This window comes from Spea bombifrons, chromosome 6 (assembly GCF_027358695.1).
Source record: "Spea bombifrons isolate aSpeBom1 chromosome 6, aSpeBom1.2.pri, whole genome shotgun sequence".
Classification (NCBI taxonomy): Eukaryota; Metazoa; Chordata; class Amphibia; order Anura; family Pelobatidae; genus Spea; species Spea bombifrons.
Genome location: NC_071092.1, coordinates 14,551,144 through 14,677,353, shown reverse-complemented (window position 1 = coordinate 14,677,353; position 126,210 = coordinate 14,551,144). Strand labels below are relative to the sequence as shown.

The window sequence follows — 126,210 nt, the reverse complement described above, 5'->3', positions numbered from 1 at the left end:
CCAAAAATGGAGTCTATAATTTGAGGCCTGGTTTGAATTGACAATTTAAAAAAGAGTTATGGGGAGGAAGAGGTGCAAAGAAGAGTATTTTTCACTTTTATTTTATTGTATTTTGTTCTCTCTTCTCTCTATAAGATATATGTCCAATAGCTGTTGAAGAATGATTTGTACAAATAAAAAAACTTTGAAAATCTTATTTTGTTTATACTTCCATACTGACAACAGATGCAAAGTGAGTTGGTGTGTTGTCAAATATAACACTAATTTTTTCAAATGTACTATTAATAATTATAGGTATGTGTGAGAACAAGTGATGTGGTTTTCTGGCCTTTTTTCAGAATAGATATATAGTAATGTGCATCCTAGTTCATCTTTGAGCTGAATCACACAAAGACTAGGGTGATCATTTTTTCCAGGACACATATAATTTTTACAGATTGCCGATCAGCCCAGATAAAATGCTCCCCTGCAGTATGGAGGATGTATAACTGATTATTAAGTTCCCTTCCATAAGTCTAAACATCCCACATTGTGCAGTGCAGCACATTGCGGGTCGGCAATATGTTAAAAAAATGTGTCCTGGAAAACATTGCCAATGTTGCCACCCTAACCAAGACTGGCTCTTTTTAGTGCAGTTTATAAATTGGTAAATACATTCAAAATCAAATCTTGATGGCAGATTTAGTACAGAATAGATAGGTAGATAGATAGCCAACTTGATAAGTGATCTAGTTGTGTTTACACTCTGTGCTGTTCCATATTGTGAACTTGACTTATCATCGCTAAGGAAATATGTAGGAGGATCAAGAGATAATGGTACATATTAAACTCAGTATTTGCTACAGAGCTCTGCCAACTATAGTTTAAGAGATTTTATTGCATTCTATCAGAGTATGATACAACTTAATTAAGTTTCATTTTTTAGCATATGTAACTATTCATTTTCAGTTGTTTACAGCTACCACTTGGAGCAATATATATTTTCTTTAAATACGAATGCAAAATACGCAGCCGTAATGTTTAGATTTTGTACCTCAAGAGATCTTCTGTTAACGTCTGGTTCTTTTCTGAATCACCAGGATTTTTCTTATCACTGGGCATCTCGGCAGTTGTTTGGGTATTTCAAAGCAGCTGACTGGAGCTTTTTATAAACTAAGATCCAAAGAAATTTATTTTATGTACAAAGTTTTGCCTCAAATATTCCAGAAAATCACAAAAGGGGATAGAAGACTTGGCCAGTGCCTTTGGATAATGTAAAAATGAGAGTCTATTATAAATCCATGAACTCCTTAAAGACCTGGGCTTTTCATGTATTTGCTATGTCTTTCTTTTAACCATTATTTCTCTCTTTCTCATTTCGCGCACCCACGCAAATTATATTTTTTTCAGGTCAAGCAGGTTTTTTTTAATCCCTTAAGGACAATGGGCGGTCCCAAAACCCATTGAAAACAATGCATTTTGAGCCCATACATGTAGGGGCTTTGTCATTAAGGGGTTAAAAACCATATACGAATCTCATAAAATTGAAATAAAGACGCATACGCTTGCAATTGGAATAACAGGCTGTGGACTTTTATTTAGTTTCACCTAACAATTATTGCTCAAACAATAACAAATTGTAACTAAACTCTTGGCCCAAACCCACTTCCATTTAAATAAATAATTTTTTAACAAAGCCAACCACCCCTAAAGCCAGAAGGCTAACCAACCACTTCACCAGTTCATCCCCTATGCAGAGGATAACTTTAACCTCCTGCACAGCTGCTAATCACCAGCCTTAAAAAGGCACGAAGAAAGACTCACTAAAGCCCTATACCGTATTTGCTCGATTATAAGACAAATGCACTGAAAAATATGCTCGTCTTAAAATCGGGGTCGTCTTATAATCAGACCTCAAATAGGTCTGACTATGAGACTAAGATCCAGATCCCCCACAGTGCTGAAGGGGACCTGGATCCTCCTGTCTTATGCCCCCCCTCCCAAAAAACGTACCGTTGTTTCTGACTCCCTGGTGTGTAGTTAGGGCAGCGGGTAGACGTCTACACGAGTTGCGTAGGCAACTTCCGCTACAGCCTGAAGGAGGTGCGGTTAGCAGCGGGGGTTGTCTGCGTCCATCGGCTGTCTGAGAGGAGAGTTCCCCGCACCGGGGAATTCTCTTTGACAGCCGGAGGGTGTATGCACGATGGACGCAGACAACCCCCACTGCTAGCGGCACCTGCTTTCGGCTGCAGCGGAAGTTGCCTACACGAATCGTGTAGACGTCTACCCGCTGCCCTGACTACACACCAGGGAGCCAGAAGCACCGGTGGGTTAAGCATATAGTGGGTTAAAAGGCATATCATGGGGCACAGTGGTATATAGAGGGTTAAAAGGCATATCATGGGGCACAGTGGCATTTAGAGGGTTAAAAGGCATATCATGGGGCACAGTGGCATATAGCAGGTATATGGCATTTCTGGGGCAGAGTGGCAAGCCTGGGGGCAGATGTGCATAACTGGGGGGGGCAGGTTGGAAAATAAAAGGAAATAAAACCAATTTTATTAGTAAAACGTTTTTCCTATAGAGTCGTCTTATATTCAGGCTTTTTCTTTTTTTTCCTAAATTAATATTCAGCTCTTGGGGGGTCATCTTATAATCGAGCAAATATGGTATGTGTCAAATTCCCGTCCTTTGCACAGCGGGAGGCGCAGGCGGCAAAAACTTCATATAATTTACAGGTTACATAACCAGGCAATTTTTTTTTTACACAAAAGAATCTGTGAACTTTTGAACCTTATATTGAAACCAATTGCTGACCTTTGATTGACCCCGTAACTTATCCCCACAACTACATTTAGGTAGCAGGGCTTTTACAAAAGTGATGAAATTCTGCCCATTTGTTGCCACCTGTAGCCAGTGCCATTAGAAGCCGTTCTGGTCTCATTACAAGGTGTTTTGGTGCTCCTTGATGAGGTAAAGTGGGAAAGGACTGTGTATAGGAGGGTACGTATAAATGAATGTAGCCATAAAAATGAGAGGTGGTCTCATTCATGGTTATGGCTGTGATTAATGAGTCCAAGAACCAGTGGGAGTTGTTCCTTACTTTTTTTTTTTTACTCTGGCCAATCAGCATTTACAAGTGGAAGTGGCAAGCATTAGATATATATAAGTGTGCTGACACCATATTAATTTGTCAGTAGCAGCAGCTACAGACTGATGACAGGTCGAGTGTGAGACAGTAACATTGCTCAAAACCTCTAGTTCTTGCTTGCACACAGTGTGTTTTGTTAGTAGAGTTTAGTTGATTAAGACAGTTGTCCATTTATGCTACCAGTCAAACCTCTAATTTGTGGACAACACAGAATATTTTGTATTATCTCTCTATCTTATAATATATTATTCTTTATCTTCTAACCTAATTGATAAATATTGGTGAAAAAAACCTTTTTTATAAATTATCTTTCTATCATTAATCTATTATTCTTCATTAATAAATATAGATGTAAATATAGGTGACAAACCCAGTCATTATAATAAATACAATATATATTGTTAGGAGAAATTAATTCCTGCTCCAAGGGGCTGCATGTGCCATCATGCCAGTGCCTGCCCAGGCCCAGTGCTCTACTACTGCTGCTGCTACTACTACTTTCTCACCTGCACTATTGGAGGTCAATTATTAAAATTTGTGTAATATTGAAAATTGAAAATACTCAATATTGAAAAAAATCAGCCTTGCTCCAAGGGGCTGCATGTGCCTGTCATCTGCCAGTGCCTGTCATCTGCCAGTGCCTGCCCAGGCTCAGTGCTCTACTACTGCTGCTGCTACTTTCTTACCTGCCTTACTCCGAGGGATCAATCCTTATTTTTTCTAATATGGGGGATCTGCCTTGCAGCTGGATGTGTCATGCCTGGCCTGCCCTGTTCCCTACACCTTAATACCCTTCCTTACTCTGGGGAACAAATTCTTATTTTTTCTAATATGTGGGAATCAGTCCTGCAGCTGGATGTGTCTGCCTGTGCCTGGCCTGTCCTGCCTTGTTCCTTGTTCAAAATAGTTTAGAAATGGCCCTTCCGACCTGGACTGCACCGATCCAGGTCGGAAGGGCCCTTTCTAAACTATTTTGAACCGTCTCAGGGAGACAGGAATGTATCAGGGTCATGTGACCCCACATGCGGTGAAACCGAGGCTACTCGTGAGCAGCCAGAGGGAAAGCTGCAGGAGAGGTGAGCGGAACAGGAGGGAGGTGGGATATATGTATATGTGTGCGAACTTGTCATTTTAATCCATGCATACTTAACTATTTAATCCCCCTATTGGTATACGCAAAGCTGCAAGTACTTGACAAGGTCATAAAGTAATTGTACAGATTCTTCTTTTAGTCCTCTTGTATTGCTTGCAAGATGTAATTCATTAAGCAGCAGAGGAGTGACCTATGCAGTACAAACTCATTTTTCACAAAGAATAGATTTATTTTTTGTTCCTCATGGACCATCAACAAATCATGTGTGCAACACATCCCATTGAAAGAGCATTTTCCTCTGAGCATACAGTACTGTATACCAAAACTTATTGTAGTACTGAAGAAAACCCGTTTTTTATTTTTGTTCAAAGTAATGAAACCTGTTGTGTTTAAAAGAGATAGTTTAACGTACCTGACACTCAATATAGAAGAATGCATAGTAGTTTAATACACTTTCTTTCAAATGCATTAGCTCTGCTGCAACAGCTGCTATCCTCCGCCATGATCTGGCTTGAAGCAATCATGAGTACATTTTCCATACATGTGCACAGGAGTCTGAACAGACCCCTTCTTGCAGAGTTTCCTGAGCTAGTACGAGACGGGGTCCGTTCAGGCTCCTGTGTGCATGCGTGGAAGGTGAAAATATTATGCACAGGGAGATGTGTTTTGTCGAAGATAGTTCCTACATGGTATTTAGCTGAGGTGGTGAAGAACTGGGCAAGCTTATATGGAGATTCTGCAGAATCCTTCCATGCATTTTCAAAACAGAGGAAATAAACCTTTAAAAGGGAAAATGGAACACACAGCTATTATATGCATTAAAGTGCATTTGATGGTTGGGATACACACAGCTATTATATGCATTAAAGTGCATTTGATTGTTGGAGTATCCCTTTTACGAAAATAACTGCATATCATCAATTTGTTTTTATCTTTGAAAGAAAATCTTAACATGATTTAAGAGGATTCAGTAAACCATAAGCCAAATATTTATGGTAAGAAATCTTCACTATACTTAACACATTTTTAGGAAAACTACATCATGACTGTGATGACAGCAATACTGCAGAACCGAGGCCAATGCAATACTGGAAAAAACAGTTTGGTGTTATAAATGTTCATACAAAATCCCAAGGATTTTACAGACAGCGCATTGTCAAGATTGCCCAACAATTTGTATTGCTAATTGAATAGGTGATTACAGCACTGTAAAGTAGTTTACTAGCATATTGCTAAGTTATGCACCTTCATGCTAGCTAGAATTCCTTTCATTTAAATCATTCAATGCTATCTGCACGTCTAAGCAATGATAGCATCTAATTGGTTTAATTGCAAAGAGCAACTGTTTGGAGACTTGGCATTCTCAAGGTAATTTGAAATTTGAGGACCAGTAACAATCTGGAATGCTTGCACATAACCTAGACCACATCTGTATTTAGTCAGTTTAGGCTTCCAGAATTAAGTAGAGGCTTACTATTAGCTAAATTATGTAATGGTTTCAAAAGTTTAACCAGTTAAACCAAAACTATTAGGACAACTACCTACCAAATGTGACTGGGGGGGGTCCAAACTATCGCTCTGATTAAACAGATGAATACAATTTTCGATAACACCAACTGTGATGCCGCAAAACTTTTAACATGACTCATAACGACAGAAAAAAAACTAAAAATGAAATATGAATTTTATTCGATGAATAAAAGAACAATACAGTAAAATGTTCAGGTTATTGTTTTTCTTTCCAATGTTATCCCTTAATTCCTCAAAGAAAGCACAGTTAGCGCAGTACATTTATGAATTCTAGACATGCAATATTTAAGGTTGAACCACACACTTGAGAAAACATCAGTTGCCTTCACATAAAAAAAATGTCTTGCAGCAACTGGTGTACAATGGATTATGGTATCCAGCTGCAGTGGGTGTATTCCCTTAGAGACTCAGATGGACTGAGCTAAGGGCGATGGAAACACACAAAACCTTTTCTATTTCTTCAACTTCTAAGACATAGGAGAATCATTCAGCAGTAAATACCATTGCAGAGGACCTAAATTTTAAGCAGATGGCAAATCATATTTTTACAGATGGCAAACTATTTTAAGTCTGTAAATAAAATAGTGTTGATGTCAATATATTTTTGTTTCAAAATTACAATCATCAAACAAAGGTATATAAGCCAGATTTAGAATAAATGTGGTCTCTTATATAATTAGGAAACCAGGACCTTTTTTCACAAATGTGGATGCTTGCTGCAGAGCTGTTTGTCTAGAGTATTAAATCTAACATAGTTAACACTTAAGGGCTTGCATTGGTATGCTATGATTACAGGATGAAACTATGTGTATGTACTTTTGTGGGAATACATACCGTGTTTCCCCGAAAGTAAGACAGTGTCTTACTTTCTTTTTATCCCTAAAAGCCCCACTATGTCTTACTTTCGGGGTATGTCTTATATTGGGAAAAAATTGTCCAATTTTTTTTTTAACCATAAAATTAACATATACACCAATCCACACGTATACACAAATCCACACACATATACACTAATCCACACACATATACACTAATCCACACACATATACACCAATCCACTCTCACTTAATGCTTTCCTACCTTTCCTTTCTTCTTTCAGCTTCTTTTCCTCCTCTTCACTCCTCTTCTTCAGTTCTTGTCTCCTTCCGGGTCAGAGGGCACGGACAGCGGTGGGCGCGGCTTCAGTGTTGTGCGCCGGGATCTGACAAGAAACCCCGGCGCACAACAGCTGTTGCCGCGGGGATCACAAGGGAGCGGTATCGGAGGTCATTAACAGACCTCCGGCTCCCTTGAGTGATCTTAAGCCGGGTTGAACCCGGCTTAAAATCACTCAAGGGAGCCGGAGGTCTGTTAAAGACCTCCGATACCGCTCCCTTGCGAGCCTGCTCCTCCAGCGGCGGACATTACTGTCCGTCTCTGGAGGGGTGCCGGGTGCCGCAGGTTGGCACCCCCTGGAGTGTGGCGCCCTGTGCGGTCGCACACCCCAAAGGTCGGCCCTGCTCTAAGGGGCCGGCCTTAGGGGTCTGCGGCCGCACAGGGTTTAAATAAAAACATCGGGGGTTTTTTTCAACTTTATTTAACATCCTCCATGTTAAATAAAGTTAAAAAAACTTTATTTAACATCCTCCATGTTAAATAAAGTTTTTTTTAACTTTATTTAACATGGAGGATGTTAAATAAAGTTAAAAAAAAACCCCGATGTTTTAATTTAAATCCTGTGCGGCCGCAGACACGTAAGGCCGGCCTTGGTGGGGACTTCCCGGCCCCTTAGAGTGGCGGACCCGGTCGCAGGTGCGGCGGGCCTAAGGGGCAGGCGCCCCTTATGCCCTGCGTTAATGCGGCCGTAGGCCGTAGGCAAATCCCCCGTGTTTCCCCGAAAGTAAGACATATGTCTTACTTTCGGGGTACGGCTTATATTAGCCGACCCCTCTGAAACTCCCGATACGTCTTACAATCGGGGGTGTCTTACTATCGGGGAAACACGGTATTAGCAAAGCGAGAATTTAAGAGTTAAATTCTGCAAACTCATTAACAGAATTTGACAAGTAGATTTTAATACTTTATTAGCATTACAAAAAAAAACAAAAAAGAAGCCTCCACAAAACATTGGATCAGTCACTTCCATTACAGGCATGTGATACATTACAGGGGAAAACAAATATTTATTTGAGCATAAAATACAGTGTTGTATATAGTAATTTATTTTACCATTAAAAAACCTTGGATTTATTTAATTTTATTTCAATAAACTTCATGTATATGCAGACTTTGAGGCTATTATTGCAGTTGTCATTCATGGGATATATTGGTTTATACTTTCTTGCTAAAACACCACACTGAGCAGATTCTTTTTAATAAAGCTAAAGTTTTCAATAAATCTCTTTGCTACAAACACTTTCCTTAACCATAATCAGTGTCTATGTGATTAAGACTGTGCCATTCTTTTGTTTACCATAAGGCTATAGGATAAGGAGTCAGTTTGGTAAGTAAGGTTAAAATAGGTGCTGGAGCATATACGTATGAATAACATGTAGCTGTGTAACAATACTACATGATGTAACATTTTTGCTAAAGAAAACAGCTTGGTATTTTTAAAACTTTATTTTTAATGTAATACAAATAATAAACGTTCCTCTTAGTTTAGATTACACTGCACATAACTGGAAAATGGAAACTTCTAGTTAATTGTGCTGGCGTAAAACAAATGTATTTGCATCTGCCTAAGTGCATTATGGAATATTATTAAGATGTTCTTATATATTGGTATGATTTCCTGGGGACCTTTGTAAATGTGTCTTGATGGAAATAATTTGTTAAAACAAAGCATGAAAGGTTTTCAGTCTTGAAACACATTGAGGAGAAATGAAACTAAAAGGCACTTACACAACAATTCTTGTGAGGATAAAGAATGTAAAAATATTGGCTTAATCACCATTCTATATTGATGTATTGATGGACAGTAATGAAGTCCCCCATACAGAGGCTTATGTGTTATCATTGTTTAAATCTTTACTTCTGCATTGCTCACTTGTGGTTGCCAATGTTTGCTGAAATTGGGGAAAACATTGAGGTTATACGTGGCGTTTCTGGCTTTAACATCTCTCTATATACTTATGTGAACTAATATTACTTTAAACTTAAATGCCTTTTTGACTAGTCTAACATATCACTATAAATAGGCTGCAATAAAAACACATAAAGAAGAAAATTCTCAAATGAAGAAAGTGCAAATTCATACATGTCTTCATGTTACTAAAGTTTACTACTAAATCACTAAGTGTCAGTCCAAAATAACAGTGGCAAAATATCAAAATATGATGTACAAAAGTGATATTATATTTCATGACTTATGAGTGTGTGTATATATATATATAATATATATATATATATACACACATACATACATACACACATATACACAGAGAGCTTCCCATTTTCCTTTTAGTACAACAGAACACTATAATTCATAAGATTCTTTACTTGCAAGTATTTCAACCCATATAAAATAAAATTACAATCCCCTAGATTAAAATGAACATGCTCAAAATTTTTGTCTGAAAAGGGCCCAATATAATCTGAGCAATGCCAATGTGTTACAATGATTATTTTGTAACCAGAGAAGGAATGGTAGGTTTTAAATTTGGAGGCAAGCAAATGGCCCAGTAGTACAGCACATTAAAATAAAACAGAAAGCAATACACTCAGTGGCATATCGCTAGTCCTCTCTAAAATAGATAGCATAGAAAAACCTATAAAAGGTGTGCAGAAAGGGTCAAGTCATGTAGTAAAAAAGTGCTTAAAAGAACCTTCAAACCCTAAACATACCTAAAAAGTCTGCTTAGCATGGACTCCAGTATACTTTAATATATGCAATTTGGAGCGCGTGGTTGATTTATTTTTATAGGAGGTAGAAAATAAGACTTCCATCAAATTTACCTCCTTGCCCATGTGCCTCTATTGAAGCACACATTCAAATCAGGAATTCAACTAACATAAGTGAGCGGCAGCAACTCAACCTAAGTAAGATTACGGTAACTCCCATTGATTTTCAGTGGTAACTCCACTAACATATACTCAAGATGAACTGAGATGCATGAACAGGCAAGATATTTAAGTGTGCTCATTGCTTCCCTGAATGCAAGTCATTAAAGTAAAAAAGCAAGCGCCAAATTTCATGCAGCCATTCTGTAACCTTTTTTTATGATTTAAAAAAAACCCCACACATTGCATGTGGAAAATATACTAGAGTCCAATGAAATGGAAATGCATTGGAACAAGGTCAGGCTGGACAGCCCCCTGTCCCCTGTTATCAAGTCAATACTTCCAGAATTGCAGTATTTCAGTAATTTACTACACAAATGTAGATGGGTAACATTGGGTTGAAGTTCATTTTAAATGCCTACTGGTGTTCCTCACACACTAGTAAACTTACATATTGTACTATCATATGCCAGCAAGAGCGAGAGGGTTGTCCTTCCTGTTCAGATTTTACAAGCCTCTGCTGCGCGCGCACATTATATATATATATATATATATATATATATATATATATATATATATATATATATATATATTAATGTATAGTACCCGTGTCCAATTGAGTCTGCCAAAGTGGATTAAAAGATACAATCTTAGAAGTAATTTTACTTTACAAGAAGTTAAAAATAAGCATGTCTTTGTATTGTGTATCAAAGAATGGTGCAGATAAACCCTTGGAACTATCTTAAGAACACACTGAGGCAGCATGTGGCTTGAACAGTTATCTTCACCATTCAGAGTGGAGACTCACTGATAGCACCTACAAAATGGGATGTTTCTGAACCAGGGTTGGGGGAGCTGTAGAAAGCGTTTGTTTGGTTCTCACGGTGCTCTCTTAGAAATGGTGGGATGGAAGATGCTTTAACATGTAAGATTCGGGTATCCATGACCTCGCAATCTATCTGCATCATCACTTCATAGTCTTGTCCATTGATCACATTATCTACAATGAAAAAGATACAAGTAGTATTAATGGTATATTTCATAAAATATTTCTTAAAATACACTTAAAATACAAAACAAATGGTAAAATCAAACCATTGAGAAACATAGTAAAAGCAGAAAATGCATGCATATTTGTTTGCTTTTTTTTTTTTTTTTTTTTTTTTTTTTTAAGTCGCAGGGTACAAATCTGGATATACCCAAACTGTAATTTTCAGTTTGTTTTGGTCTATTGCATTTACATTTGGGGTGGTTTAACAAGCACATCAGTTCAGGATACCTCACAAAAGTATATATTTCTAGAAGTTTGCAGTACTATTGATTTTCTGCATGTCCTTCCGCTTAGGATCTTATGTGCAGGTTATATGAACCAGCACAGAAATCTACCAAAATTTGTTCAGCTGCATCTCCAGATTACAGAAATAACCCACATGTATAGGATTTTTAAGGCTTTTTATGTTGCTTAGCACAAGTCAGAACATACATATAGATATGTTTAGGGTCTTCGAGCCGTTTATGTGTTATTAATACCCTATTTTCCTTGTGCACGTTTTGATTGCAGAAACAGAGTACCTTAATCATGTAACACAGATACCAGATGTGAATATATATTTTTTTTTTCAAAATAAAGTATATTTTCTTTACTTTTTCACATTTTGTAAATTCACTTTTTAAAATACTTAAAAACTTGTTTAAATATGGGTGGGTATAGTAATGTTTGTATTTAGACTGAAATATATGTCTCTACTTTATTTATATTAATATGTATTATATAGCACACGTAACAGACTCACTCTTCCCATAATGCCCTTATTAAATATTCACCATCAACAGGTTTATTACCCAATATTTTTTTTTTACCTAAGAGATGTCCTACACTACATAAACAGCTAGAAGGCCTGGGTAGCTTAAGTACGTACACCGCGTGCACAATTATTAGGCAAGTGAGTATTTTGACCATATAAATTTTAACGCATATTTTCCCACTCTAAGCTGTATAAACTTGAATACTTATTGGATTTAAGCATATCAGGTAATGTGTATTTTTGTAATGTGGGAGGGTGTGGACAAAGGAGATGAACCCCCCATGTCAAGGTGTGTATAATTTTTAGGCAGCTTCATTTTCTCTGGCAAAATGGGAAGAAAAAGATTTAGCCGACTCTGAAAGCTCAAAAATTGTAAAAAGTCTTTCAGAGGCTCTCTTGAAATTGCTAAGATTACAGGCGTGATCACAGAACCATCAAACGTTTTGTTGCAAACAGGGTCGCATGAAAATAACAAAATAAAAGACGCAAATTAACTGCCAGAGATTTGAGAAGTATCAATCATGAAGCTACTAGGAAGCCATTATCCTCCAGTGCTGTCATATTCCAGATCTACCAGCAACCTACCTGGAGTGTTCAGAAGTACAAGTTATTCAGTACTCATAGACATTGCCACGGCACGGAAGGCTGAAACTCAACCACCACTGAACAAGACACATAAGTTGAGACGTCAAGAGTGGGCCAAGAAATATCTGAAGACAGTTTTTCCGAAGGTTTTATGGACTGATGAGATGAAAGCGACTCTTGACGGCACAGATGGATGGGCCAGTGGCTGGATCAGTAACGGGCACATAGCTCCACTTAGGCTCAGACACCAGCAAGGTGGAGGAGGGGTACTGGTATGGGCTGGTATTATCAAAGATGAGCTAGTTGGACCTTTTCAGGTTGAAGATCGACTCAAACTTAACTCCCAAACCTATTGTCAGTTTTTAGAAGCAGTGGTACAGGAAAAAGTCTCCATCTTTCAAGAAGACCATGTTTTTATGCAGGGCAATGCTCCATCACATGCATCGAAGTACTCCACTACATGACTAACCAGTAAAGTATCAGCGTATGCAGATGATCTCCTGTTCGCAGTTTCTCAACCTCTTATTTCACTCCCCGCTCATTCACGTCTATTGTGTCTCTCTTCCAGACCCTTCCCATATCCATACCGAGGACGTTCTTTGGGGAGCTTCACTCCTTAATGATCCGTTTTGTTTGGAGGGGAAGGAGTCCCAGGCTGCGCTATGCTGTGCTTACTTGTCCGAAGGATACGGGCGGGACTGGCTTTGCCCGACTTTCTCAATTACTATTATGCTTCCCACTTACAACGTATCCTGGAATGGAATTACCGCCCGCCATCGAAAATATGGATAGTTTTGGAGCAAGCATACACACAATTCCCTTTTTCCACTTGCATGTGGCTCCGCCCAGGGGCCCTGTCGGCCCTGTCGTGTTCTAACCCATTTGTTCGAGCCACTCTGGATGTCTGGTGTTCCCGACGGGTTGGAAGGATTCTTTCCTCTTATACCTCTCCGTTGACGCCTATCGTAGGCAATTTGGATTTCTTAGTGGAGTAGAGTCCTGGGTCTTGCCTACCGGACATGTGGGACATTGATGCTCCCCTTCCTGTTTAGGGGGTTTTCCCGTCTCCCGGATCTAGCGTACTTCAAAGATTTCACTTTGCTCAACTCACACACTACATCAACACGCTTCCAGGCAAGCATAATCTCACAAGAGATCTCACGGTCTTTGAGCGGCTCTTCCAACTGGAGAAAATACCTTGAGGTGGAGTATCGATTACATATCAACTTCTGCGCATAGGCACACCTACTGCCCCCCCCCTCGCCGCACCTGTTGGAGGTGCGGCAAGGAGATTGGCTCATTCCTGCATATTTGGTGGGGTTGCGAGAGGATCCAGCCATTTTGGAGGGGTGTGTTGCGCGGTGTGGAGGAGGTGTCTGGTCAGGAGGTGTCATGAAGGTGCTTTGCCTCATCCTCCACTCAGATAGATCTCTGTCATTCATGAATTGCTCTGTTATTCGGCATTATCTCAATGCTGCCCGTTCCTTGATCCCCATATATTGGAAACATACTGAGGCTCCATCTCTCCGTCATTGGCTCAGGTGGAAGAGGTAAGAGTGATGGAGGAGTTGGTCCATCAGTCTTCTGACAGGATGGAGGCATATACAGGGGTCTGGGCGGGCTGGATATTTTTCTGTCGTCCACAACTCTGGCTGAGCTCCTGAGGTAATGCTGTTTGGTCGATCCTGGCTTTAATCTCTTTCTCTCCAGTGGTAGGGGTGGTTCTCCTCATCTACGTTGGTCTCTCCTTTTCTCTCTATTCTTGCTCCCCCATCTCTCTTCTTGCTTCTTCAATATTATATATTTTTTTTTTCGTTCTTGCTTGCCGTGGCCTGAGAGGGCGGTGGACTCCATTGGGGACGATGCGAGTCGGTAGACTAGATTAATGTTACCCCTCATGTGTTTCCCATTGTATGATACTGTTTATTTTATTTGACTACATATGCCTCTACTTTAATGTCCCTTCATGCTCGTGTATGTTCTGTTATACCCTATGTGATTTTTCTTGTATGTATGACATCTGTAATATCCTGTAGCTCTTGATGCGATTGAATGCGTGCGTCACCATTTATTTTATTTTCCATGTATGATTGATCTCCGTGCAACCCCATGAGTGTCGACACGTTTGATCTCTCTTGACACCTTTATTGATTTCCACGCATGACTCTATGCCGCGTTGACTGGTGTTTGATGATGTGGCTGATTTTATGTGATGACACTTATGTGACCTTTATTGCTTATGTGCTTTTGTATTACCTTATATTGTAGTATCCCTTCTGTGTCAATAAAATCAATTATTTACCTAAAGATAAGTCTTAATACATTTCAACAAAAATCTTGTTAAACCCTGAGAGTTCCCAATATGTTGATATTGTTACCATTTAAAGATACAGATTAAAAACCTTGTGTTTGTCTCAAATGCAACATGCACATGCCATTTTTTAGCATGCTGTTAATGTTCTGCAATAAGATATTATACCTTGCATGCCGAAAGTTTGAAGATAATTTAAAGAAAATAATTTAAAAAAGAAAACATAGTAGGAGGCTAAAGAATATTTTCTCACACTCTCTATCGTAATGTCTCCCTACCTTATGCGCTGTCTTCCTCTTGTCCTTGTGTGTTCAAAACAGACCGACCCATTTCCCCCCCGATTGGAGGAACAGAGGAGAGGCTCTTCCCATGAATTTTTTGTGGACGTACCGTAAGATGCCCCAATATTGCAGAGAAAGAGAAGTGCAGAAATGCGTATTTTTCACTGTGAATCTGTCTGCAATATTGAGGTTTCTTAGGGTATGCCCACAAGAGTTGAGTCACAGGGATAGCGTCTCCCCTGCTCCTCCAATAGGTGTAGCAGGTGTGCCCAGAAGCTCTGTCCATTTGTGGAAGTGCATCAGGAGTCAAAACTGAACATATTGGGACAAGCTGAAGATACAATTGAAGAAGCAGAGCCGCGTGAAGGGATATAGGGGCATGGAAGCAGTCTGCGAATAAGCTAGGGAGACAAACGATTATAGGCCATACCCTTAACCCTTATTTTAAAAATAGAAAATGTATAATTGGTACACTACGGTATTTGTGAAGTAGTTGCTAACCAGTCTAGTCTATGACACAACATACTTTTTCTATTAAAACTTAAAAATACTCCTACTAGGAGATGACAAACCAGTATAAGGAATGGTAAAAAGCTTTTTTTTTCTTTTTAGTTGCTATGCATTTGTTCCTAGTAAAGTAATTCTGCATGTGACCACTAGCCAGTTTTCAGAGAGCTAACAGGTACTGAAACCAGTTACCAAAGAGAATACATTAAAGGTTTATTGCTCTCTGGATCTGGCCAGTTTTAGCTGACAGCACAAGTACAAAGCGCTGTAAATGGTAAAATGTCCATGTGGGATCTGTAAGACACCTGCACAAGTTGTTATATAATCATGAAAAAAGACAGAATGAAAAAACAAGCTTCCTTGCAGACAGACAGACAAGAGTCTTCTTATGGTATAACTTGAATATAGCAACATACTGCATATACAATCAGACTGTCTTAACCATAACTTAGGGAATGTATAAATCAAACACTGGCACATAAAGCACATCAGTCTCGCTAATTCGACACTCACTGTGTTAAAGATGTCTAGGAAATAGCAATAATTCATTATATGTGTATATCCTCAACTGTGGCTGCTAGCATTTCTCTACTATATACTAACACTTACCAGATACAGTAACACAATATTAATGTAGTTACTAGAATAGCTAAAATACATTGCGCCCAAATGCCCAACTGTTGCTACAACAGCTTTATAAGATGTCCTAGAATTTTCCCTATGGCTCAGTTTGCTTCTTTTTTTTTTTTCCATTGCAACAAAAGTTATTTGAGATAAACTGTAAAGCATACCTAAATGGTCATTCCAGCCATCACATGCACTTTAATTCACATGAATTTTCAGGGTGTCTGTCTTGCAAATGGATTTGGGGAATCTGCAGAATTCCCTATGTGCATTTGCCACTGATGGGAGTAAGGAGTGTGAGACAGTCAGTGACAGCAGCAGAGATTAATGTTTATCTATCTACCATGCTGCGAGTGTCAAGTAGTGTAGAACAACAAATTACTACTTTGGGGTGGAGAAGCTTTACAACTATAGTTCATATTATTCATTTACTGGGACTGCAGTATTTATTTATTTTTCTGACTTTTCGACTTAAATATTTAGAAGGCAATTCCTTAAATATAATCCAACCTGTGTTGCTGAAGTGCCAGAATATAGAGGCATTCAGCAACACAAAAAAAGTCAGGGGGCATGTTTGATCGCTCCTAGAAGCATTTCAAGTCGACATCTGTTACATACATGCGGCCTCTAACAAGATGGCGGAGCACGTTCAAATTAAAAGAGTTCCCAGACGGTCTTTCCAGACCATGCTGAGAACTCGAGCTCCGTGGCAGGTTGACACAGGTACTGCAGCCAACCATGCAGGTCAAATAAAAAGTAAAAAAAAAAATACAAAAAACAAATGTAATACAATTTAAAAAATTAAAAGGCCCCCAGTAATTGCACCATGACATAAAAGGAATCATCCATTTCAAAGAAAATATGTAAAAAAATAAAAATAAAATAAATATATATATTTATGTGCAAGTCCCAAAAGTGGTGCTGTATCTTCCAACCAAAATTATTTTTATTATACTTGTTTTGTTGGTAGTGCAGCCAGATCAACCACAATTCAAAATTGTGGCTATATTATACACACACTCACTTATACAATCAACAGTAGAAGCAAAAATAATTTACAATAAAGTTGCTATCATGGCAGCCCATCATGTTCCATTAAATAGTGAGCACATCTCTGAGTCTCAGGGTTTTTGCCCCAATCTCGTGGTGAAAAGGTCAGATTCTCAACATCACACAGCGGGAACAGACTTCCAATTCTGCTGTGATCGTGTATATAACTGCCAATTGGTGCTTTTACTACCAGCATGTTATGCTTATCTTTATAGAAGGACAAGTCATGAGGACCCTATTAGAACACATTGCTTGGGCCCAGTGAAACACACAAACCATTACAGACTGATGCTTGTAATTATCAAACTACTTAAATTCATTGGTAAAGTCAAGATACTTACAAGACGATTAAAATCCTAATTTTTCAAGACTACTCTGCCTTGGTGGCTGGGAAGAGAAGGGAATTTGCTGTAGTCTGAATGCAGTTTATAGAACACAACATCTAATTCACCATGCTGTACCCTGCCAAGCTCAAATTCTCTTTGAACGGACAAACTATCATTTGTGACACACCACAAGAAGGGGCCACACATCTGTAAGACATGCTCCAGCCTCCAGCCTTGCCAAGGTGTATGGTCACCGCACAACCACCTGAGACATGATACGAATCCGCAAGCACAAAACTGCAACACCAGATAACCAAGTTGATTATATAAATTTTCCTGTTATTGACGTTAATATATTTGACTATAGTTACATACCTCACATTAACATACACAATAGGGTCCAGAACATGTATGTAAAGCAAAAATATCCTCAAAGTGGAGTACTACCTTTTTTCACTTATCAATGCAAGTACTGCACTGCAATCGTCAGGTCATTTCCACCACCAAATGCGAAATGCTCAAAAGGCAAACTGATGTGCTGGCGTAATGCCAAGTGTCCTTAAAGCAGCATCTGCTGTATAAAGGTTCTTAAGTAATGTAAGCTCCTAATAATGTGCATCACAAAGACACATGAATAAACACTACTGCACAAACATACTCTCCTATGGTTGCCAGGAGGTTATTGAGGAATTGAAACTTTGGTCATCGCATGTCATCTTACCAAAATGATTAGTTTCCCAAGTTGCTATACGCCTTACAATCTTTACTCTTGATGTTAAAACCCAATAAAGATGCTAGAAACTGTGGATAAACTACGAGAAATAAAATGTATGCTGGGTTGAAAGAAAAAAAAAATCAGGGATCATATCACTTTTCTGCATGAACTGGGTGGAGGCTACGCTGGCAAAATATAAAACAAACCATTTTTCAGTATTTGGGGAAATTACATTAACACTGGATCTTGACCTAGGCATATTAGTGGGGAAAAAAACAGCCCACAATTACAACACCAGAAGATACCTATTGTGATAACTCACAATCCATGATACATTTTTCACAATCACACACACTGACTGGACTGGGATGACATGTGGAGGGGGCGGGAAATTATATGTGTAGTACATTCTCTTAATTTGTCAGTGGTAAAGATACTGTAGGGTTCCAAAGGGATCATCAGGTTATACAGTTTTTATTTGGTTAATTTATTTTTTTAACTTGTCATAAGAAAGCTTTTCTAGGATAAAGAAAACTGTTATTGTGAACCATGATAAAATATATATTAATATTATTTAATAAATAATGATGTTATCATACACAGTCTGGCAGCTAGACAGATCTTCTTGTGAGTCCTTGGCAGACCTGGTACTGGCTTGCTAAGCATGGCACCCAGACATTCCAGTTAAATGTTGTCCCATAATACGACAAAACATGAACGGTTTGAGTCCAAAGAGATTGCACATGGGACACTGCCACCACAATCTTTTGTAACCAAGTAGCCATCGACTCACTAGAGAGATTGTATAGATTGGTTAAGCAGCAAGGAGTTAAACACCAGCCCATTTAGAGCTTCAAACTTGAACATTAATGGGCATTTTAATTGTATCCTAATAAACATCTGCATTTATGATACAACCCTTTTTGAGAAGACCATTTTATAAAAGTGTTGCCAGAGGCTACTTAATTCCCAGAGCTAGAAGCTGGCTAAGAAAGTGAGTGTAGCAATGACAGAATTAAAGCAAACACAGACTTGTTATAAAAAAATATTTATTTAAACAAAAATCAGGACTGGGGCATTCTTCAGAGAAATGAGACTCCCAAAGGAATGTACATGACCTGGAGTTTAAAAAAAAACACTAGAAATTGTGGCCAGGGCAGCCCTGGGATCCTAGAGAAATATTAATATAAAGTGCCAGACAAAACCTTCAAGCTCCACCCAAATTTGGAATGGAATGATAAATGAAGACTGGTGAGAAAAAAGGGAATAGTCAATTCCCAGAGATTTCTGCTTCATGAAACATGGAATAGCAAAATTAAAGACATTCTTTTATTTTTGTATGAGAAACACACATATTTAAGTGCATCTGCCATTGAAAAGGGACAAGAAAGTGAAAGGTAATTACACCTGAATGCAAATGTATGAGTGTCTTTAGCTCTCAAGGTACTTCATGCTATAATCGTGTTTTATGGGTGTGCTACTATGGGCACACAATGCACAAAAGAGGGGGTTGACAGCAGAAGACCCAGGATTGTTGTAAGACAACATCTTACATAATCGTGCGCTAATGATGTATCGGACTCTGTCACCCACACATTTGTGGAAGATTGGTGTCACACCAGGTATAGGTATCAGGACAGTGATCCGTAATGCAGAGTAGTGTCAACTGAGGGGCAAAACACAGCACAGGAACAGCAGGAACGTAGTGCAGAAGAACAATGAAGAATAGTGCTGGAATAGAAAAGGGTCTTCCCCAAGCTGTTCCCACAATGTTGACTGTGGAATATCTAGCAGGGATGAAATCTCACAAACCGACTTTTTACAAAGGTGGCATTCTATCACACGACCCATGTTTTTCACAAATGTTTGTAAATGCAGACTGCATGGCTAGGTGCTTGATTTTACACACCTGTGGCAATGGGTCTGATTGAAACACCTGAATTCAATAAGAGATGTGTCCCAATAGGTTTGTTCATATAGTATGTGTGTATATATCAATTTCCCTGCAGCTATTTATTTTTAACCCCTTCAGTCCCCTACGGACGTACCGGAACGTGCGCATCTCAATTTTAAACTTTTTTCAAATATTTTTTATCAGATCACTTGTAAGTGACAAGTGTAGGCCGCTGACATCGATCAAGGAGACCGATCAATAATCAGTGACTTAAACTGTCACTGACAATTGATGGGGTAATTATGTATTTTAATAATTTGTGGGTTTTTTTCCACAATTACACTAGATGACCCCTCTCTTTTTTTAGGGCAGGGTCATCCAGGGGCTGCCATAACGATCAGATCACTCCTATTGGCCAGGATTGATCTGATCATCATCAGCCCACTTTTGATTGGTTCTACAGCAGTTTTTAAACTGCTGCAGTTACCAAACTCACAGCATTTGACCTTGAAGCACCCTGGACTTTCAGGTTGGTGCTGTTAGTTTTTAAATTATTAAATTATGTTTTTTCAACTCTTTCGATGCTAATGCTCCATTGGAACACAGCATTGACTGATATTTAGTCCCCACAAAAACACCATCGCGGCATTGAAGGGGTTAACACTGCACAATGGCTTTTAACAGAGCAATCGGGCAGCAGGGGAGGGTGCGGGCTTCGGGCTGGGAAAAGAACGTGAAGAATGAAGGTTGTCTTTCTTTAGAAGTTCCCTAAATTTCTTGCATCCCTGACAAACTCATTACAACTTACTCAATTTCCTTCTTTTAACATGTGAACATGTCAACTCCATGCGCAAAGTTCAGAGCAATCTAAGATCCTCAAAAGCAGCAAGCAGAGATTCACTAAAAACGTAAATCTTGGACAAGATTTCATACTTGGCAGTGAAGGCCAAAAAGAGAACATCACTATGTTGTCTTATTACCTCATACTTGGCAAAAAAAAACTAAACTTAATCATAGCCAAGAAAATATTTACACCTACAGCTTTATCCTTTCTAAGTTATACAGATACATTACAGTATTGGGCTGCTTAAAACAACGTGGCGTATGTCCTACAGCCCCGCACCAAATAGATAAAGATAAAATGAGGCAACAAGTCATTTCTATATTCATAATAAAATGACAAAACCACAAGATGTTGTGTATACATGTAAACATTACAAATCCAGATAATCTGGAATACGGCAGTATCTCTTTAACCATTTTACTGTTGCCAGGGGTTGCCAAACTAGATGTAGCAATTACCACTGCTTCAAAAGTATTATGTAAGCTATCATTATTGGTAGTCTATCATTTTATATATAAAAAATATTTAACCAAAAGAGTTCTTGTCCTGACATTTATCTTTCAACAATATATCCTCCTGCACTAGACTAAAAAAATGCCACAATCTTTTCCTATAACGTTAGTTTTAAATAAACCATGCATAAAACAAACAAACAGTGCATACTACATAATTTTAAGATATAGATGGTACTATGCATGAGAATGTAAAGGGTTCACTGATCTTAATTAAGAGTAACTGCCCCTGAAACTGAGAAAAGATTGCAAAATTAAATGAACTGTCATTTAAGAGTTTTGATTTTAATAAATTAAATACTGTTAAACTACCTTTATTCACTGCAGCTTCAAAATTGGAACATGAGCATTACAGTTTTCAAACATGGAATTTTGGCAGATCAGTTTGCTGGGTCCCAGGTCTTATTTGAGACACAGTAGAGGTTCCATATTTCATTTTAACCCCCTAAAACTATATATTTCCTAAAACTTGACAGCTCAGGGAATCTAGTTAGGGGCATTTTGGCCTGTCCCATGCAACTGATTCCACACCAGCGCCTTCCAAACTTAGTCTAACAAAAAAAGGAACATTTTCCACATGCAGTTTGCAGTTTCACCATGTTTATGTATCTGAGTGGATATGTGAAAGAACATAAGAAGATTTGTGTTCAGTAACGCCTGTAGTTGTGATCAAAGGGCTTGTGGGGCCTCTTTTTGCTGTTGCTGGTCTGCATGGAGCAGCTGAAAACGTGATCACCGGTTTACCACTGCTTGCGTGTTGAGCCTGCAGAATCTCTCCTGTGGGAGTGATTAAAGGCTCGGGAGGGGGGAGCACAGGGCAGATGTGCTGATCTCCCCAGACACCTGGGCAGACAGCAGCACCCACACGATGACAACCAGGTACGTCACAAAACAGATGAGCCCGCTTGGCATCCTTGTCCTCCTTAAAACAAAAATACAATGTGTTCTATTCTCATCTTTTGTACCCTCATTCAGATGCTCCTTCATTCACTAAATCACACATACTTATTCACGCACCCTCCTTCACCCCCTTAACTGCAGATCTCTCTGTGCTGCTCAGACTTCTGCAGTGGCCTGCTGGTTGCCTCTATGTTGCTAGCATCCTGTACCAACAACTTCTGTTTTACCACCCAGGGGAAGCAGAAACGTATCAGGGTCATGCGATGTAACATGACTACGCCGGGTTCCAGCATCCCCTTTGCGGTACACGAGACGTTGCTCGTACAGTTGTGCGAGCAAGGCACAGGTGAGCAGCGAGTCCCTGTGGAAGTGATCGGGCTGGCCAGACCAAATGAGGCTATTGTATTCTGCTTCAGTTAGAACAAGTAGCGCTTCTAGACATAAGGAAAGTTACATGTATCCACATGAATGAATAAAAACACTGCTCCAACACACATTTTGTTTTATAATATTTTTACCTCAAGTAAACCAAATACAGAAAAAATTACACAATTTCACAATTTCTGAAAACAAATACAGCTAATGTTTACAATACCACCCTTTCATAAAGGAGTTGGACAGGGGTAACCCAAACAGACACAGCCGTGCAAAAATACTTAAAAGTGTGTATATATAGTCACACATCTCTATAAACGATGTTTTGACTATTCACAATTGAAAGTTTATAAAATCCTTTACTCCATCAAGCATAACACTTTCCGCACTATTTCTGATTTTAAAAAAAATGTTGTTTCTGGGTAGGGAGACAATTGCATAGAAAATGCAAAAACAAATGAGCTTCCAGACAAAACATTCCAGGCTTATCTATGAAATCATATAATTGTAGCTCTTAACTAAAAAAACACAATAAAATATCAGAAAGTCTACACTTTGTGTTAGTATCCAGAGATAAATGTCCACTAAACTAAGATTAAGCTCAACTCAACGCTCAAAAAAAAAAATCCAATCAAGATAAACAATTCCAGAAAATTCCAATTTTTGCATGAAACTTGCTGGGATCTAGATTATGAAGTTTAAGAAATTTAGTCCTATCTGTTACAAAACAGGTTACTTGATAAGCAGAGCAATGAAAATGATTCATTTTCATCAAGAGTTAGGATAAAGCTTGTTGACATACTCTAAGCACAAGATGCAAGTGGAAATATTTTACAAGTATTATAGGATATCTGTAAAACTACTGAACTGTCCGTCACAGTGTGTAAACTGCTTATGTTACACCAGTATGCGTACCAGTATAATCCTGAAAAAACAACATGTGACTTCTAAACAATGATTTTAATATTTCTAAAACAAGGAATTGTGTAGGCTCTTGATAGACAGAACCTCCAAGAAATGATTATAAACAGTATTTTCGCGTAGAGGTCTACACGCTGCCCCGGCTACACACCGGGGACTCAGAAGCACTGGTGAGTTGGGAGGGGGGGGGTCAGGAGGATCCAGGTCCCCTGCAGCGCTGCGGGGGATCTGTATCTTAGTCTCATAGTCAGACCTATCTGAGGTCTGATTATAAGATGACCCTGATTATAAGTCGAGGGGTATTTTTCAGAGAAAATAATCGAGCAAATACGGCATATCGATTTTAAACTTATAATGATGTTTTGGAAACAAATGCAGAATTATTTCTAGTGATATAAAAACTATAAACGAAAATATGTTAAAGCTTAAGCAAACAAAATTGAATTGTTGGCTGAAATGCAAAGATGGAAAATATGACATTTGTTAGGCTTGATTGCGTAAAAAAAAGGTCAATTTCTCAGGACTCTCAAAAACCAAGTGTAAAAACTGCCCAGCCTGATGCAATAAAGAAGATTTTCCTACAGTAGGAATAAGATGCAAAATAACTATTTTATAACAAACTTGTCTAAAAAACAGACTGCCTATCAATCATTATCAGAGTTCTACATAGAAAATACCAAAACATTAACCTTAAAATAAAAAAAGTAAAACACATGAAAAATTTCCAATATAAAAAACGTTTTTCCTGTATATTCGTCAATGTTGTCATCAAAACCATCTACTTTGTGTAATATATTGAAAGATGTGGAGATGACGTTCACAGTTAGTGTTTCAACAGCTGAGGCAGAACGGGTGTTTTCTGCCATGAACATAGTTAAGAATCCACTTAGAACAAAACTTCAGCGGGGTATACTGCAGGATTTAATGCTCATTAAAATGGAGGTGCCTGAATTTGAGGAATATGAGCCCAGCCGAACAATTCAGTATTGGCTTACATCTGGTGTGGACATAAGAGGCCTCATGAGGTTGACTCTGCTCAAAGCGAGCATGCCATATCCTCAGCTTCATGGGTGTTACTCTGCTGTAACTTGTTTCTTTTCTTGCTGTCCTTTCATTTGCGCCCTGCTTAGGAATGCTTCCCCAATCAAAAAAAACCCCCTCTCTGATACCAATACTCTGCCACCGTCTGAAAAATGGTGCTGGCTAGAAAGTTTTACATAACATCCACAGAGCAGGTGTTGTGGTTGCTATGCTTGCAGAACAGAAAAACTGCCTAGCGCAATTTATAGATGAAACTTTATGCTCTTAGAAAATATTTTATATTTTTTCACATGTTTTATGTTCAGTTTAAGCTCATCCAGTGTATCCAAGCATGTCATTGAAAATAAATGGTATCATTAAGTTGCCTCCGTTTACTTTAGTTATTTTTTGGATAAATAAGCTACAATTCTCCTCTGGAAATCTGTTCTGTTTAAGCTTACTACCTAATTGCATTTGCTGATTGCATTTACGTATTGTTAGATCTGTCTCCTAAGTTGCTTTCAATAAAGACCTTATTTAAATATAGTTTTGATGGGAAAAAAATTGCATCAGGACAAATAGATTGGGCTACCATTTTAGTTCCTTGGACAAGTAGATTTTTCTTAAAAGTTCCACACCCCTGCAGAAAATGGCCAAAATATATATATTTGCTTCACCCACTGCTAGGGAAAATGTAATTGATGTTGAAAGCAATTCTATACTTTCATGGAACTTTAGCATCACCATGAAATGATTCAGTTCACTGTTGGAAAAACAATACTCTTTTCTGTTTTCACATCTTAAGGGTTCATTTAACACTGTGATGAGGACAGACATATTAAGAGGGCTTAAGTCTGATTTTGGCATAAAATGTAGACGGTTTATGTTTACACCGGTCAAAGGCTTTTTTTTCAATCATTTAATGCAACATTCAAATTGGAAACGTTTATGGAAGACTGGGGAGACAAGGTTAAGCAAAGCACGTTCAGCTCAGCTAGAGACCAGGATATGGTCCAATACATTGTGCAATGCAAAATACGCCTAGTATTTTGTAGAATAATTTTGCTCAACTGTGATAAAAAAAAAAAAAAAAGAACTACCACAGCAACACCTAATTTAATCTAGAAACGTAGTTATTCTATTTACAATGCAACACAAGTAGTATTATTAATATTGTGAACAAAGATAAAACTAATTTTTATTTTTATTTAATATTTTTTTACATTTCATTAAATGTTTTTGATATACAGATCCCTTTTAAAAATATACAATTTAAAAATAAATGTACAGCTTTACAAGTGCATACATAAAAAACGAAAAGCCAAAAAACAAAGATATGTACTTACCATTTACATTAGTTGATGGTAAAATAATTGACATTTTTGGCCTGCTTGTCTTATTTCGGTTTGTGGCTGGTAACAATAGATGATCCTGTTAAGCATTAAACAAAAAATTGTTATTATTTTAGGTCCATGCCCATTTGTTATGTTATATCAAGGGCGTAAAATACATACTGTGTATATTTTGCAACGGTTTAAGACAAAGGACAGCATTTAATGCATAATATTTTCACAGAAAGATACATTTCAAGGACACAGCCCATAAAATATTTTATATGACAACGTTGTTAAAAGAAGCAGTTTGATTAGCAATAATTGACAACAAACTTGTTTTCAGTGGAAAAAGATACAGACTGCATGACAAATGGATGTCATTACTTTAGATTGTGTGAAGGATTTTGATACTTCAGAGTAGTTTACAAATGTATATGCATAGAATTGAGAGAGAAAAAATTCCTTCAAAACATATTTACATATGATCTTTAATAGGGTAAAGAATGTAGTGCCATTTTTGCAGATGACAAAAATCTGTGCAAGCAATAAACTGAGGCCATCTGGAAAAAAGGACAAATGCCCAGATGACAGTGCTCATCTACTTTTACTCCCCTTGTGCAAGGGATTGGGTCTTTCAGTGTGCGGACCAGGCATAGGACAGTAGCTCTGGAGGGGCAACTGGGCTGCTGCCTTGGATGAAGCCTAGGGAAGCACCCTAGCTAAATACACCACTGGATACCTGATTTCATACTTTGCCTTGGCACATATAGTTCTAAAAACTGGCATTTATGTAGTGCATACTTCATTTTCTTACTTAGTGTCTTCTCAAACATTATAGTCACTAACTTATGAAACGTGATCAGCTGACAACAACATGTATAGCCAACATATACCGTATTGGCTCGGATATAGGCCGTCCCCGTATATAGGCCGCACCCTAAAAGTTTGGTGCTTTTTTAAAGAAAAAGTTTTATGTCCCGGGCGTCGGGCGCTAGACCCCGAATATAGGCCGCACACCCACTTTAAGGACTTAAAGTGGGGGGAAAAAAGTGCGGCCTATATTCGAGCCAATACAGTATTATATCCCTGGCTTACAAAAACACCATCTGCCTTAAACCACAGTAGTAAAATGTGAACGTTTGTACTATTTTAGCTTTATGTCTAATAAAGAATCAGTAACTGGCTGCTAAATTCTGTAAGCATTTCTCCAACATTCTATATACATATGTCCCTACCTGTATAGTCAATTCATTGAATGAAGATAGAAGAGGTTGTCAACCTCAAGTTTCAAATGTACACACTGATCAAAAAAAATATATATATATATTTTGTTAAATTAGGCAGAACACTTGCATTAACTGGTTTGACACAAGCTGGGATAGAGGACCAGGAAAAAGTATAAATATTTCCAGGCAGCAGATGGCCCATTTCTCTGCCAAACATTGCACTTTCATGGGCTTTACAGTACAAACAGAGGTCTCCAAAATGACAAAGCTGGCAGAGCCTTTGGAAAGAAATTCATAGATGAGGGGAGGCAAACATAAACAATGCTGCTTAGCACTTTTATTTTTTAATTATAAGCTCTTTAAGAAGCAGGGTGACATTAGATGTTGTTCACAATTCTGTCTAAGAGTAGACGTGTCATTCCTGTCTTTAAAGGAATAAAATATAGTACTGTCTACAGTGATATAGGTTTAGCATTGACAAAAACCTGGTTTAATCTCTTTTTGTTCCAATAAACTTACTTTACCTAGAGACCTGAAAGCTGCCATTAAATACAATCTTATGTTTTGCAGTGTTCAACATCAAAATATATTTATTACATGAGCTTCTTTAATGTTCATCTCAAATAATTAAGATGAATTAATAATGGGAACCCATACAGTAAGAAAATATTTCATGTTCATCTTTCTGTAAGTGCTTTGTAATAATTTTTGTGTGTGTTTTTCGCACAGTGTGTTTTATACAGACTTCTATTTAGTACTTCTTCCTGCACATATAATGTTTAGATGTGTCAATTAGCTCTTTAAGGTCAGTTGTAAGAAATCTGTATGAACATACATTAAACAATATGATATGGGTACAAGGCACCTGTATGTTTTGAAGCAAGGACAACAAAATGAGTCCACTTACCATACCGATTTTCAGTTAAACATATACACGTTTTACATGAAGCCTTTCAATGAACCAGTTTCATCCTCACTTATATTGTGTTCAGGAAGATAGTGTTCATAATGTATCTTAATTGAAATGTTATTACGTACCATAGCAGGCATTCAGTGCATCATTCTTTCCTGTAACATTATCGTAATGGTCTTCAAAAGACCAAATTGTCTGTAATTGGCACTACCATTTGCAGGACTACATTTTTTAAGAATGAAATCTATAGCATTTGAAAATGAGCCAGTATCAAATTCATGAAAAGAGAAAGGAGTTCAGAATCTTAAAAGAAATTAAAGGCTTAAGTCCCTGCATTTTTTTTTTAAATTGCAGTTAGAATTACTGATGCGACTTATGTCAGGAGTCAGATATATTGTGGGAATCGTTGGAGCCAAATGTTATGTGTATGATTTGATTCCTAAATGAGCCATGCTAGCTTTATGCAACCAAAAACACATATATTGATTTGATAACGATTAAGAAGTTAGCCTATGTATTTCATATATAAAAAGGCAACATTGCAAGTAAAGTGTAAAACTGTAAAACGGCAGTGATTTATACAAATACAATCCTCTCCCCTCCATATCGTTATTCTGAAGAGTATTTCTGTGTGGGTAAAAATAATAACCCAACTCCACATAGCAGTTTTCATCTTCTAATTTCAGCCGGATGACATAATGGTCATGCACTATGCAGCCAACGGAGCTGCTCACCAGGTGACGGATATCACTTCCCAGTAAACTAAATAAACTCTACATTAAACAGCACTTGCTCAGCAACAAAAAAATAAATAAAAACTGAAGCTGTATTAAGGTTTTTTCCTTTAAGTCACATTTGCTAAAACACGCAACATTAATATCTCAACTAATTCAGGAACAGTTCATTTCCAAATCACTATTTTTTTTTTATTTTTTTTTTTAGAAATGCACATAACATCTGTTTGCGTAGACTGCCAGTCCTTTTTGACTAAATTACAATTTCTAAAACGCCTTAAAATGCATGCATGTACTAACTCTGAAGTACATATTAGTAATTTCGTGCATTGACATGTTCTTTGAAAATACACCTGCCCACTGCTTTGCATTATCATCGTATCAAATCATTTACGCTGATTCTGTAACCAATGCTAAGATTCAAAAGATATTGTATGTGTTCTCAATACAAATACAATAAACTAATAAAATAAACTAGTTTTAAATATGTCATAAGTACGGCTGAACATAAAAGAGTAAATATCTCCACAAAACATTTTCAGGTTTTAAGAAGGAAACCCCCCATGCATTTGTAAAAACAATACCATGACAATTTGAATGGACCAAGCATGTATCATATACATTAGAGAATCCCTTTTAATATTTACTGATTGTTTAATGTTTTGTGCCATTTTATTTTAAGTGATATATTTGCATATCTCAAATTTAACAAAACAGTTTATGCTATTGTGAGAGCAGAATTTTCTTTTGTTTTAACCAGAAAAACATAATCGTGGGTTTGAGGGTGAACTTAATATTTCCAATTATTACACTGAATGACACACAATAAGCACACAAATTACATATGGTAAAAGCTACGAAGGTGCTCTGTTTCTCTCTCTAAGAAAATCTTAATGAAATTTAAACTATCCTTAACAGTTTAATAAACTTTATTGGTACATTCTAGCACAGTAAAATAAAAACCAACAGAAAAATCCATGGTTAATTTAAACAGCATGTAGCACACCACGACATATTCAGGTAGAAGAGTTGTAAGCAAACTTGCGTGCCAGCACCTTCTTCTCTCAACAAGGTTTCTAGCTATTTCCAGGATAATCAACTGCTTTTAAATCACTACCAGCTGCAACAGCTGAATGACCGCATTTACTTTGAAGATTCCGATCAGTTTGGAAACTGTGCTTGAAATGCTTGTTTTTTCCCTAGGCTGGCCCACATTGCCTTGCATTTCCCTTCCAGTTACATATTTGTGCAAAAATGAAAGCTGTAACTTATTCACGTCATTGCGCTCTCCCAGGGATGAGCTATATATTATGTTGGCTATATTGTTATACTACCTAGGGAGACAGACCATATATTCTGGTTAGGTGATAATCATTTGCAATGCAATAGCAGTTTTAACATATACTTCATCCGGAAAAAAAAACAAACAAAACATTTTTGTTATGTGTTCAAAGAATCCCTCCGTTATTTAATGAATATATATATATATATATATATATATATATATATATATATATATATATATATATACACACACACACACATATACATACACACATACATGCACACACACCGTATTTGCTCAATTATAAGACAAGGTTTTTTTCAGAGCAAATGCTTTGAAAAATATCCCTCGTCTTATATTCGAGGTTGTCTTCTAATCAGACCTCAAACCCGGATCCCGCTGGCACTTCCTCTGGGGGATTCTATGACAGAGCGCCGGCATCACATGGCCGGGGTTCAATGGTTTTCTGGATGCAGAGTTGCATATGGGTGTATAAGGCGTATCTGGGAGGCAGAGTGGCACATAGGGGGTTAAAAGGCATATCTGGGGCAGAGTGGCTTATTAGGGAGGCAGAGTGGCATATAGGGGGTATAAGGCATTTCTGGGGGTACAGAGTGGCATATAAAGCATATCTGGGGCAGATGTGCCTATCTGGGGGCAGGTTGGCAAATAAAGGAAATAAAAACATTTTTTTAATCATGGTTTTTATTAAATATGAAAAAATAGTTTACATGTGAATTAATATTTACTAGTAAAACTTTTTTTTCCTATAGGGTAGCCTTATATTCCAGCTTTCTTTTTTTCCTAAATGTATATTCAAATTTTGGGGGGGTCGTCTTATAATTGAGCAAATACGATATAGATATTATAGATATATAAATGAAAATATATATATTTTTAGTGCATAGATTAAAATATCCCTAATATATATTCATCTAAACAAAAAAAAAAAAACCCACTGCCTTAATCAGGGACTGCTTTGGTTATGAGGTCATTACACTGGAGTGGGAATCAGAAGAGGGAGGGCTCTTGTTTCATGACTTCATTAAAGAGTTAATATAACTGAACATAACCAATAAACAGATTTAATGAGATGATTTTTAGATCTTATATAACCGTTAAACTTACTATTCAGGTGATAAAACATTTGAAAGCAAACACTGCTTCATGTTTTGCTATATTTGGTAATCCACCTTTGGTTGCTTCCCACGCAGTAGACACCAAACACATGCCAAGATTAGACAATGATGCAATGTCTGAAGGATTTCTTGTAGATAAGTCATGGTTTTCACAGACAACTCATAGAACAGGAACCCCTCTTAAACACTGCAAGTTTCATTAAAAAATGGGGGAGGGGGAAAACACACATTGTAAAGGTACACTACATGGCCAAAAGTATGTGGACACTCTTAATTATTGTGTTTAGGTGTTTTAGCCACGCTAATTGCTAACGAGTGTATAAAATCAAGTACATCAGTAGTAGAATGGGTCATACTAAGGACTTCAGTGACTTTTAACATGGCACTGTCATACGATATTATTGGGATGTGGAAGCATCTAGAAAAAAACACCTCAGCCACAAAGCGGTAGATTATACACAGAGTGGGCTTGTTGAGTGCTGAAGCGTGCACTGTGTAAGTATTTGTATCATCACTCACTACAAAGTTCCAAGCTTTATGAAATAGGTTTGCATGGCTAACCAACTGGGCTCATCACAAGCACATCATCACAGTGAAAATGTTTTCTCTGGAGTGATGAATCATGCTTCACTATCAAGAAAATGTGGGTTAGACGGATCCCAGGAGAACGCTACCTGCAGGAATGCATTGTGCCTACTGTGAAGTTTAATGGAGGAGGGGCTGGTTTTCAGGGTTTAGTTTGGGGGAGGCCTTTTGTTCTACCATGACGGTACCCCTGTCCACAAAGCAAAGCCCATAAAGACATGGTTTGACAAGATTGCTGTCAAACCCCACTGAACTTATTGGGATAAATTAGTCCTTAACTAAAAATGCTCTTTTGGCAGAACAGACACAAATCTTGTGGAAAGTCTTATGAGAATAGTGGAAGCTGTTATACCCAGACAAGGGGCTCAATTCCATATAAATACCCATGGTTTTGGAATGGGATGTCCAACAAGCTCAAATCAGGTGTCCACATAGCTTTGGTTATATAGTGTACCTTCCCCAAGCTTCAAAGGAGAACCAAACATCTTTCACACTGGTATCTATACATGTATGTATAATCTAAGTAAGATTATACAATGTATATGTACAATCTAAGTAAGAATGATGTGTACTCGCATTCCCTAAAAACTGGTTTAAATCTGAACTAATGTTTCACTTAAATAAAATACCGTATTTGCTCGATTATAAGACGACCCCCCAAAATCAAAATATTAATTTAGGAAAAAAACAAGAAGCCTGAATATAAGACTACCCTATAGGAAAAAAGTTTTACTAGTAAATATTAATTCATGTAAACCAATTTTCATATTTAATAAAAGCTATGATTGAGAAAAATATATTTTTTATTTCCTTTTATTTGCCAACCTGCCCCCCAGTTATGCACATCTGCCCCCAGGCTTGCCACTCTGCCCCCAGAAATGCCTTATACCCCCCTATTTGCCACTCTGCCCCATGATGTGCCTTTTAACCCTCTATATGCCACTCTGCCTCCAGAAATGTCTTATACCCTCCTATTTGCCACTGTGCCCCATGATATGCCTTTTAACCCCATATATGCCCCTCTGCCCCATGATATGCCTTATACCCCTATATGCCACTCTGGCATATAGGGGGTTAAAGAGCATATCATGGGGCTGAGTGGCATATAGGGGGTTAAAATGCATTTCTGGATATATATATATATATATATATATATATATATATACACATATATATATATATATACTCCTAACAGCAATCACACTCCTATCAAGCCAAGGCAGCCAGTACATGCTGGAACCTGGGGATGTTAGAAGTGTGATTACAGCCTCCCTATGCCATGCTACCACCCCCACCCCCCTTACACATCCATGCTATCACACACTCATTCACAAACATTTAAATACTCATTCATTCCATTAATCACACATACACACACACGCTCAAACCCCCCACCCCCTTACCTGAACTGCAGATCTCCCACTCGCAGACTTCTGCAGGGGCCCGGCTGTGCGAGCAACTTCTCTGGTCCCGCCCCCAGAGGAAGGAGGGGGGAGGTAGAGTTATGTGAGGACTGTGCTAGCTTCCTGTTTCCTGCTGCTAATAGCAGAGACGCTGCTCGCGATCAAAGCCCGGTAAGCAGAATGAGGTCTGATTAGAAGACGACCTCGATTATAAGACGAGGGGTAGTTTTCAGAGCATTTGCTCTGGAAAAAACCTCGTCTTATAATCGAGCAAATACGGTAGATTTAAAATACATGGTGAAGCACACAACCTAAAACAGCATTGTTTGCATAAGTTGATGGTTAGAAACATACTAAAAGCAATGGGGCAAAACGATTTAATTACATTTGATAGTTGAGATATAGTAGAAAATAGGCTGTAAGAGTGTTAACACATTGCTTATTGTATGTTATACTCCATTACTACTGGCAATGACGTTATACAAAAAGAGTATCACGTCACTTATTTAATTGCAGGTAATCAGTCAATTAGCATTGTGCATTGTGCATTACTAATTAACCTGTTAAATATCTAAAACAATGAATAATACATAACATTGAAGTTGCTCTTTAGAAAAACCCTCACTTGTACACAATCTCCATTTTAACGGTTATGGCATATTTGCCCTACTAACAAAATGCACAATGTAATAAAAATAAGCATAATATGTATGTGTGATATAACATTTAGTATTTTAAAATGGTGTCTAATCTAGGGGTTACAATCGTAACTTTAAGTGGCTTTCAGGTTGGTCGCAATCACTTCACTTGAAACCAACCTAAAAAGTAATCAATATCTGTGAGAACATGAACGTAGGAGGAGAGCCACAGGAGGATTGTGGTCATTTTGTTTGAATTCAGAGAAGTCCCAGACATATTTTTAAGCTATAAAAACTTGGGAAAATACATTTTTCTGCAATAAGTTTAAAAGTGGCAACTAGATACCCATTTTTTTGTTGTATATGCACACCAAAAACTAAGTTAAACATTTTCTATGTTTTAAGGTATATTTCTCTCAACATTAGGACAACAGTTATTTCACAAAGAAAAACAAGAAATGATAAAAAATGTTTCTTATAAAGTTAGTTGGGTTTATCCTACTAACATGTACCGCATTTTTGGGAATTTAAAATATATTTTTTAAACCCAGAATGTCTAACCTTTCTGCCCATAGAATATCCCTGATGGTGTTCAGGAGTTAATGTTTTAACAGCACAAGCTACAAACAAACACAGTATTCATACAGACTGTTGAATAAAAAAAGCAGAGAATTCTTTAAAAGGTCCCTAAATAATAATACTAATAATAATAGTGTGTGGGGGGGATATTCATATTACATCATTGGTTTAAGAGGGTTAATTGAATTATAGAACAAAAACATTGCAACGATATATAGTAATTCAGCAAATACATTAAATGAATGGGCCCTTTGGGGAGCACTTGATTTAACATATTTCTCATTTTTTCCATTGTCTCTAGATGAAATTCGATACTCTACCACATTCTATCACAGACATCAACAAGTACAAAATCATTTAATGCGAAGTCAAAGCTAAGCAGTTACCAAAACATATTTTTTCCTGACTAATCGACTAATAAATTAGAGGATTTATTTGTGAGGGTAGACATTTTATCTTAAAGAGAAAAGAACATACTAAAAATACAGGTTTTGGCAGAATAATAAGCCATGTTTGCACAGCTGTAAGAACGACTCTTTACAAGTACTCAAGAATAGAATCTTCAACAGAACAGGCTGCCACAAAAGGGAAATATAGACTCAACAGGTGTACCGTTCATGCCAACAATCAACTCATTCTTGAGATTTCACACAGAGCAAGCCATGATTGACCAAGTTTTAGTCCTACATGCCTCAAATTAAAAAAAAATGGTCTTGCAATCCAGTTTTAGTTGACAGCATAATCCTTTAATTGTTCACCTTACTTGTGATTACTGTACCACCGTTACATCATCGCAACTAAAAAGTAGCAAAACTTAAAAGGGCATTTACGGAAATATAAGACTTGTGCAAATGTGTATGTGGACACAGGGGAAATATACCGTATTTGCCCGAATTTGTATCGCCAGACGCCCAGGACATGTAGTTCTGGGCACAGGGCGCAGGCTGCAGGGTTAGGATCCAGATTCCCCACAGCCATGCAGGGGAACTGGATCCTACTCTTCGGCTGCCGGGGGACGTCTGCGTGATCCGCATCGACAACTTCCGGTTTCCGGCACCTCCGCTGTGGGAAGTGCTGGGAGGTTGTCGAGGCGCATTGTGCAGACGTTCACTGGCTGCGGCGATGGGCGTAAACAACCTCCCTTGTCGGCACCGGAAGTTGTCTACACGTATCGTGCAGATGTCCAGACGACACCAGGAGTCTGCATTGGTAAGTCGGGGGGGGGGTGCAGCGTAGCAGCATATCTGGGGAGGAGTCAGAGTGGCAATGTCTGGGGTCGTTATCATGTTGGAATACTGCCCTGCAGCCCAGTGTGCAAAGGGAGGGGATCATGCTCTGCTTCAGTATGTCACAGTACATGTTGGCATTCATGGTTCCCTCAATGAACTGTAGCTCCCCAGTGCCGGCAGCACTCATGCAGGCCCAGACCATGACATTCCCACCACCATGCTTGACTGTAGGAAAGACTTGTCTTTGTACTCCTCACCTGGTTGTCCCCACACACGCTTGACACCATCTGAACCAAATAAGTTTATCTTGGTCTCATCGGACAACAGGACATGGTTCCAGTAATCCATGTCCTTAGTCTGCTTGTCTTCAGCAAACTGTTTGTGGGCTTTCTTGTGCATCATCTTTAGAAGAGGTTTCCTTCTGGAACGACAGCCATGCAGACCAATTTGATGCAGAGTGCAGCGTATGCTCTGAGCACTGACCCTCCACCCCTTCAACCTCTGCAGCAATGCTGGCAGCACTCATACATCTATTTCCCAAAGACAACCTCTGGATATGACGCTGAGCATGTGCACTCAACTTCTTTGGTCGACCATAGCGAGGCCGGTTCTGAGTGGAACCTTGTCCTGTGAAACCGCTGTATGGTCTTGCCCACCGTGCTGCAGCTCAGTTTCAGGGTCTTGGCAATCTTCTTATAGCCTAGGCCATCTTTATGTAGAGCAACAATTCTTTTTATCAGATCGTAAGAGAGTTCTTTGCCGTGAGGTGCCATGTTGAACTTCCAGTGACCAGTATGAGAGAGTGTGAGAGCGATAACACCAAATTTAACACACCTGCTCCCCATTTACACCTGAGACCTTGTAACACTAACGAGTCACATGACACCGGGGAGGGAAAATGGCTAATTGGGACCAATTTAGACATTTCCGCTTAGGGGTGAACTCACTTTTGTTGCCAAGGTTTAGACATTAACGGCTGTGTGTTGAGTTATTTTGATGGGAAAACCAAATTTACCTGGCTGTACACTCACTACTTTACATTGTAGCAGAGTGTCATTTCTTCAGTGTTGTCGCATGAAAAGATATAATAAAATATTTACAAAAATGCGAGGAGTGTACTCACTTTTGTGAGATACTGTATATATATATATATGTATATGCACATAATTTACTTACCTTCAGTCAGATTTAGCGCTGGCTAGAGGATGGCTCTGTGCAAGGGACACCTCAGTATGCATGCGTGTGAAGTCCTCCCATTGATTTCAAAGGAGGCACTTTCCCCAATGTTAAATCATGGAGGAGGGCACCATCTGCAGCATGACTGCGATTTTTTTTAATAATTTTTGTTTTGGAAGAGTGCATATTAATTTACTCACAGAATACCTTGATATGCTTTCTTCTATAGTGGGGGTTCAGGGACACTAAACTAAAATTAAAACCTTTAACCCCTTAAGGACAATGGGCGGTCCCTAAACCCATTGAAAACAATGCATTTTGAGCCCGTACATGTACGGGCTTTGTCATTAAGGGGTTAAATAAGCTTTCATTTTCATGCCACAGTGCTATGTGTGGATGGTATTACAGAGATATTAAAAGGACAATCCAGCAAACATATGGACTTTATAAATATGAGTTGAGTGGCCCATGTTCCCTGTTCTCCTGCCCCCCATCTTAACAGAGGATGTTTACATATTGTAATTGTTTAGGTTAAAGTAGCTCAAAATCAATAGTTCTGATGTAGTGTTTTAAGATACAGTGAAGAATGCCTTTTATTGTTACTGAAAAAGAGAAGGACAAATCTATCGCCAAGAGTTATCAGACTTTTAACTGCAGCTAAGTGAGATTATTCAGTCTGTCTGTAACCAAGAGCCGCGGAGAATATTCTCCTAATTATAACGCTGCTGTGTTCAGACTCTGCTTGCATTGCTAAAAGCTGCTGAAAGGACACAGGAGCTATGCCAAGTTTATAATGACAAAATTCCAGTAGTGTGAGACACTCTGATAATCCTCTTGTTAGAAACCAGGCACTCCATCTTTCAGCAGACAGCTTTCTCTGGAACTAAGCTACCTACGACACGCAGCAAGATGAGGTCTCTGTAGAGCAAGGGTGTGATGTTATTCCCATGAACTGGTTAACAAAATTGCAGCAAACATACAAAATGTTCTGCTTACATTTACTAATCCATAGCATCCCCCTTCATAGATGTATTCAATATAGGTAATAGTTCTTTTAACATATTACCTTTTCTATATTCCTTTTGCGTGAAAGAACTCATTCTCTGTACACCATCAATACATTATTTATATATATCAATGTATTTCAGTCAACTTAAATTCAACAATAAATGAAGTGCACAGGTCCTATAGATATTGGCACAAAGATGAACAACTTTGCCTGAAAATTGTTCTCAACATAAAACGGATACAAATTGTTCAAAGTTTCATTAAAGAATAGTAAAAGTGATAAAAAGGGAGAACGTCTTTACACAGAGATTTCTTGATAGTACTGTGAACATTGGCATTCACCATCTAAGTATATTACTACAATATAGCAAAATCTACACATTTCATTCCCAAAAGTCATCACTGCAATTGGTCTTTGTTGTAATGTAAGCCACACTCAGTGGAGATTAAGTTAAATTTGATTTCAAATACATTAAGCGTAGTTGCTGCGGTGTGTATGTATTTCCTTTGGTGGTAAATACTGGTTTATTAAGATTCCCTCCATTTCATTTTCCAATCGGGCATGTAAATGTGACCCATGAGTGCTTCATAGCCTACGTCTAGGTCTGACTTTTTGGTTTCAGCAGGGTTAATGAACACTGTCTGGGAACATGTAGAATGACTCAGTACTAGAGCAAAGGCCAGAAGTTTCATTATTTGTAAATCTCACAAAAGAAGTAATGTGTATTATCAGATCATCCAAACAAGCCATTTGTCTTCATTCTGAAAACTTGCTCTTTGAGTAGAAGATTGTACGATGTGTTAATAAAAGAGTTGACAAGCCTCCACACTACAAATATTTAAAGAAACGTAACACTGGAATGCCATTCTGTTTAAACAGACTGGTTTTTAATTTTATTCTTGCTTTCGGGAGGTGTCCTAAGAATGTGCCCTGAGTAGGACAAGATAATTAGTTATTGGGCTTTGAAATTCTTTCCCACTAATGAAAATCCAGTTAGCATACAAATGGGAAAAAAGTGTTTCAAACTTTCAAAATACACCAATATACGTACATGCCATCTTTTTGTTCTTCTGCATTAAAAATCTGACCCTTTGGCTAAACGGCCCATTTTTACAATTCTCCCTTTGTCACTAGTCATTAACTATGGCCTACATTTACTTGGAGCTAAAGTCACATAACATTTAGTACTGCGGTTCACATAATGGTGATATTTTAAATAGTACAACTTGCCTTTATTTAGAAACCATCGAATATGATTTTCATTTGTTTTGTTTTTGTTTTCTTCTTTTTTCCTTTTCAACCCCTACCACATGCTAAGAACTTCACCACTATCTAACCATCAACACTCACTAAAACCAATATCTCAAAAATTGCAGAGCGATATATTTTATGAATTTGGGACAGATGCTGCAGGGGAACTCTGTTTTCTTGTAGCACTCGAAAAGACAGGTGCAAAAGGTTTGACATACTTATTGATGCATATATTCTTCTAACTTTTTGTGTACTTAACCTAGGTTATATTATACACACACATGGATATAATCTAAATACAGGCTGCTCAACAAAATCACACAGCAACTCCCTTACTATGTGTAAAAACAAATGACAAATCAATGGAAAAATGGAGCTCCCAAACACCTCTGGAAATCACAAAAACATTTTTTAAGATATGTGGGTAATGTCTACAGTATTGGCTAAATTAACTAAAATGTGTTTGGAACTAATGAATAAAACAAACTTTACTTTTCGCTTGTTAATTATGGCAAAAGGGAGTTTTTCTTGGGAGTGGAGTTGTGTTTTGTGCTAAACTATGTATATATGAACAGCTTAACTGTATAACAGCCCTGCATAGAAAAAAAAATCATTTGAAGGGTTCAAAAATGTATCACCTAATCACTTTGAAAATTGTCCCGGCCTCCCACAGGGAACATTGTGCCTCACCGCCAGAAAGATAGCAAAACCATAAATTGTCTTGTCAATTTTGGGAACAGAATGTGGAGATGGCTGGTAAACACATAATACATGTATATATTGCTTACTGTAATATCATATGGGTTTATGTGGTGTGCTGATATCCAAAATGTTAACATTAATAATAACACTTATTTAATATTGCAGTTCCCAATAGCAACAAATATTTAAACTTGTGTAAACAATTATTTTAACAGTCAAATTGAATTTGCTTTATTCATTGAAGTGTCAATGTGACAGGTATCTGTGCATTCCCACACTCCAAGAATGCAGTCTCCCCTCAGACTGAAAGAGCCAGAGCCAAGTATACTTAAAAAAATGAATTATTAAAATATTTTATTTCTTAAAAATAGATATCGCAGTTTCTTTAAGAGTATTATGTGAGGAAATCCAGTTGGGTTAAATTCTATACACAAAAAAAGAAATCCCACTCACCCTGCGAAAGGACACCACATAAAATGTATCTCCTCTTCTATGTATAGCTTCTAAAAAGTCTTGGTAGCTTCTTGGAGAGGAATAATAAATTTGCAACTCATTCACAGAGTTTCTACAAAGAAATAAGATAAGCACAGGGAAAAAATACATCAGTCATTAAGAGTGATAAACTCTGGACTTTCATTCCTCCAATTTGTATTGGGGTATAAACTGCAATTGTTGAGAGATTACTAGGAAGTTGATCACAAAATGCCCAAGATCACGTCTTGATGCCTGAAGAGGTCCTGTCAATCACAATATGGATGACAGGGACAGCTTCAGACAAACCATAACAATTTACAACAACTGTGCTACACAGAGACCTTCCTTGATGAGAAGCAGAATGGAAATTACCCCAGATGTCTGTTTCTAAGTGAAACACCACTCTTAAGTCAAATGAGCTCTATTTTCCTCTTTAAAGCTCTTCTGTTTAAAAGAGTGGTGTTTTACTTAGACACACTACTAGTTCATTTTCAAAGGCTGACAGAGTTAACTGAAAAAAACAGACACAGTGACAACACCACAAGGCCCACTTCCCTCAAATAAATAAAACACACAACACACACATACATTTATATAAGGATGTTATGCAGGTCCAAAAAAAAAAACAAGCAGGTGCACCAGAAATACAATAATTGTGAAAACGTGGATTTTATGTAGCAATGCACTCATTCTACCGCTAGTCTTTGTCCAACTTTGTGGTAGTAAGGTTTTTGGCTTGTTTCCCCCACACACATTGTACTTCAAGTATGAATTTATAGCTCCTGATATATGTCACTGTCAAACACCACAATATGTGTTCAGCAATGTCTCCTGAGTACAGAGATGCAAGGGTTTGTTGGGTTGTTTGGGGACTAAAAAGCCACATTTGGGAAGTGTTCCTTTTTTTTTTTTTTTTTTTTAAATCAGAAATTTGACGTGGTCATCCCGCCCCCTGTGGTATTTGGGACATTGTTGAACATGGCCAATTCAATTTACCCCATCAAATCAGAATTTTTAAAAAACTGGGTGAAGAAAGCGACCGTTTAAAGTCATGACTTTTTTTTTTTCTTTTGGGACGTCAATTGGCATCAAGGGGTTAAATAAAAATGTTGTTTGAAACCATGCTATAATATAAAAAGGTAAACAATCTAGAACTAAACACCAAGAAATAGGAAACTTACTTCAAGCTAGTATCCGTATATTGCATTGTTACGAGTTGTGATGTACCAGATTTCTCTTCAGCTTTCTGCAAAAAAACATGAAAAGAGTTTATTTACAGACTTGACGTTGCTAAGGATAGATAAACATCTTCATTTTGGGTTAATTAATTCTACAGAAGAACAATGGTCTATCCTTTAAAGATGGGGTTGCGCATCCATTTTCACATCTAAGCTCTTGTACCGATTTACAAATCAAGAATAACAATTGTTCTTCTGAGAGGAATACAACTTCAAGTCTTCCTACATTTATCTATTTTGTTTCAAAGCCAAATAATAGCAAAACAACAAAAGAGGCCCTGGTACATTTAAGAGAAGCTCCCCTTTCCAGACAGAAGCCACCAAGTCAAGTTTTAAATTTACTCTGTTGGTGTTCTTTTCTATAGAGGTTTTGTTCTTTTGTGGTGGTGTTCAATAAAATAAATTATTTTAAAAAAAAACAAAAAAAAAACAATAAAAGTTAAGTTCTCATTGCATTTTTTTATACATACAATACAAAAGCCTTTCCAAGTGGTTCAGGTTTTTTTTTCCGGCTATTAGGGATGCATTACAGGCATACCCCCGCTTTACTGTAAACATATTGTGTACGTTAATGTGGGGTATGCCTGTATATGAAATGGTAGAATGCTTACCAAAGACCAAAAAAGCATATTGAAAACACATTCAATCTAAATTAATGGCTTTTACTTCTAAACCTCTACAGATTAAATGAGGTTTCTGCAGAAACCTATGCGTTGGGTCATTACACTGGATTTCCATATGATAGCAGCTTACATTCCTTCACGTATTCAATAGTGTCTAAAACACAAGCATCGATCTGGACTTATTTTGAAGCCTTACAACAGGCCTAGATAAATTCTTATTCATTTTGAGGTGTGAATCAGAAAGTTATCTGCCGATACTTATCTCTTAGAGGTTGGAAGTACAGATTGTGGAGGGGTATAGACCGTAAAGTTTATGTTGCTATCGCTTTTTATAACAAAGAGTATAGCAACAGAAAAGGCTTTAAATTGCTTGATTGTTTATTTGGGTTAAAATACAGTGCAGTTCCATTGATTCAGCTCCTAGGTAAGCAATATAGACATGAAAAATTAGATAGTACTCGACAAACTTGAGGTACCCTGACATAGCACGGTCTAAGCAATATATGGCCATATAGTGTGACGGAATCCCCAATATTTATGCCTTAGATGGGTTTGTATTGAACTGTATTCACTGGCAAGTGTTGAATTTATGTTTTGTTTTGTGTGACAGTATCATACAGACATTATTTGTTGAAGACCAAATTATGTGAGTTTGAACTTTCACCAAAAATGCTTTATGATTGAGCAACCTTAATCCAAAAGAGAAGCACTAGATAATAACTCATTATCTTGAGTTAATAACTCATTAGCAGGATTTCGGACTACAGAATCTCGCCTTTGAAGTCATACTCTTCTCATTACAGATATACATTGATTTTTAATAATTTTTGCATTACCAAAATACCAGATGATTGCTCACCTGTACAGCCCGTGCCTTTTGGCTGTTGGTCATTCGTCTGGACTTTGTTCTCTCCACCTCATGTCTGTGGACCCAGCCCCGTAGCTCCTGGTTCAATCTATGGTTCAAGTATATTTTCAAGATTATGTGAAGTGTCAGGTTGTAAATGAAAACTACAGCTGAAGTACAAATGTTTCTCTTATAGAAGAGACTTTTTACCACTACCACGTGCATGTAAAAGTTTCCATACATTACCAGATGTTGAGCTATTTCAAAGTGTATGTGTTGGTTTTCAGCAGGGAGGGGGGAGCAAATAGTCCTTACTCTTTTCACTTCCTGAGAATGCGGCTTTGCTGTGCAAAAGTTGAAGGGAGCAAAGCCTAACTGCTTCTCCATCTTATATATACACACATTTTAGTGGAGGCAGTAATAATGTGGGGCATATAAGAATAGTGGCAGCTGATTTGTCATACTGAATTACATCTTTACAATATTATAGGTCTTACATCTTTACACACGTATAGGTGTAAAATCTAGTCGTAAGCAATACTACTACTTTTGATAAATGCTGGACTAATCTATGCAGACCTGAGGTTGCTGTCTGGCTTGGCAGGAGGGGGAGTGCTTGGCTAAATAAAAAAAGACAGACACATGATTTCCATATACCTAAGTGTTTCAGTCTGATTGACGAGTGGGCGGCAAGGTGGTGGTGCTGGGATATATAGCAATGGCTCCTCCTTGACTACCATCAAAGCCTTCTCATTGGAGATATAACGCCCAGGCCTGTAACAAAAAAAGAGATACACAAGAGAATGGAAAAAAGTTGCAAAGTATTGAACAACTACCTGTTGATGTTGCCTGTAATGAAATGTCCGGCAGCCTACTTTCTTCAGCAATATCAGTGAAGTGCTGCCTTTTTACCCTCTTAAGGACCATGGGTTGTCCTTAAACCCATTAAAAACAATGCATTGTGAGCCTGTACATGTACGGGCTTTGTCATGAAGACTAAATACAACGTGTGGCCTTCCATTAGGTTTTCCAAATGGTCACTGATTTCTTGAAACGCAAACCTGAGGCATTTTTATTGGAGACCTGTTAAACAATGTTACTGGTATGTGAAGATTGTCCGGGTCACTAATACTATTTAAAAGGCATAGAGTATTTCATATACTGTTACAAGTTTCCAATTTAGCCTTGAAACTTTTGAGGTTTTATTTCCAAGTAATTAGATGCCAAGTATTTCAATCAAGCAGTGTAATATCAAGACGAATTGTGCCATTATCCAGTGAACAAAACATTCCAGTACATACTAAACACTTGAGATTATGCTCAACTTACCTACAAATTAATGGGAAAGCATTGTGTTACTCTGATTTATTGCCTTTTCTATAAAATTGACAAACTCATATATAAAACAAACACATGCCCAACTTTGTTCCATGTGCCAGCAACCACAAATTGGAAAGGAAAGATACGATCATACAAATCAACTGAAAACAGCCAGTATGGAATCAATTAAGCACTCCCTACATTTTACATGCAACAGACTTTGCTCTGCAAGACAGCGTAGCCAATTCTGGTTCCCAAAATGTTGGTTCTGATGTGAAATTGAGCTGCAATGAACACTGATGGTTTTATATTCTAGGAAAAGTTGAGTGCATTTGCCTGCAAAGGGGTGGTTGCCAATAATTAAACATTACTCATTGTAAACAATACCATACGTGAGATAGCTTGTCTTGTAGAAATGGTAAATAAATATCTTAAAGGTGCTTTGTGTTGCTTTTTTTCCTTTAAAAGAAAACAGCCATAAAAAGCCATCAATATTTTGTACCTTATGAATAACGACCACAAACAGGTCCTAAAACAGCAAATAAAATTTGGAAATGGTCTACTGACCCAAAAACACTTTCTGGGATGGACTGCACAGAGAAGCATATGAATCTTTTGCTTGTGGAAATACTGGCAGCCACAGATTAGGCTGTATGTTCCATGTGGCCAAGGTCCGAAAAGTTCATACTTGGCTTTTGAAGGACAGAAATCTACATGTAATGTGGGATGTGATTCAGTAATTAAACAAATTTAATTAGTACCTGCTACTCTCCTGTGAGATATCCTTGGTTTCCACATTTTCATTTCCATCTGAGAATTCAAGAAGGTGTCTGTTGTGGCGAACAGGAACAACTTCCACATCATATAGGCTAGATCCTGTTTCCAGAATACTGTAACGAATAAGGAATGATCAAAACGACTGAGCACCACAGTGACGCAGATCGAAATGCATAATCACTGTATGTGGCCCCAAAAAAAAAAAAACGTATTTGGTCCTTTCACTACTAAATAATTGAATATTGCAAAACATTCTCATACTGAACTTCAAACTCAAATGTCATCTTCTACTCAAAAACATTGGCAAGATATTATTGTTCCTATGTTAATGCATATTCCAGTCATTTTTGCATAGCAAATTTTAGTGCATGCAAAGGAAATCTAATCTAAAAAAAGACTGCAAAAATGAACTCCAATATGCATTCTGCTTACATATATAGCTGGATATGTGCTTTAATTGAGCCGTTAATCGTGTTAAACACATAAACTTTGGGGGACCTGCATATTCATATTTATTCTTTCCTCTGTGGGTCCAGTCACACAAAAACAACAACACAGAGGCTTTCCCTATTGGTGCATGTTTTTGTATCACATGACGAACCTCCCCAGGAAAAAATATTCTAATGTCAAATGTGGTTATAAAAGTGTTAAATTCATCAGAACAGGTAGAAACCACAAGATCATAAGAAACACACGTTAACATAAATATGTTACATACATTCAACTGAGCGCAGATGTGCACAAAAGGTAAACCCCTGTAGATAAATATTGTCTGCTTAATAAAAATAGCAAGGTCACTAAAAAGATAGACTACCTTAATGGATTAAAATTCAATATTAAAAATACAGCCAGCATCATGAGACAGACGGCTCTTCTCTTTGGAGCAGTCACTTTAAGCTTCTGATTCTGTGGGAGAAGACAAACTGATATCAATAAAAGTGAATTAAAAATCGAAATGAACCACAACAACGGCTGGCTGGCTGGCAAACCAAGGCCAAAGGGTAACAGGAATCAATGCTGTATTTGTTATAAATTTGAGCTATATCGCTCACCTTTTAACAAATACGCCAATCAAAACTAATGTACCAATAACAAGGTAACTTTATAAAAGAAAGTTGTCTGCATCCTTTACTTAATAAATATAGGATTATACAAAAGTAATAAACATTATATAAGTGTTGCTACTGCATCCATCTGTGGGTTGCCAGTTTATCAATGATTAGAGGCTGAACTGCATAGATAATCAAAAACATAAAAACAAAACATATATGATATATATAAGTGTCTTGAAAACCTTTATCAAATGTAATATCAGTGTGTTGGTAAACTGTTTTGGTCCTGACATTTTGTTCAACATTTCAATAGTTGAAACAAGTAGCTGATGTCCTAGACAAATCATAACTATTTCATATTACTGAAAATGTTTCCATCAGGTTGAAAGCCTGCCCTCCCACCTCAGAGACCACTTCTTCTAGGAGTTTCTGCAGAGAACCATTCTCTTTCTTTAGTCGTTCATTCTCTGATAGAGCTGCTCTTAGACGGAGCTCCAGACCCTGCATGTATTCTTTTTTCTTCTTTCTCGACTGCAAAGCAGACTCACGGTTTTTAATCATCCTCTGCTGCCTCCTGATCACATTTATCTGTTGAAAAACACAAACACTGCGATCATATTTATTGCTTAGAAACTTTATATTTACACATTTTTTATAAGAATTGCTGAAAGCAGATAAATTAAAAATATCAACAACCTAAGATGTTCGACTCTGGGTGAAGAGCATGTAATAAAATGCAACCATTTACCCAAGTCTTGGTTTTTAAATTAGGACTCTATAGACTCAATGGCATCATGGGCGCTACATAACAAACAATGGTGCGCATAGCCCTTCTGAGGAGCAAGACTGATTACAAAAATGACATTGGTTGCAAAATATAGTAAAAAGTAAAGTAAAGCAGAACTTTAGTAGATACGAAAGTAAATAAGGAGTTATGCGTCTGTGGGAGATGTCCCCAATATTCAGGAGTAAAGAAAGAGTGTTCCAAAAGAAAAGTCAAGAACCAAAAACAAACTCTGTTCTTGAGATGTTACATAAAACGCCTATAACTAAATTGTAACACACAGTCTAGAACAATCTGTTATCAACTTGGTATTACTATACTGTATATGTGCTTCAAAACAGACCATTAAAGTGTTAAAACCACAGAAATAACCAGTTTAGATTCAGGATTAATTCCACGGTAAAATAACTTATTCTGGAACAATGTGTAAGAGTACACACTTTGTTGTGGTAAGACTAAGAATATCTTAAATGTGCTTATCTGGCATAATTTCTAGGCATAAGAACACCGTCTTGTAAGTCCACTTGACAGCAAAGAGACCATATCGGTACTCTGGCTGCCAGCTATTTTCAAGCAGCCTTCTTTTTGGAGCGTGCACGTTCTGATGACTTTTCCACATTTTACAATGAGCAATATAAATAGCAGTACATGTGTTTTTGCGAATGGAACAGTTTAAGAGAGCCAAGTCAAAATGCCACATCATAAAACAATGAATACCAGAGAATATGTTCTGCATTTTGGTAATCACATTTATATACAAGAATATTTATGAATACTGTAACAAAGAAATTACGCCAACTGGACCTACTTTTTAAGCACACTCTGTCAAGGTAAACCCAAAATACTAATGCTTTGTGTGAGGTGAAGGCTCATTAGCAGAAAGTCTAATTACGTCCATTTTTTTCCTAGTTTGAGCTTGAATTATTATCCACGTATGTAGAGTATGTTTACACATATATTGCACATTGAAATATACTTTACAAATATAAACAAATAATAAATTATCAGGACACATTTTCCTACAATTTTATTTTACAGTATTCTGCATTTGTTCTCACTCACGTTTATTGGCCTGACATACGTACACGGAAGCAATTTCTTGTTATTCACCAAATGTATTATATATATATATATATATATATATATATATATATATATATATATATATATATATATATATATGGCATTCTTTTGTTTATTACAAAAAGATCTATTTGAATACATAAAAGGCTAGCCACATAGAGAGAGGTATAGAACAAAGTAAAAAGGGGGGGGGGATATATTTATAAATATACACTACGACAAGGATCGGGGTGGACGACCACTGAAAACTCCGGTAGTACACCGAAGCCAGACGCCCAGGAGAATCCCGAATTGCTGGGGGAGATGCAAACTCCGCCAGGGACAGTAAAAAGTGGAACGATCGAGGAATGAACTGTATATGTATTAAGTAGTAATTAGTATGGATGGGGCTGCACTGGGCAAGTGGTGACCAAAGAGATCTTTACTTGCTTCAGCAAAACCAATTTAGCCTTTTATTACATCATTACAAGAAAGTGTATACATGTCACTGGAAATGTACTACTAGAAGCCGTTGTTGGAGTATCTGCTGCTATGGACTCTGTGGAAAAGTTATTTTTGGCAGACATCATGTGGTCATAAAACAGACAGTAAGAGTTAAAATGATCAGGGCAGGTGAAGTTTAGGAAACCTGCAATCATTGATAGGTCCCCAGTGTGGACTATGCTTATTCACTTTCTTAAATCACACATTATTCACTTACCAAGGCACAAAGAAATAAATCATGCCAAATTCAGTTGAGTTGCCATAAAGCTTTTCTCCACATACCAAATTTCATGTATCAGTTTTGCATCAGAATACTTGGCAAGAACTAATGTGATTCTGCTTTAATACAGCTTGGTAGGCATAATAGAGATTAGAGGTTACAGTTTGAGTAACCATAGATTGCCTCCTGGTGGCGGATTTCGAGCCCTTGCAGGACTAAATATTTCATCAAAGAAAATAACTAGAAGGCAATTTCACCAATAATTCCTAAATAGAAATAAACACAGAAATAGTGGCATTTACAGTATAGCAATAAAAGGCAATATCTGTGTAATTATAGAAATTCACTAGTTTCATGGTCTCTGTCCTTCCTTAGATACCCAGTGTCTCTGGCTGCATTTTAAACAAAGAACGCATATTAAAGTACTTTGTGAAAGTACACATCAATACACAAGGGGGGGCAGCAAGCCAGGTTTCACCATGTACTCCTATCATGCCAAGTCAGCCAGTACATGCTGGAACCTGGGTATGTCTGGGCAGGACTGTGATTGCTGGGTGCAGGGGGCAAAGTGCGAGTGCAGGGGGCAAAGTGCGAGTGCAGGGGCAAAAAAAAGTCCTGGCTCCTAACTTTTTTAGCTGGCTCCTAGATTTAAAACAAGTTTGTCAAAGCCCAGACCTGAATCCAAGAATCTGTGGTATGATTTAAAGACTGCTGTACGCCAGCAGAAGCCATCCAACTTGAAGGAGCTGGACCAGTTTTGTCTTGAAGTATAGGCAATAATCCCAGTGGCTAGATGTGCTTAGCCTATAGAGATGTACCCCAAGAGACTTGCAGCTGTATTGACTTTGGGAGGGGGTGGGCTGAATGCATGCAAGTTTTCTGGGGGGGGGGTTGTCTTATTTTCTTGTTTCTTTCACAATAAAAAAATATTTTGCACCTTTAAAGTGGTAGATATGTTGTGTAACTCAAATGATACAAACCCCCAACAAATTCCTATATTTTAGTAGTAATATGACATAAAGTCATGATTAGGGATGCACCAGAAAACGGCATTATCGGCAAAATGCCAAAATAAAACATCCGAAAATAATTGTCCACAGGGCCCTTCTCCTTACCTGTGCATTGCTTGCACACACTGTGCAAGCAGCGTCTCTTGTACTACCCAGGGGAAGCAGGAACCCGGCGGAGTTACGTGGATTTACGTCACGTCACATGACCCTGCTCCATTCCTGCTTCCCCTCTGCGGGGCAATAGAAGTTGTTTGCACGGAAATGGTGGGGGCATCAGGCCAGTAATCAACCTGCGCCCGTTGAATGCGTTTGTAGCATATCAACATTTCAAAACGGAGGGCATACATTCACTGCGCAACTTACTCCGTACAGGAGACTAGATAGTAAAGTTGGACCTCCAGGACGTGTACCTCACAGTTCCTATGACCTGAACACACCAGGATTACATCCAGTTCGTATGGAATGGACAAACACGGCGCTTCACTTGTCTGACTTTCGGCCTATAAAATTGTTGAAATATGTAGTGGGATACCTGCGCAGAAAAGGGGCATGACATTCATTTAGATGACTTGTTGAGTATGTCACAAGACTTGTCGTCCCTTTGACTTCATGTAACGCGGACTACATCTCTTCTCCGAGATTTGGGGTTCCACATCATTTGGGACAAACTTGTCTTCGGTCCATCCCAAACTATGGAAATTTAGGGTTTCACGACAGACTGGGTCCAGGGTTCCCTACATCTCCCAGTGTCCAAAATAAATACCATAAAAAGGGAGATCAGGAGGGTGTTACAATTACTGTTCGCCATCTGGCAAGATATATCACCTTACTATTGGTGTCCATTCAGGTGATCTTCCAAGGCCCCCTCCATTACCGAGCCTTGCAATGGCTTAAGATGCAGTCTCTACGTTAGGGCTTAACCTACAACAATGTAATTCCGGTCGACTGCAAAGGTGGCTACTACACATAGACGGATGAAACGGCAGGGTGATTTTTAGCACGACTCTGGATTAAGTCATAGATTCGGACACCAGTCTATTGAAATTGGGAGCCCATTGCGAGGAGCTATCCACTTGGGGGAGGAACAGGGCCTGCCCATAAAGGCTGTTACGTATGGACAACCTGTCTGCGGTACGGTATATAAACCATCTGGGAGGCACAAAGTCTGAGGATCTGTCACAGTTGGCAGTGGTGTTATGGCACTTTTGCCTAGCCTCCAACATCTCCACACAGTTGATGCATTTACCGGGGATCTCCGACATGGATGCATATTGGAACTGCAATTCTCATTTTTTAATTTAGCAAAATAAAAATGCCAAGGCGTGAATAATTCTGTAAAAAGCAATTAACAGTCAAAGCTTATAATTTGGGTCAACATCCACCTTTTTGTTTCAGAAGTGGTTACCTTTCACCGTTGACGCTAGATAAGTAAATGTGTGTATACATTTAGAAACTAAAGGTCTAAGGGTGTCTAAATGCCGATTGTGTGCCACAAGACATAAAATTATTGGGTCTTCTCAAATGAGAAGACTTTTTTGATGGCTTCTACTACGCTACCATTCATCGCAGCCCCATATGTACCGTATTTGCTCGATTATAAGACAAGGTTTCTTCCGGAGCTGCAGGAGACCTGGATCCTCCTCTCTGGCAGCCGGTGGAGGTCTGTGCGATGCGTGCAGACAACCTCCGCTGCTGACGGCACTTCCTCTGTGGCTTCTATGACATCACAAGCCTAGGGATGCACTGGTATGTCGGGGGAGGGCAAGAGTGGCATATGGGGGTATAAGGGCTTTCTGGAGGCAGAGTGGCATATAGGGGGTTTAAAGGAATATCAGGGAGGCAGAGTGGCATATAGGGGTTTAAAATTAAAAACAGGGAAGCAGAGTGGCATATAGGGGGTTAAAAGGAATATCAGGGAGGCAGAGTGGCATATAGGGGATTAAAAGGAATATCAGGGAGGCAGAGTGGCATATAAGGGGGTATAAGGCATATCTGGGGGGCAGATGTGCATAACTGGGGCAGGTTGGCAAAAGGAAATAAAAACAAAAAATCAATTTTTCGCAATCATCGTTTTTAGTAAATATGAAAAATGGTTTACATAGGAAGTAATATTTACTAGTGAATATTCAGGCTCTTTTTTTCCTAAATTAATATTCAAATTTTGGGGGGTTGTCTTATAATCAAAAATATGGTAATTCAGTTGTTTTAATTTTGCCAGTTTAACAAATTTAACTAAATCATCTGAAATAGCCATTTATGGATAGAAGTACCGATTGTTTCCACAATTCCATAAAAATAAACAATGTTCAGACCCCTGTTGACAATTTGGGTTCCTTTTTGAGAACTTGCCATTTATACAGTTCAACTAGGGCATATGCTACCTATAGTTCTCCAAAGGAGGACAGCTGACTCTTTGCTTATTCAAAAACAATATGTTTGAAGTTCCCATTTCTGTATGGTCTCTTCCAAATCCAGACAAACCAATAAACCGTAATTGAGGGGGACAAAAAAGATGCCACTTACAGAGTTTGAATTTAACTTGAGATAGACTAAGGCTAAATGAATAACAACAAATCTTAATTCAGCGTGGAAAGGTATACATGCCATTCAGACGTGGTGCCCCTGGAGGACGGTTTTGTAGGTCTAAGCACATTTAGTCCACAGGAAACCAAAACCAGCAAAAGTACTTAAGAAAGACGCCTCTCACACTTTCCATTGAGCTCCGAGCCAAGAGTCATCCAAATCAAAAGGGTCATATTAGTAGAGCTTTAAGGGAGAATGTTAACCCTTTTTTGATCCCAAGAAGCCTGCAGTAACATCTAAAATTACTAAAGTCAATTAAGTCAATTAAGTTTCAAGCAGTTTTCATTTGCATACTGCCATGAAAAATATGTAATAAGCTAAATGTGCCTATAATCCATTCAGTACATAAAGTGAAAAAAGCACACATAAAAAATAAAAAACAAAAAACAAAATGGAAATATGACAGCAGGCGAAAGTCACGTAGTTGTGTGTATGGGATATAAAATAATAAGATTACAACCTAGTAAATGCTTGAAAGTGATTGAAAATTATTTGGATCTAAGTTTAAAAAATGGGGACTAAGACTTTAAAATTAGGAACCGCAAGACTAAAAAAACAAAAATGTACACTCCAAGACATATTCTCTTGAGCAGTCCCGCTTACTCAAGCTTGCAAGCAATAACACGTTACCCAATATTTTCCTCAAAACTGCTTAATTATAAAGAAAGGGAAGCACACAACCTAAAGCAGGGCTCGACAAACCCCAGAGGCCCAGGTTTTTGCAGGACAAAGGGGTAAAAACTGCCCAGGGCTACCATTGTGAGCACAGCACCCTATGCTTTCCTGACGCCACCATATAGTGTGACGGAATCGCTAATATCTATGCCTTTGATTTTTGAGTACTATTCACTGGGTACGGGCTGAATTTTTGCTTTGTTTCGTGGAATTTTAGACTGTACCCTGTGTCTCAACGGGCTTTGTTTAGTGAAGCACACCACCTTTTATTAGGTGAATTATAATTACAGTATGCACTATGAAAGGCCTTCCCTGACTCTTCTCTTCTCTTGGGTAATTTTCTCTTGCATGGGTAATTTTTAACTTTTGAAGAAATCAAGCGATTTAAAGATGTATCATATGAAGGACAAACTCAGCCTCGTCAAGCAGACACTTGAGCTGACCTTTCAAAAGGTATACTTAAATCCCCTTGAAATGCTTTGTTATCAGAACAAGTTTGCAGAAGACATCTGTGTTTAAACACACTATACTTTTGTCTATGTGGAATGTTACCTTTGAACTCAACTTGTAAATACATGAAGGATTTGTATCTAGTAACGCAAGGACTTTTATTTTCATTAGATCTTAGAACTGTTAAGCAATACACGTTTACATCATTAGAACTGAACAACTTTAACATGAATGGCACTACCATGTAGATAACGGTGTATTCTCATTTTTAATGCTATGCCAATCTAGACCTAATACTTGGACATCACTTGAAACAAAGCCTAAAGATAACCACAGATTCTGACAAATGCCCTCTCCGTATACAACAAACCTAAAGTTAGCAGAACTAAAGAGTAGTCAGAAACCATCAAATCTGGAGGAAATATAACCCAATGGAAGTGCTGTTTAAGTTGACCATCTGTGGTGCAGATCTACACTGCCTTGTAGGAAACCAAAGGGTTGGGTTTGGTTTCCTGAGTTAGAGAAACAGAAACAACTTAACATTCCTAAACCCTAAATATTCTTTTTGGCAGAAGCGAAGGTTTACCAGACAAAACTATTTACATGCATATAAAAAAAATGAAAACCAGTTGATATATGTTCTGTGGTATAAATAATATCACACAGAACAAAAGATAGCGTGACAGAATGGGGGTGATGGGAGTGGAAGTGCTGTTAATGTGTCCCTGGGATCAACATCAAGAAACTGCATAAAATAATAATAGGTTAATTCCCTTAGAATAATACAGAAAGCGTAGGCACTTCCCGACAGTGTAACATGACTGGCCAACATCTCTACAAGAATAACGTGGGGAAATGTAAGAAAGAAGAGATGGAGTTTTTTTCTTTGTAAGTCACAAGGCCGTTTTAGAGATATACGAGTAGCACCAGAACTCTTTTGTGGCGCTCTTTATGTAGAAAAGGGTCTCAATCTAATTTTTTATCAGAATTCCAGTTAGCTACATATATTTTTTCCTAGATCTTTGAAATGCGCCATGCACAGTGTACGGCATAACATCTTAACCGCCCTAAAATCCACAACTATGCAACCGAGGCAAATCAAATGGCATTTACAGCTCTATCTTCCCACCATCTCACGGTCACTGTGATAGCATTATCCAAATCACAGATTAAAGAGAATTTAAGTAAACATGTAATCGTAACGGACTACACACTCCACTAGGTCTGTCTGTGGTTTAATATGCTGGGACAGTAAAGACAACTTAGTTGAAGGCCAATGCTTTTATCCTTCAACTCAATAATATTGTGATAAAATACGAGGGCTGACTAATGCACAAGATTATACAAAACATGTGTCGGTAATGGACTTTTGCTTAAACTTGCTTTGGCACTTGAATGTGTCAACGACTTGCCACACAAATGTTAATGGTTTTAAAAGTAGTATCCGGTCTACAAGCGATGCTGGAACATGAAGCCAATTTTACCATTAGTCCTTTCAAATGTGTTGGGGGGGGTTATCGGTTAACAAACAAGTAGATTTCTTAATTTATTGATGACAACAGAATATCAATTACATCTAATATTTCAAGATTTACCAAAATTTTCCAGAAAGACAGCATCCCCTTTATATTTTATGTAAACATTCCATGGGAGGTAAGAAATAACAGATTAAGGTGAAAGGCGTACAAAAATACATGAGTTTGCAGCTGCTAACGCACACACGTTGGTGTAACCTTCAACTAACAACAATTCGCTAACTGGGGTTATCCGGGAAGTTATACGAATCAAAAGGAAGATCGATAAAATCAGGTATAATAAAATAAAATAACCCCAGGTTAGGCCCTAACAGCACCCTTCTTACCCCTCATCCCCTGTTCTTTTGAGTGGGCAGTATATTAACCCCTTAATGACAAAGCCTGTACATATACGGGCTCTAAATGCATTGTTTTCAATGGGTTTAAGGACCGCCCATTGTCCTTAAGGGGTTAAATGTTAAACAGTACCAACATACCAACGTGCATCATGAGTGTAATAAGTAGGTTGCAATTTAATAATGAAGATACCTTGAAAACCAACACACTAATTGAAAAGCTATTAAAACAGCATGATGTATAATTAAATATCCCTATGTGTTACAAAAAGGTTCAACTGCATCACAGGTAACTCAAAAAACCCCCCCAGTTAAATATATCAATTATGGAGAAGCTCACTGGCAGTTTGCCTCTCTGGGAACATAAAAATTTGACCTCCCCAGTAAATCCCTGAATCACCCAATGTACCCCCTAATGTAGTGGTTTCATAGTCAAACTGTCCAGCAGTGAATATTGTCCTAATTTTTTGTCTGTTTTGTTATTATGTATTTTTAAATGACTTCATTTTTGCTACCGTTAAATTACTTCAGGGTAATTTGAACATATCAACACAGCAGACTAAAATATTGACCAGATTTGCACAAATAATTAGCAGAATAATATGAGGCTGTATTCAGACAAAATGGCCACTAACATTCCTGATTACAATAACCTTCTTTTTAAAATGTTTTGTTTTTATTTACAATTTGAAAAACTAAAACATTTTTTATTGCTGATGAGCAAGAAATTGTGCTTTAAGTTCACAATATGTGAGACTTTCAAACTGTAAACTTTACAGCAAAGAGGCAAGAGTCAGCAACTAAATAATTCAGCACACACACACACACGTGTATATATATATATATATATATATTAGGGCTGCAACAACTAATCGATAATAATCGATAATGAAATTCGTTGGCAACGAATTTCATTATCGATTAGTTGAATCGATTATTATCGATTATAAAATGAGGGTTTTTTCAGAGCAAACGCTCTGAAAAATCCCCCTCATTATATAATCCGTTTAGTCTGACTCACCGTCTCACAGCAGCAGCTCCTACTTACTCCCCCTCCCTGTAATCACTGTGACAACTGGCCCCGCCCCTTCCTTCTCCAGGCCAGAACCACATGGCTGTGACACTCATCTAACTGTAAGTATATATATATATATATATATATATATATATATATATATATATATATATATAATGTGTATGTGTGTATATATATATAATGTGTATGTGTGTATATATATATATATATATATAATGTGTATATATGTATGTAATATATATATATATATTTGGGCTACTGAAAGTTAGGGGAGGTGGGGGTTAATTTAGGGGCAGTTATGGTTAGTGGGGTGTTTAGGGTTAATTTAGGGGCAGTTATGGTTAATTGGGTGTTTAGGGTTATTTTAGGGGCAGTTATGTTAATAGGGTGTTTAGGGTTAATTTAGGAGCAGCTGTGGTTAATGGGGTGTTTGGGGTTAATTTGAGGCAGTTGTGGTTAATGGTGTGTTTAGGGTTAATTTAGGGGATGCTGTGGTTGATGGGGTCTTTAGGGTTAATTTAGGGGATGCTGTGGTTAAGGGGGTGTTAAGGGTTAATTTAGGGGCAGTTATGGTTAATGGGGAGTTTAGGGTTAATTTAGGGGAATCTAAATCCTGGGGGCAGTGAAGTGACATATCTGGGGGTATAAGGCATATACAGTATATAAGGCATATGTGGGGAGGGCAGTGTGGCATGTCTGGGGAGGACGGAGTGGTGTATCAGGGTGTATAAGGCATATCTGGGGGTAGAGTGGCATATCTGGGGGTAGAGAAGTGGCATGTCTGGGAGGCAGGGTGGCATGTCTGGGGAGGATGGAGTGGGGTATCAGGGGATATAAGGCGTATCAGGCACAGTGGCAGATGTGGGAGGCAGCGTGGAGTGGCAGATGTGGGAGGCATTGTGGTGTGGCAGATGTGGGAGGCAGCATGGCGTGGCATATGTGGGGAGGGCAGGGTGGCATGTCTGGGGAGGATGGAGTGGTGTTTCAGGGGGTATAAGGCGTATCAGGCACAGTGGCATGTGGGGGGTAGAGTGGAGTGGCAGATGTGGGAGGCAGCGTGGCGTGGCAGATGTGGGAGGCAGCGTGGCGTGGCAGATGTGGGAGGCAGCGTGGCGTGGCAGATGTGGGAGGCAGCGTGGCGTGGCAGATGTGGGAGGTGGTGTGGTATATGTGGGAGGCAGCGTGGAGTGCTGTGGTAGGCAGCGTGGCATATGTGGGAGGCAGCGTGGCATGTCTGGGAGGCAGCGTAGCAAGCCTGGGCTCAAATGTGCATATATATATGTGCTGGTTGGGAAATAAAGACAAGAAATGTATTATCAAAGTTTTTTTATTCTGCTGTTTGTATTTAACATCATTTGTTTAGTAAATTATTTTAAATAAATGAAAAATTTACATTCATTTTTTTATCCGATTAATCGGTTAATCGAAAAAATAATCGGCCAACTAATCGATTATTAAAATAATCGATTAAAATAATCGTTAGTTGCAGCCCTAATATATACCAAGGGCTACCTTGAATACCGCAAATACCAAGAATACCGCAAAACACAAATTCCAAAGTTTTTATACAGTGACCAAACTGTTTTAATACACAATTGAATAATATGACAAACTTACATTTGCTCCGCTCTCTGATCCCTGAATGGATGCTTGAATAAAAGGTTTCACCGTTGAATTTTTACTGTTTTGAGGAGAAAGTAAGTTTGTGGATAATGGGGTTGTTCCTGCGCCCATGGTGAGGACTGATTGAGCTGTTAGAATACCAGGTGGTGGAAGCTGCATCACAGCAGAAGGAGTCAGCAAAACCTGTTGTCCTGCATATGGAAATACATTGTTCGTCAGGATTCAAACAAGTGATGGGTATACAGAAAATATACATCATTGCTGTGCCAAACATTATTTCATTTATAAATAAGTTTAGAGAAACCATAACCCTATTTTAGGGCAGTAAAGGTTTGTATTCCTACATAGTTGAAAATGATGATTGTAAGCTCATGGACACAACAACTTGGACCTACAGAAGCAAAAGGTAAGATGGGGCCTGCGCAAACAAATTTACAATCTAGAAATTGGAGTAGATCCTGTGTGGAACTTTAAAAGTGGCTGTAAAATTAATTTTTGATGGTTACGCAAACCCAACACCACATGAAAAGTAAAATTTGCACAATAATATAAAAAATATATATAGATTGTATTTACAATACTACTGTCGGAGAGGGAAGCAGGTGGTAGGTCGTGATCGGTGGTATATTAAATAATGACGTTTTTACTTAAACACTTAAAATGATGATTATACGAAGTTTACTTTTCGTGTATATAAGTTGTGCTTGACTGTTTTCTTATTTTTCAAAAATAAAGCTTACAGACTTTTTGGATAAAAACTGCCATCTTGTGGACAGTTTGTTTATTACAGAGACGCTCAACTCCATATGGGAATATCCCGGGTAGAGTACAGGCATCTCAATAAACATTTACCAAATTACTTGTTCTCAGGCAAAGATACACAAGGACTCGCGGTTTACCACATTTAAGGCAGGGAAAAAATAAACTATTATTAGAGTATATTCAATAAATGGAAAATACAGCCATCACATGCATTTTAATGCATGACAGCTGAGAGTCCCCTTAAAATTAACTGTATATTAAAAGTGCCAGCAAGCTGTCAGCTGATAAACTGTGAGAACCCCCCCCACTCCTCCAAAGCTCATTCACCCCAATAACAATAACAAGACATTTTATTAAGATATGTTTTTACAAAATTTTACCAGCATGCCTTTGTTGACTTTAAGACCATTCAATCTTAACCAGAACACTTGAGTGATGGGAGTTGTAGTCCTCAAGAGCAGGTGCATCAATAATTTCAAGATTATGGAATTTACAGTGCGCTACATTGCACATTGTGGCCTTTATGGGCTGCGTGTATAATTTACATATATGTACAATCCCATCTTTAGGACACATGGGTACGTTTAAATTATTCAGTTTAACTTATTTGGTTTGAAATTTATTGGTAAATAATTGGGGGGGTGCGCCTTTTTTTCTTTTTTCATATTTTTACTCATACGTCAAATGATAGGATCCATGGATGCATACCCTAAGCTGCATCTATGAATAGATTTACTTGTCCTGAAAAAAATAGCACGCAGGTTTCCCTATTGAAGTTGTGTATAGGATTGCCACCTAAATGCAACTATAGTAAAACGTAAAATTGGTCCTGCCCCTGGCAGGGAAATATGTACCACAACCCTGAAATGGTTTGCTCCAGCTTAGCTCACTTACAAATGCCCAATTATCTGTTTGAGCAGATGCTTCAAGACGGTATCCGGCCATTTCCTAACAATGGAGTGCCTCGATACTGTGTCCATTTCTTTACTATTGTACAGTCTGCAATCACTGTGTGGAATGTGACTTGTTGCGATGATAATATGCCTATATTGATCGGATATAATAGGATTCCTGATTTGGGCACTTTAAGGATTAATACAGGTCAGAAACAAACGTATGAGCATGGTTTGTTTGTGGGCAGCTTTCAAGAAAGAACTAAATGCACAGATATACACCGATTTACCCCCGTTACTTTCTGCATTTATTATTATTGTATGGCAGAACGTATTCAGACCGTAATAAAGGTAGATAATTTGTTTTTATATGGACTTCGATTGTATCTCATTTCCTTAAACAGTGCTGATGTGCTTGCAATGACTAATTTTAATATCTCATATATCAAAATAACTCATTGGTCCCAAAATGTGAAAAACAATGCTTTAGAAGTTTGCCTAGCCAATACTTTCTTAGGCTATAGCACATGGTATAGGGCCAATGGTGGTGTGGGGTGCAACCCTGATCACAGAAGAAAAAATTACAACCTTGTTATTTATATTTATTACATCACCAAGAATGATAAGTAACACTCAAAACACTGAATTTTCTTCTTTTAACAACACATCCATTTTAAAGAGGTTTATCTGCCAAGGAATACCACTGTTCCATTTATACCAAATGACTGACTGATTTTCTTATTAGATGGTTAATAAACACTTGCATCTATATACACAATACATCACAAATTATTCATAGCACTGCTTACTAATCTACCGGTATTCAGTTAAAAAAGGCTGCTAGCAGGAGACCCTGCAGACATATAATTAGCCATCTTCTTCATTCTCTGTTCTGTGAACTGAAGTTTTTACATAGTTAAAACAAAAGGTCGAACTCATAAACGGTAGAATTTTGGTAGCTTTACACCACAACCCAAAAGACTGACAACCTTTCAGCGGTGTTCATTTTTATTTCTCTCAGCTATGCTTTCATCTGAAAAGAAACAAAAAACGTTCTTACCACTTGGCGGCGCCGGCTGGAGTGTAATAAGAGGCTGTTGTTTAGGCAGAAGTGTTGTAACAGACTGCAAAATGATCGTTTTGGGTGAAATGCCCGTAGTTGCTTGGATATCTGCAGCTGCAGGAATCAGTATGGTTTTTGGTTGAATGGATGGTTTGGGTATCACTGGGGCCAGCTTTCTTTGCTTAACAGGTGTATGAACTGCAGAAAAAATGAACAAATTGAACAAGTTTCTAGCACAATAAAGAGCCAAGGCACAGACATGTCTACATATCTCTATTTAACTATATCTCTGTTATACCACCTGCCTTCTGGCGCTAAACTCTGCAAATAAAATCTTTAACATAAGTGTTTTTCTTTCAAGCAATTCTGGAAGCATACTTCTGTGTTTATAAACCCATTGTATATGGGAAACAGAAATAGCTATGTAGTTGGCTCATCAGGAAAACAAACATCTCTACTATGGTTAGTATTAAAAGTTGCAAAGTAAATATTGATTGGCACACCATTGGTCTGTGGTGAAATAATTGTAGGTTTCTCTTCAGGTTGTTCGGGAGATCTGGGACTTTGTGCTCCTTCAGAATACAGTGAAAGTGGAGACATCTGAGAATTAGAGGAGGCATCAAGGTCTTCCTATTGTACAAAACAAAAATCTGTAAATAATATGCCTTAAAAAATAGCCTTATAAACAACAACAACAACAACAAAATGAACATACTAGGATCCGGAACAGGGCTTTAGTAATGCCTAACACATTAGGAATGTTACTACACAGGCTGCACAGGGTGTCAGGCAGCATAGGTGCATCCACAAGAATTGGGAGCGAAGGTCCATTAGCGCTAAGCACATTCTTCCCTTGTGGCAGGTTTGGGATTGAACCCAGCTGGAGCCCACCTGTATCACAGGCACTCTAGCCAGCTATACAGGCCAACGTTGTGGCACACAAAATAAAGTAACATAAGTAATTTGCAAAGTGTTATTTATATTAAAATAAATACATTTTATTAATTATTTACATGATTCGACTGTGGGATATACCTTTTTTTTTTGTTTAGAAACGGCATCCAATGCAATCAATTTATCTGGTGGGTGGTTAAAAAAAAACCCTTTTGTTTACACACCCTGACCATATCTGACAGTACGCACAATGGATCAGAAGTATTTACCTGAAAAAAAATACACTCCTAGCTCAATCTATTGAGTAACCCTATTACGTCTAATCTTTGCAAATAAGTGTCAATATCCATGGGAGTTTGAACCACTGACCCTGACCACCAGTTGTCTTTTGGGTCACCAGACTCTTTGCCTCCCCATGGACAATAGAGGCTTACTTGCTCCTGACTTTTAAAATAAATGCCACTAAAACAATCAACTGATAAACGTAGCACACAAAGAAATAAAATGTTTAATAAAGTTATTAGATCAACTCAAAAAAATAGTTAAATTGCTAAATTACTGGCAGTCCCTGAGCTGTTGGAGGTGTCACAAGGGTCTCCAATTGCCATACTCTACCTTGGTATAGTCCTGACTAAATGTTTCTGGACACTATGCCTTTAACAGGACATTACCTGGGGTCAAATTACTGGACTGCTATAAAACTATAACGATCTGCCATAGCTTTTTTCTGTGAGATGTGGCTTATTCCAGTTTGTTTCTATAGATGGTGCAAAGGAAAAACTAAAACTACAGCAGGCTGCCATATACAAATAGTATGACCCATGGATGTTTCTAACAAAAATAAATATGCTAAATTATGGGGGAGGAACCTGTCTTGGGCAGCAGAAGATGCAACAGATGACCATTATATCTGAAGAAAATTTAAAGAAATAGCCTAATATTCCTTTATTCCTAAAGAAGAATGCATATTAACCCCTTTAGGACACAGCTGTTTTTTATACCATTTCTAACAATTCTGCAGTACTCATGTTTTCCTGTAATTTTTTTCTATGGTGAAAAAAATGGGAAAAAAGGACTTCTGACTTTTATTTCAAAAATCCATTATTCAAAGTACAGTGAATTTGGCAAAAGCCTGTTTATTTACCGGTACGTATTGTGATGAAGATGACAGTGAATCAACAGAATGTGGAGATTGTACGGAACAACTGGAAGAAGCTGGAGACAAAGGTTCGGGTTTTTTTTTTTTTTTTTTTTTTTTTTTTTTTATTTTATTTAAATATTTTATACTTTATGTTCTCAGATTTAGAATACATCGGTAGGGTATTACAATGTCAAAAACAAAAAAAAAAAAAGGGAAAAAGAAAAATAAATTCTTGAATGGAATTATAAGCAATTAAACACTTATTCAAAACGAACAATGCGTCCATTCATTATTATGTTCCGTTCTACCGTAAGATATATGATTATTTAAGAATTTTATAAACAGAAAACAGTAGACTGCTACCCGAACCGAATAAAAGAAAAAAAAAAAAAGCAGAGAATAAATTACAGCATATTATCTAATATAAGCTGTAACTGTGGCAAGTAATTGCCAATCACAACACCACCCATAACATTCATCCAACAGGCAGTCATACATGGGAGACAATGAGAAGCATCTAGGAGCTAGCTATTAATCATAAAGTAGTTCATAGTGCAGTATAGTGTAACGTCCGCCCAGGGGAAAAAAAGGAAAAAAAAAAAAAAAGCAAGGGAAGTAAAAAAATTAAACCTCAGGTAGAGAATTTCAAAATATTTTCTGGATCAGTGTCTCGAAAGTGTTTCCAGGGTAGCCAGATATTATCGAATTTAGAAAGCTTGTTGATTTTAATATAGTATCCTCTTTCCATTAAGTACTGATGATTAGTTTGATTAATAACTGATCCCCAGTCAAATAGGCCTGCCTGTCTCCAGTTTCTAGCAATGCATATTTTTGCGGCCATAAGTACATGGATAATTAAAATTCTATGATTTAAATGGTATTTCTCAAGTCCCAAATGGAAAAGAAACATCTGTGGGTCTAGTTGGTCCTGAAAGTGGAGAAGTGAGCCAAGTAGTTGCAAGAGGTTATATCTCAAGTTTAGTAGTTGCGGGCACTCCCACCAGATATGGGCAAATGTGCCCATGTGGGAGAGACATCGCCAACATCTGTTTGAATGTGTACTACTGATTTTATTGAGTCTAGTTGGAACCAGATACCATCTATAAATTATCTTAATATAAATCTCTATTAAATTTATTGAGTGAACGTGCTTTCTTATGAGAACCAAGGCCTGACGCCATTGATCCAAGGAAAACTCGAAACCTAGCTCACTTTCCCACTTCAGGATTGGTGGATCTTTCTCATCCTTTTGCATAATTAATAAAAGTTTAGTTGAACTTGAGATTTGTTTCTTTTTTTTGTGAGTTGTTAGCCAATGTTCTACTTCCGGATTCCTATCGATTCCCACCTGATTAATAAGATTTTTAATCCTCAAAAAAGAGAATAATTCAGATGGTGGTAGAGAAAAAGATTTGCATATCTGGGGAAAGGGCACAATGGTATCTTGGTTTAACAAGTTACCAATGCAGGAAATACCGCATCCTTGCCATCTGGTCAGGTCTATATCTCTAATAAAATAACGAATAGCCTCCATTGGAGTAGAGGGCATAAGAGATCTTTTTATCCCCATACTTCGTTTGAGTTTAAGCAATGTTTTAAGTGTGTCATATATTATGGGATTCAAGATTTTTATATCTTTCAATCGAAGTGTGTCAGCCCAAAAGAGAAGATATAGTTCCTCGTGGCCCATGTCTGATTCCTCTATATATAACCATCTTGGGGAATTATTAGATTTTTTATCCCAAGCCAAATAATGGGTCAACATTGTAGCATCATGAAGTTTGTTAATACTCGGGTAGGATATTCCCCCTTTATTTGGTTTCTTAGTTAAAATGTTATTTGTTATCCTTGGTCTTTTCTGCTGCCAAATAAAATGGTCGATGGTTTGCTGAATACATTTCAAGATAGAGGTATGAACTCTCAAAGGGATTGTTCTAAAAAAATAGAGAATTTTAGGGATTAAGTATCCGTTTATTAAATGAGTTCGGCCAAGCCAAGAGATTTCTAGATTTTTCCACCTTGAGAGCTGTGCTTTTATTTTATCAATTAGATTTTTGTAATTACAATTAATAAGCAAAGGGAGTTCTTTTGTAATATAGATTCCAAGATAGTCTATAGTTTGGGAATTCCAATCGAGTGAACACAGAGACCCAAGCTCAGTTATTTCGTCTTGCGTAAAACAAGTCGTGATGAGTTGCGTTTTGCCAAGATTAATTTTGTAGTTAGAAATTAAACCATATTTATCTAATATTTTAAAAAGTGCAGGAAGAGAAGAATCTAAATTCGTCATTGACAGAATAACGTCATCTGCATAAAGAGAGATTTTAAAAGACTCTGAGTTAATTTGTATGCCAAATATATCGGACGATTGTCTCACTAATTCCGCAAGAGGCTCTATACTAAGGATATAAAGTAAAGGGGCTAGTGGGCATCCTTGGCGGGTTCCGTTCCTTATAGGGAACCAATCTGAGTCCAGTAAGTGACCGACCACTTTAGCAGTTGGATTAGTGTAGAGGTTCATGATGTAATTTTTGAATGTTCCTACGATACCATATTTTATGAGCACCGCTTCTAAGTATCTCCAGTTAACCCGGTCAAAAGCTTTTTCGGCGTCAAGCGCCAAAAAAGCAGACTTAATTCGAAGAGAATTAGCCTTATGTATAAGGTTTAAAATCTTACGGGTATTGTCCGTAGGACTTCTGCCTTCCACAAATCCTGTCTGATCCTTATTAATGATATGTGGTATCACTTGTTTTAGTCTCTGAGCTAAAATTTTAGAATAAATCTTGATATCTAAATTGATTAGAGAGATAGGTCTATAGTTAAGTGTTGAGCTTGGGTCCTTGCCTTCCTTGGGGATTGGGATTATTGCCGCTTGAAGAAGTTCTGCCGGTAGTTGTGCCTTTAAAGAAAAAGAGGAAAATACTCGCAGTAATAGCGGGGCAATCATATGCTGTAGTGATGTATAAAAAAGAGAAGAAAATCCGTCTGGGCCAGGAGCCTTGCCTAATTTCATTTCTTTTATAGACTTATTAATTTCTAATAATGAAAAAGGTTGGTTTAGAAATTGTGTTTGTGAAGTCGAAATTTTTGGAAGCTTTAAATTCTGTAAAAATGTGTTTATTTCCAGGTCCGACTGTGAGACCTCAGGAAGATTATATAAGGTTTTATAATAATTAGCGAAAGCGTTAGATATAGCTTTAGGGGTAAGAAAATGATTATTTCCAACTATAATTTTTTTTATAGTTTCAGTTTTTTGTTTAGCTTTAAGTTTGTTAGATAATATTTTTCCTACCCTATTGCTAGAATAGTACCATTTCTGGCGTAATTGTAAAAGCATCCAATTAATTTTTTCCTGTTCTTTAGTTACAATTTCCTTTCTAATAAATTTTATCTGATGAAGCAAGGGAAGGTCCATGTTATTTTTATTAATTCTCTCTAACTCGGCTAATTTTATGTGAAGTTCTGTCAACGTAGAGCCCCTCCGTTTCTTCTCTCTAGTGCCTATTCTTATCAAAACGCCTCTCATGTATGCCTTAAAAGCGCACCAAAGAGTAGGATCTGATACTTCCCCATTGTCATTTGTCTGACAAAATTGTTTAGCCTCCTGTAACAATTCATCTGAAATTGTTGTGTTTCTAAGTAAGGATTCGTTTAGTCTCCATTTATTTCTTATTTTATAGTCGGGATTGTTAGTTATATCTAAGAAAACTGGCGCATGGTCCGACCAAGTTAGTTATATCTAAGAAAACTGGCGCATGGTCCGACCAAGTAATATTTCCTATCTTGGAGTCCTTCACCATTTTCAGAGAATTTGCTTTTGTCAAAAAAAAGTCAATTCGCGAATACGTTTGATGCATGTTTGAAAAAAAGGTGTAATCTCTCTAATGGGTGAATAGTACGCCAGCAATCAAACAAAGAATTTCTTAATAAAAAATCTTGAATCCCATAAGATGTATTTGTATGTTTTTTAGTGTGATGCTTAAAATGACTACGGTCTAACTTGGGATCCTGAACAGAATTGAAATCCCCACCTAATAAGAGGGTCCCTATCTGAAGGGAGTCTATTTTAGTAATAAGATTGTCCAAGAAACGAACCGAAATCCTGTTTGGGGCATAGACATTAACTAGTGTAAACGTAATGTCGTTAATTTTAACTATTAATATCAGGAAGCGTCCATTGGGGTCTGCCTCCTCATATATAAGGTCTATTTTAAGTTGTTTCGAAAAAATTATTGCCACTCCCCTTTTCTTTTTTACACCTATTAAATTGGCCGCATAAATATAGGGGTATGGTGCAAAAGGAAAAACTAAAACTACAGCAGGCTGCCATATACAAATAGTATGACCCATGGATGTTTCTAACAAAAATAAATATGCTAAATTATGGGGGAGGAACCTGTCTTGGGCAGCAGAAGATGCAACAGATGACCATTATATCTGAAGAAAATTTAAAGAAATAGCCTAATATTCCTTTATTCCTAAAGAAGAATGCATATTAACCCCTTTAGGACACAGCTGTTTTTTATACCATTTCTAACAATTCTGCAGTACTCATGTTTTCCTGTAATTTTTTTCTATGGTGAAAAAAATGGGAAAAAAGGACTTCTGACTTTTATTTCAAAAATCCATTATTCAAAGTACAGTGAATTTGGCAAAAGCCTGTTTATTTACCGGTACGTATTGTGATGAAGATGACAGTGAATCAACAGAATGTGGAGATTGTACGGAACAACTGGAAGAAGCTGGAGACAAAGGTTCGGGTTTTATGCTGTCATCTGACAAGGAAAAACAAAAGATAGTCAGCATCCACTAGCACATTGCAAAGAATCACCAACAGAATAATTGGAAACGCTATTTTTTGTGTGTAGAATATATAGTAAGGTTAAAAATGACAAAGCCTGCAAAGTTCAATTCTTCTGTATCTGTTGATCCAAAAAAGCAAAAATCTAATTTTTGCTCAAGAGGTAAAGCATTTCTTTTTCATCCAACTATCCACTATGCAGTGTTGTCTGTTAAATTTTAGGAGTTAAAAGATCCCCCAACATGTCTTTGAATTATTTTTTTTAATATACTTGCTTATGTTAATCATATCCTCAATATTTACTTTAAAGTAAACAAACCAATTTGGAAAGTTTATCTTCATGGCCGAGATCTTCCAATAAATTTGTTTTGTTGCTGAACCCCTTCCAATTCCATGTCTTTTTATAAACTGATACACAGTATAAGTTGGTCAAGATTACATTCCCATCCTGTATTCCCTTACTCCTTCCAATTCAAGATAAGAACTTGTTTGCTTTTGCAGCAGCTGCCTTTGACTGCACAATAATGGGAAAATCTATTACTGACATGCACTCCCAGTTACTTCTGCATAGTGGATTTCCCTAGAATTTACTGGCAAGGAAGAGCTGCACACGTGGTAAATGTCATATCAACAAAATAGTCTAACACCACAATATTTAGGAAAATGCCATAGGATTAAGGACAGTGAACTTCCAGCACCGTGAGCAATCTGTCAATAGATTTTGTGTTTAACTACCAATAAAGCTACTAACCTGAAAAGTACTGATGTGAACAGTCCCATGGGGGTGAATTCCATGACAATAAGTCCACATTAAAATCCAAGTTATCAAAATTACTTTCCTGAAAAATCAAGAATGTAAAGCAATGAAAACTGAAAGCTCAAAACATTGTCACATATTAGATAAAACGCTTTAAATACATGCATGTTGTACTCACATATGCGTTGCACTTGTCATCTTGAAACAAATCATCAACATCAACCAAACCACTTAGTTCATCAAAAAGTGATGAATCTGTAAATAAATGTAAAAAAAGAAAAAAAGTCCATATAGTTCTCAAACTTAAATTAATACATCTTATTTCTAAATGGAAACACCACCACCAACACCACCACCACCACCACCCTCCTTTGGTCTATTCACAGATAGATGACTTGAAGATGGGAACCAATTGAGCAGAACATGTGTGTGTGCGCATACAATGATAGGTTTAATCGACCAACAATAATTTGGATACATTTTTTGTTTCGTTTTTGTTCTTTTCGTTTTAGGCAAAAATTTGCTTCTCTTGTCCTTCTGTCCTGGATGAAATACGGAGGACTTTTTCCATTTGGAAACAAAATTTGTTGTCACTCACCCTCTTTCATTCTTTCACACCTTGCTTACTTTCTTATACTCACTCACTTTCTCTCGAGGTCTCCCTACCTTCTCTGCTTACCACTTCTGTGTCCCAGTCTCCTTTTTGTCTGTATTCTTTCTTGGTCCGCTTCTCCCTGCTATCATCGCCCTTAAACTGCTCTCCCATGGTGCTTCCACAAACGCATGGAGCCTTCGCACACATCCTCTCCTTCGGATGAATGGGCAGGAAGCTGTCCCCATGGGATGAACCATGGCTCCATGCTTTTGCAGAAGTACTTCAAAAGGCCAGAATTATGCAGACAGATTTGTGGCGAAAGAGAAGCGCAGAAATACTTTTGCAGAAGCTCCATCCTTTTGCAGAAGCACTCTGGGATGTCAGGTTAAAGGAGCGGATTGAAGGAACAAGCGGACCAAGAAAGAATACAGGAGAACAAGAAGCAGAGCTGCAAAAAAGGAAACGGGACACGGAAGCGGTTGGCAGGGAAGATAGGAAGAGATTGAGAGAGAGCATGCCATCTCCTTAGATAAACATTGGCAGTAGAATGGTTGGTACCGAAGAGCTCAGTGGCTTTAAACATGGCACTGTTATAGGATGCCATCTTTGCCGCAACTAAGTTCATAAAATTTATGTCCTGCTAGATCTGCCTTAGTGCACTGCACAGTTGGGCTGCTGAGTGCCTCTCCTCTGCAGCATGGCTCACTACAGAGTTCTGGAGTACCTCAGGAAGCATCATGGCCAAGCACCTGCACACAAGTCAAGGATCACAGTGCAATGCCAAGTTTTGACTGAAGTGGTGTAAAGCATACAGCCACTCCAGTCTGGAGAATGGAAACATGTTCTCTGGAGTTATGAATCACGCTTTGCTATCTTAAAGGGTGATGGACGAATCTAGATATGGCAGAAGCCAGAAGAACACTGCCTACTCCAATGTATAGTGCTTACTGTAAAGTTTGGTGGAGGAAGGATAATGGTCTGGGCTGTTTGTCAGGGTTTGGGCATATCCCATTGGTTCTAGCAGTGATGTTAATGTTACAGCATACAAATACATTTTAGACAATTGTATGTTTCCAACTTTTGTGGTAGTTTGAGGAAGGCCCTTTCCTTTTCCAGCATGACTGTGCCCCTGTTCACAAAGCAAGGTACATAAAGACATGGTTTGGGACCTTAACCCCACTGAACAACTTTGCTGTTACTCCCCTCGTCTCACTCTCATCTGGCCGTAGCTGACAGGGACCATGACTTATTGCGGGGGTTGAAACACATGCTCCAGCATATTAACATAGGAGAGTTTCTGCTAATGCATCATTGCAAGGATATACTATTATGTTGAATTATTCTGACCAGTTTTTAAGAAGTAATGGTATGACCTAATGCAGTCAAGGGGTTTATCAAGTTTATGATTTAGTACCTAGGGTATTGAGAAAAACCACAGAATAGCAAGTACACCAAGGGCCAGAGGGCAATTTTGACTTTATCCATCCTAGATCAATATTATAAAGCAAACACACTGGTGCATATTTGACAAGGTACAATTATTACAGTTAATTGCATCAACCAGTTTTACTTCCTTATGAGCCACTGAAGCCTTTTGTAGTAACTAATAGTAACTGCTATACAAACAGAAAGAAAAGGGAAAAAAACAGAGTGGCTGATAGGGGTTCAGTAATAAGGAAAAAGTCTGGGGTAATAGTTATCAATTTTATTAAAGAAGTAAAAGGGTGCTTTTTTATAATCACATTGTACAACACTATGGAATATGATTGTACAATAGAAATCATCAAATAATTTCATCTTCTTCCTATTATTTCCCATGTTCCAGATACTGATTGGTTCGGATGATTTAACCATTTAAGTGATAGGTAACTTAATTTGACTGAATCTTCTGGAGGCCAGCCCAGGGACTTTGCTAACACAATACAACATTTTTCCTACTACTTCTAATATTTCCGACCAAATAATAAAAATAAGGAAAACAAAAGACCCCACCAACGGTCCTTTCACAAATATAGGTTTTACACATATGTAGAATAAAACAGTAGGCAAAAGCTTATTGCAGGGTTGGCACACATAAGTTGCTAGAAATATACTATGATTACAGCAAACAAAACTAAGTCTAGGAATAAAAACATGTTTTCACAAACCACTTTTGTGGGCTATTCCACAATAACACTCATTATTGCTGAAAGCCTCAGGAGCTGCAGTCAAGAAGAACTCGTGCATTGTTTTATAAAATAATATCAGTAATAACTGCAGTTATATAAATTCATATGGGGTATTTTACTTATTCAAGAGGGCATTCGTTATATAACACAAAATCAGACAAAGATGTACAACAAAAAGCAAACCAAACATATAAAATCTACTTTTCAACTACAGTTGCAATGCAGCCAGCATCTGAGCAGCGGGAAAGGAGGTCATATCCCAGCACTCAGACACAGGCCGCATGAGAGGGCTGCAAGGGAGGTGAAGACCACACTTGTCACCAGCTGCTGGACTACAAGGAATGAGCCTCCTCCGAGCTGCCCTACAAAGGAAGTAAGCTGGGACAGGATCCTAAATGTAGATGTGTATTCATGATAAATGGAGTGAGTTTCTATATGTGAGTATGTACATATGTAAATGGAATTATATATGAGTGTGAGCACATGTAAATGCGCGTATCTGAAGCTACCTGTGAAGCTGGAGTTATAAATGCGTATTAGACACGTACTTATTTTTTTCCTATAACTTTAGGGTAATGTTGCTTATTATACACAGGTATCTTTTATACCCAATATTTCACATTAATAGCACTACTAAACACTACTACTTAAGGAACAGGAATTTTTTTATCAGTCCTACATGCTTACATTTCTCCCTGAGTGTATCATTGTGGCACTCAATGGGTTAAAACCTAAGTCACTCTAACATGCTCTCATTGAGTTATAGCATTCATGTAATGTAGGGAAAACCATGTGAGATTATTCAGACACAAGTTGAATACCATGGGTAGACAATAGAAATGTATTTAACTCTACACTGACAAGGTCTAGGGGTCCACGCGATAAGACATATAAATATGCGCCTCTTTGGTATGGATTTCTGTTGCCTGTCCCCACTTTTGTCACTACAACAAGAACCAGGAGGTCATCAGACCTCATCATTTTTTACTATAGAGCCACTAGGTGGGCCAGCACGGACAAGCATTGTTCTATAAGGTAAGTGCAAAAGGAGGCTGAAATGGAAGCTGAAGTGAAGTGCACTCTATGGCAACAACCGACATAATTACATCGCTGGCCAAAGGTGTCAAACAAGTAAAAAAATTAACCTGGACAACGTATAAGAGCTATTGGGCTCATCTATTCTGCATTTTATTTAAACTCCTGTAAGGCATCAAACTATACTCCCCATGTATCCTAAAATGACCTGACTGTATTGTCCGCTCTTCTATTTCTGCTGGGTGGCAATTTCCCTACTCTTTCACACTTACAACAAAAAAATACATTCTTATATTTGCTTTTTTAAATACCATATTGGCTCGAATATAGGCCGCACTTTTTTCCCCCACTCTAAGTCTTTAAAGTGGGGGTGCGGCCTATATTCGGGGTGCCGGGCAGGCAGCGCGGTTAGGATACAGATCCCCCGCAGCGGTGCAGGGGACCTGCATCCTACTCCCCGATACGCTCAGACAGCCTCCCCTGCCAGCACTTCCCACGGGGGGGGGGGGGGCGTTGCCGGCACGGGAGGTTGTCTAAGCGTTTTACATCTATGCAATACAACTTGTATGCACGTATTGCGTAGATGTCCCCCGCCGGCCCCGCAAAACACCCGGGAGTCTGCTCCGGTAAGTAGGGGGGGGGCAGAGGAGGACAGTGGCAGCATTTCTCGGGGGGGGGGGACAGTGGTAGCGTATCTCGGGGAGGGAGGACAGTGCCAGCATATCTCGGGGAGGGTGCGGCCTATATACGGGGGCGGCCTATATCTGAGCCAATACGGTATATGATGTCCCTTTTCTCCCTTCTATAGATGTTGAGAGCCACCTCTACAACTGCTGCTGATTTTCAGTCATTTGAATGGCAAATTAGTTGATTTCATCAATATTTGCATGAAATTCATGCAGGATTCACAAGTGCCTGTTCTTCTGCGCAGACTAAAGCAGAGCTGGAAATTGGTGACATAATAGTCAGAATTTCAGAATTATAGCTCCAATCCCAACCAAGGCAAAAAGACATGTAATGTGTGCTCTGGCAGTGATGAAGGGTAGGGTATTAATCAACGAAGTCTACGTGCTAAGTAAAAATTGGCTGACAGTGCTGTGTATGTGTGGCCGAGGGTGGCAAGTGAGTAACAGAGTGTGATGTATAATTAGGGCACAGGAAGGTATAGGGAGCTTAGTCTTTCAATAGCAGGAAAAGAAGTATATTGTCGCAATTGTTCCTTTAACTTACTGTTCTCAGAATAAGCATGATTATTCCGCACCTTACATTCTATAATCCTATAGTATTTATAAGTGTAGTGTGAGTTAGGGGTCTTTAGGACAGACATCTGTTATGCAAAATTTGCCATATAGGTAGCTTTAATAAATTATTTAAAAAAAGGACACATGGGAATCACTCTCTAATACTCCTGTTCGTTCCTTCTATACCTCAAGTAATTATCTAATTATGAAAAGGTACGCCGCCTGTTAAAATACAATTCTTAATAAAACCAATGTTTTCAAGACATATATTACTGATGAAGATTAAATATGTTTGCTCTCCACAAATGTGTTATCTATGTTTATGATACAGATGTATAAATAGAATTTTCCCAAACCATTACTACGGTGTTACATAAATCACAGGTGGTTAAAATAGGGAACATTCACAGACTATTTTTTGTGTTTAAAAGCAAGATACCATTGTACAGCGCTGTGGAATATAATGGCGCTATATAAAGCAATAAATACAAATCACAATAATCTAATGGTAAAAAAGCCCTAAATATCCCACAGTAAAAAGGCATTAATCACTTTTTTGTCAGGTATCATTAAAATGCAGGTGTTAACTTTGTTGACTTGTTATCTTTACTTTGAATGAGCTGTGTTTTACTCAGTAGTGTACTGTGACTGCCCGCATGAAGACTGAACCCTGCTGGCAGCTGTCCGTGCCAAGTGCATATTATCATACTAGGCAGACTAACCTGTCACCAAAGCAAAAGGGTCAGATCCAAGAAGCTCTAAAGAGAGTTTAACACAGAAAGATAGTCTGTTAAAGGCTGACGAACTAAAAGGACCACACCAGCCCTATTTTCATGTAAAACACATATTCCGTAGTGTAGCAGTTAGAAATGAAACTGTCTCTACACCTGGCTACCTCTACTCAACAAACTTTTTCCCCCACCAACCTTTCCATTCCAGACAATGGAAGGCATATCTTTCCACTGATCATAAACAGTTCAATTTGCCTTACTGCTTAACACTCAATATGTTGAGGACAGTCAACACACTTTTCTGGCCCCAAGTGGACACCAGTCGATCGTACTAAGTCATGGGGTTAATAAGCATTTCCAATTAAAATGCTGTTCAGTACAATAGCACATCTGTGACTTTTCTCAAATCCTACATTGTATAGTTCTGTAAACTAAATAAATCGATATGCGGCTGAGATGGGTTATCTCTTACAGTACAGGAAACCGAATGACACATTCTGTCACCAAGGACCAGTCTAAACACCACGCATACCAGTCTGCTGCCTTGGTGTGCCTGCATCAAGATGGGTCTATATGTAATTCCAAAATTATATTAATTAAAGTTCCAGAATATGCTGGTGCCCTACACGTGTTATATAAAGATATATATGTGCATTGTATAAGGGGTATTTGCAGGTCTTTATAAACATCCTTACAGAAGGACTCGAAATAGTAAGCAGTAACTATATTTCTGGGTGTAGGTCATACCTTTACTAATCATTGAAATGTATTCATTTTCAGATTACACATATTATAAAATAATTCAACAAAGTCCCATTTCAGCATATGGTATAAATCAGCATTTTTAACATGTTATTGCCCTCTGCATATTTCATAAGAGTTACACAGAGGATGTAGAAGTACATTCAATAAATACGTTTAACACACTGTAAGTTAGGTATTAGCTGACTTGCAGAAATTTGGACCAAGTAGAACATTGTTTTCCATACTGTACTAGTACCCCCTTTTTTATTAATATGTCATGTATGGATCATGTATGGATCATGTATGGATCATGTATGGATCATGTATGGATTTATACTCTCACGTCTCGTAAGTACTTATTGTTGTCAGTATCATACATATTCCTATTTATTATCCTGCATTTCTTTCTGACACCCACACATCTACACACACACACACAGACGTGATGAGTATTATATAATCCTGCATTATAGAAACGTACACTGCTTCTAAACTATAACTTACCCCAGTCCAGTCCGTCTAGGGCTGACATGCCCCCACCGGGCCCGGGGCCCTGAAATGCTTCTAAAACCCGATTCTCGAGCTCGGCTGCCATGTCTCACTATTTCCGCAATGATTACTAAATACACGTCTGTCTTCACTAAGCAACAGAAGAGGACATTCTACGGTGGCCTGAATGGATCATAAAGCACAACTACCGCGCATGCTCCTTAACGAGGACCAGCATGACTCACGTGTAACTGCACGCTATGAAATATACAGGAAGAATACAGTCAATACAGTCAATGAATTTAGCTGGCAAGAACATTCTCACACACTGTCCAGAAAAAGGAAGCCCCGCCTACACAATGTGATGCGCTGTTTAAGGTCCATAGCTACACCCATTCTGCGAAGAGCAGTTCTATAGAATGTTCCGGAATTAGCGATGTCCGGACCATGAACGAATCGTTCTTTTGATCCGATTCTTTTCAGTGATCCGGACTGAACGATTCATTTGTAACAGTTCAGTCTGTGAATCATGCAGTTGTAACCTGATCCTAGAGTCCTCAGTCCTCAGCATTAAATTAACACTAAAGACCCCATTAACCATAACTGCCCCCAAATTAACCCTAAACACCCCATCAACCATAACTGCCTCTAAATTAATCCTAAAACCCCCATCAACCATAACTGCCCCTAAATTAGCCCTAAAGACCCCATCAACCATAGCAATTTATTAGGTAATTTATCTGGAGTACATGCAATTAATTTAGGGGCCGTTATGGTTAGTGGGGTCTTTAGGGTTAATTTAGGGGCCGTTATGGTTGATGGGGTGTTTAGGGTTAATTTAGGGGCAGTTATTGTTAATGGGGTCTTCAGGATTAATTTAGGGACAGTTATGGTTAATAGGGTCTTTAGGGTTAATTTTATGCTGAGGACTGAGGGTTAATTTAATTAATTTAATAAAGTTAATTTAAGGTTTAGTTAGAGGCAAAGGGGGTAAAGTAAGGGGAATCTAAATTCTGGGGCCAGTGAAGATTAATCCTGTATTTATTTTAAAAAAAGTATTGTATCAGTGAGATTCTCTGAATCATTCTCTGAACGATTCGAATCTCTGAATGATTCGCTGAAGGATTCAAATCGCTGAAGGATTCTCTGAACGACTCTCTGAATCTATGAGTCATAGTTCCTCTGTGAATGGATGAGCTGTAACTTGATCCGAGTCTGTGTCTGAGTGCTGTGCAGATTACTCACTCTAGGATCAGGTTACAACTGCAGTTCATGATTCACAGACTGAACTGTTACAAATGAATCGTTCAGTCTGCTGAACTGATTCATCCGGATCACTGAAAAGAATCGTATCAAAAGAACCATTCGTTCATGATCCGGACATCACTATCCGTTACTATTTTACCTAGGAGTAATCATAATGTGGGCTTTGAAAATAGATGAAAATGGATGTCTGCCCCAGAGATACAGTTGGCGGTAGTTGGGTATCATCTGGGCGCCAAAGCTAGGAAAGTCCGCGCACCCTGGCTCTGGGCAGGTACCCCCACATGCAAACACACTGTGCCAGCAGTCAGAAGCACTCCTATACTCCTTGAGGGCCACATGTTGGAACCCGGGGTGACATTAGTAGATCCATTAGTTTCTGTTAAGGTTTTAAAAGGTTTTCAATTTCAACCGTTGCTACATTGGGTTTAAAACTGGCCACCTAGCATTTACCGTTATGTTCTGTCTAACCCCCTGTAACATGACACACTATGCAGGACAATGCCAATATGTTTCTGCATGGAGCATACATCTTGACAATTCAGGTGCCCAACTTTAAATACCTTTACAGGGGATGTAGTTAGAGACAGGGAGCAGTAAATAAACCTCATGGCAGGAACACAATGTTTCCACTTGTGGAGGGGGGCAGGGTAAGGATGTCAGGTGGGAAGTGTGAAGGAATGAGGCATGATGTGTTTGAAGTGTAAAGCGTGAGGGGATGAGGTCTGATAGGGGTAAGGTGTGAGCAGGGCCGGCCCTGCCATGGAGCAGAGTGGGGCAATTGCCCCAGGCAGCATTTTTTTTCTTCTTTTTTTTTTAAGCGCAGGAGAGAGAGGGGCGCCGCGTGGTTTTCGCTTATCAAGTTGTCAGTACCCACTCGGCGCCCCTCTCTCTCCTCTGCGAGCCCTCTAGCTTGGTCTCAGTGCGGCTTGTAATGCTGAGCGCTGGAATATGACGTCATTTCTGGCGCTCAGCAGTGTAGCAGTGCGCACCGCGGCAGAGCAGAGTGACTCTCGCTGCAGGACTGCTAGAAGGTAAGTGAAGTACAAAGGGGAGAGGAAGGGTAGATAATGAGCAGGGGCGTCGGCCGGGGTGGGTGGCGGCATTTTAAACTTCACCCCAGGCGGCACCATGTCTTGGGCTGTGACTGTGTACAGGGGCATAACTTGAAACCACAGGGCCCTGGCAAAAAAATTGCCCCAGGTTCCCCAACTTCACCAAGCAATATGTCCACAGTCCCACCTTTGCCCTAAATAGCTTGTGAATGCCACCTTTGCCCCAAACAGCTTGTCAGTGCCTTTGCCCGAAGCAGCTTATTAATGTCACCTTAACCCACAAACAGCCTGTCTGTGCCATCTTTACACCATGTCGTCCTCCAAACAGCTGGTCTGTGCCATCATTGCCACTTGAACCCCCTTCCAACAAACACTCTGGTACAAATAAACACACTTACACAAATTACGCACACTCATACTCACGCACAGGTTCCCTCTCACAGCACTTAAGCTAACAAACACTCCATTTTACACCAGTTACACATCCATGCTCACACATACATTTACATATCCAGCTGGGGTTGATGACAGGGGACAGGGCACCATGGGGGTGGCCCGCACATGGTGCTTGAACACCGAAAGCCGGCCCTGATCACCACTCGCACTCCGTTTCAGATCCCTGGTCGGACCCACACCATATATTTGCTATGCGATTGGCATTGTATTGTGCTTCTCCCCTGCCCTGCATGTATGGCATGAGGACATCTCACACAGAGTCACATTAGGGTTACATATTGCATATTTTGCAATATGTAAGTTTTTAGTGGCAAGACCTCTGCTTATGGACCAAAAACAATTCGTAGATATGTTTCATTTTGTTTTTGGTCCATTTGTTTATGGACAAAAACATTTGTGTCCTGCCCTTTTGGATCAGATGAAATTCACAATGAAACTAACACAACCATACTGTCACTGATCCGACTCCCGGCGTTGGCGGGCAGACTGCCGCTCGCAGATGTCGGGTTCTCGACTCCTCGGTTCCCGGTACCGGAGGACGGACTGCCGTCCGCGGTAGCCTGGAGCTCGAGATCCCTCCCCGAAGCCCCGTCAAAGTGTCCGCCGCCGGCACGGGACTCAAGGGATTGAGTCTGAGGATTCCCCGGCCACCATACTTACCTCCTCTTCTGGCGGCGACTGCAGGAACTCTGGGGGCGCGGCTAAGCCGGCGTGGCTGGCAACGGGGTGGTGATGGACGGCTGAGGGCTCGGCCGTGACGTCATCTTGGAGGCGGGGTTTCTGATTGGTGAAACCAAGACGGAAATCCGTTTCTCCTGCACCCTGTTGTGGTCCTTTACCTCGTTTATTGCTGAACTCCTGATCTTCGTTATTTTTGACCCTTCGCCTGCCTGACTACTCTTTGGATTGTGATTCTGTACCTCTGCCTGGTGATTCGTGTACCAGTTTGGCTCGTCTGACTACCCGCTCCGTGTCTCGACCCCCTGGCTTGTTTGACTACCTGCTCCGTTTACCAGTTTGGCTCGTCTGACTACCCGCTCCATGTCTCGACCCTCTGGCTTGTTTGACTACCTGCTCCGTGTACCAGTTTGGCTCGTCTGACTATCTGCTCCGTGTCTCGACCCCCTGGCTTGTTCGACTACCTGCTCTGTGTAACAGTTTGGCTCGTCCGGAGATTCCTTCACCTGTCTACTCAGTACCTATATCTACCTGCCCGTACTTGGCCTCCTTACTGTTGGGATCCTTTAAGTCCTGGTTCTCTGTTACTTGGGGCCTCTCCCTTTGTATCAGGGGACTGGGCAGAATAACTCCTGCGGTAAGTGCCATTGTGCGGGTAGTCCTGACACAGACAAACACTAACATACCTAGATAAATACACAAGTTCACATGCAGACACTCACACATATAAATACTACTCTTAACTTAAAAGGAATATCAGGGAGGCAGAGAGGCATATAGGGGGTATAAGGTATATCTGGGGGCAGAGTAGCATATAGGGGTAAAGGGAAAACTGGGGGCAGGTTGTCAAATAAAAGGAAATAAAAAAAACATTTTTCTCAATCATAGTTTTTATTATATAAGAAAAAATAGTTTACATGTGAATTAATATATACTAGTAAAACGTTTTTCTTATAGCGTAGTCTTATATTCAGGCTTTTTCTTTTTTTCCTAAATTAATATTCCGCTGTTGTCTCTAATAATGTCACACAGCAAACAGCAGAAGTATCGTCTCGTTCTGTTTCAGTCCCTCAGCTAAATAAATAGGTTTGTTGCCGGATACCCCGCTGGCAAGTAAGCTATTTAGCTGACTCTGAGGGACTGACGTTGGAGACACAGCAGCAGTGGAATGCAAGTATCAGCTCGGAAACGGTATGGTCTCACTCTCACTGACTCTCATTTCACCCACACAGGACCGGCCTTAGGTGTTCAGGCACCCTGTGTGAACTACTCCTTTGGCGCCCACCCACCCCACAAAAAAGATAGGAAAAACATCTTGTAACAAACAAGTGCAAGTGCAAACAAGTACCGTATATTCCGGCGTATAAGACGACTTTTTAACCCCCAAAAATCTTCTTAAAAGTGGGGGGTCGTCTTATACGCCGGGTACTTACCAAGCCGGAGGTTCCCACGAAGCCACCAATCTCTCTAATCACTACTCGCCGGCTATTGATGCCGAGCGCAGGGATGCGGTCATGTCCCGGCGCCCGGCATCAATTGCCGGCACTTCAGACCTCGGCTTCCCTGCTCTCTAATCACTAGGCGCCGGTTATTGATGCCGAGCGCAGGGATGATGTCATGTCCCGGCGCTCGGCATCAATAGCCGGCGCCTAGTGATTAGAGAGCAGGGAAGCCGAGGTCTGAAGTGCCAGACCTCGGGCTCCCACAACTGGATGGAAGAAAGAAGACAGAAGATAAGGTAAGAGATGAGGAGAAAGGGGGGAGAAATATGTATATATATATATATATATATATATATATATATATATATATATACATATATATATATATATATATATATATATATATATATATACATATACATATATACATATACATATATATATATATATATATATATACACATATATATATACACACACACACTGGTGTGTATATATATACTGGTGTGTGTATATATATATATATATATACACAGGTGTGTGTGTGTGTATATATATATATATATATATATATATATACATACGTGTGTGTGTATATATATATATATACATATACATGTGTGTGTAAAGTCAGGGGTGTGTGGTGAGGGCAGTGTATAAATGTGTATGTATGGACAGGCATATGTGTAGATATATATATAGATATATATATTATATATGTGTGTGTGTGTGTGTGTGTGTAAGGGCAGTGCATGTATGTATATGTCAGCAAATCAACCAGCAAATCACCGGTAAGGTACATCGCTTGCCGTGATTGGCTGGTTGTTGTACCGTGGTAGAGGGGTAGTCTTATACGGCGAGTATAGTCCAAACTCTATATTTGGACTGTAAAAGTTGGGGGTCGTCTTATACGCCCAGTCGTCTTATACGCCGGAATATACGGTACAATAATATATAACTGGAAACACTGGTAACAATAATGTACATTACATTAAATATGAGGAAAAATGGCTAACAATGCAACATTTGTAACAATTGGACCCTATGCAAGCATTTCCTTAGGCCCGCTCTTCCCTCCTTCTGACCCTACAGTGACTTTGAGAAGTCCTCTCCCCCCCGTAATCATCTGCATTCACACACCTCCCTTTTACTTACTAATGTTTGATGTGGATATGTGCAAGATGGATAAGTGAATAATGTGGATAAGGACAGAGTATAGAGTATTTGAAGCAGTCCTAACTTCAACATCTGATGAACGGGCTGTATACTTGGTTGTACGGGAAGATATATTAGCATTAAAAGAGGGGCGTGCTTATTGTTTTATAGTGCACTGGCGAGATATCACTTGGAGTATTGTAGACAGTATTATTGACTGTATCGCCAAAAGAATATAGATACTTTGGAGAGAGTTCAGAGAAGGGCTACTAAACTGGTTCATGGATTGCAGGACAAAACCTGCCAGGAAAGGTTAAAGGATCTTAACATGTATAGCTTAGAATAAAGACTATACATCAAGGTAATCCAGGGCCCTCTTTAAGGGTGAGCAAAAAGGGCGGCTGTCCCGGGTCCGCTTATACCTGGGGGGACCAAAGCAGCTGCCCCTTGAGCCACAACGACTAGGATGGCCACCCCGTGAAATTAGCACTTTTAAAACCTTTGTCAAAATGGTTGATTTTACTTTTTGTACCCTTCTTGACAATGTTTTAACATTTCTACAGGGGTTTAGCTGTAAATTTCTTCTTTTTCATTTACTGAACCCACACAAGTTATAAATTGGGTTTTTTTCATGACAAGAAAGACTTTCCTTAGATACCATTATTTTGACTTTTCTGACTTTTACTTGAGCAATCTTTTACTCATCTACAAAAGCTAATGAAGTGAGTTTAGAAATACCCAATGGTTTTATGTTTTTTTACACAGTATAGGACAATAAGTACAAATAGCATATTATTCAAAACCATCTTTTCTTTCCAGATATGGTCATACTGTCCACATGTCCTATTTGGGACATCTTTGAAGCTGGTCACTTTAATATATCCCATCAAACCATATATGTTTGAAAACTAGACACCCCAGGGTATTTTATATGCTGGTATTTTGACCATTTCCAGGTACTAATTCTACTATCAGTCAAAGTTTATGGTAGTAATTTATTTGTGTTTTTTGTTTCCACAAAGATTCCATTCAGATATGAATTTACAGTTCCTGTTATATGTCATCATCGAACAACACACCAATGTGTGTTTAGCGGGTTTTTTTACTAATCACGTTGTGATTAGTAATCTGGGCTCCATTGATTTACATGCTTGAATGCAGTACCTCAGAGTTCTCAGAAGGGTCTGTTTTAGTGTGTTTAAGCCCGGGGAAGGGGGTCCTTGAGCATCAGTAAGGGTTGACGCCCAAGGGCTGTAAATTAAATCTTGTACTCCCTAGCTTGTCTGGGACGGGCTGAACAGAGATACTCTAGGTTGTGATGGTCTGTGTATACTGTTACATGATGTTTAGTCCCTTGTAGTAAATGATGCCATGCCTTCAGTGCCTGTTTAATGGCCAATAGTTCTCTGTTCCGTACATTGTAATTGATCTCTGCGGGGGTGAGTATTCTTCTCACCATATCTTTGAGAGAGAACAACTCCTACGGCAATATCTGAAGCATCAATTTCCATATAAAAAGAGATTCGGCAATATCTGGTTGGATAACAATGGGATTCTATTTCAGGGTATCAAACGATGTCTGGGCCTCCAAAAAAATCTAGAGGGTTGACAGGTTAATTTGGTTATGGGAGCAATGATGTGAGAAAACTTCTGAATAAACTTCAGGTAGTAATTAGTTTTTTTGTCGGAGGGTACAAGCCATTCTACTTCTGCAGTACTTTGTGTACTTTTGGGTCCATCTGTATCTTCTCAGGGGTGATTATGAACCCCAGAAATTCTACTTTGTATGATTCGAATTGGCATTTCTCTAGTTTAGCATAGTGTGTTCTAAAGCTTGTTTGTCATGGGTTCAGTGTTCAGATATGGTTGAGGAAAAGATTACAGGTATATTATTAGAAAATATCTAGATAATCCAGGAATACATCATTCATGAAGTGTTGGAAGATTGCTGGATTGCTGGCACAGTCCAAAAGGCATCACGATACATTCAAAGTGTCCAAAACAGCTCCGGGAAGCCGATTTACAGCCTTCCCATTCGCGTAGATGCACAAGATTGTAGGCTTCTCAATGATCAATTTTAGTAAAGATATGCGCTGTTTGAGTCTGTCCAATAATTCGGAGATAAGAGGCAGGGGATATCTGTTTTTTTTTACACTTGGTATTTATTGAGTTTTCGTGGTAAATACAATGTACATGAATTGTAATGATATTTTGTACAATAATTGCACACTATGATCAATGTACAAAAATGTACATGAAAATTAGTATAAGGGTTACCTGCAGTATACAGTTCATAGCAGTACACAGTAGCAGTTTATATGACCAAAACTCACCATTTTTATAATACAAAGAAAAGAACAGAACATGTATCAACTTTTAGTAATTTGCATGGTATAAGCTTCAAGTTAGAAGGTAGGGAAAGGTGGAAAGGAAAAGGAAAAAGCAAAGAGCAAATGAGGAGAGAGAAAGAATAAAGAGAGAGAAGAGATGGCCCCTGACAACGTTCCATCTAATTTTTCTTAGTTGGCGTGCGCAGAAAATTTCTCTTGTGCAAAAATTTTTACAGACCAAAAATTTTGTGTGCACAATATCCGCGCCGCATAAAGTTTAAAAAAATGGGGGGCGTGGTCTGGCAGCCTAACCGCATGGCCGTCTTTCACTAGAGCTCCGACGAAATATCAGCCGTACATAGCCTATTTGCGATTTTTTTCTTTCTTTTTTTTGTTTGGTTTTGTTTATTTTGTTCCTGACATTTCGGGGGTTCGCTTTCATGGCCTCTAAACACCCGAAGAGGTCCACGCAGAAGCTCCCGCAATACTTCTCCAAACGGGCTAGGCCGCCCTTTTCTGAACAAGATGGCGATGGCCTGCCACTTCCAGCTTCCCAGCCGGAGTTGGAGGACGAGGATGAAGCGGTGGATGCTCCAGTTACCACTCACCTTCTGCAAAATATGCTCGATAGCATGAGGGTGGCGATGACTTCAGAGATTAAGGACATGTTGTCCGACATTAAATCAGACCTGCAGCAATTGGGTTCCAGAACGGATCACTTGGAGGGCAAGTTTGAGGACTTCGCCTCCGCCTTTAATGATCTGGTGGACCGACACAACATTGTGGAAGACCAAGTTCAGGCGATGCACGGCAAGATTGTTGACCTGGAGGACCGTTCGCGTCGGAACAATCTTCGCCTGCGGGGGATCTCGGAAGAGGTGTCTATGGCGGCCTTACCAGAGTATGTTTCTACTTTTTTCTGCTCTTTGCTACCTGATGTTCCCCCCTCGGACTTTCTCCTCGATCGCATACATCGCATCCCCAAACCGAAGTCCCTACCATCGCATATCCCTCGGGATGTTATTGTTCGTCTCCACTACTTCCATGCTAAGGAGGCTCTCCTGAGATGTGCCCGTGCATTCCCTACTTTACCTGAGCCTTATGCTGCTCTTCATCTCTACGCTGATCTCTCTGCTGCTACCCTCTCTAAGAGACGCTCCTTCGCACCGATCACCTCTGCACTACGCACCAACAACATACCTTACAGATGGGGGTTCCCGGTCAAGCTCCTTGTGTCCAGGAACGGGATCCATTCTACCGTCCAGTCTCCCGCTGATGGTCTCCAGCTTCTGCAACGTTGGGGCATTGTGGTTGATGGCTCGTCTGTTGCTGCTGTGTCCCGGGAACCTGCTCCGGCTCGCGGTCTCTCGACCGAATGGGAATTGGTTTCGCCGGGGTCACGCAAGGATCGACGTCGCTTTACCCGTGGCCCTTCTAGCTCTCAGCCTACCGTGCCCTCTCAGGCCACCTGATTTTCCATCGCCTGAAGGATATTGACTGTGTGTTCTGGGACATGCAGGGCTCCTCTGTTCCGGAGTGTATGTTCTGTCTGGGCTCCGTTGTTTTTTTTTTTTTTTTTTTTTTTTTTTTTTCTACGGGGCTTTTGGACCGGTCTACCTCTTTGTGGGGGTCTAATGTATCTCACTGTTTTCATGTTTGATTTTATTGCGTTTGTTACACATGTTGGGGGCTATGGCCTGTCCTTGTAGGTCCTCCTCTTTTCGCTCTACACACACACGCACACACGGTTGTTTACAGGATTCTTTGGTTCCAGGTCTCTGCGTACTCATCTATTTGATTCCACGTACGCTGCGGTGACTCTTCTGTACTGTACATGTTTATTTCATACAGGCCAGTTTTGAGTGCCCAAAGGGGGAGGTTACCTAGATACACGCACACACACAGATAGTATTCCACTGCAGACCACACTATCCACACGCATGCGGGCACGGTGGCAGCACTCCGGCAGCCCACACACACTTGACTGCTACATTTCAACGTTGCAGGGTTGATTACTCACACGGCTGTAGCATTCTGGCATTGGGGAGGCTGCCTGCTTATGGGTTTGCGCTCCGGCGTTGCGGGAGTTACTCCTGCGCATTCTTGGGTGGCACTCCTGCATTGCAGGGGTTACTTACCTGTCTGACAGCTCTGCACCCCATCGTGGTTGCGTTTTTTTTTTTTTTTTTTTTTTTTTATTTTTTTTTTTTTTTCCACGTATACACGCACACCCACATATGTACGCATATACCGCTCGGCTTGTCCGTGGTTAATGTCCCCCACGCTGACTTAGCATTCTGTTTGTGCAGAGGTTACCACATAGTTGATTTTTACTGCCAGCATTGTAGGGGTTAGCTACGTGTTTTGTGGCTTTCCGCCCCGACATGGATGGGGTTCCTTTCCCTCGCATACACCCACACACGCACACATAGCTGTGCACATGTATCACTCGGCTGGTCCATGGTTAGTGCCCCCATGCTGAATTAGCACTCTGTTAGTGCAGGGGCTACCACATTATTGATTTTCACTGCCGGCACTATAAGGGTTAGTTACACCACCATATATCCACGCTTTCTGTTTTATCGTGTAGTCGCCCATTTCTGGCCCCCTCAATACATCTCCGCATACACGTTGCTTGGCTCCCTGTGGCCTTGGTTCATATATGATCGCTTTTTTTTTTTTTTTTTTTTTTTTTTTTTTTATTGTTTTCTCTCTCATATGGTTCCCATGGGCTGATGTTTCCTCGCCCTCTGTGTTTACTTTTTTCCTCCGAACCCCTCTGGTTCTCGGTAGGAATAAATTGTGGCTTAGTCTCGGTTGTCACGATTCTGGCCTAAAACTCGATTGTATAGTTTTTTTTTTCTCTCTTTGTCTCTTTTTGTCCTTCGTCCTGTGTGTTCTCCCCCTTGTGTGTGTTGTTGTGTTTGTCTTCATTTGTTTTCCCTGTCCTCCTGCCTTCTGTTGAATATGTCTTCTATTACGCTGCTCTCGATCAACGCTAAGGGCCTTAATACTATCCATAAACGTCATATGCTTCTTCAGGAAGCGAGATCACGCAACGCCTCTGTAGTTATGGTTCAAGAAACTCATCTCCTCAAATCGAAGACTCCTCGTTTGACCTCTAAATACTACCCTGTGGACTTCCACGCTTCTTCTACTTCCAAGAAACTCGGAGTGGCCATTTTATTTCGCAGAGATGTCCAGTTCCAACTCCTTTCGAAAATCTGTGACCCTCAAGGTCGTTTTCTCATCCTCCATGGCACCCTCAATGGTTCGGTGTGCACGTTCCTCAATGTATACGCTCCTAATACTCACCAGCTCTCCTTCCTAGATCGTGTCTTCACCAAGTTACGTAGAGTTGCTGCTGGCCGGATTTTTGTTGGAGGTGATTTTAATTTACTACCGATCCCGTCTCTTGACTCCTCTGCTACGATGTCGTCCAAGTATTTGAAGTCTCTGACCATTAAAGGCTCTCGTTTCCAGGACTTATTGCACCAGCATTTGTTGTTTGACTCCTGGAGGGTCACTCATCCCCTCGACAGAGATTATTCGTTCTATTCGGCGGCACACGCCAGTTACTCCAGAATTGACCTGATTCTTGTGGATAAACTTACCTTGCAAACAATCACACAAGCGGACATAGGCTCTATAACGTGGTCCGACCACGCTCCTATATGGACTTCCTTTGACCTGTTTCCCCGGAGTGCGGCTTCCTCTAGGTGGAGGCTGAATGAAAGTTTGCTACAGCACACCGATGTTTCTACTGCAGTTTCTGATTCCCTTGTGGATTATTTTCAGCTCAACGATACTCCCGACGTTGCTCCTACTACTTTGTGGCTGGCCCATAAGGCTGTTGTTCGTGGCTGTTTCATTAAATTGGCGTCTCGACGTAAACGGGACTATGCACAGTCCATTTCCGATCTGACACAACGTCTTACAGCGCTGGAGCTGTCTAATAAGGTGTCGTGGTCTGAGGATACCTATCGACAACTTATGGCTGTTAAGTCGGATATCCTCCGTCTTCAACTACAACGCACTGAATATATGCTCCGTAGGCTCCAACAAACATATTACGCTAAGGGCAACAAGGCGGACTCTTTGCTTGCTAAGAAGCTTACCCAGCGCTCGACCCGAGTCTCGGCGCAGTTCATTCAGGCTCCTGATGGTCGACGGCTTTATAATCCTAAAGATATTGGAGACAGTTTTGCGGACTATTATGACTCTTTATATAATCTGCACTCCCAGCCGAACACTGCCCAGCCGTCGCAGGCCTCCATTGCCGCCTTTCTACGGTCGCTCCCTATCCCTGCTTTGTCAACTACGCATTGGGACTCTCTTGTTGCTCCTCCGTCGATTGAGGAAATAGAGGCGGTTCTTCAGGGGCTCAAGCCTCACAAGGCACCTGGGCCTGACGGCCTTCCAAATTCGTATTATCAGAAATTTCGTGACGTATTGGCTCCGCGTCTCTGCTCCTTGTTTGGTCACCTTATGTCTGCATCGTCCGTACCCCGTGAAATGACGGAGGCGCAGATTGTTACCATTCCCAAGCCTGGTAAATCTCCCACCAGCTGTGCTAACTACAGGCCGATATCGCTGTTGAACACGGATACTAAGCTCTTTTCCCGGTTCTTAGCCCTGCGTTTGAATGGCCTTCTTCCATCGCTGATCTCGAATGACCAGGTGGGATTCGTTCTGGGCCGCCAGCCATCGGATAATACACGCAAGATTGTCAATATTGTTCATCTGGCTAATGCTACTAAATCGCCGTGCCTTCTCCTCTCCCTAGATGCGGAGAAGGCGTTTGACCGCCTCCACTGGGGATATATGAGAGCTACCCTGGAGGCCTTTAATTTTCCGGTGGCATTTATCAACGCGGTCCTCCTTCTCTACTGCAGCCCTTCGGCCAAGGTGTGTTCTGCTGGATTCCTTTCTAAATCCTTTCACATACGTAATGGTACCCGGCAGGGGTGCCCTCTCTCTCCGCTTCTCTTTGCGTTGGCCATGGAACCTTTGGCGATTGCAATACGCGAAGATCCTGAGATCAAGGGTTTCTCTGTCCGTGCTACGGAGTTTAAAATCAGTTTGTACGCGGATGACGTGCTCCTGACAGTCACGGAACCTTTGACTTCACTGCCACGGTTGCATGCTTTGCTGGACTCTTTCAGTGCAGTTTCTTATTATAAAATTAATTGGAGCAAATCCCAGGCCCTTAATATTGGTTATCCCTCCTCGTTGGTGTCTGTGCTTTCGTCCTCTTTTCCATACGATTGGCGTTCGGATTTTCTGCCTTACCTGGGGATCCGTATCACTAAGTGCACTTCTACTTTGTTTAAACATAATTTTCTCCCCCTCTGGAATCGGATTCAAGAGGACCTCAATCGATGGTCGAAGCTGGAGGTTTCCTGGTTGGGACGTATCACTGCGTTTAAAATGAATGCGTTGCCTAAGCTCCTGTATTTTTTCCGGACGCTCCCTGTCGTCCTCCCGGCTGCCTTCCTTCGTTCCATTCGGTCCCGCCTTATTGCCTTTATTTGGTCTCACAAACGCCCGAGGATATCTACGAAGCTCCTGCAGCGGCCCAAGTTCTCTGGAGGTTTAGGGGTTCCGAATGTTCAGCTCTATTATTTGGCTGCCCATCTAGCTCAGGCTATGCTGCTTTTCTCAGATACTTCCCGGGTGGCCTGGGTTGATCTGGAGACCCTTTATACTCGACCGTACGGCGTTGGGGATCTTCTGTGGCTCCCTAAGTCGCTCCGGCCACCGTTGACGGACGCCTTGCCTACTACGAAACGTTCCATTGCTCTTTGGGATAAACATAGACTTTCTCTACGTTTTCCGCCACTGCTTTCCCGATTTGCTCCGCTCTCTGCCGTAAAGGCCATCCTGCCGCACACGTCCCTGGATGCCTGGATCCGGTGTGGTATCCGGTCGATTTCCCAGCTTTTTACTTCGTCACTCGTCCGCTCATTCCAAGACCTGTGTGCTGAGTTCGGTCTCCCGCGACAGGATTTCTTCAAATACCTTCAGCTCCGCTCTGTTTTGCAGAAATCTGTGTCACATGCTCCGGCTACTCCTGTCGTCAAGTTGTGCCTTCGGGCTCCGCTGGTCTCCAAGGCCATCTCGCTATGCTACCTAGCTCTGCTGAACCCCAGTACGGATGACAAGCTCTCTTATATGGTCGCGTGGGAACGAGAATTGGGTCGCACGTTTGATGTCTCTGACTGGTTTCAGGCGCTATCTACAATCCGTGGTGTTTCCAAAAATGTTACGCACTTTGAGACTAATAGGAAGATCCTGTTTCGCTGGTATTATGTACCTACTACGCTGGCGTCCATATTCCCAGCGGTTTCTCCACTGTGCTGGCGTCTGTGCGGTGCCCGAGGCTCGATGACACATATCTGGTGGGACTGTCCCGTTCTGCGTAGCTATTGGGCTGACGTCTTTGATCTGGGTGCTCACCTTCTCTCCTGCCAGGTCCCTAGGTCGATTGAACTGGCGCTCCTGGACATGTTTCCGGATGACCTCTCTGGCCCTCGTCGGAAACTGCTGGCGCATGTTCTTATTGCTGCGAAAATTAGTATCGCCAGGAAATGGAAGTCTGTGTCTCCCCCCTCTATACATGATGTCCTTTATTCTCTTACTACGACTTGTCAATATGAGAGGGCGGCTCATTTTGCTGATAACACCCCGCATATTTTTGAAGAGACTTGGGAAGGCTGGCTTACATTCTATCACAATCAATTTGGTCATACCCCTTCGGGCTTCATATTGGGGTCACTCCGTACGCCTTGGTTTCTCAAGGCTACTGCAGCTTCATAGTTCCGACGTATCGACGGTTGGTTCCGGCCTAGTTCATGATCTCCTATCCTCGTCCCCCCCTCCTCGTCTCTCCCTTGGTGTGTTTTCCCCTTTGTGCATCCTTGTGTTTTCTCTGTTTTCTGTGGTGTCTTTCATGTCTCTGCGCCTGCCATTCTATGATGTTTATTTCTTTCTTCTCACGTGTCAAGTGTTATTTTACAACTATGTATTGAGAGTGTTTGGGAACCTCGGTTCCGGGTATTTCGGTTCTCATTACCATTGTGATATTTCAGTTTTCTGTACCTTTGTTGATTTTGTTTTGGCGTGGTCTATTGTAAACCCAATAAACTTTAAGTGTTAAAAAAAAAAAAAAAAAAAAAAAATGTATTAGTTTTTTCTTTTTTGGGGAAAAACTGTTGTGCGCACAATTTTTGGACGTGTGCGCTTAAAAAGCTATGTGCGCGCGCACAAGCACACAGCTTAGAGGGAACACTGGTCCCTGATGGTATTATGAGGTACTAGTAGCTTTTATGTACCAAGGGGTGCATGGGCTGTGCATAATAAAGCCAGATGGAGTACGATTAAAAGTATTTACATAGAAATGATCCCATCTGCCCCAGATCACCAGAAATGTGTGAAGTGTGTAGGGCTGAGTGAACCATTTGCTTGTATCTACAAGTGAGTGGTGGCCAGGGATCTCTTGTAGGGAGGGTGGGACTGAATTTTTCCATTTCCTGGCAATGCAGGTTTTAGCCTCCAATAATATTTCCCTTATGAAAAATTACTGCAGTTTTTTTATGAAGTAATGCTGCAGTTTTTTGGACATGAAAAAACTGCAATACTGCACTTTTACTGCAGTATTACTGCACATTTACTGCACTTAAATGTGCAGTAATACTGCAGTAAAAGTGAAGTTTTGCAGTTTTTTCATGTCCAAAAAACTGCAGTATTACTTCAGAAAAAACTGCAGTAATTTTCCATAAGGGTTGTGCGACAAGGAAAGTCCATGTTTGGAGGAGGCATATCCAGCAGAGCTACTTCAGTGTTTTTGGTGATCGACACAAGAATAAACTGATTGATAAATCGGAAAACATCTTTCCAAACATTATGTAAAATTGGGCAGTGTCACCAGTCGAGTGCCATCATTCCAGGTTGGCCACAGAGCCCCCAGCACAGTGGGGAAACTGATGGAAATAATTTGGAGAGTTTCTGTGGTGCATAGCACTAGCTATGATTAATCTCGAAGTGGGTAGGGTTTTTGAAGACCCCTCCACATCACTTCTAAGGCTTCATACTAGTCCTGTACATCATATGACCAGTTGAGCCTCTATATATGGGAGCTTGGGATTCAATCTGTGGTCCATCAAAGCTGTATAGCAGGTGGAGATAGCCTTGGCAACGTGCAGTGACTGGAGACACAATGTAGTAACCCGCGAAGTATGGGTATCTGCAGGAATAGGTTTCCAATACTTTTGAAAAAAGTGGCGGAATTGAAGAAATTTAAAGAAATCCCTGTTGGTGACGGAGTACATATGTTTGAGGTCTTGGAAGAAACATAGAAACATAGAAACATAGAAAGTGACGGCAGATAAGAGCCAGAAGGCCCATCCAGTCTGCCCAACCTCTGAGTACTCTCCTTTAGTACTTGCCCTTATCCTATATCTAGCTTGGCATTATGCCTATCCCATGCTTGCTTAAATGACTTTACTGTATTAACATCTACCACTTCCACTGGGAGGCTATTCCATGCGTCCACTACCCTTTCCGTAAAGTAATATTTTCTGATGTTACCATTAAACCTTTGCCCCTCTAGTTTATGCTTGTGTCCTCTTGTTGCGGTTTTATTTCTTCTTTTAAATAAACTTTCTTCCTTTACTTTGTTGATTCCCTTTAAGTATTTAAATGTTTCTATCATATCCCCCCTGTCCCGTCTTTTTTCCAGGCTATATAGGTTAAGATCCTTTAACCTGTCCTGGTAAGGTTTATTTTGTAATCCATAAACCATTTTAGTAGCCCTTCTCTGCACTTTCTCCAACATATCTATATCCTTCTGGAGATATGGTCTCCAGTACTGTACACAATACTCCAAGTGAGGTCTCACCAGTGATCTGTACAGCGGCATGAGCACTTCCCTCTTCCTACTGCTAATACCTCTCGCTATACAACCAAGCATTCTGCTAGCATTACCTGCTGCTCTACTGCATTGTCTACCTACCTTTAAATCCTCAGAAATAATTACCCCTAAATCCCTTTCCTCACACGTTGAGGTTAGGACAGTACCAAATAGTCTATACTCTGCCCTTGGGTTTTTATGCCCCAGGTGCATTACTTTGCATTTATCCACGTTAAATGCCAATTGCCACAGCTCTGACCATTTTTCCAGCTTACCTAGATCGTTTGCCATTTGGAAGGTTCTCACCATTCCCTGATTTGTTAATTGTGTAAGCAATTAACTACCAGCTATCCCAAGACAAATGAGGCATGAGACGCTGCATAGCCAACAGGGGAGCAATCACAGATAGTGTTGATGGAAAAGGGAGAAGGGATTCTTTTTGTCCCATAGGGATAGCAACAGTTTTGTGGTTTGTAAAAGCTGTGAGGACTGGTCTATTGCCTTTAGGGAGCCAGAGGAGATGCCTCAAAAGAAAGGGTTTTGCAAAAAGATTTTCCATGCCAACCCCACTTGCTGCCATGTAGTAATGCTTCATGCTAGATACTCCCAGACCACCTAGCATCCTCGGGTGTTGTAGGATACGGAGTCCATGTAGCGTTTAGTATAAATAGTGAAATTGTAAGGACCTCCCTTTGACACAAGTGGAACAAAATAATTGTTGAGAGACAATCATTGTTTATATATAAAGCTGTGAATCCTACAGGTGCAAGTTTATCAAGTATACATAACTGGAACTCATCTGATATCATCTGGCGGAAAAATTGATGAAGCCACTTTAATACGCGCCATCAGATAACGTTTGTCCCAGTCGCCACACTGTAACCTGGCCTTAGAGTCGATACACCTAGCCGCTCGCTCTCATTGGCTGTAAATATACAGGCTTACGCCCATCGGACGATTCTCGCCTCACAGAGCTGTTTACATGAGTCAATGAAATCACACCCCTTTCGCCGGCAGATTCCCACTCGCTCCCACCCTCTTATTCTTCGCGTTATTTGATTTGCTCTCGGGATCCTTTACTGTGCGGCCATGGCCGAGTACCCGCCTCTTAGAAGCATAGCCCCGCCCACTTTACGTCCCCACCCCTTTTTGCAATAACCCCGCCTTTTACATGGACAGGCATTCTACTAATTCATTTTGCTGTGATGTTCTAGTCACCCGATCCTCGCTACTCATTCCTCCCTGTAGCTGAGCGGAAATGCGGAAGGTCGTGGTTGTCACCGGAGCCAACAGGTAGAACTAAATCGGTGTTCCACTGAGTGTGTATAAGTCTCCTCTATAGGTGTACATATATGTGGGTTTGTTAACACTTTCAAAACGTGGAGCAATCAAGTTCTTCACCCAGCCCTGCTAGATTTAAAGCTAGGTATTCTGCATAACATTTAATGCTCACACACAGCGAGTATACATTGTGCATATACGTGGACTGAGCCAGGTGATTGGTGTAAGGTGCGCATAAATATGTAGGGATTGCATGGAAATCGTGAAACATTGTGACCCGAAAAAATGAAGTATTTGTGCCATGAGGAAAATGCATGCTGTTTCTTTATCTTAATATATGTTTATTTGAAAGTTTCACATGTTCATAACAGTGAACAGCCTACATATACAGATTCTGCTTTCTGTAACATAACAAGCAATTGTTCCATACTTACTGAGCACATCATGTTTTCACATTTGACAAAAACTACCGTATTTGCTCGATCATGACGACCATGATTATAAGACGACCCCCCAAAATCTGAATATTAATTTAGGAAAAAAAGAAAAAGCCTGAATATAAGACGACGCTATAGGAAAAAAGTTTTACCAGTAAATGTTAATTCATGTAAACTATTTTTTTAAATAAAAGCTATGATTGATTTTGTTTTTAATTCCTTTTATTTTCCAACCTGCCCCTCAGTTATGCATATCTGCCCCCAGGCTTGTCACTCTGTCCCATAAATGCCCCCATAATATGCCACTGTGCCCCATGATATGCTTTTTAACCCTCTAAATACCACTGTGCCCCATAATATGCCTTTTAACCCTCTATATGCCACTGTGCCCCATAATATGCCTTTGGACCCCCTATGTGCCACTCTGCCTCCAGAAATGCCTTATACTCTTATATGCCACTCTGGCATTTAGGGGGTTAAAAGGCATATTATGGGGCAGAGTGGCAAATAGGGAGGTATAAGGCATTTCTGGAGGCAGAGTGGCATTAAGGGGGTTAAAGGGCATTTCATAGAGCACTCTGCAGAAATGCCTTATGCCCCCCATTTTACAACCTCCCCCCACGGTGAGGGGAACTTTGATCTCTGACAAGTTGCCTACGCGAATCGCGTAGACGTCTACACGCTGCCCCGGCTCCACACCGGGGACTCCCGTAAGTTGGGGGGTATTTGGGGAGGGGAGACAGGAGGATCCAGGTCCCCTGCAGCGCTGTGGGGGATCTGGATTTAGTCTCACAGTCAGACCCATTTGAGGTCTGATTATAAGATGACCCCCCCTCTGAAAAAAACCTCGTCTTATAATCGAGCAAATACGGTATTAGTTTTCTCAATGCTTGAGAAAAAAAATCAGACCACATATTCCTAATATAAAATTATGTTAAAATGAATCTTGCAGGTGTCACTCATCAATAACTGAAAAATGCACTCCTGAAAAAAGGGTTAGGTGCCGGAATAAACTAGGAAATGATGGCAAAGCTCTTCTAGCTGTAGAGCAATTTGAGGCCATATGGGATTCTTGGATCAGCAATATATGTCACTTTTCCGCACAAGTCATGCCTCGTTTCTAAAAGCAGCCCCCAGTGGATGCTTGGCGCCCCCATATCCTATTTTTCTCGTATTTGAGTCCCTCTTCTTAGCCTTTCAATTCTAAGCTTCTCTCCATCTTTCTCTGTTTCATTTGATTCCAGGCTGGTAGCAGCTACTAAAGCAGAAACTCACCTATTTCAATGTGATTTGCATATATAATTAACACAGATTAGCTGAAACAAAGCAGCTCCTGGGTGAAACACATTAAATAAGAGAGCTGAATTTTTTGTAATCTGTATTGATCGTATGCATGTCTGCTGCACCTGCTGTAACATGCCATCCTTTCTACTCTACTTTATGAAAATATTTGGAATACTGCAATAAACAGATTTAAAGAGAAATAGTTTACATTTGTTTTATTACTGTTCTCAGTGGCATAGGCCTGGCACTGTGTGAGAGACTTCTGTCCAAGGATGACCAGATCCGTTTATGCCTGGCCTGCAGGAACACGCAGAGGGCCGAAGCTGCCCGAATGTCCCTCTTGTCCTCTCATCCATCAGCTGATGTCAGTATTGTGCAAGTGGATGTAGGTAGCCTTAAATCAGTGGTACAAGGTGCAGAAGTACTTAAAGAAAGGTGAGCAAATGTGGTATTATATTTGATAACAAAAAACTGCAACATATTGGACAATATTTTATGGCTTTCTTTAACAGCCACAATACACTGCAAGGTGGAAAAAGGAATGGTTGGACATAGTTTGTGGTTTTAACTAAGGAGTTTTACATACCGTAAAATCTTGGGTATGAGATGCAAATTTGCCTCTTTTTTTTGAACCCTGAAAAGGGGGTGTATATTATATATGAGTACAATATTATCTATGCTGCATGAGAGGACCATGAGCGAGACTACGCAGCATGAACCTTTTCAATATTGTGATTACGACAATGGCAGAGTGGCAGCGTATCTCGGGGGGGGGCAGTGGCAGCATATCTCGGGGGGGGGGCAGTGGCAGCATATCTCGGGGGGGGGGGAGTGGCAGCATATCTCGGGGGGGGGACAGAGTGGCAGCATGTTTTTTTGGTGCTTTTCTTTAAAAAAGCACCAAACTTTTAGGGTGCGGCCTATATACGGGGGCGGACTAGATCCGAGCCAATACGGTACATTCCACAGCAGCTGTCGTACCAATCCATAATGATATAGAGCTAACCTTTGGCACTCTAGTTGAGTACTCACTCTCCCATGATGCTTAACATACCAGACTGGCTGAGAGTAATGAGAAATGTAGTCTTAACAGGTGGAGTATTAACTAACCCTAGCTGTAATACCTTGTGTCTGAAGAAGCAGCTGCCAGGGTCATGGGTAGAAGACCATCTAGAGGGGAGAGGAAGAGAGCAGACCAAACCATTCTGACACCAGAGGTTATACAGAATTAAATAAAAGCTGCACTCCCATGACTACCAGGTGTTTTTTCTGCTCTCTATGTCCAGTTACCCTTTTTCTCCCTCCCCTGCTGCTGCTCCATTAGGTCTTTTTGATTTCAAGGGGAGCAATTGCCCCATCTTGCCCCCTTCTAGATGCCCATGATGCCTACAGTTGAGCTGAATGCAGTTATTGCAGTTTACCAAGTTTATATTTAATAGCATTTAAATAAACAAATCGTCCTTTGGTATGGTTCTTTTACACTTTTTTTCCCAACAGGTATGGTCGAATTGACTACTTATACCTAAATGCTGGTATAATGCCCAACCCACGGGTTAGCCACAAAGCTTTTATCACAGGATTATTTTCCGGGTAAGGTTCTTAATTGACTTTGTATTTTTGTTTCATTTTCCGATAAGAGAATATTGTTGTGTGTGTTTGTGTGTGTGTGTGATATATATATATATATCAGGTTTAGCGCAGGGATGTGCAATTCCTTTCCCCCGACGCCTGGGACATGCAGGTGTCTTTTTTTTCTCTTTATTATTTAGCCCTGCTGCGGGAAACCGCAGCGCTGCAGGGGACCTGGATCCTCCTCTCTGGCTGCCGGTGAACGTCTGTGCAATGCGCGCAGATAACTTCAACTGCTGCTGGCACTTCCGCCGGTGCTTCTATGACGGAGAGCTGCCATAGATGCCCCGGCGTAAGTGGCGAGCAGCAGCAGCTGTCTACGCCCAACTTGCAGACGTCCACCGGCTGCCCCCGGTAGACACCAGGGAGTCTGGAGATGCATTGGTAAGTCCGGGGAGCGGTGGTCAGAGTGGCATGGTGGCATGTCTGGGGGGGGGCATAAAGCATATCAGGGGAGCAGAGTGTCACAGAGTGAAACATTAAATGCAAAGTGTCTTTTATACTGTCCCAGGAAAGCCATCAGCATGTTTGCAACGGGAGAAGGACTCTTGACACAAGAGGACAAGGTGACTCAGGATGGTTTGCAGGAAGTTTTTGCAACCAATGTTTTTGGCCACTTTATACTGGTAAGAAGAGACATGTTTTTTCACAGTTGATATGCTGTTTGAGTTTGTAGTTTAACATTTCAAAAGTCGTCTTTTCATTAAAGCAACATTTGGAATGTTCCACTCAGCAGAAAGATGCTTTTGCTTGGTCCTTATTTGCTGGCATGCCGACAATTCATGTGTAATGGCACTCACTACATAAGGAATACCTGATCGCGTGATTTCTGACACCCACTGGAAGTTGACTGGAGGACAGGAGAGACTGAACAGGGTCTTTCTAGACAGTGCAGGCATAGTCAATTACTTCCCCTGCTGGCTGAGTGCACCTTTTGCGATCAGTAATGCAGGACTATGATCAGCACAGACAGATCAGAGGACAACATTGAGAATAAATAAATAACATTTATTGGGAGTCTAGTAATGCCAATATACCACTCTGGGAACAGTCCTACCACTAGTAGTAAAAATGTGATATAGCGTAATATGTAATGGATGGATGTTGCCCTCTTGAAAGAATAAATAAATGTGATCTATGGCTGTAATCAGGAGATGTTGCTGCACATAAATTAGGTCATTGTTCAGCTTTAAGTACTGAAAACGTTTGTAGCAAAATTACCAAAAAGAAGGCCCTACTTCTCCTGAACAAAACAATGTATAATACTGTATTTGCTCGATTATAAGACAAGGTTTTTTCCAGAGCAAATCGGGGTCATCTTATAATCAGACCTCAACTAGGTCTGACTATGAGACTGAGATCCAGATCCCCCGCAGCGATGCAGGGGACCTGGATCCTCCTGCCCCCCCCCACTTACTGGTACTTTTGAGTCCCTGGTGCTTAGTCCGGGCAGAGTGTAGAGCTCATGGTTTAACAAACGTGACAAAAAAAACTCTGGTCCTTAGGATATGAAAAAGCCACGGTCCCGAATGGGTTAAATAACAAATTAATTCTGGGAATACAAAGGACAAAACTGTTAAATTCTGCAGAGTGGGAACAGGACCTTTACAATTACAATATTTTTCTCCTTTTTTATTTATTTAAAGAAAAATTATACTTATACAATTTTTTTGGAATTAATCCATTTTGTTTATCACTAACTATTGACCTCTTTCCATAGATTAAAGAACTAGAACCTCTGTTATGTCACATGGATAGTCCCTCCCACGTCATCTGGACTTCTTCTAGCAATGCAAGAAAGGGCTCTTTCCGTCTTACAGATTATCAGCACACTCAAGGCCAAGAACCATACAGCTCTTCAAAATATGCTACAGATCTGTTGAGTGTTGCTTTAAATAAGCATTACAACAAGCAGGTTGGTACTTTGAACGTTATTTTACAGAAGGGTGGCCAACGACCGATCCGCTGAGTGGCCAATGACTGTTTAGTCTAGTTTAGTGAATACACATACATGTTAGTGTTATGCTTACTGGGATGTGTGCAAAATGCTCATTTTACTGTTAATTATGACTGTATGAAATGTTGTGAGTAAATCTCCCTTGTGCATCCTAGTTCCTGCTGGGTTCTGGCAGTAACAGGTGCCCAAACACTTTTGCTCCCCTCCCACAAGGAATGATGGGAGAGGAACAAGGTGTTTAGTACATTGTACAGTGCTATGAAATTTGATGGTGCTATATAAAACAAATAATAATAGTGTGATTTGATGGGTGGCAACCAGTAATGCTGTGGTTAACAAAGACTGGGTCTGTCTACTGCTCTGTTTTCACACTGATCATGAAACTGTATTGTAGCGCCTCCTATATTAAATGGGTTATATATCTCCTAAAAAAACCTGTTGACTGTCCATTAACATACAATATGTAATTTGTATGGGTTGACTAAAGTTAGAATCCGAAAAATTGCAGTTGAACAAACATATGATAAGGATGACAGAAAATGTCTGTTTTTGGAGTTTGTGAAATGGTTTAATACTTTGAAATGCCCCTTTTATGCTTTCTTCTTTTATTCCTTTGTGTAAACCATTTAATTATATCTGTAGATTTTATGTTTTGTTTGTACATCTCTATTTATCTTTGTATACCTGTGTATGACAAGAAGCTCTTGGTTTCCTTGGGATATCCCATTTTTATGCTGTGTGCAACATTTTCCACAAAGAAGTAGTTATTCACATGGTGTCTGTGCTTTGTTGCTTAATGTCATATGAAAATATAACCAACTTTTTACATCTTTAGGGTATGTATTCCAGTGTGGTTTGTCCGGGTCTTGTAATGACGAATCTCACATATGGGATCCTACCATCTTTCTTCTGGACGTTTATCATGCCCATAATGTGGCTGGTAAGCAATCTCTGTTTCATGTTACCAACTGTTCAAAAGCAGTGACCTTTATGAATAAGATACATGATTATAATTTGTAATATTTTCTTTGGACTATCAGAATAATTATTGCAATTACGTCCCAGTGGCCATGTGCCAAGTGACCATGCCCTCGTGTTTCTGCAACAGTGTGTACAATTCCCTGCCTGAACAGATTCAGTGTAATGATTCAGATTCAGTGTATTGTCCCATGAGAGCTAGTTAAAGTGAAATAACTGAGGATGTCTGAGTTTCTGTAAAGGAATTCTGTCCAATATTCAATGTAAAATAATTCTCAGAGGGTTTATCCCTCTGGATGAGTTATGGTTACACTTGAATAACGGAGAATGAGGAGCAGTTTCTGCTGGCAGTGTCAATGCTGTAGAGCCCTGCTTGCTGATCACAATATGATTAGCTGCACATGAGATTGAAGTCAAGAGGGAAAAACAAAATTTTTCTGTCTTTTAAAAACAAAAGGGATACTTTCTGGTTACAAAAAAGATCCCTGCAGTTTATAAAAACCTCAAAAGATCTCCAGTTACAAAATGCAAATAATAACATTAAAGAAGTTACAAATAGATGTCCACACACCTTGTACTGCCCACTAGAACTCTAAATTTAAAAAAAAAACTTCTTTCGTCCATAAAAAAATTGTATAGTGGAAAAAATGTTTCAACATGGACACTGGTATGGGAAAACCCCCCGTTCCTGAAAAGGTTAAAGAGTTCCTGAAATTGTGTTGCCAGAACTGGCAACTCCATTGCCACGTAGGCATAATAATCCCAAAGTCTGGCATGAACTTTATAAATAGTGATTAATGGTGATTACAGATATGTGTTAAATATTTGTGCCACACCCTAAACTTTCAGGCCAGAGACTTATCCTATTCCTGTACTAGGTCTCACAAGTCTGATCCATTCCAGAATCCTTCTGGGAACCATCAGGAAATACCGTATTTCACCATGTATAAGACGCACCTTAATTTTGTGGCCCGAAATTTGAAAAAAAATGTATTATCATAATTCATACTCGTCCTCATCACTCCCATCCATTAACTGCCCCTAAATTAACCCTAAAGACCCCATCAACCATAACTGCCCCTAAATTAACCCTAAATGCCCCATTAACCATAACTGCCCCTAAATTAACCCTAAAGACCCCTTCAACCATAACTGCCCCTAAATTAACCCTAAACGCCCCATTAACCATAACTGTCCCTAAATTAACCCCCACCTCCCCTAACTTTCAGCAGCCCAAACATTAATTTTATACTCTTAGATGAGTTGCTGTCTGAGCAGTGTGGACGCTATAAGAAAAGGGGCGGGGCCAATCAGCAGTGAGTCAGTAAGGGACAGGGCCAATCGGCAGTGTGACTACTGGGAGGTAGTAACTGCAATCTACAATCTACATCCACTGTATAAGACGTACCCAGTTTTTAGACCCCAAATTTTTCGAAAAAAAGGTACATCTTATACATGGGGAAATACGGTAACATGCAAGTATGCAAATACATAAGATTGTACTTACACCAATATGGATATGTCAAAGATGTGCACATAATGGCACAAGATAACTTAGGCTTCATTTGCTCTTGCCTACTGTTTCAGGCACCGCAAGTTACAGGATTTCTGTCCTGTATGGTGAGTGCTCAGGCTTTTATGGGAGCAGTTGAGGGCAATACATGAATTAACGTTGCTTTATTCCAAAAAAAATCTGTTTGTGAATTACTTATATTAGTAATGCTCAAAATAATAAGTAGTTTGCGTACTTTCTCTTCACAATTACTTCTGCTGTGTGCTAGTGTATATGCAAGATATATATGTATATATATATTTATTTATTTTTTGAATGTTATATATTTGAAAACGTATTTCATATGCATAAAATGTTTTTTTTTTTTTTTTTTTTTTTGCTTACGGCTGTAGATCCGTGTCTTTACAAACACTTTCACCCTCTCACCATATAACGGAGCGGAAGCACTGGTATGTTTGCGTGTATGTGGGGGGGAGGGTATTCTGTTATTCATCTAATTGTTTTGTTTTAATTTGCAGGGTGTTTACTTCTTGTTGGAGTTTGTAGCAGGTTTATATTTTCTGTGGATTAGTTAAAGATGTTTATTTTGTGTCTGCTTGTGCAATGTTACCAATATAAATTTCCTTGATCAATTACCCCATGATATACAGTAGAATGCTTGGAATCCAGTGACACACAAATGAAAAAATACAGATGGGCAGCACAACCTAAAAAAGTATATATATTCAGATTCCAGGGTGTGGCAGATATGACCAACGTGTACACACAACAGAGCAAGAGATCAGCGCACACCTATCAAATACTATTTAAAAGCTTCTAAGGCATAAATATTGGGATTCCATCAGGCTATATGGCCATATATATTCTTAGCCCGCCATTCCATCAAAGTACCCAAATTTTGGCGTATACTATCTAATTTGACTTGGCTGTGTTGCTTACACACATGAAACAGAGATACCAGCTATTCCAGTCTGCCTTGTTACCTTTTTTTAAATGCCTCTACAATACTGATGACATACTGGCATAATGTGACCTAATAAACTGCTCCCATTTATGCAATATGTTAATTAATACATTTAAATTGCTCTGAATTTTAGATATTCCCGCATGCACAACCACTGCCGGCTACTGGCATTCTATATACATAACTATATCAGCTTTGCCCATAATGGCATCACTGTTGCCTCCAAAATGTTATGCCGCATTACATAGGCATTTGATTTCGTATAATAATTTTGGTAAGTGTTATCTTTACTTTGAAGGACATAAGTGTTCTTATTTCATACAATTTTGTTTGAAATGTGCATTATTGCTCTGGATACACCCTATTTAGACTTCTTATTGCAAGAGATCTCCTGAAAAGACAGCTGCTTGGTTCCTTTCAGATTATCTTTTTCTGGTTAAATGAATATTAACAAATGCTAAGACCTCACTATGTTTGCATGTTAAGTCTTTCTCATACCCTGGGATTACACCTTTTTTTGTTTAGAGTCAGTGACAGGTTTTGTGCTATTTTGTGTAGACTGAACCTGCAGATGAATTACCATTATTGATATGATTCTTCCATAGCATATATATAACACTATTACAATATTATACACACACAGCGTACGACATCAGGTCCCACTATGAAAAAAATACATATTTTCCATTAAATGCAGTGTTTACACTAATATAGTTTTTTTTTTAAAAAAAAATAGTTTCTAAAAACCTGTTCTGTGGAAACTGGGATCAATTTACGAATAATAAAATGTTAATAGTTCATCTTTTTAAGTGTGCTCGATACAGATGATGCAACACACACGCACCTGATAAAGGACAGTTGGTGAACAACCTCTTTCAGTCCTAGGAGCAGATTTATGTTTGAGGCATAGTTCTGCGTTCAGTTCCACTGATCAGGGCATATGTTCCATCGTAACAGAAACATTTACAGTATTTTTGCATTGTGGCATCCTTACCACTGGCAAGAAATGTGTAGATATGGTGATGTTTAAACTTTTTTTTCTTAACTATCTGGATCACCAAGTATTTTTTTTTTCTTTGAAATGAATTAGACAAATCTTTTTTTTGAGACAGCATGTTGTTAATCCTGCTTATGTTGCTTATTGTAAAAAGATGTTTATTTTTGAATGCTTCTTTTCTTTCAGCTGTGGCTTTTCAGTAGGAAGCCTGAATCACTTGATTTGCTAGCAAAACATCACAGCTGCACTTCTGGTATGGGCAATAATTATGTCCAGTCCATTAAGGTTAGTGACTTATTTTGTTCATCGTTTTGTGGAATGCCATGAGTTACAAGGCTAAAAAGAGCTCCCTTACTCCACTATGAAAATAAAGGGCCAACACGGGCATGCTTCCATAAGGGCTGAGCTGACCTTATGTAAAACAGTAATTAAATTAAAATTACTTTAAAGAAATTTCCCCATACTAACGTATGTAATAGCAGCTCAGTCCTTTAATGCAGAGCAACATCTAGATCAGGAATCATGAAATATTAGACCTAGGGTTCATTAGCCCCTTTGCTGAAAAAAAAGACAGGTCAACCTATTGGGCGATCAGGCTCTCTGGGGTGTTACTGCTCATTAGGATGGATTGATTCCCTAACAAGCACAGCCATAGCAGGCCTTTCACGCAGTTGGTAGTTGTATTTTATGTAATGATGTTGGTGAGACTTTAGTTTAGAGAAAATAAAGTGTGAACAGATACTAGTCTACCCTAGGAGTTAGAGGTAAGTATAATATTTCTTGGCTGCTGTTTTTTCTTATGCCTCGCGTGCGGGCAAGAGGAACAACAGGCTCAGTGGTTACATGCAAAGTGCTGTTTCTCTTGTGGAAAAACACAAGTAAAAGTTAGAAACTTTGATGAAGATAATGTGTAGTGATAAAGCTGGAAGCGTGTCTATTGAATGTATAGAATCTCTCTTGAGAAATATGTTCATGAAAATCTGAGTTATTTGCAGTAGACAAATGTTTTTTGTTTTTTCTTCAGTCGTTTCTTAAGTCGTTTCTACATTTTTGTGATGGATTATCTGCCATTCATTCAGCCATTTCTTTTTATCATTTTCCCTCTAGATGGACCTCGACGAAGAAAGCAGTGATAGATTTTATGAAAAGCTTCTAGATTTAGAAAATCAAGTTCGCAAAAAAATAACCTCTTAACATAAAAATGAATGAAAAGAACACTGGATTCCCTTTTCTTCTTCCGTGAGGAAACAATTACTACCTACCTATTTGACAGAATTAATGGGGCAGTCTGGTGTCTCATACATTATTACCAACAAAGAATGCTTATTAAAGTACTTTAATATACATTCTTTACCTATAGTAAAAAATGCTGTACCCCAGCCCTGGCTTATAGCAGCTAATCACTGCCAGAAATGCACTTGTATTGAAATCAGTGGGAGAACTTTCTGCCGATGTGTATGGGGTGGGATCTCTTTAGACCCGGAAACTCTGGAGCTGACTAGCTGTGCATATGCCACACATGGGTTCTGTGAGCAGGAGATGCATTTGGCTGAATGTATCTCTTGCATGTCAAGAAGCTGGGAGGGTGGATAAAAGCACGTAGCGCTGATATTCTGCTGAATCCCTATCCATTTGAAGTATAAGAGGCAACAACTAAGTCATCTACGCCGAGAAGCTTTGGCATTGTGTTGCTATGTGAAATAATGCTTTCTTATTTTTTATGTTCAGGATGTACAGAACTATATATAATATATATGATACCAAACATTGACTCTCTGAAATTACACTAAAGTATAATTTAAAGGTTTATGTTGATGTTGTTTTTATCAAATTTTTATTCCCCCCAAAGAGCAGACCTCAAGCATATTTTATGCTAATATAATTAGTATTCAGATGTTTCTAGAACCTACAGAATAACAAATCACTTTATTAGGAAAATAAAGGTGCTAAAGCATATTTAATAAATCATGAAATACTGTTCATTACAAGCAAATGAATGCCTTATTAAATTCTCAACACATCCTGAAACAATGAACTTTCAAAATTAATTTGAAACTAGTAGTATGCAAGTGGATGAGTGGTACATGGAGTATGCTGTGAAAAGATTTACCATACCATACATCGAGAACCTGGGACAAGAACTGTTCAATGTTAATGTATCTGTATGATTGGAAATTCATGTGATTCAAAATAGTTTTTAATCTAACTGTCAAGATTCCAAACATGCAAAACAAATTGAATTGCCTGCCAGTATCTCTAGCCAAAGATCATCGAGTACGTGAGGTGTGGCAACCAGACTAGGATTTGGGCACAGACATTTAATCAAATCAGCCAATAGATACAAAGCCGGGGAAGATTCTGTGAAAGTGACCAGTGGGGGAAAGGATTCACGTTTTCAATTTAACAGACAGGGTTTTGGGAGATGGGGGGGTAAACATTATGTACGGACAGTGCTATGAACACTATTTGCCAGATTGGGTTAAATAGAGAGCCTAGAGATTTCCAAGAGAAGAGAACTTCCATGTCTTTCCAATGTTTCAAAAGATCCACATGGTTACATAGTTACATAGGCTGAAAAAAAACATGCGTCCATCAAGTTCAGCCTTTCCTATATCTGTTAATTTGTTGCTGTTGATCCAAAAGAAGGCAAAAAAACCCGGTTTCGCTCTTTCCAATTTTGCACTAACCAGGGAAAAAATTCCTTCTTGACCCCAAAATGGCAGTCAGATTTCTCCTTGGATCAATAAGCTATTTCCCCATAATTAAAGATTATATCCCTGAATATTATGTTTTTCCAGGTATCCATCCAGTTGCAGTTTAAACGTCTGTACAGACTCCGAAAAAACTACCTCTGCAGGCAGAGAATTCCACATCCTTATTGTCCTTACTGTAAAAAAACCCTTTCCTCTGCTTTAGTCTAAATCTCCTTTCTTCCCATCTGAACGCATGACCACGTGTCCTGTGCATAGTCCTGTTTATGAACAGATTTCCACACAATGGTTTGTATTGGCCCTGAATATATTTATATAATGCTATCATGTCCCCTCTGAGGCGACGTTTCTCTAAACTAAACAGATTTAAATTAGTTAACCTTTCTTCATAACTATAGTGCTCCATTCCTTTTATTAATTTTGTAGCCCGCCTCTGCACCCTTTCTAGTGCTATGGTATATTTGCTTTGTGCAGTCCCAAAGTTCCTAATGTTAAGGTCTACATTTTAAAACTGTTTAGGCTCATCCTCTATCATTACCCTTGGCAGGGGCATGTCTCACTTTAAGTTGAGGGTTTTTTCTCTAAAAAGGGAATCTGTATAAGGGAAATTTTCCCTAAATTCTTAATTTTCTTTATTGTCAAAAAGAGAATTTGTAGTAAGTTACACAGATGTCCGTACAGAGCACCAGACATACATAATACATGGTACATTGTGATGAAATTACCTGAATTACGATGTTATTGCAGTTTGTACCTCTGTAAAATGAAGCTTTAATTGGTACAAAACAGAGATAAAAACAGAAAAGTACAAACCAATAAAAGAAAAAAAACTAAACTGGAGAGTAGTGTGGTGTTAAAATTACGTTATCATAATAGTAATTATTATAGCTTTACGTATCATGCATCCAAATTACCCAGAAAATGGAGTGGTCCAATATAAGCAGCTTAATCGATAATTAGACCTTTAGATCAAAATTATTGTAAAGGGGTAGTAGTTGTACCCATAATACGTTTGAACCTTGGTGAAGCTAAAAATACCTGCTATGGAAGACACTTTAACCCATTCTTATACGAGAGTCCTTTTGAGGACATAATGTCCAAGCGTCATTAGGAGAGGATTTTGCTAACTTCCAGAACTTAGGAACGGTGGCCCTCGCTGCATTAATAAGATTGTGAGAGACCTCTAATATTTCATGAAAGATAATGAAGTGTAATTAAGTAACACTAACTCGAGAGATTCTCCTGAATGGCCAAAAGTATTTTCTTCCAAAACTGACGTACTAGAGGACACGACCACCAAATATGCTCGTAAGAACCCAAAGCTGCACCACAACGCCAACACTGAAGTGGTACCTGGGGGAGAAAACTATGAAGGTCAACAGGAATGTTATACCAGTGAGATAGCAACTTAAAGGCCCTTTCATGTACCTTACTAGACATAGCACCTTTGTGAGTTTTTAAGCTCAAGGTTTAGTAAGTTTTAGTAGTTGGTTGAACAGCAATAAGATTGGAGTATAACCTAGACAGAAGATGCTCGGTCTCTGTTGCCTCCGCACAAAATTGCTCAAAGACCGTAAGAGGTAAATCAAGCTAATGAGTGAGGCCACAAAAGGTTTAAGTTGTTGGAAAAAAAAAAAAAGGTCAGTTGTGGAGGTGTCGGAGCTGTGTGGATTAGCTCAGAAATGGCTTCAGAATTTTCCCCAAATTCTTCACCTGTAAGCACGTTTTATCGTTTTCTGTGGAGGACCACAGACAGAGCCTTAGTGTGCGGCGAGTGAGGCACTTACCTCTGCCACACATGAGGGGTGTGCCCAATGAGCAGCTGCAGGATCGGTTGGCACACCTCTCAACTTTCACCCCCAGCGAATTTGGATGCCGGGGCCTGGAGGTTGAGAGGTGTGTGCTACTGTGCATGTGCAGTAGTGCTTACCCCTCAAGTTCTGCCTCCGGCTTCCCGTTTCACCGGGGGAGAAAGTTGAGAGGTATGCCAACCGGTTCACCGGGACAGGGATAAGCTCACTGTGCATGATGATGTACGGTTGTGCGTATGTGTCTGGTATGTCAGACACCAGAGAATGCTATCAGGACTGCAGGATTGCGGTCTTGAATCCCGCTGTCCTGCCAAGCTCTACCTCTGTCTCTAAAAGTGGAAGAGGGGGAAATTGGGGCTGTCCTGCACAAAGCAGTACAGTTGGGAGGCATGGGGAGATCACAGATCTCCCTCTAAATGGCCCAACATTAAGGGAGCAGGAGTTCTGTGGCAAAGGTAAGGTCTGAAGGCACAGACACAGACCTGACATTTCTATGATAAGAAATAAGGGGAGGAAGAGAAGAAGGAAAATGTAGAAAGAGAACGGTAAGAGGTGAGGAGAAAAGGAGGGGGTAGGCAGTGAATATGTGTGTGTGTATGGGCAGGTGTGTAAGTGCAGCATATATGTGTGTGTGGGCAGGCGTGTGTTGGGACATTGTATGTATATGTGTGTAAGTGCAGTGTATATGTATGTAAATGGGCATTTGTGTGTTAAAAAATATTATGTACATGCTGCCAGAGAAAAGCAATGCCCAAAACCTTCTGCCCTATACTTTAATTAAATATAGGAGTTTTAGTAGAGACACTGCTATTTAAGAAAAACTGTTATACATATGATAAGCATCTCACACATTTTACACATACTGTAATATATGTCCATATTCCTGGCATACGAAAAACGTAACCCATGTTTCTAGTTGTCTCGGGGGCCATTTATGGTCAATAACCTCAGAGTTCCTCATGGTAACTCAAGAACAATGTTACCAGTTTTGTTGGTATTCTGGAATTTTGCTGTGAAGTTTGTTCCGGTATATTAGCTACTACCATATATGTTTCTGCAACACCAGTCAACATCAACGGTTCATTGGAAGATACATCTATTAGGAGATGAACAATTATTTTCACTAAAGACCCCAATCCTTAATCGATATTAGCACCTACAATTAAAAATGATATCAATATATCTGATTTTCACGCTTGGTTAAATAGGAATTAAGATATAGGTCTTGTTTTGAATGAAAAACCTGCCCAGATATTTATAAGGTATGTCATAATCTCTGTTCAAAGATTACTGGTGAAACATATTACCGTATTTCCCCATGTATAAGACGCACCTTAATTTTGGGGCCCGAAATTTGAAAAAAAAAATGTATTACATAGTTATTGAACTCAAGTTTTATTTATCATAAAATTCATACTCATCATCCTCATCACTCCCATCCATTAACTGCCCCTAAATTAACCCTAAACACCCCATTAACCATAACTGCCCCTAAATTACCCCCCACCTCCCCTAACTTTCAGCAGCCCAAATATTAATGTTATACTGACTGTTAGATGAGTTGCTGGGCCATGTGGATGCTATAAGAAAAGGGGTGGGGCCACTCGTCAGTGTGACTCTAGGGAGGGACTGTTAATCAGGAAGGGGCGGGGCCAATTGTCAGTGTGACTGCAGGGAGGGACTGGGAAGTAGTAACTGCAATCTACAACCACTGTATAAGACGCACCTAGGTTTTAGACCCAAAATTTTTCGAAAAAAAGTCTTATACATGGAGAAGTACAGAACATTGCATTACCTTTATTAATTACATTATTAACATATTTACTTTATCTTTTAGAATGCCTCTGTGACTTGACATACATTGGTAGGAAAAAATAGCCTTTAACATGTATTTATGAATACATGAGAAATATCAAATTGGGCCTTCCCCAAACTGTTTCCACAAAGTTGGAAGCATAGCATTGTCCAAAATGTCTTGGTATGCTGAAACATTCAGATTTTCCTTCACTGTAAGTAAAGGGCCCAACCCCGGAAAAACAGCCCCATACCATTATCCCTCCTATCCAATTAAAGTATAAGAGGCAACAGCTAAGTCATCTACGCCTAGAAGCTTTGGCATTTTGGCAAGCGTGATTCGTCACTCCACAGGACACATTTCCACTGCTCCAGAGTCCAGTGACGGCGTGCTTTACACCATTCACACACTTGGCATTGAAGGCAAAAGGGGGTCCAACCCGGTACTAGCAAAGTGTACCCAATAAAGTGGCCAGTCAGTGTATATAGCTCCCCACCCAAACATCATTTGAAACTTGATGAAGGGTGAAAACAAAGACTGTTTATTGAATTACACACACTTATACACATAGACGTCGTTGAACTATAATACCCTCCACTCCCCTATCCAACCCAAAGTAAACATTCCGGGTGTCTGCTGGTGCCCCTATTCTCAGCCCATGCTGTGAAAGATACTGGTGTACAAAAAAACTGCTCCCCCATGTCCCCATAATGGGGCAACCCCAAACCCTGTATGTCCCCGGATGTCTCTTACTATTGCCTCTCGCCCCCAAATCTCTTACTGATTGGAGGCTTTATGGTGAAGGGACAACAGCTTAATGTTTTAGTGGACCACAGCTGGTTCACAATCTGCCCGAGAGTTCCAGAGGAATCCTACTGTCCTCTGGTCAGGTGTAAGTGGCGGTGTTCCACAACTCCCAACACCGCCAGCAGGTGGAGAAAAATTGCAGGAAATAGGAATAGGGACAGTCTCATAACAGCTTTTCTTTCTCTCTAAATCTGTCTACAGAAAAGAAGATAGAAGAAATAAGACAGAAGAACAAGCAAAGAAGCGGAGCTGTGGAAAAGGAGACAGATGCAGGAAAGCAGTCATCAGAGAAGGTAAGGTGACATTGACAGACAACACGAGAGGGTGTTAGAGAGAGTGAGTGTAACTTCGGAGCTCTCTGCTTTATTTTTATTTGTTGCGTTGGGGGTCACTCCTCATCTTCAGACATTTGTATGATTTAAAGAAATTGGCAAATTTCATTAAAAATTATATTAGTACAAATCCATCTGCAATAGTCTATTGATCAGGTGAACATCAATCACAGGGATCACATGCAATAAATTATTATTCAGTGTTCTGTGAACACAGAGTTCTTAGCACCCTCCCTCTCTCTTACTGAGACACTTTGATCTTCTGCCAGAGAGAGATAGATACTGTATCCCTAAAAATAAAGTAATAAATACAATGTAATAAAAGCAAGAAAATTGTAATCCTTTATTTCATTTTAAACAGTAAACAAAGGGTTAAGTCTCAAAAGAAAGCCCTCTCTGTCCCTAAAAATACCCACTTTATTACCCCCATATAGTATAAGTGTGTGTGACAGTGACAGAGAGAGTGTAAGTGTGCATATGAATGTGTTTTGGGGGGGTCATCTTATAAACTAGCAAATACAGTGTATTTAGCGATATTTAAACATTTTATGTGACCCACCAGACAGCCCAACGCCGCCATACAGTTCTATGGCCAGCAATGCCCACCTGAAAAAGAGTCACTGTTTTGGTGATCCCAAGTGAGCGGCATCAATCTTGGCTACCAATGGAGAGCTCAGGGTCCGAAGACGTTATGATCCAAAAAGCGACGTGATCCGACGATGGGACCCTGAGCAACTACGTCGGAAACATCCCTGGGAACAGTCAGTGCAGTAGTCGAGCCAGAGTTCGATAGCCGCGACTGGGTAAACCCTGGTCCTAAAGATTGGTAATAAAACCAGGGTTCCCAAGCGTGCTCTCTGTAACCACCACCGAGTGTTGCCCACCACAAGCTTAATCTGTCCTTAAAAGAGCGACGTGGTGGGGCAAAGGGCATCTGTAGAGACACTGTTCCAATTGTCGGCGGGCATCCCCATGGTTCCTAGCCACCGCACAGTTCCATTAATTCACGCCTTTCAGCTTCTAGTGCAGCTGTTCCTCAGCAATGGAAACCCATTTCATGACGCTCCCAATCCACAGTGCTTGTGCTGATGTTGGTTCTAGAGGCAGTTTGAAACTCATTGATTGTATTAATATTATTAATATTTCTTGTGTCAGTTTGTGGGTTTTGGCTACCTAGCGAATGGCTAGAAATACTACAATAATCAAGCTATTCAAAAGCAGGAAGTAAATACTCAGCACACAAATCATTCTCAAGGAAATAATACTTTTTTGTTAACATTTATTTTGAAGATGCCCGTATTCACAAATGCATACATATAAGTTTTGTATACAACATTAGCTATAATACATTGAAATATTGGAGTAGGTCTTGAGACAATGGCTTTTATTGTCCTTTTATAGTAGATTTGAATATATATGTTAATGATAGTTTACAGTTGCTGCTATCACAATGATTATAGTAAGAATAATTGCTGACCAACATATTACGGACAAGGGGTAATAATGCCGACAGATAGTTCTTCCATTCAAGATGGGACAGGTGCATAGAACACACTTAAAGTGGTCTGGACATGCCAATAAGGAGGTGGTAGTGGGTATGTGCTTATCCCTGGTTTGAGAGTATGCTTGCCAATGACCTCCTGCCACTGAAAAGACATCTTGTCCTCCCGTTTGTACAGCGTCTGAATTTTCATATAGAACTGGGTATACCTGCACAGTCAGCTCATTGCAGGAAGAACAAAGTGGGGCCAACATATTCTTCTCCCCAAGCTAAAAAAAATTCAAAAGTCGTTTTATAGTTGTAAATATGTCTTGGTACTGAAAGCTTGTCTTTATCAGTAATTTATATCAGGAAAGCAATGACATGAACATTTAAATTGTCACCGTGTAAAGAGTGCACCAGCAACCAACTTGAACAATGAACAATGCACTAGCACAATGTTTATATAATGTATCATACCTGCATTGGACTCTTTCATCTACACTTTGTGAAAGTGGTATACTTTAACTGGGTATAAACTGGAATCTGTCAGGTTCACAAATCCCTGCAGCTGTAGTGAACGGAGCTCTAGCAGATCATCTGGGACACCAAAGACTTATCCGGCACTGCTCAAGTAGCAGCGTCTTAAATGCAAACTTTTTTTTAATTATTATTATTTTTTTTTTAATTTTAATTCTTACTACTCTGTAATTATACTCCAAGAAGTTTTTATACCTATAGTACACTGTAAAAGTTTTAAAACACCCATCTTTTTAATGGCATGCATAACATTTAAAAGTGACCAGGCGTCACATTTAATAGGATAACAAAACCAGGTTCAAATAGAGCTTGACTATGAGAATACAGAGAGTTTACCCTGTACTTGAGTACAAGTAGTGTTTTAAGACCAGTTATTATTTTGTTACTTTATGTCAAAAACATTCACCCAGTACAATAGAGGTCCTCTGCTGTCATTAATAAACATCACTATGCCAGGAGCTCTAAACTTTGTAGCTTACCAATGTGTACTTCAACTACCATTTGGAATAATAAAAATCGAAATGAGCTCAAGAAAACAATTTGTTTACCCTTCCATAGAGGTCCGCTGATTCATTTGGCACATAACTCCCCTGGACACCTGAAAGGTATAATAATATATAAAAAACTGTCTTTTTAGTATTACAGTGTATTTTTGTAATTTCCTTTATGATAATGTTGGTTCACCAATCCTTGTATTTTACACTAATAACATGAGAAGCATTTAAGTAAGTCTGTTGTCTGTGTCAGCTGTTTCAGGGCTCCTTAATCCATTATTTGGATTATATATACGCACACAGTCATGTGAAAAAGAAAGTACACCCACTTTGAATTCTATGGTTTTACATATTAGGACATAATAACAATCATTTTTTTCTTAGCATGACTAAAAATTAGGTAAATACAACCTCAGATGAACAACAAAAACACATGACCTATTATGTGTCATGATTTATAAAAAAATAAAATAAAGCCAAAGTGGAGATGCCATGTGTGAAAACCTACAGTAATTGCACCTTTACAGCTTCAGTATGAATTTAGATGCTAAGTAGTAGACGCGTGCTGCTAATCAAATGCATCTCCTCACACCTACTTCAGCTACTAGGTGCTGGCTAGGTAGTTCTCCATAACCTAAACGGGTTGGTCAGGGAGATCAGGGATCTCCTTTGTAACCAACCCCATGAGCAGTGCACCAGGAAGCCTGATTGTGAGGAGAGGTCTAGGTCTTTTTTTATTATTATTTATATAAAATATATTTCCTACCTGTGTACAAGGAAGCTGTTTCACAGGTAGAGAGGAAGAAAGGTAGTGCATAAAATGGGCTTGGATATTATTAGGCTGGGGTACTGCCAAGTCCCACCTCTTGTGCTAATGAATAGATGAACAGTCTTTTTTTAAATCAAAATTCTGGAACAATTAATGTAATTTTAGCATTAACTTAAACAAAAACAATGTAGATATGGTTGCAGCATAATTGTCACACATTAATAATCCTAACCAGGGCAGATGAAATGTATACCCAAAATATTTTTTCTCAAATTCAATAACATATTATTTATGAACTGCAATTGAGGTTTGTAATTTTTGACTTGCAACGTCTTACACACCAAAGCACACAAAAAAGGGAAGTAAGGTGTTAATGATCTACTGCTTTCCTTACCTGTTTGTTTGTAGGTCAGGTTCTGCTGTATATTTCTCAGAAGATCATTGTGTGTCTTTGACATGCCATTGCTCTGGAAGTTTAGTTCTGATCCAAATCTTCCTACATTTACTTTATTTATCCAGTGATGTGGGATTCCTAGCAATCTTTCATTTGCTTTGTTCAGGTTATTTGAATTTGTAGAGCAATTTACAAAGCAGTTCCTTGTTCCAGCAAGTGGGTTCTCTTTAATCAGTACTGGCCCATTTCTATGCTCACCTCTTGTGGTCACAGTTTGATGTTGACTCTCTTTCTTCTGTATGCCTTGACACAATGTTTTGCTCATATGTCTTTCATCAGGAGAATAATGTCCCACAGCTTCCTGTTCAGATACGGTGTGTTCTATCAATGGAGCTATTTTGTTAGTCTGTGTAAACATTGCTTTCAATCAGGTCACATTTCAGATTCCATTTATTTATATTTTTAAGCTGAATTAAACGGGGGAAGGCAATGCTCTCTTGCTCTCTGTTTTTGTGTTTCCAAAGCTTGCTGTATCTATGTATGAGCAGCTAATTAATGTTTGATGAGATCTCATTTAACTCCTACATTACAGAAGTAGTGAAGTATACCTGTTGCATGCCTCCTTCAAGGATTTCAATTTATTTTGTCCTTGTGTTACAAAGTGTTTTGTAACACACACTGTGTGTGAAATGTCATTGTACTCTTGAAGGGTTTGGGCAATTATGTGTTGTTTTTTTGAAGCTACCGTAGACATAACTAGGCTAGGGCAAAGGGGTCTTATTCACTAGTGGGAGTTTACAGGATATTTTTGGACTCTTAGGTTCAATATTCTGCATAAAGGGCCAACTCTGGTATGCTTCCCTAGCTAGGCTGTGCAGGCCCTGCCTAATGCATAATTCAATGTGTTAGTAGACTTTAAAGGAATCTCACTGAGCCGAGAATCACTATGTGCAATGCCAAGCATCAGTTGGAGTGGTGTAAAGCACACTGGAATAGTGCACTCTCTGGAGTAATAAATAATGCATCACTATCTGGAAGTCTGATGGTTGATTCTGGGGTTGTTTACTTGCCATAGTGCTTACTGTATAGTTTGGTAGAGCAGTTTTGAAGGGTATGGGCTAGGCCCCTTAGTTCCAGTGGAGGATAATGTTAATGCAATAGCATACAAAGACATTTTAGACAAACGTATGCTTCCAACTTTGAGGCACAAGTTTAGAGAAGACTATTTCATGCACCAGCATGACTGTGTCCCTGTGCACAAAACAAGGGCCATTGACAGGACATGGTTTTTTGAGTCTGGTGGGGGCTTGAGGAAGAAAGCCCAGTCAAGGAGAGGTCATCGGATGTCACGATGGGGTATAAAGTGCATGAGAGGGGGGCTGGTGTCTTTTTTTGTATTTAAATATAATTTAAGGGCCATATTCACCTTATCTGAAGTCAAATTCTATGTTTCTATGTCTAGGTGAATGCGTGTTGGACATTGCTGGACATTTGGCTTCAATACTATGCTGTTCAAAACATGATATATTAGCTCAAGTGACAGGAACAAGTGCAAATGCTTGTATTAATTTTAAAAAATACAGGACACTAGTGCCTTTCTGTTGCTTTATTGATAACTAGCATGATATTTTCAGTGAAAGAAGCAATTTAATACATGCACAATAAAGAATTAAAATTCTACTAAAATGTACATTACACTGGTTGTATAGTTACATTATTATAACATAGTTATTTTTAGTATACATAACATTATCTGAACTATATGTATGGGAGTATCCTCAGCTGTTTTCTTGTTCCCCCATTCTTACTTTCATGTTTATTGTGAGGTGGAGCTCAGGATGGCATTTGTTGGTGATCTAATGAGAACGCAGACTCCTGTGCTGTGTTATGATGTCAGGAATTGGTACCATGAGCCTATAGCACCACATATAGAAGATTGGTAAGAAACATCTGTGTGGATGAAGTTACCAGTTTAAAACAAGTTGCATAGGTAATAACGGTTTGTACTCCCTGTACAGTCACAGCTGCAGTTCTAGCAAATTATGCTTCTGCCCCCATGCCATATATTATCTTGACCTATAAATGTCCCGAAAGCTTCTAAATATTCCTTATTGTGATATATATGCTTTTGATTTTTTCCGTTTACTGCATTACTGTATGAAACCTAGAAGTATTGTTGCTAAATCAGGAATGTGTCCACATAAGAAGCAAATGCATGAGATTAACTGTTAAGTTACTATAATGTGCTATTGAAATATATAAAATTTACATTTTTTTATTTTATTTAATTTTGTTAAGCACATTTTAATTTTTATTTGTATCATTATCCTTATTATGATCCTTCTGGAATACCTCGTGCACACTGAGCTCCTTCTCTGAGTCCAGTTTGTGTCTGTGTCGAATATACCTTGCCTTTTTAGCTTCCTTGAGAGAAACCATCAAATCGGGCATTGTATGGAGTGTCCGGAGACCTCCATCAGGTGCAAATGTTTCTTCATCAAAGATGTACTTTTCTTTGAAAAGGGAACCCCGTCTTGACTTTGATGGTGGTGCATTGAAATATGCTGATTTTGGAATTGTTTCTTGAGTTGAAGATTTAATAGTTAAGCCTTTTGTTTTGTCATTGAATTCTGATGAATTTTGAACTTCATTAATGGATCCAGAAATACTCAGTCTTTTTGCCATAGCATTTTCTACATCTGTTACATTGATATCAGACTCTGGAGGTTCAGCTGTTGGCCCTTGGACAGATGGGGATGACTGCAGGTTATCCTTTCTGCTTACTCCATCCATGAAGTCATTTATTCGCATTTGAAGAGTCATGGATGAGCCAGATGCCACCACTATTCCTTCTGGAGTAGATACTGTGTTTTTGCTTGTAGTGAAAACAAGTGAATATTGTTAGGTATTATTATTTAATGATAGTATGGAACATTCACTTATCAGGATATAAATAAAACACAAAAGAACAGACTGTTCCACCCTGTTTATTGACAAATTCCAGTCCAAAAATTATCAGAAATAAAAAGAAAAGGAAGAATGGGAGAAGAGGCAAGACTGATTAAAACTGTCTACAGAAACAAGCCCCCATATAAAAGTTTAGGAATTACATGCAAGTAAATTACACTTTACCTTTCATTCTTGTCATGTCTGGAAAGTTTTCCTCTGCCCCCAGAATTAGGTGGATATAATGGAGATTTTCCAGGGGGTACACATTTGGTAGTTTTGTTCTTAGCCGTAGCTGCAATTGAAAATTATTTTATAGTACCATACAGTGGAGTGCAGGAAATAATAACTTGTTCTGGTAACGCCAGTTACCTAACACTGTTCTGGTAGATTAACTTTTTTTAAATGATTACCGAAAACAGATAGTTTGTATTTTTCGTATTGGTTATTCATATTCATACCTTGTTTCATCTTGACAAGATCCATTTGGAGTCTTTTCTGCTCCTTGGTCATATTGTTGACATGATAAAGTTGGGCTTCTTCTATCTCATTGAGCCCATGGTTAAGTCGGACTGCTGCTCTTCTGGCATCTCGTCTCTCAGTCTCCCACTGCTTGTCTGCATTGTTACCAAGATGTCTGGAGCGCTGCATCCTTAAGTCTCTGTGGACCGGCACCTAATGTAGGATGACTATAAATATAGCACAATATTTCACTAAATAACAATACATATAAGTGGCAGCACTACATGTTTCATTGGCCCTGAAATGAAGGCTAAATGTGAGTTTCATATTATTAAAAGATATTACACATTGACAGTGTGACTCTGGGTTGTTCTTAAAAATCCAAATTATTTTGAAAAAAACTGTATTCTATATTATACTTCCGATATTGATAACTCCCTTTTATGGGAGATGGCTTACTAGAAGCTAAATTGTCAGCTCAGTACAAATACACATTTTCCTAACCTTAAACAGATGCACTCACTGAAGTCATATACCGCCACCTGTGAACTCCAAAAATGTGATTAACCTAGTATAGCTGCATGTATGTTTTCCTAAGAACTGATACTGAAAGTCTTAATGACTATGATGATAAATCATCTTTTCCTTACTACAACACAATAACATACGGTAGTACCTATGGGTTGTTGTCCCTGGTGATCTAATAGGAAGCAAGCATATCTGTGGTTCTATTAGCATTGATAACCCTGCACATTACAAGGAGCCCCTACAGCAAGATATTCATGATATTGAACATGCTTAAACAAATCCCAACAGTCATGATCATGAAATGTGGCTAGAGACCAGAGAGTACTGAAATGCCATTGGCACAATATGACAGAATGTCACATCTATACTATATATTTTAGCATATCTGCATAGGAAATATCCAGATTTCAGTTGTGGAAAATGTGCCTGCCAGATTAGACATTTAAACATTAGACCACTATTAGAGACACTCCAACCATTATATGCACTTGAATGATGACTGAGATAATATGATCTTGGGCCGCTAAGGAAATGTTACTGTCTTTACTATTTAAATTGAACCTGTTACGTTTTATTACTACTCAATGGCTTTATATTTTTTTCTGTAATTGTGTAACTCTCAATTAACTCATTATATGGACAAGTTCAGGCGGAGTTAAGAGGGTTTTATATTCCCAGACATTAGAACCTTTGTTAAAAGCTGTGGAACCTGAAAAGGAATAAAGACCAAAGACTGTGTAATCATGGCGGTAGCATGACAACAGAAAACATTACCTCTTGCTTTGATCACTAAGGAATAACTGATATTTACAGTGAGTTTGAGGTATGTCAATGAGTCTGAGGCACATGTCTATGCTGCCTGTTAATTATATATTTATACCGATAACTTCGATGACTGCACTTTGTAGGTAACAACAAAACTTCAGAAGCAACCAGATAAGCTTCCCAACTGCATTAAACAAGATGTAAGCTACAACAATATGTTTAAGTAATCGTTATGAATTCTGTGCCAGCTAAAATAATAATTAACTGTCTATATATTCCGTGTTAAACACACAATTTATAAACTAAAGAAAACACAGAATACTCCATACTCCCTGACATAAAAACCTAAAAATAATGTGCATTATGTGTCTGTGTTATTGTAAATTTGCACAAGATTATTGTAATAGTTGATATTTGTCAAACAAAGTGGAAAGCCTCCTGTGTGTAGATAGTATGTTTGTTGAACTAAGCTCATAATTATAATTATAATTATAATATACAGGAGTATATAAAAGCATAGCAATATTAAATGTATTTTTCATGAGGTAAATTGTTTTAATAACACCTATTTTAGATGTTATGTAAGGAAGTTTTACTTTTTACTGAATGGGTGGTAGATAAGTGGAACAGTCTACTGGCAGAAGCAGTAGAGGCTAATACAGTAGAGGAATTTAAACATGCATGGGATAGGTTAAGGTTTACGTCTTTACAGCAGGGAAAACAGGCAGACTAGATGGACCAAATGGTTCTTATCTGCTATCAAATTCTATGATTCTATTTGTTGTGCTAGAACTAGAAAAAAAAATGGGTCCCAATCTTGGCTTCTGCTAGCAAAACTCACAGTAACGTTTGTTCCTTTTAAGCTCATATGTCACTAAATAAATTATGTATTAAAAAAAGAAATATATATTTATTAAAACTTTGTATGCAACAGGGAAAGATCCATTATTTCATTTTCTCTGTCCATTATATTATTTTTCAACAATTAACTTTAACATATACAAAAATTTGCAAGTTATTTAAATACTTACCGCAACACTACTTACCGGAAAGTTTATTTTCTCTTCTGAGTAACTTTGATTTGTTTCGTTGATTTCAAGGGCCTATAAGATTGCCTCCTGAATAAAGAAGCAAGATTTTTGGTTCAGAGTGCGATAAGAAGCAAGGACTCTTATTATATTCTCAAAGATGGATAGATTGATTCCATTTAGTGAAATTAATCTATAATGCCCAGTCTGTTATAAAGTGTGTTAATCCGGCATTGAAGATATAGCTGTAAAAAGTGTGATGTGCAGTTTAAAGCCCTGAAAAAGTGAGAAGCATTTCCCAGCACTGCGGAGCATTCCTGGCTAAATATCTTATTGACAGACCAAGAGTACCTTGCACAATGCACACTGCATTGAGTTGCTTCTGTGTACAGTGGGAGCTGATTGGAGATTCTATAGTTACCGCAAAAGCAACAATAAAATGCAAATACTCTTTTAGATAATGTAAGTTACTGGAACAGTATTGTTATAAGCCAAGCTTTGTTTCTAAACTATAATAAGGAAGTGACAAATCAGTATCAGGTGACCATAACAGAAATAACTTTAATTTAATCCATTCTTTATCAGTCAGTGTATATTGAAAGGTGCTGTTCCACTTGTGACAAAACACTGATCGCTCTAGTAAATTAAAGGGGCATTCCAGCCATCGTATGTATAGCTGAGTGGTCCCTGTTACAAATGCATAAAGGCACAGCATATGCATTATACCCCCTTCAGATCCTACGCTTGTGATTGGCCAAACACATCTCATGCTTGCTAAAGTGCATGTGTGTTATACCCACCACTAACCTGCCAATGGCGATTGTAATATTTTAATACGCATTATTCAACCTGTTAAAAACCTAAATTCAAAGTAGTTTAATATGTGGCGCTGCATATCTATATATCTATATTTATAGCTATCGGTTTATTCTTTAGGGACATTTTAACGGTAGCAACCTATCAGTGCCTGCTTTTGTGCCAGGTGCCATATATGTTTTCCCAGCAAAAGAAAAAAGACATATATTTACATACACTAATTCAAAGTATAAGCAAATCTCTTAAGAAGCATGCACTGCAACCTATCTTTACACTTACCTTATCACTAATGTATTTCAGACCATACCACAGAAAAGCACCACTATTCCCTCTGTATATGCAATTTTCAACACATTTATTCTTTTTCAGTGTGTGATAAAATATGCAATAATAAATCTTCTATTCATAGTTTTCACCACTCAGACCTCAAACAGAATTATAAATACCTAATTTATAAAGACATAATTAAAATGTATAAAACCAATGTAAAACATTCATATGGTTATAGTTATTAAAATGTTGCTTTTAAATAATTTAACATTATACATTTTTAACCCCCAATATACTAATATACATAATCATAAAAACATTTAGGCATAACACAATTTATATAACTCAACAAAGTTAGCTACATTAAATTCTTACTGTAAAAATACATTTACAAGATAAATATGAATGAATGTGTATGTAGACATGTATGTTGGCATGAATGTATATGAGCGTGAAGGTCTACATCTAAGTGTATGTGACCATGAATGTCTATGTTAAAAAGTTTTTGTGTGTGAGCATGTATCTGTAACTAACATGAAATGGAGTCAGTGTTAGAATGAGTGTGTTAGTGAGTATGAGTAAGTGTATGTGTAAGCATGCGTATGTGTGTTAGCATGTGTCTGGAAGTGTATGTTTGTTGTGTTTCTGTGTGAGTATGAAGGTTTATATATATGTGGTGTGAGAGGTACCGTGTGTTAGTATGAGTAAGAGTATGTGTAAGCATGTGTATGTGTGTTAGCATGTGTACATTTGTGTAAGTGTGTTTATATACAATATGTGTGCCAGAGTGTATGTTGGGGGGGCAAGCGGGAAAGAGAGCACAGACAAGTTGTTTGGGGACACTGACAAGCTGGGGGTAAAGGTGGCACATTGGCATTGAGTGGCACTGATAAGTAGGGCTGCAACTAACGATTATTTTAATAATCGATTAGTTGGCCGATTATTTAAAATAATGTAATAAAAAACTTACAATTTATACTTTCATCTCTTTATCACAATGGCATTTCTCTATTCACCTTCTTATTATACTGACATAATAATAAAAGCTACAAGAACCCAAACACAGTGTTTCTCAAACTAGGTTTTAATACAAAGTTATTAGTAAATATTAATTCATATGTTAACTATTTTTCATATTTAATAAAAAACTATGAGAAAAAAAGCCTTGTTTATATTTTCTTTTATTTACCAAACTGCCCCCAGTTATGCACATCTGACCCCCAGCTTGCCACTCTGCCCCCAGATATGCCTTATACCTCCTATATGCCAGAGATTCCACTCCTATATTCCAGATATGTCTTATGCCCCCCCGATATGCCTAGTATCGATATCCCTATACCCCCTATATGCCTTATAACTTCCAATATGCCACTCACCCTATTTATGCCTTATACCTCCCTATATGCCACTGTGCACCCTGATATGCCACTCCGCCCCTCATAAATGCCCTGCACCAACGTGAAATTCATTATACTCCCTGATTCACCACTCTGCCTCCCCAGATATGCCACTCTGAAATTCATTATACCCCCCATACACCACTCTACCTCCCCCTATACACCACTCTAACTCCCCCAGATATGCCACTTTGCCTCCCTGAAATTCATTATACCCCCCATACACCACTATAACTCACCCATACACCAATCTGCCTCCTCTCCCCTCCCATACACCACTCTGCCTCCTCCCATACTCCACTTTGCCTCCTCCCCATTCACCACTCTGCCTCCTCCCCCCTCCCATACACCACTCTGCCTCTCTCCCCCTCCCATACATCACTCTGCCTCTCTCCCCCCTCCCATACATTACTCTGCCTCTCTCCATCCTCCCATACATCACTCTAGCTCCCACCCCCCTCCCATACATCACTCTGCCTCTCTCCCCCCTCCCATACACCACTCTGCTCCTGTCAGCAACGGAGGTTCACAAGACACCAGGGTGTCAGGTAGAGAGGCAGAGTGGTGGTGTGGGAGGGGGAGGAGACAGGGTGGTGTATGGGAGGGTGGCTCCCATACACCACTCTGCCTCCTCCCCCTCCCATACACCGCTCTGCCTCCTCCCCCCTCCCATACACCACTCTGCCTCTCTCCCGACTCCCTGGTGTTTTTTGAACCGCCGTTGCTGACAGGCACTTTCACTGCAGCTTCATAGAAGCCCCAGCGGAAGTAAAGGGGAGTAACGGAGGCTGTCTGTGCGCATCGCGCTGCATCGTAGAAACCCGAGCGGAAGTGGAGGGGAGAAACGGAAGTTGTCTGTGCGGCTGACAGTGAAGGGAATCCAGGTCCCCTGCAGCGTTGCGGGGGATCTGGACTCTAGTGTTATAATCCGATCTGTGTTTGAGGTCGGATTATATAAATGCTCTGGAAAAAAAATATTTTTATAATCGATAAAAATCGATTATTATTGATTTTATCGATTAGTTGTTGCAGCCCTGTTGCAGTCCGTGACATATTGCTTGGTGAAGTTGAGGGCCCCAGGAAAATGTTTGCACCCTGGCCCTATGGCTTCTAGTTCCGCCCCTGCTACTGGTCCTATCCCCTAAGGTCCCGTTAGCCTAGCATACACCGGCCCCAGAAAAAAAAAAAAAAAAAATGTGGTTCCTACAGGTTGTATTTCTCAAGGAGAGATTAAAAATTGTCACATTTTGTCACAAGTCCTCTTGTTTTTTGAGAAAAACCAAAAGGTTATCAACAACTTCATGTAACGGGGAGGAATAACTTAATAGGGAGAAATAGGGATGTAGAACTTCTCCATCCTAGGGACCCAAGTACCAAATAATTGGATTTACAGCTGCACCAAGCGATCCTTAAGGCTACCCAGAGTAAAACTGTAAATACACTCCAAACACACCTTTCACTCTGTCACTATTTATACTGATCTGTCTAAATGCCAGTTCTTTTTGTCTTACCTTTTGAATGTATGTACTGTAAGCCATGCCACAAATAGCTGGAGCTGTATAAATAATATTATATTATGTATTAATTTTGTATAATACACACACCACTGAACTGCTAAATAATATGTCTATTGAACCATATTGTTTTGTATACACTCCGCATAGATTATTATTATTATTAGTTGTTGGGATGTATCATGTTCCTAAACACATGTTTAGTATGCTTTGTATATACTTTGTGTATACATTCCCATAGGAATAGTTAAATACTACATAACAGAGCAAAGGGTTAAGGAACACAGTCTGAAACGTTATATGCCTGTAGCTGCCATGAAAGAAATACTTCCCTGGATCTATTTTAGCACAGGACTACCCTTTCTGCAGATCAGATACAGTATGTGTGGGAACATTGTCAATTGACTCTGTAACCTCTCAAAGACCCCTACCGCTTTTTTATAAATGACATTCGTTTTCGGTGCTGAATTTTATTTTATTTTTAATGAAATACCCTATTCACTTATACTGTATACGAATTTGGAGGTCTTGCTACAATGCCTAAAGTAGCATAAAAGTATTTCAAGTATTCCACCTCTGAGATGGTCGAATTAAGGTTATTGGGATGTCATTGTAACAGAATTTATATAAAGTTACAGTGCATAATCAGAACGCGTGGGTTAAGAAAATCCAGTGTGTACTTAGATACAGAAAGGTCACACATATGCATGTAGATATCAGTTCAAATCAAAAGCAAAGCAAACAATCTACTACTAGCTACTGAATAACCATCTGCTGCATATTACATGTTTGGAGCACACCTGCGTCTTTTTAAAACTGGAATGTTAATTGCATTGACATAGCAACAGCCTGTATAGTTTTAAGTAGTTTTTATTCATCTCGTTTATCACTAACAATAGTAATTATATAGTTGATCGTGTTTGAGCTTAAAATCTGCAACGGATAATAAATACTTGAAAAGCCACTTAATTTCAAACCCCTTCTAGGGACTGAACTGTGCATTACAAAGTTACTAAATAACATTTTTAAGCTTTGAAGGGAGAGTTTAAATGCGCATTCTTCAAAATAAATAAATAAAACACCTGACCTAGAAGTTTTAGCCTATGCATTAGATAATTATTTTGGCAAGGTGAACATGCTGTTACCTAAAGAAGTGCAAATCTTCATAAATTCTAGTAGCCTGGAGTCATCTCATTTAAAAATCTTGGCTACAAATATTCATATAGTGCTCAATAGGTGTACATTTTTAATGGTTCCTGAACAGTTCTTTGGTTCCTAACGCTTAAAACACCATGAGTTAATCCTAGACTTTCATAGCTGTGAATCCCACTTTGCTTTGATAGTTATTACATACATGAATAAAAGTGTAAACATATTTTCACAAAAAAGGAAAAACATTTGTATTGTAGAATTAGTTATATACTAGTTATACAATCTACTAATGAGTTTACCAAGTTAATTATTATAAACGTATGTGTGGAATCATTCTGAAGTCATGATTGTCAACCCCAGCACCATCTAAGCTTTATAACCAAAAGTATGTGGACATCCTATAGTTTTATGTTACTATGGCCAATACTGCATATAAAGAAGTATCAATCTTGATGCATAAAGATTGGATGTTTAAGTTAGTAGACAAAAATAGTGGCTCTCCAGGGACCTAATTAATGAACCTTTTTACACAAAAATTTTGAGAAACAAGTTGATATTTAATTTTAAGGAAGACTTAAATTTGATTCAAGACAAAGATTATGACACCACCACTAACCTGGATTTGAGAAGGATTTTACATTTTACTTGTGAGTCTATAATAATTATTCTAGACTTCACTTTATATTAGGTACACTATATGACCAAAAGTATGTGAACAACCCTCTTAATTATTGAGCTTAAATGTTTCATGAACACCCATCACTAACAGGTGTTTAAAGTCAAGCACATATGCAGCC

The 126,210-nt window shown here is 39.2% G+C and overlaps 3 protein-coding genes across 5 annotated transcripts; 1 reads left to right on the top strand and 2 right to left on the bottom strand.

Moving 5' to 3' along the window:
• Window positions 1-10,380: 10,380 nt before the first annotated feature.
• ATF6 (activating transcription factor 6) lies at window positions 10,381-75,265 on the bottom strand. The gene is made up of 16 exons (XM_053470185.1): window positions 75,088-75,265; window positions 68,248-68,324; window positions 68,064-68,151; window positions 67,183-67,286; window positions 60,977-61,103; window positions 60,471-60,671; window positions 57,750-57,946; window positions 46,341-46,526; window positions 45,701-45,792; window positions 44,871-44,999; window positions 43,447-43,563; window positions 42,802-42,898; window positions 41,263-41,327; window positions 40,061-40,172; window positions 25,751-25,835; window positions 10,381-10,734 (listed from the first exon to the last, which is right to left on the bottom strand). The coding sequence occupies exons 1-16, from the start codon at window positions 75,176-75,178 to the stop codon at window positions 10,526-10,528; spliced, it is 1,977 nt and encodes a 658-aa protein (XP_053326160.1). The 5' UTR covers window positions 75,179-75,265; the 3' UTR covers window positions 10,381-10,525.
• Window positions 75,266-93,535: 18,270 nt separating this feature from the next.
• HSD17B7 (hydroxysteroid 17-beta dehydrogenase 7) lies at window positions 93,536-104,781 on the top strand. Of its 2 annotated transcripts, XM_053469303.1 has the most exons (9): window positions 93,536-93,655; window positions 95,596-95,799; window positions 96,862-96,954; window positions 97,505-97,619; window positions 98,714-98,908; window positions 99,786-99,890; window positions 101,834-101,890; window positions 103,589-103,687; window positions 104,510-104,781. In XM_053469303.1, the coding sequence occupies exons 1-9, from the start codon at window positions 93,621-93,623 to the stop codon at window positions 104,594-104,596; spliced, it is 990 nt and encodes a 329-aa protein (XP_053325278.1). In that variant the 5' UTR covers window positions 93,536-93,620; the 3' UTR covers window positions 104,597-104,781. The 2 variants fall into 2 exon arrangements, with proteins under 2 accessions (XP_053325278.1, XP_053325279.1); XM_053469304.1 differs by lacking the exon at window positions 96,862-96,954.
• An 11,985-nt stretch (window positions 104,782-116,766) lies between these two features.
• Window positions 116,767-120,567, bottom strand: LOC128500221 (coiled-coil domain-containing protein 190-like). 2 transcript variants are annotated; one of them, XM_053469305.1, is made up of 4 exons: window positions 120,283-120,567; window positions 117,943-118,170; window positions 117,668-117,776; window positions 116,767-117,410 (listed from the first exon to the last, which is right to left on the bottom strand). In XM_053469305.1, the coding sequence occupies exons 2-4, from the start codon at window positions 118,130-118,132 to the stop codon at window positions 116,840-116,842; spliced, it is 870 nt and encodes a 289-aa protein (XP_053325280.1). In that variant the 5' UTR covers window positions 118,133-118,170; window positions 120,283-120,567; the 3' UTR covers window positions 116,767-116,839. The 2 variants fall into 2 exon arrangements, with proteins under 2 accessions (XP_053325280.1, XP_053325281.1); XM_053469306.1 differs by having other exon boundaries at window positions 117,943-118,142.
• Between the last annotated feature and the right edge of the window lie 5,643 nt (window positions 120,568-126,210).

Coding starts and splice junctions, on each gene's coding strand:
- ATF6 (XM_053470185.1), bottom strand. CDS start 75,178: ATGGCAGCCGAGCTCGAGAATCGGGTTTTAGAAGCATTTCAGGGCCCC. Junction 45,793..46,340: donor TAGAAGAAGTGGTCTCTGAG/GTGGGAGGGCAG, acceptor CTTCTCCCACAG/AATCAGAAGCTTAAAGTGAC. Junction 41,328..42,801: donor AAAAGGCACGGGCTGTACAG/GTGAGCAATCAT, acceptor GTTTTTTTGCAG/AAAGCTGAAGAGAAATCTGG.
- HSD17B7 (XM_053469303.1), top strand. CDS start 93,621: ATGCGGAAGGTCGTGGTTGTCACCGGAGCCAACAG. Junction 96,955..97,504: donor ATCACAGGATTATTTTCCGG/GTAAGGTTCTTA, acceptor ATACTGTCCCAG/GAAAGCCATCAGCATGTTTG. Junction 98,909..99,785: donor ATAAGCATTACAACAAGCAG/GTTGGTACTTTG, acceptor TTACATCTTTAG/GGTATGTATTCCAGTGTGGT.
- LOC128500221 (XM_053469305.1), bottom strand. CDS start 118,132: ATGCAGCGCTCCAGACATCTTGGTAACAATGCAGACAAGCAGTGGGAG. Junction 117,777..117,942: donor TCTTGTCAAGATGAAACAAG/GTATGAATATGA, acceptor TTTCAATTGCAG/CTACGGCTAAGAACAAAACT. Junction 117,411..117,667: donor AGACATGACAAGAATGAAAG/GTAAAGTGTAAT, acceptor TTTCACTACAAG/CAAAAACACAGTATCTACTC.